A 133771-nucleotide genomic window follows, 5' to 3' on the forward strand; every position below is an offset into this window, starting at 1 on the left:
CGTGCTCACATCTCGCACAGCAGTATGCACCCTCGACCGGCTGGTCAAGGACTGCATACATGTGGCAAGATGTGCACTGGATGGCATTAACAATAGTGGAGCACATTTCATAATGAGGATTGCACCACACAGAAACGTTAAATAAAAAATAAATACAAGTATTAATTAAAAACAGACAGCAATTCCCCCCTTGGAAACTCCCTGATTACAAAGTCACTGAATCACAAGTCACACTTACCGCCGTCCACACTTACGCTCAGGTCACACTCAGCTCGCTCACACTCGCTATACTGAAGATTTATAGATTTTATTTTTTTTCTCTATTTCCCTTCAACAACAAGCCACCTTCCTGTTCAAATGCACTTCCAAAAAGGACTTGAGCCCCAAACAGCTGCCCCTTATAAACCCTTGATTATGACTGCCCACCCTAAGTTAACCCCTTGTGAATATAGCTACTCCCAATTCAGCAACTCACACAAATTCACACAGGTATTTGTTAAAGGCCTTCCAAATACCTCCTCACTGAATCACAAGTCACACACTTACCGCCGTCCACACTTACGCTCAGGTCACACTCAGCTCGCTCACACTCGCTATGCTGAAGATTTATATTTTTTTTTTTCTCTATTTCCCTTCAACAACAAGCCACCTTGCTGTTCAAATGCACTTCCAAAAAGGCCTCCCTCCCTAAGACACACAAAAATATTTTGACACCTCCTGGACGTCCCATAGTGTCGGGGAGAGGTAATTACTTAGAGTGCATCAACAAATGGATAGATTCGATCCTACAACCTCTCGTTGAGGAACTTCCCTCGTTTTTGAAAGACACCAATCAGCTGCTACGTAGGGTGGACGATCTAAAGTTGAGTGATTACATGATCATGGGAGCAATGGATGTGGAATCACTATATACTAGCATCCGACATAGTGATGGCCTGGCAGCCACGGAATTTTTTTTATCCACATCCAACTACTCCCTTGAATTTCAAGGTTTTTTCTTGGAGGTGTTGCGATTCACGCTCACTCATAACTTTTTCACGTTTAGGGGGTCCTTTTTCCTGCAGCTCCAGGGAACAGCCATGGGGGCGGCCTTTGTGCCCTCCTATGCCAATCTGGTCCTGGGGCTGTGGGAAAGGGACCTCCTACAGTCAGACGGCCTGTTGTCTATGGAGCGCGTCCTTTTATGGACGCGCTACATAGACAACATCCTCATTGTCTGGCAGGGCAGCCGTGAGGCCTTCTTTGGGTACGTGGATGCTTTGAACAACAATGATAGAAACATCAGATTGACAGCAACATCGAATAGTTCCAGTATTGAGTTTTTGGATGTGAGATTAACCAAAGATAGGGCGGATACCATCTAAACTACGATTTATAGGAAACCTACCGCCACCAACATGCTCCTACATGCTTCCTCCTCCCATCCAGCACATATGTTCCACTAGGTCCCAATTGGGCAATTTTTGCGTATACGTCGCATCTGCTCCACTACTGAAGAGTTTGAAGCACAAGCTAGGGATCTTAAATCCCGTTTTAAAGAGCGAGGATATAGCAACCGCGCCATCAAAAGGGCATATTTACGTGCGAAACATAGTGACAGGAACACACTACTATATGAGAGCCATGAAAGAGGGGATAAGTCTGATATTAGATTTGTAAACAATTTCAACTCACGGGCAGGAGCCATACGCAGTGCACTTGAGCGCGCTTGGCCCATTTTAAGAACAGATTCAACATTGGCTAAATTATTACCTAATCGGCCTTTGATCACATAGGGCAAAGAACATGCGTGATCATCTTGTACGTAGCCATTACGTGTGTGATCCATATAGGACATTTTTGAATGATCCAAGAAATAGACCAAGGGGAGGTTGTCGTGCCTGTGGCCAGTGTGTGGCTTGTAAGAATGTTGTGAGGGAGGACACGTTTGTGGACTCCTCTGGACAAAAAAGTTTTAAAATAACGAAATCAATCACATGCACGTCTAAAAATGTAATATATTATGCGTCCTGCCCATGCCCACTGATTTATGTGGGGTTAACCACGCGACAATTAAAAACGAGGGTGAGGGAACATGTCCGGAGGATCGAGGCAGCGGCACAGGAAATGGACATCCAATCGTTAAAAACGATACCCAGACTGAAACCATTAGCGCCTTGAAACAGGGTAAGAGCCCTGGCCCTGACGGGTTTTCAGCAGGCTTCTACAAGTCGTTCAACACGCTGCTCAGTCCAGTGTTCCTGAAAGCTTGTAACTCTATCTCTCTTGGAGGTTCTTTCCCCTCACAGGCACTCACCGCTCACATAACAGTTCTCCCCAAGCCTGGTAAAGACCCTTCTACATGTGATAATTACCGCCCGATCTCCCTGATAAATCTAGATATTAAAATATATGCAAAAATGTTAGCAAATAGATTAAGCCCTCTCTTACCAAAATTAATAAACCAGGATCAGGTGGGCTTTGTGCCAGGACGCGAGGCGAGAGACAACACGATTCGAACTATCTCTCTCATTGACAGGGCGGAGAGGGAGGGGGACCCACTATGCATCATGTCAATTGATGCTGAAAAAGCTTTTGATCGGGTCCACTGGGAGTTCATTTCTCAGACTCTAGAGGAAATTGGCCTAAAAGAAAACATGCTGAGCAGGATCTCCGCTTTGTACTCCTCTCCTAGTGCCCAGGTCAAGGTAAACGGCGCATTATCGGATGTATTCCCGATCAGGAATGGTACAAGGCAGGGGTGCCCACTCTCTCCCCTCCTGTATATTCTAACAATGGAACACTTAGCCGTGGCTATGAGAATAACCCCTCAATTACTGGTATAAAATTACATCCTGAAGAACATAAACTAGCACTTTTTGCGGATGACATTCTCCTATATATCACGTCTCCCTCCACGAGCTTACCAAACATTATTTCGGAAATACATAAATTTGGACTCTTAAGTAATTTTAAAATAAACTCCCACAAGTCCGAAATCCTAAACATCTCACTCCAACTCCCCTTGGTCGATCACCTAAGGACGGTCTTTCCATTCAAGTGGCGCTTCGACTTCCTCACCTACCTGGGTATCAAAATTGCAAACAAAACGTCTAAACTGTTTGGGGCCAACTTTGCACCAATCTTATTAAAAACAAACTCGGATTTGGAGAGGTGGCACAGGCTCCAATTGTCTTGGTTGGGTAGGATCAATGCAGTCAAGATGGACCTCCTGCCTCGTCTCTCATACTTTTTTCAAACAATTCCCCTATACCTACCAGCTTCCTTCTTTTCCCGCCTCAAACAAATAATTACCCGTTTTATTTGGTCTCACAGTCGGGCGCGTATTTCATATACGATATTGAGTAGATCTAAACTGACAGGTGGATTGGGCCTCCCGGATCTTGCGATCTATAGTTATGCATCAAAAGGAACATGTATCCTGGACCTTTATCACAGTAAAAATAGTAAAAAGTGGGTGAACTTAGAAAACGATCTTAATGGAAGAGACTCCCAGGTTGTTCTTTGGATGGGTTGTAAGGGGTTGGGGTCAGACATCTACATACCCTTCCTCACACGAAACATATTGCTCCTTATCAAAAACAGAAACAAAGACCTTCAGATTACAACTATCCCGGGCCCCTTGATTCCAATTTATGATAACCCTGCTTTTCCGGCGGGGCTACATAAAGAGATGTATCTAAACAAGAGAAAAGAATCCAAACCCATTATACACGATTATTTAAAGGATTCTGGGATGAAGCCCCTTCGGGAATTATTCCCAGAGGAAGAAACACATTCTGTTGATTGGTTCTTTTATGAACAACTTAAAAGCTATATCCACGCAATCTCTAAACAAACCAATATTACCAGGCCATTATCTTCCTTCGAGAGGCTTTGCATATCAACAAACCCTCCGGATCATACTGTCTCGCTGCTATATAAAATCTTCCAAGAAGGGAGGGCTCCACTGCAGGGTTGGCCAATGTTTTTCTCAAAATGGGAGGGTGACCTGGGAAAACCCTTGTCATCAGAAGATAGGGAAAAAATTCTTCTCTTCTCGTCCAGATCGTCATTATGCGCGGTATCACAGGAGAGGAGCTATAAGATTCTAGCAAGATGGTATAGATGCCCCTCCATGGTGCATGCAGTGTTCCCTACAACCCCTTACATCTGTTGGAGATGCTTAAAGGAAATAGGCTCTTACATGCACATTTGGTGGGACTGCCCTCCCATAAGGAAACTGTGGTTGGCCGTCTTCAAACTTCATAATAGGTTGTCTATTACACAGATCCAACCTTCAGCAAATCTAGCATTGTTGTCTTTATGTGACTTGTCGATATCTAGGTTCAAGAGGGGCATCCTTAGACACTTCCTTACCGCAGTTAGGAACCTTATTCCGCGTTTCTGGAAACAAGAAAAATCTCCCTCCCGAGCGGAATTTGTAGCTGAACTTAATAACATATATAGAATGGAGCAGCTGATAAGTCAGTCCTCAGGCAATGTAGAAAAAGCATATATCACATGGGCGCCCTGGATTGCTTTCAGGGAAACTCCTGATCTCGATCTCTGGATTTCCGGAACCTGATATATCATGTGGCTCACTCTTGTGTACTCTCGGGCCGTTTTCTCGGCCTGCGCCCTGTCCGCTAGACCGGATGGCAGCCTTACTCCCTCCCCGCATCCCCCGTACCCCTACCTATCACTTTCCTCTTCTTTCTACCCCCTTTTCTTTCCCTTATCTTACTTCTCTTGTTTGTCTCTCTCATATTCAGTTTGACTATACAGTATACTTTGGAATGATTACAAAGAAATTCAATAATGATTATTGTGTATCCCTGCCGTTAACACTTTATAATTTTGGGATAATTGACAACATTGGTAACTAGAAAGTTATATTACAAGACTTAAATGTTGTAACATTATTTCACTTGATTAATTTGTAACCTCTGCATATTATTGCACAGATTTACTATTTTGTATTATTCGTCATTATTCTTTATTGCTGTGACCAATAAAATTGATTTATACAAAAACGATACCCAGACACTTTAAGGCACATCATAATTGCGATAGTAGTCTTTTACGTGTCAAGGGAATTGATATGTTAGAGATGGATATAAGAGGTGGGAGGATTTCACAAAGATTGGCATGGCTCGAAACTCGGTGGATGTGGACGCTTAACAGTATCCACCCCTATGGACTTAATGAGACCTTAAGTTTTGCGTCGTTTTGTGATCTTGGCTGCAACACGGGAGATGGTGGGGTACGCAGTAAGATGCATTTGTGCGTGATTTTAATATTGTTTTTAATTTTTTCAGATATATTTATATTTGGATACGTCAGATGATACTATGTTATGTTCTGAGTCCTTTTACGTCCACCTTTGAAGATCTATGGAAGTCGACATCAGGAGAATATTTATTGAACTCAATTATGTTGTTCAGCATATGGTCACCGGACATATTGTTTTAATGTATATATGTGTATGTAATGTTTATTTCTTGTTTGTTCATTTGTTTTTCTTTATATGTAAAGTCTATAGGATCTTTTAGGGTTATTATTCTGTTATGGATATTGATAGATCTGCTGGTGGGTTATCATGCTGTCACCCTTGGCACTATGGGGGTTAACTGCTATATGTGGCGGCTGTGCACATATCACATTAAGTGACATAATTGTCTAGAATAGGATGTATTATTTTGCAGCATGCTATATGGCGGCTTTGTCCGGGTGTTCTTTGTATTTTGCCCCCATTTTGTACACTATGGTCATTGCATTAGTGCACAGTCCTTTACCTCTCGGCGCCACTTGTACACAGGCGCGCTGGGCGCCGCTGCTCTAGGCGGCTTGCGGCGTCTATATACTTGGGCGGTTGCCATGACTTTGGCGACGCCCCTGCATGACGTCGCCGCCGCTGTGAGTCGCGGGTTGCCTTGGCGACACCTGCGTCACTTCCGGTGTGCGCCGATGACGGTATTGGCAATTAAGGATATGAACCCCGGCAGTAGAATTACCTGACACGCCCCCTGACGAAGGCGTTTCTCTCCGAAACGCGCGTCGGGCAGACGTGCAGTCCATGGATCTGGCACACATTTGATAGCCGCTCGGACCAGGTAATGTACACCATAGCAGCTTAGTCTGCCTAGCAATACTGGTAGCTTTACCATCCTGGTTCTAGTGGGTATGGGGTAGCGATTATTTAGTGATGTCAGGTATATAAGTACTGCCGGTCTGGCCTCCCACAGTTGGTTACCCTGGATTCTTTGTACCTCTGGGTTCGTTCTATGCACTAGCTCATTATCTGAACCAATTGGGGCATTTATAGTGGTCTTATTATTTATTCCAGGGCACTTTTGGGAGGTATATCTTGATACCAGCTGCATATTTAATAGTCACATTGACCAGTTTGTTCTACCCCTCATATTTACACTAGTAGTCTACAACAGTGTGCCAGTTCATGGTTTGCGGGTCTATTTTTTGCACAATAGCATTCTTTCTGTGACTGACACGACTCCGTCATTGCGTTCCATGTTGTGTTCCATTTATTACTTAGTTTTTATGTATGTTTGCATTCAATAAAGATCTTTTCATTATAGTTATCCTCTATTGGTCGTATTTTTGTGGTTTCCACAATTCCCCTATACTATGTAGCAACGACTGAGTTGGTAGTAGTCCGGCAAAGTGTGCAACATTGGGAGCACACAATTTTTCTACCTAGGTTATGTTGCCATATAATACCGTTAGTTTGACATTGTTCATTCACTTTGCATTTTGTTAATTGATAAAAAGAAATGATTTACAATTTTATTTTTTATAGCATTATTTTACTTTGAAAACACAAAAAAGCACAGTAAAACCAAAAACACTCTGTTGCAAAAAAAATCACAGTGGACATCAAGTGCTAGTAAAAAGATGGAAAAAACAGGGTATTTGGTTGATAAATTTTTTGCAAAAAATGTATATTAAGCTGCTCTACCAATCGCCAAGGTATACCCATATCAGAGCAGTCCTAACTAATGTATGTAATCCCTATCTGATGTATTTAAAACCTGGTCATATGTACAATACCTGTATGAGCAGGATTCAGAAAAGGAATGTCCATGTGGACACGCTGGACAGAACGGCTCCTGTGCGCACAGCTCAAAAAACAATTATGTGAAACCAGAACACATGAGCTGCGCACACAGTGAACAAGCCAGTCTCAAACATGTCTCTACTGGCTTGTTCACTGTGCGCGGAGCTCATGTGTTCTGGTTTTACATTATTTTACTTTGCAGCATTTTTGCCACACATGCCGAAAACGTTTGCACAGTGTTATATATATCTTGTTAAACAAGAGCGGAGTTTCCATCCCTCTAATCTAGTAATGACATCAATACTTGAGCAAAGACGTTGGCAAATATAGTGAATAAGGCAGAAATGTTCCTGGGGCGATGTTGAAATTATTTCCTGGTATTCTCACCACTTACTGTGTGAGGACCCTGATTTCTTGCCCAAACTCAGCAGCCTCATGTGCATCTCTGTGATCGAGACCGAGCAGAACGTTTAATTACAGAGTGGCTAATTACTTTAGAAGTTCCAGGTTGATATCCATTCTTTGTTTGTGTCTGTTTCCTGCCGATTTGGTTTCCCGATTCCGTTTGTTATTTTTATTACCCAGCTGAGTATTATGAGTCATATGAGGATTGTGAAATGTGTGAATTATCTCCAGCAGAGGAGGCAGAAGAAACAATGGAACGTTCCCCACAGCGTGGTTACAGCAACCACTCCAATAAATACGCCTATAACAAGGCTAAGCACTCTAGGCGTCATGATCTTGTATAACATGTAGGAGGCGAGAATGAATTACAGGGAAGGGGTAATGATCGACATGATTGGGACTTTATTTAGGGAGGCGTCACCTATGATAATGAAGGTGCGATATGCGATCTGCCCTCTGCACATTAGTTCTTATGTGTATATGTATTGTCTGATTAGTGAATTTAGTATGTTAGTAACTGCTCTCACTAGTGTAATCTTACTTCACCCCAGAAGAAGACAGATGGCGAAACGTACGTCGGGGTTTTTTCCTGGGTCTAACGCTGCAGTCCTGCTCCTGCACAGGTATTAAGTTACACCCTTTCTCTATCCTATGTGGATGAATTGATGTTTCATTATGTGATTCAATTTATGAATAGTTAATGTATGACCTGGAAGTTTGAAATCAGGTACTCTACAGAAGATTATACTTATACTGTTACTGAGTCAATTATGTTTTTGTGGTGCCACCTAGTGGGCTCCCATTGTTTTTACACAATTTTGTAATTTTTTCCACTTTTCAATAAAGAATTGATAATGTTGTTCACAAGTACAATTCTCTACTTTTCTTATATGACTTATACTATTACTATGAAGCAAAAATTTTTAGATTGCTTCAAATCGTGTCCTTGTCATGGCCATACAGAATATCGGTGTGCTGTAGCGGATATCAGTACTCCACTATGGCCGAATCTCTGGTTTTCTGATTACGCCCATATGCATCACAATGCCCCAAAATGTCATCATTTCTGCTGCATTTACAGGGGCCCATCTGGCGTGGGATTTTGAGTGAAAAATTGATGGACATATAAATTTTTCTGGGCCACAATATTTATTATTTCCTCGATGAAAAAGAAATTGAAAAAGTCAATTTCAGTGAAGCGTGTAGCATTAAATTGGATTCCTGAGCTGCCCATGAATTTCGGAATAACAGGCTCATAATATTTTGGGGGGTGCAGTCCATATGGGATCGATTGCTGTAGGGGTTGCCTGGGTCTTAGGGCGCCATGATGGGGGCCCTCCTCACTGAATGGAGGAGGATGACAAATAGAGGAATGGGAGATCTTCCTCACTGCCTGAATCCGTACCTGAGGCAAGGAAAGCGTCTGCCTCCTTTGGTGAATGGCGTCTTCTTCACGAATGGGCCATTTTTTTATCCATTGAAAAACTGGGGATGTGTGTGAGTCGCCCGCTAGGGCCATGGGGTACTCGGTACCGGGTCCGGTCCTTAAAGGGCTGTGTCACGGCGGCGGCGACCCGGTCCGTGGCCCTGGGCGCCCATGTTAAAGGGAAGGTCTTTAAAGGGGTTTTTGAAATTAGGAAAGTTCGTGACGCCACCTGTGGTATTCGGCCAGTGGGGACCGACGCTGCTTAAAGGGGTCCTCTGGGGTGATGTTATGGCAGCTGGATGGTATAATTTCCCACAGGTGAGGTGTATCCCCAGGGCTCCCGTGTGTAGATGGAGGATGGTGAGTGGTGCAGTAAAGAATGAGGACACAGATGTGCAGTCTTTTTACCTGGTTTACTGATGGTAGCAGGCAGCCACAGTCCAGGGCACCAGATCACAGGTACAGGCAGGGTCCGGCAGGCTTGGAAGTGAGTTCAGAGTCCCCTTTACCAGGTGGAGTTCGAAGCCTTCCTCATAGCCCGGTGGTGTTATAGTCCCTTACTGCCTATGGCTTTGTAGCAAGGTCCTCTCAGTTATCTCTGTCCTTTGTTGAACTGGGACACAAACCCGTATGACAGGTGACTCGAGCCTTTTTACAGGGTCTCTATCACGACCCGGGCTCTATGTGTCACTGTGTCTCCTGGGTGTTAGGGCGGACAGGTGATGTATAATCCAGCTGTCCTGCCGGTTTCTGCTATGTGTCTTAGAGTCCCACAAAAGCTTCGGTCTTCCGGCTACCAGTGGGCAGTACGGCGGCTCAGTGGTTAGCACTGCAGCCTTGCAACGCTGGAGTCCTGGGTTCAAACCCCACCAAGGACGACATCTGCAAGGAGTTTGTATGTTCTCTCCGTGTTTGTGTGGGTTTCCTCCGGGTTCTCCAGTTTCCTCCCACATTCCAAAGACATACTGATAAGGAACCTAGATTGTGACCCCCATTGGGGACAGCGATGATAATGTGTGCAAACTGTAAAGCGCTGCGGAATATGTTAGCGCTATATAAAAATAAAGATTTATTTATTAATCAGGGATGTAGCCCAGTCCCAGCTATTCTCCCCTGTTGTCACTCTCCTGTGCTTCGCTCTCCTGCACGTTAGCTAAAAGCTGTTCTTCCTTCTGTATCTCGCCATCTAGGAGCTACAGCACTTCAGGCTGTACAGCCCCCAACCCATCCTTCTGCCTCAGACTGCTCCAGTCTGTTGTCCGGTACAACTGTCTAGCAACTAACTCCTCCTACCGAACAGAGAGAGCAGCTCCCCTGAAATCGGGTGTAGAGCTCCCCCTTCTGGCCTGGAATCAGAATGGTGTTGTTTGTGCTTTGTGGTTACCTGATAAAAGGAATCTTCCATTGCTTCCAAGCGTGACATCACTCTCCCCGTGAGGAAAGCAATGCCACTGTGACAACCAGGACCCTGGGGCATTACATGTGTGTAAGTGGTGCTTTTACACTTGTATTGTGTGAGGCGTGTGTAAAGGCTACTATTTATTATAAAAAGCAGAGGAGAAAAAAGTAGAGAAAAAAATAAAAATAAAAATTTTGAAAGAAACACAGAAGAAAAAAATGAAGAGAAAATCAATGAAGGTGGAAAAAATGTTTATATAAAAAAATCAATTCCATGTTCACTATACTTTTTTTTTGCAAAACAGATTTCACTACCACTGCGAAGTACACTAATGTGCTAGCTAAAAATGTACTATTCTTTTGTTTTTTATAGCTCAAAAATGAAAAAGTCATTCTACACCAACAAGCAAGGCTTTCGACTACCATAGAAAAAAAAAGGAACCTGAAGACCCAAATTTTCCGACAAGCGTACACCACACTTGGATTCCTGGTCCTTCCTGGCAATGTACCTCTCATCTCATGTCATGTATTTTAATCTGAGCACCGGCATTTGTTGTGCCATGTTGTTGCCAATTACACAAATAAAGCATTTTTTCATTTTCTCATTTACATGTTGTACTTAATTATGACCTCATGTTTGATGCTTTCTTTTTGTTTTGTTTTTTTATTATGTACACCCCTTTTCACATGTAAAGTGCCATGGAATGAATTATAATAATAATAATAATCAGAGCGTTGTGGTCACAGGAAGAATACGAATGCTCAGTGCAGGACCCGTGCACATGGAAAAGGCGCAAGAAAAGTGGGCCAAAAATACAACTGGGATTGGCGGGAGGTGAGGAACTGGAACATGGATTTGGGAGCTGCTGCTGTGATCACAGATCGGTCACATGAGCCACAGACGGCACAGGAGTTCGCGGGAGGCAGATCGCACTGGCCACCCAAGGCAAATTGTTTTTCTCAGATACACAGAGGATCTGCACAACTGCTCTGCCCGCCAGCTCAGAGAAAAAGATGATCGCTATTTTAAATCCACCCTTTTGGCACCGATTGGTCAGTAACTATTCAGCCAATCAGCGCCAAAAGGCCTATTCAGCTGAGGTGACATCGCGATCACCCCATCCATTGTGACTACTGTGATTGGTGCTCTCAGACAGCATGTATCACATTGATTTATTTTTTTTTCTAACTTTATCACTTCGTTGTGATTGCCTGGTCAGAATTGATCAGCCAATCAGAGTAATTGCTGACACCGGGGATCGGTACAATGCCCCAGGGCGACGTGCAGGGATGGCCTGCTGTCAGCGTGCGTTGGGGCAGGTGGACCAGGACACAAGTACCAGACCCCCCCTTTCACTAACATACCATCTTTTGTGTAAGTACTTATGGATCGCCCCCCAAAGGCCGTGGGGTACTTAGTACCGGGTCCTTTGGTTCACAGGGGGATGTCATGGTGGCTGACCCGGTCCGTGGCCCTGGGACGTCCGTATAAAAGGGAAAGGTCTTTAAAGGGATAAAGTTTATGTTTGTGACGCCACCTGTGGTAATCGTCAGGGTGACCGACGCTGCTTTAAGGGGTCCGCTGGGGTGATGTTATGGCAGCTAGATGGTATACCTTCCCACAGGTGAAGTATGTCCACAGGGCTTCCCGGTGTGTAGATGGTGCTATGGTGAATGGCGCAGAGAAGAACGAGGACACAAGGTTGCAGTCTCTTTACCTTTACTGAAGACTTCAGCATCCACAGTCCAGGGCACCAGATCACAGGGTAGGCAGAGTCCGGCCGGTTTGGAGGCAAGTCCAGAGTTCCCTTATCCAGGTGTAAATCAGTAGCCTTCCCTTGCGCTGCAGTGGTGTAGTCCCTTACTGCCTATGGCTTCACATAAGGGTCTCACAGATGCGATGTTTCACTCTCTCTGTCCCCCAATATAGGATAGGACAAAACCCGTATGACTGGTGACTTGAGCCTGTTTATAGGGTCTCTTAGATAACCCGGCTCTGTAGGTGTCACCGTGCCTCCTGGGTGTAGGTGCGGACAGGTAACCTGCAATTAGCTGTCCTGCCGGTCTCTGAAATAAGGCGTAGAGGTCCTTACTCCCTCGGTGTTCCCGCTACCGGGATTTTGCGCCTCAGAAGGAGACAGCTTGAGCAGGGCTGGTCCCCTTCTGGTATCCTCTCCTTTGCTTTGACTTCCTTCATGCTCGCTACAATACAATTCTGCCTTTCAATGTCTCTTTCTGGGAGCTGCAGCTCTGAGGGCATGCACAGCTCCGCTGACCCTCTGTCCTCCTCAGACTACTGTCTGGAACTGACTTCTACAGAACTCCTGTCTGGATCTCTGTCAGGAACTAACTCCTGTCTGGAACTTTCTGACTTTCCCTCCAGACTACCAGTTATATATATATATATATATATATATATATATATATATATATATAGTGACCTAATAAATAGGAGCAGAGCTCCCCCTGGTGGCCTGGAGTGTGAATGTGTTGCATGTTTGTGATACCTGGATGCAGTTATCCTTCTTTGCCTCCAAACGTAGCATCACTCTCCCCGAGAGGAAAGCAATACCACTGCGACGACCAGGACCCTGGGGTGCCGCACTTACCTTATGCATTTTTTCACTAAACTATTTAGTACCAGTCATGACACTTGTTAGTTGACTTTAATTATTCTGCAGATGGGGTTCTTTGTCCTATTTGGAATCTGTGGTGTTACTTTACATCTCTTACTTTGTACATATTACTGGTGCCACTTCTAGGAACATTCTGTTTTGGTATATGTATGTCTTTTGTATTTAAATCTTTTTAAAGTATGTTTAATAAATTGTTAGCTTTCATGAGACCTTTCTGCGACATCTAAGACACTGGTATGCATTTAGCAGTTCCTCAACACCTTCAACATATTCTGGAGATTTTTGTTTTTCTGAGAAGTTTTCACAGATCCACTTGAAGCTTTTCCAATATCTCAATTCCTTGTCATTTAGAGTTCCTTCAAACACATCTCTCATAAGTGTAAGGGGTTCATAAAGACGGTCTTGTGCCCCAAACACATCCCGGTTAACTGTGTGTATATTGCTGCCTTGTAATGTCGTTAAACCGTGTATTTATGGTTGTATTTAATATTCCGTATCTAGTGCTGCTATTTGTACATTATTGATAGGGAAAGTGCAGTACCTCAGATATGACACTAGATGGGGGTACATTAGGATATATAGTTATTTAGGAGGAGTCAACCATGAATAAGATAGATCGTTTTTCCCTTTTACTAGGAGAAGGGCTACAGAGACAGGGCTGATGACTCCGCAACATTGGGAAGTGGGAAGCCCAGCCATCCACGGCCGATGGGCTAGAAGCACAGCAGCATATGAACGCAGGTTGCTCTAAAATGTGGCAGCTTACTACTTGGGCAGATGCCCTCATGTCTGTTACAAAACGGACAAGGGAACTCCTGAATGAAGTGAAGCTGAACAGGGAGGATGCTGCAGTACCGGTCGAGACGGTACGACCCAGGTATCAACTGAAGGACATAGGGAAGAGCACAGGGAAAGCGAAATATTTGAACTGTGCAGAACTCTGTTGATGCTGTAACTGGTGGGGATGTGCTGTGATTGGAAACAAGTAAAGTTCTATGTTTAAAGTTGGAATTGGACTCTTTCTCTTTATGTGAAGAAGTGTCTCTGTGTCTAAGGGAGGCCTCTGAGAACCAGGCAAGTGAGACATATCATGTATATGATGCGGATAGCCAGGGTGCGCTAAATCAGACACCTTTGCGGGCCAGTACTACGGCCCTGGCTCCTGCTCACACAAGCTCTCTGATCTGAGGAGCAACAAATACCCCTTCCTTCAGTTTTGCTGGTGAAGTGCTTTAGAATTTCTGTGAAATGTACTGGAACCCTTGTGAATTTGTCTTTGCCATGGCTTTGACAAACTTTTTAATCAATCCCAACTATATATGTAGTGGAGGAAGAAAGATTTTTGTTGGAGCAAATAAAGGATTATGCTGAACATTGTCTCTACCTGGAGCATAGACGTTTCTATTTCCCCAATCATGATGAACATAATGCTCTAGTGTATTTCTACTGTCCCATAAACACAAGAAGCAACAATATTTGGTGGTCCCTTTCCAATCTCCACAGATATTCCATTAATGATGCTTATATTGTGTAGCAAACAAAACAACTGACAGATATTCATAAATTTCCTTTAGATGACATGAGTGAGCAATAGGGATTGATGGTTTTATATTTCCATTGTGAAGCAACACTGCTTTCAAACTTCTCTGGGATGAGTCAATAAACAATCGCCAATCTGCAGCAAAATACTCTTGATTCAGTTCTTCATAGAGGCCATTCACATTGTTACAGTACACCATTGGTCCGTCAACTGTGAAAAATTGTGTTAAAGTGTTACTTCTGTTTCGGTAATAACACACTTTGACATCATCATGAAGAAGATTCTTCTGTTTTAACCTAGATGCAAGAAGTTCAGCTTTATCTTTTGACAATGAAAGACCAGATATCACCTCCCTACTAACCAGAATCCCTCAATGTCTGTCCACTATTTCATCCTTCTTCTCCGCTAGATTTCTGAAACTTAACATGGACAAAACAGAATTCATCATCTTTCCCCCATCTCACGCGACCCCCCAACGAACCTATCCATTACAGTAAATGGCTGCCCACTCTCCCCAGTCCCACAAGCTCACTGCCTCGGGGTAATCCTTGACGCTGATCTCTCCTTCAAACCACATATCCAAGCCCTTTCCACTTCCTGCCGACTTCAACTCAAAAATATTTCACGAATCCGTACATACCTCAACCAAGAATCTGCAAAAACCCTAGTCCATGCCCTCATCATCTCTCGCCTTGACTACTGCAACCTCCTGCTGTGTGGCCTCCCCTCTAACACTCTCGCACCCCTCCAATCTATTCTAAACTCTGCTGCCCGACTAATCCACCTGTCCCCCTGCTATTCCCCGGCTTCTCCCCTCTGTCAATCCCTTCACTGGCTCCCCATTGCCCAGAGACTCCACTACAAAACCCTAACCATGACGTGCAAAGCCATCCACAACCTGTCTCCTCCATACATCTGTGACCTCATCTCCCGGTACTTTCCTGCACGCAACCTCCGATCCTCACAAGATCTCCTTCTCTACTCCCCTCTTATCTCCTCCTCACACAATCGTATACAAGATTTCTCTTGCGTATCACCTCTACTCTGGAACTCTCTACCACAACACATCAGACTCTCACCTACCATCGAAACCTTCAAAAAGATCCTGAAGACCCACCTCTTCCGACAAGCCTACAACCTGCAGTAACCACCGATCGACCAAACCGCTGCATGACCAGCTCTATCGTCACCTACTGTATTCTCACCCATCCCTTGTAGATTGTGAGCCTTCGCGGGCAGGGTCCTCTCTCCTCCTGTACCAGTTATGATTTGTATTGTTTAAGAATATTGTACTTGTTTTTATTATGTACACCCCTCCTCACATGTAAAGCGCGATGGAATAAATGGCGCTATAATAATAATAATAATAATCTCGATGAGATCATTTAATTAATATTGAGTAAAGCGTTCTGGCTGCTCGGCTGCTCTATCAGGTACATACTCATCTGGACTTGAGGTCTCCATGTCTTTGCCAGTAGCTTCAGCTCCATAGTCTTCATATTCTATTTCATATTCATCCAATCCGGACAACGGTGATACAGGAACTGGCAAGATACATCACGTGGAACTGGCCTAATTGCAGATTCATGTTCAGGGTAATTAATCTTATGTTTGTTCTTTGTAGAAAAGCCCTTCAATTTGACAGCCACTTTCCTCATATTCACCCAGTCACCAGGACCATTTGAATAACCTGAGCATATCACATGAGGGGCCCAGCTTTAGTCCTGATCACCAAGTGGACACTTAAAGTACATCTGGCACATCTTTTTAATGTCATGAGTGATTGAACATACTTGGCCTTTTGGTGTAAAAGAACCACACACACATAGCAGAATCTGTTCGGATGATTGATGCACTGTCGGGGAATTTTTCTTTTTGATATCAGATCAAACAGTAGAGTAAGTTCAGTGACAAACTTCAAAAAACAATGCGATGAGCCGTCCGACTATATGTAGATATTTCCCCAGCGAGGCAGCTTGTATTTAGAACTGATCTTACAGGAGGTAATCTGGCAGATAACTATATACAGTTGTGAGGTAAACGGGTCGGCCTATTCCTTACAGATGAACATTTGCAGACAGGCAGTTTCCCAGTGTGATATTGGCTGCTTTCAGGTTCTCTCTCTGTGGAGACCCTCACTCGGTTACACATCAGTGGCTGAGCTGTTTTATTCCTTCTGAGGTGACTTGCCCTCCCAGAAATGCAGTGAAAATCCTCTCACAATGGCGGCTGTCCGCTGCCTTCCTTTCTATCTCCACGTGGCAGGGCTCATATCCCTGTAGAGGCCTGTCATCCTGTCAGAGTCTCACATGCCATTCCTTGCTGCCATCACCATCCTTTTCTGACTGACTCAAATCTTACCGCCTCATAACAGTTAGCTGCTCCCCATAACATGCGACTTTCCGAGAAGTCATTGGTTGGCTGCACTGTTAATACTCCTTCTGATAAAACTAAAACCTTTACTCATGTTGTCCGTGTAAGAAAATTCACAATTAAGTAAGACAAGCAAAGAAATGGGAATAACATAGGAAAAACCGCATACATCGGAAATGCAGAAATAATGTAATAACAAAAATACTTCTATCTCAGAAACTTTATGTGATAGAGCAAAACTAAGCATATTTTTGGAATCAGCACATCGGACTCCATAAAACAGACATATTACCTTTGCTGATGATTTTTGTGTTGACCAGTGTTACCTTATTTTTACAGGACTTCTTCTGCTCCATCTGAACAATCTAGGCTATAGCGAAAGGGGATGGTAAACACACAAGGTTGGGGAAAACACAAAGACACAAACAATTTTTAACAAATTTCAGTGAACATAAAACTACATTTCCCAGGAAGAACAGGAGTTATTCAAGGGGTTACTCCTGTGGAACAAAATGAGCCCATCAGGAATTTTATGTAAATAAGGTAACCCCAATATAAAATACTGTGGGGGCAGGGCCCGAAAATTTAACCCAAGCAGGTGGAAGAGAGATCCAAAGGGGATAACAAATAACAAACTCCTTTACAGTGCATCAGGCAAGAGCCCCCAAATCTATATTGTTTATAACACATGGAAACTCCGCATGCCATATAGATGGCTACACGAATATCAATAATCAGCATAAAAGTGAGCAAGTACCGGCCAGTATCTAAAATAAAGACACAGGCATATAATCTCAACCAGAGGCAACAGGAGAGAAGCCCCTACAATAACGCACTATTACAGTAAAAGCCAACTCAGAGAGGCCTATCAGGGGAACCTCTTCCTCCAATGCCCCTCACATTTGGTCCTCTAATATCTTTTCTTCTTCTTTTTTTTTACCAAATCGGCAGTGGTGCCCCCCGGAGGCAGAAGAACGTTCCAGTCCACTAATTTAGGAGGTTGTAAATTAAGGAAAAAGTATATATACCAGCTCACCCGTCAATGCATTAGCTGGGCTTTCAGACACGTCCTCCAATCACTAGGTCCCATGATGTCATGTGGACTTGATGCAGGTTATTGACATTAATGAAGTGGGTCGCCCCTCATATGGTCATAGCGAATAGGATAGGCACCATGTCTCTAACTTGCCATGGATCTAAGCAAAAACTTTATTCAATGAGTATCAGAAAATATGGGACCTGTGCTCCATGTTACGTCCTGAAAGGTCATCAGTTTCATTTTTGTGACAGGTAAAAAGAAGCATGGCGCACCCGTGCATTCCAATAGAATCCAATCATAGTGTTGTATACCGTAGACTCCAGAGCTCCCTCTAGTGGGTGCCGCCAACGATCAGATCTTCAAGTCTATGCAGGGAATAAATTAAGAAATTTCTGGGCTGCTTGTATGAGAAAATGAATACAAAATATTGAACCAGGGTGTCGCTAGCGTCAAACATCAAGGGCTCCTGGCCCGAATGTTTTCCCCAGAGCCCCGAATCTCCTGACAGACTGCAGTGGGGGGCGACAGTGAGTCAGGTGAGAGTTACTCTGCCTGTACAGTGACCGCTGCCACCCCACTGCCGTGATCCCTGCTTGTTACCTTCCCTCGCTGTTGGCACAGGTGCCCGGCTGCCGACAGGAGGACACGGTACCCTCCTGTCTCAGTATCTCAAGTATCGGCTCAGGAGGGGGCTGGGCCGAAGTCACAGGAAATGAGACAGGAAGGTGAGACAGGAAGCTGTGATCTGCCCAGCGTGACATCTGATCTAGGAGGTAAGAGTGTGTATATTGTGTGTGTGTGTATACACTTGAGTGTGTATATAATTGTGTGGATATAATTGCGTGTGTGTAGATGAGTGTATACACTGGTGTGCGTATGTAATTGTGTGTATCTATGAGTGTGTGTGTGTGTGTGTATATCATTGTGTGTGTATATGAGTGTACACAGTGGTGTGTGTGCAGGGCCGGACTGGGACTAAGATTCAGCCCTGGCATATGCAGGTGCACCGGTCCACTTGTCGCATGGTGACTGTGTAATATCTTTATGCAGCTGTAGGCTACAAGAATTGAAGTGAGTGTAACATGACTATATAACTTATAGTCACAGCTGTGTCCAATATTTATTACTTTTATTTGCGATGTCTGGCTCTTTTACACACAGCACTGGGTGTGGCAGGATGCTGCTCTCTGCATAGTGCCGCTGCAGCCTTTTCACAAGGGCTCATTTCCACATGTGAGGCACACGTCCGTGTCTCGCATGTGGGAACCAAGCTCTGGCGTCGGCACATTGGAGCGGAGCTGTGCAGCTCCATGTGTTCCTATGCGGCCGCACGCTCTGCTCTGGAGTGCCGACGCCAGAACTTGGTTCCCGCATGCGAGACACGGACGTGTGCCTCACATGTGGAAATGAGCCCTAAAGCTGATGCTCAGGGATGCAAAAAGTCAGATACCCACTGAGCTAATATTTATTATGCTCACTTATATAGCGCCATTAATTCTTTAGCAATTTACATTATTATTACTGTCCCGGACCACTGGGGCTCACAATCTAAATTCCTTATCAGTACAGTACAGACCAAAAGTTTGGACTCACCTTCTCATTTAAAGATTTTTCCGTATTTTCATGACTATGAAAATTGTAAATTCACACTGAAGGCATCAAAACTATGAATTAACACATGTGGAATTATATACTTAACAAAAAAGTGTGAAACAACTGAAATTATTTCTTATATTCTAGGTTCTTCAAAGTAGCCACCTTTTGCTTTGATGACTGCTTTGCACACTCTTGGCATTCTCTTGATGAGCTTCAAGAGGTAGTCACCGGGAATGGTTTTCACTTCACAGGTGTGCCCTGTCAGGTTTAATAAGTGGGATTTCTTGCCTTATAAATGGGGTTGAGACCATCAGTTGTGTTGTGCAGAAGTCTGGTGGATGCACAGCTGATAGTCCTACTGAATAGACTCTTAGAATTTGTATTATGGCAAGAAAAAAGCAGCTAAGTAAAGAAAAACGAGTGGCCATCTTTACTTTAAGAAATGAAGGTCAATCAGTTCAAAAAATTGGGAAAACTTTGTCCCCAAGTGCAGTGGCAAAAACCATCAAGCGCTACAAAGAAACTGGCTCACATGAGGACCGCCCCAGGAAAGGAAGACCAAGAGTCACCTCTGCTTCTGAGGATGTTTATCCGAGTCACCAGCCTCAGAAATCTCAGGTTAACAGCAGCTCAGATTAGAGACCAGGTCAATGCCACACAGAGTTCTAGCAGCAGACACATCTCTACAACAACTGTTAAGAGGAGACTTTGTGCAGCAGGCCTTCATGGTAAAATAGCTGCTAGGAAACCACTGCTAAGGACAGGCAACAAGCAGAAGAGACTTGTTTGGGCTAAAGAACACAAGGAATGGATATTAGACCAGTGGAAATCTGTGCTTTGGTCTGATGAGTCCAAATTTGAGATCTTTGGTTCCAACCACCGTGTCTTTGTGCGATGCAGAAAAGATGAACGGACGGACTCTACATGCCTGGTTCCCACCGTGAAGCATGGAGGAGGAGGTGTGATGGTGTTGGGGTGCTTTGCTGGTGACACTGTTGGGGATTTATTCAAAATTGAAGGCATACTGAACCAGCATGGCTACCAGAGCATCTTGCAGCGGCATGCTATTCCATCCGGTTTGCGTTTAGTTGGACCATCATTTATTTTTCAACAGGACAAGGACCCCAAACACACCTCCAGGCTGTGTAAGGGCTATTTGACCAAGAAGGAGAGTGATGGGGTGCTACGCCAGATGACCTGGCCTCCACAGTCACCAGACCTGAACCCAAACAAGATGGTTTGGGGTGAACTGGACCGCAGAGTGAAAGCAAAAGGGCCAACAAGTGCTAAGCATCTCTGGGAACTAGAAATCCCACTTATTAAACCTGACAGGGCACACCTGTGAAGTGAAAACCATTCCCGGTGACTACCTCTTGAAGCTCATCAAGAGAATGCCAAGAGTGTGCAAAGCAGTCATCAAAGCAAAAGGTGGCTACTCTGAAGAACCTAGAATATAAGACATAATTTCAGTTGTTTCACACTTTTTTGTTAAGTATATAATTCCACATGTGTTAATTCATAGTTTTGATGCCTTCAGTGTGAATTTACAATTTTCATAGTCATGAAAATACAGAAAAATGTTTAAATGAGAAGGTGTGTCCAAACTTTTGGTCTGTACTGTATATATGTGTGTATATATATATATATATATATATATATATATATATATATGTATTCTATGTGTATATATCTATTCTATATTTTCTATTATAACCTGTCAGTGTGATTTTACTGTACCTGCATATGAATTACCTGCTTTTCAAAGGACACCGGTGAGAGTGCTGTGCGATTTTTATTTTTATTTTTTCTCGCACCTATTGACTTGCATTGGCGATTCTCGTCCAAGTTACGCAGTGTGCTGCGATTTTATTCTCAGTCCGATTTCGGCTGACAAAAAAAAATCACAGATGCGATGTCACCCATAGAATAACATTGGTCAGAGTGCAGATTTTTTAGCGGATTGCACTTGTCTGTATTTCTCGCAAATGGGTGTGAGCCCTAAGAACGGATTCATTATCTGGATTATCTCTTCTTGGGTGCATTTGTATTCAATAAATCTTCTCCACTCTTTGAAAAACTTCTCCATTGGTTTTGTTTTATCTCTTTCTGCTTCCAATCTTTATAAATATAGCAACTGTTTAATGTTATTCAGTAATTCAGTAATTCACTCATGGTTGGACTCTCGGCCGTAATCCAATGACTTAGTATACATTTCTTTGCCAAAATTGCTATATCGTGCAGAATCGACTTCTTATCCCCCCCGCCCATCCCCCTCCGCGACATAATGAAAAATCCAAGGCATCGGATCCAGTTCCCACTCCTTTCCCCCAATCCCAATGCTAAAATTGCGCACTGATACCCAGAATTTTTGTATGATGATACATCCACACAGACCGTGAAACATATCCGTGCGTTACTTTTATTTTTTTATGTTTTTAAAAACATTTTTTTTACTTTTTGCATATTTCAGTAGTCTTCATGGGAGACTAGAAGTTGCACTTTTTTGATCTGCTCTGCTACATACAGGTGATGATCAGATCGCCTGTATGTAGCAGAATTGCTCACTTGCTATAAGCGCTGACCACCAGGCGGCGCTCATAGCAATCCGGCAGTGACAACCATAGAGGTCTGCTGGAAACCTCTGGTTGTCATGCCAACCCATCGGTGACCCGCGATCACATGACGGGGTCACCAATGAGCGGGATTTCTGGTTCGCTTGCTGGAAGCACGAGTTAAATGCTGCTGTCAGTGTTTGACAGCGGCATTTAAAGGGTTAACAGCCGTGTGTGGATCGTGATTCCACCCACGGCTGTTAGAGGCACATGTCAGCTGTTCAAAACAGATGTGGGCTCCGCCGTAGCCCACTTCAAAGGGAGGGAGTCAGAAATCGGCGGAAATATACACCCAATGTCGGAAAGGTGTTGAAGGGGATACTGATACTCAAGGGTATTTGTTGCTTGGAGGGGACACTTTGGGTATTATTGGAAGTTATTATTTTTAGAGGCCCCCTCTATGTGGCACATTGTCTTTGTAGCAATAACGTATGGAGGGGTAATCATAGTAATGACATAATATTTGAAGCATTGGTGTCACTGCTCCACGCTGGAAGAGCAGGCAAGATGGGAAGGTTGTGCAGGTTGGGATTAGATGGGGACAGCGCTGGAAATGTGAGAAGTCAAAAGTGTTTTTACTGTAATCTGTGCAGACGAGTCCTAGCTGGAGAAGTCGTCATGTCGGTCCGGGACGGATGGAAAAGATGGCAAAAGAAAACGACTAAATCACAAAGAATGTCAGCTGTAAGTCCCTATACGGTATACATCTGAACAGAAATCTCCATAATAAGGTTGGCAGGACTGGTATCTACCACTATATGGTCACCATATGGCGATAATATCAGTCTTTTCAATAGCGTGTTTTTCTTTTTTACTTAGTGACAGCTTAATGCATTTCAGTCATGCTGTGGTAGGTGTATGGCTGCATTATTGGTCTTTGTACAGTGTGTTATGTAGAGGTAATCGTCATATAATATTATGTACACGCTGTGTAGTGGTGATGGTCGTGGGCATGGTGTAGCGGTATTATTTTGACCTTGGATTGTAGTAATTGGTCTTTGTATGGTGTATTTTAGGTTAGCAACAGTTGTATACTCTCATTATACACTGCTCAAAAAATAAAGGGAACACTTAAACAACAGAATATAACTCCAAGTAAAGGACCGCTACCTCAGCCTTTGTGCAAGGGGGAACAGGAGGAGCACTGCCAGACCTGAATCCGATTGAGCACATCTGGGACATCATGTCTCGCTCCATCCACCAACGTCACATTGCACCACAGACAGTCCAGGAGTTGTTGGATGCTTTAGTCCAGGTCTGGGAAGAGATCCCTCAGGAGACTATCCGCCACCTTATCAGGAGCATGCCCAGGCATTGTAGGGAGGTCATACAGGCATGTGGAGGCCACACACAATACTGAGCATGTTTTCCTTGTCATGAGGCATTTCCACTGAAGTTGGATCAGCCTGTAATTTGATTTTCCACTTTGATTTTGAGTATCATTCCAAATCCAGACCTCCGTGGGATATTCATTTTGATTTATTTTGATAATTGTTATGTTTTATTGTTCTGAACACATTCCACTATGCAATGAATAAAAATTTGCAACTGGAATATTTCATTCAGAGATATCTAGGATGTGGTATTTTAGTGTTCTCTTTATTTTTTTGAGCAGTGTATATGTATAAATGCTCTTTTAGGTGGCTGGGAGGCTGGGAGGAAACACGTACTTTGGGCCTTGGACCCCTGATCTTTTAGGACACTAGCAACACCCCTGTCCTAACCCTAACCTTACCTTTAACTCTAGCACTAGTCTTTACTCAATTTCTAACCTTAAAGGCTGTCCTAACGCTAGTCTTAACTCTAACACTAGTCATTACTCAAGCTCTAACCTTAACCCTTGTCCTAACCCTAACCCTAACCTTACCCTTAACTCTAGCACTAGAAATAAACCAGGTTCTAACCTAACACTACTCCTAACCCTAGCCTTAACTCTAACCCTAGTCATAACCCAAGTTCTAACCTGTACCCTTGTCCTAACCCTAATCCTTGCCATAAATCTAATCTGAGTTATAACTCTAACCTTAGCACTAATCCTAAACTTAACCGTAGCCTTAACTCTAACCTTAGTCCTAACACACGCTATAACTTTAACCCTTGTCCTAACCCTAGGCTTAACTCTAACCCTAGTCATAATTCAAGTTCTAAACTAAACCCTTGTCCTAACCCTAATCCTAGAATGAAAATTAATCTTAGTCATTGCCCTAAGCCTAGTCCTAAGACTAAACATACTCCAGATCCTAACCTCGTCCGAACTCCATTGAGGGTTAGAAAAAGCATGTAACAATTTAAAGTTTGTTTTTATACGGTTATTGTTAGAAATGATCAGATCTGAGAAGATTAAAATTAACCAAATCTTGAGATTTTCCAGGGAAATATTATTGGCGACAAAATTTCTCCCTGGAGGATGTTCGGCAAACGGGATGGCAGTCAGTCAGCAGAATCGGCAGCCAGACAAGTGCGCGGTGAGGTATTAGTTATTTTTTTTGTGGCCCTTTATGGTTCAGCAAAATAACAAGCAATCTTGCTGCCATTTTGCTGTATTGTGTGGTGATAAAATCTGTATTCTGAAGAATATGGATTTTTGCAAGATTCATGTACAATTCAATATGTGTTTCCTTAATTTTTGCTTCTTTTAAAATATATTTTTTTATAAGTGACACTTTTTTAAAATTGCGACAGCATCCCAACCACGGCTATGTATCTCCTCTCACAAAATTACAAATGAGAGGAGAGGGAAGGGGATCTGTGGGAGAGCACAGGGCTTTGTCATCTCAGTTGCTGCCTATGCAGAGCGCAACAGTCGAGATAAGTTTGATATCCGTCCTCTCCGCTCTGTAAAGGCAGCAACTGAGATGACAAATCTTGCTTCATCACATTAAGCGCTCTTTTATCTCTCATATTCACCGCTGCACTCTGCAAAAAAACCTTTATCATTTACTTATTTGCCAAAGCAGCCACTGCATCTAGTTTACAGGCTTCTGAGTGGGAATTTATGGGGCAAGAAAAAACAGCAATAGGGGTGAAAGTTTGCGCCTCCTTAGAATTTGCACCTGTTGCAACTGCCCCTGGCAAAGCAAAACTATACAATATGTATCCATGGCGACAGACTACAATCAGCCCCTGCGTAGTCAGATCCTGCCGTCATGTTCTGTATGTTTACAATGACTGACAGTTCAAGTAGAATCCAACAGTCACAAAATCCATGTTCTGCCCATATTATGGGACCATATTGTGCTCGTATAATATTTTCTTTTCCTGACTCTTTTTCCGCAGGAATCCTCTGCTTTGCTTCCTTCAGATCATCCTCCCTTTGCAGCAACGCCGGCTCATATGCAAGGCTCGTTGGAAAACATAAACGCAGATGGGAGACAGGCAGCTTTTCATCCAGGTCTGCAGATTGATATGCTTGATAGTGCAGCCCCTTAGGCTGGGGGCAATTCAGCAACTTTGAAGCAACACAGGTCAAAGGTTACTCTGTGCCGCTGCTCCATCGCGGCGTAATGCCAGTGACTTGGCATCACATGGCAACACGCAACACACTGTGACGTCGGCAAGTACGTAAAAAAAAATCCAAACAAGTGCAACTTTTCCTACCTGCTTGTCACAGTCACCGTTCCTTCTGGGTTGCATTACGGTGCGATGTAGCAGCTGCATAGAGAAAACCTCGGCTGCACAACCGGTGCCATCACCAAAGTAGCCGCATAGTCACAGTCTTAATGGCGGAGTCTTGTTGGTACTTAAGTCTGAAGGTGATAACGCACAGTTGGGGGGTTCGACCACTGGACCTATTGATCTCAAGAACTGGGCTCCGAAAAGCCCGGTCTGAAGAAGGCAGTGATCAAAAGTACTATCCGTATCCGAGCGCTGTTGGCGATCACTGCCAGTCCAATGGAGATTCATTCCAATGGTTCATTTCAGAACACTGTTCTTGGAATCATGAGGGTCCCAGAGGTCGGACCCCAAGTTATCACCCATCCTAATGTTTAAAATAATCCTTAAAATGATACAAATATTTTATTTCACATGATGTTATAGTACTACTCTTTTGTATCGCAGTACATTATGCCTTTCACTAATATAGTGACCGCCATCCTAATAAGCTCACGTTACCCAAGTAACTTTGTTACGCCACAATCCCATTGCAGAGGGCGGCGGTAAGAGTCTGTATGTACTATATGTATGTACTGCAAAACTACTGAGATGCTGCAGTCAGAATTGACCATGGCATCTATGGGGTTAGCATTCTGCGATCTGATCTATCTCCAGACTACACTACGGGCGCCTGCAAGTCATTTCATGGGCATAGCTTCTGCACCAGCGGCGATTTGTGAAAAATTACCCGCAAACCACAACGTACTATTAAGGGGTAATTTGTGGTTTTTTTGTAGTTTTTTGCTGTTTTTTATTTTTTTGCTGCAAACATTGCCGAACAGAAAACATCAAACATTGCACATGTGTGCACAACCTATAACTGAGGAAGAGATATATTTCCTTTCATATATTCCAGGCTTTGGTTCTCCAGTTTCACCCCAGTACTATCCAGACCAAGATAATACGGTAAGGACCACTCACAGTAGCACTGACATGTCCATTTTACGCTCGTGTGCCACCATATGGCATGGTTTTCTTCCAGATATTTGCTTTTACACATTCAGTATTTGGTCAGCATTTTACCTCAGTATTTGTAAGCCAAAACCAGTAGTGGGTGATAAATGCAGAAGTGGTGATGGGTTTCTATACATTTTGTTGTTCCACTCCTGGAAGCCCCCCCCCTACTTTACGTAGGGAATATAGGGGGGGTCACATGGCCACACAGACTCTACAGCTAATTGGTAATTTCTGGTTACTAACCAAAGTTGATGTTTCTGTTATTTATATTTGTTGTTTTATTGGGTAAATCCGGCCCCAATCAGCTGTTTTGGCGGTTTTATAACGACTGACAGTTGGTTGTCAGTGCGTTGCCATGCTGTCGCCGGGATATTTATGGCCGTGTTATGGCAGAATACAATCATTGTGAGGTACCGTTGGAAGAAAAGAAGACCCCACTGTCTGGATGGAGAACCTTTTGCAGCAACTTATTGCGAGAGCTGGGGAAGAGGACGGCGCAGAATGGCTCAGATCGTGTCTTAGCTCCAGGCCTGTTACCTCAAGTCCTGATGCAGTTCCTGTTACACCGGACCCCTGCGCTGTACTTCAGAGTCAAGGCTTGCCTCCGCCATCGCCACCGAGTCACCGCGGCAGCACCAGGAAGAGGAAGCCCCGGACGGCGTATTCCCCATCTCCGGCGCCTCCTCCGGTTAGCCGTGCAGCGCCGGGACATGCCAGGAAGTCCCGTCTGCCTCCAATGAGAAGGTCGCGAAGCCTATCGCGAGATTCATGGAGGCGCCGGGAGGAACAGCCGTCCACGTCATCATGCGCCGACAACAGAGCGGAAGAACGTCGCGGACGGAAGAAGATGCCGACGAGAGCGCCTATTTCAAACGCCGGCTCTCCTTACCCGGCGGATTCTGGTTTCTCTCCTCCTCTGCTGTCTGGAGTTCTGCACCCTCACACACAGGATCCGGAGTTCCTGTCTACACCATCCACGCAGCTGCGCTCGCCTAACACGGAGGGCTTGAGTGCAGGCTGCGCACCGGAGGCTCCATCGGAAGGTAGAAGCTCTGGAAGGGGTGAGATGATTGACACCAATGTTTCTATATTTAATGCTGATATTAAGCGCATTGTGCATAATGTTCTCTCTGAAACATTAAGTGGTATTCTTCCTTCTGTCCCTCCTTCCATCTCTCACATAGATCTGACTGCCACACCTTTAAGGAGGCACTAACATGTGATTTATCTCCCCTAGCCTTCCACTTGAGCTCCGCAACTAAAGAGCTCATTTGGAGCAATAATTATGTGGATTTGTTTTCACTTCTTCCCCGCAGGGAACAGCCGAGTAAAATAGATAGGAAGGATGACAAGCCTGATTCTGATGACGCCAAGCGTATGTTTAGATCTTTCAATAATTGGTTACAGGCTTTTTCTATTTACTCGGCTGTGCTAGGTGAAAAATCTCCACAGCTTTGTAGCAGATTATTTCAGCATATTGATATAATCCTTGAAGCATACCGCAATTTTGGCGGAGTCGCGTGGCTTCATTATGATGAAGCTTTCCGCCAGAAGCTGGCTGTACATCCTGAGGTTCGCTGGGGCAGTAAAGATGTTGGATTATGGTTAAACCTAATGCTCCCACAAAGACATTTTTCTTCCAGAGCTTCTTCTGCCCCTGTCCCTAGGAAAGGATTCTGTGTTACTTTTAATTAATCTAGTTGTAAATGGGGCTCAAATTGTCGTTTCCGTCATGAGTGTTCCTTTTGTGGGAACGGACACCCCGCTTTCAAATGTTTTAAAAAGCAGTCGGCTCAATCTCTCTCCAAGGAGCCTACTGGAAAGAGCACAGACACCAGTGAAAGTGGAAAATTTGGTGTCATGGCTAAACCGATACCCAGACCAAATGATCAGTAGTCTGCTTTTTAACGGGTTTACGTATGGCTTTTTGTTCCTCCTTTTAAGGGATCAGGCTGCCAAATTGTTAATAATTTACGTTCGGTTGATATGTATCCAGATGTAGCCGAAGAGAAAATTAGGAACGAGTTGGATCTCGGTAGGGTAGCTGGTCCTTTTTCATCTCCCCCTTTTCCCAATTTTTGAATTTCACCGCTAGGTGTGGTCCCTAAAAGAGAACCCGGTTCCTTTCGGCTTATTCATCATTTGTCCTTTCCTGCGGGATCATCTTTGAATGATGAAATTGATAGTTCAGCCTGCTTGGTGTCTTATTCTTCTTTTGACAAAGCAGTGGATATTTTGAGGCACTTTGGGCAGGATGCCTTAATGGCAAAATCGGACATCAAATCCGCCTTTCGGCTTCTCCCGGTTCACCCTGACGGTTTTTCCTCTTTGGGTTTTCATTTTCTAGATTGTTTTTTTCTTTGACAAGTGTCTTCCTATGGGTTTTTCTTTGTCTTGTTTTTATTTTGAGAACTTTTCTACCTTTTTGCACTGGGTTTTGGAATCAAACTCTCCTGGGACGGGCATTTTACATTATTTGGATGACTTTTTGTTTGTAGGTTCCCCTTCTTCCTCTAATTGTCTTTCTACATTGGATTCCTTCATTAGCTTGTGTAGTCATTTTGGTGTACCCCTTGCTCAGGAGAAGACAGTCTATCCTTCTACATCTATCGAATTTTTAGGCATCGTTTTAGATTCCTCTGCTATGGAATGTAGACTCCCAGAGGAAAAAATCTCTAAACTGCGATCAGCTTTACATAAATTTCTTTCCAAACCAAAGTCTACCCTGAAGGAGTTACAGTCCTTATTAGGCCTTCTGAACTTTGCCGTGAGAATCATCCCAATTGGCAGGGCTTTTTCCCGCCGTCTCTATGACGCTACGAAAGGTGTTTCTTCCCCTACTTCTCATGTGCGAATCAGTTCTGCTCTGAAAGAAGACGCCAGAACCTGGCTGACTTTTATTTCTGAATTTAATGGGAGATCTTGTTGGCAAACGGCGTTCATTTCCTCTGATTCTTTTCCATTTGTTGTTTCTGTCCAGACTCTCAAGGGTTGTGGAATATTGTTTACATCACATTGGATTGCTCAGGACTGGCCCGATTCATGGGTGGCTTGTGGCCTTACCAAGAACCTGATGGTTTTAGAGCTTTTTTCCATTTTTTTGGGTATCTCTACTTGGGGTTTTCATTTCCAAAACTCAAGAATTATCATCTTATCCCTCGACCCTGGTGTAATCTTTTCTATCAACACCTTGTCTTCCAAAAACAAATGGGCTGCAAGTATTTTACGGCAGTTGGTTATGGTTTGTCTTAAGCTGAATATTTGGCTTAAGGCGTCCTCTGGTAGAAGCAAATTTTGTTCTGCAGTTGACGCTTTGTGTGCACGTCATTGCTCGATTTTTCGTTCACAGGTGCCAGGGGCGGATTCGGAAGAAACTCCTTGCCCACATTTAATCTGGGACATGATTTCAATCTGATTCCTCACTTTATTCAGAAATCTGTGTCTGATAGAACATGGGCCAGCTATTCGGCCGCATGGTTCGCTTGGCTTACTTTTTGTAATCTGAATGCCTTTAACCCGAAAGTATCTAATCCCATAGCTGGTTTAAACTTTGCTGAGTCTTTAGTAATTCAAGGTTTGTCATATTCCTCTGTGACTAAACATTTAGCGGGGGTTTCCTTCTTTCTAAAACTTTTTGGGGAATCACCACTAACGTCAATTTTTACAATCAAACAGTTTTTGAAAGGCTTGAAGAGGAGCACTTTTCAGCCTGACACCAGACGGCCGATCTCTTTGCTTCTGCTTAAAGAGTTGTGTTCAGCCCTGAGTCAAGTTTGTATCAATTCTGACGAGGTATTGCTGTTTCATGCAGCCTTTTCCTTGGCCTTTTTCGGAGCGCTTAGGATAGGAGAATTAGTATCGGCTAAAAAATCTCATCCTTCGGGACTGATGCTGTCGGATCTAAGGTTTTATGATAGTTTTTTCATACTATTCATTAGGAGATCTAAAACTGATCAATTGGCAAGAGGGACCAGCATTAAAATGACTTCCTTCCCGGATCCATCCATATGCCCGGTTTTTAACATGAGCCGTTGGTTACATGCAAGGTCTCCCGTTGAAGGACCGTTGTTTATACATAAAGACGGTTCAGCAGCCACAATTTTTCAGTTTAATTTTATTTTAAAGAATTGTTTGAAGACCCTTGGCAAGGACCATCTCAAAATCTCCTCTCACTCTTTTAGGATCGGTGCAGCAACCGAAGCTTCTAGGGCTGGCCTCTGTGATTCTCAGATTAAACAAATTGGGAGATGGGAATCCGGAAGATTTAAGTTATATGTGCGGCATGACTTGTATGAGTACTAATTGTCGATTTATTTACAGGTCCTTTCATAGTTTGGATAATCGGTCATTCTTTTATTTTTTGGGCCCAGAGGCGAGCTTCTCAACGATGTTATACTGAGAATTTGTCGTTTGACCCTTCCTTGGTCCAAATATTTTGGCACGGTGTTCGAGGACTAAAATGGTATAATTTAATTGTTCAATTTCGATATTGTATTAATTTGTATCCATTTCCGGATTTGGTAATTTTTCACGTACGCGGTAACGATCTCGGTAAGTTAAGGACTCTGGATTTGCTTGCTAATATGCGAGCTGATATAGCAAATCTCAGGCAATCCTTTCCTTACCCGAGTTTTGTATTTTCTGAGATCGTCCCGAGGTTGGTTTGGCATTCAGTTGAATCTGGTTTTATGGACAAAATTCGCAAACGGGTAAATAAGAATATGGAGACATTTTTTCCGTTGGTGAATGGTTTTTCTTACAGGCACATCGAGCTTGAGGGTTTTTTGCCTGGTCTATATCAACAGGATTTAGTTCATTTATCCAATATTGGTTGTGATATTTTCAATTTGGATATGCAAAGCATAGTGGAAAAATGGCTGTGCGGTGTGGGGGGGGGCCTCAACTCAGTGAGTCGAGGCTTGTGGGAAAATCGCCCAGTCTATGGGTGGATGGTTTATTGGTTTGTGGAATAGTTGGTGAATTTACATGATTAATTTATCTGGGAATGTTTTGTTAATCTTTTATGAGTTACCCAAAATAAACATCACGGCCTTATTTTTCCACTAAGAAAGCTTTGTCTTGTGTTTATTTCATGTATGAATGAGGCTTGTGTTGCCATGGTTTTGGCTTACAAATACTGATGTAAAATGCTGACCAAATACTGAACGTGTGAACGTGGCCTAACAAATCCTCATTAAAGAAAACAAATGAAGAGTGTTAAAGCAAACCTGTCACTTGCCATAAATATGTATTTTTTTAACCAGTGTAAATGCCGCTGTTCTCCTGAATCCGGCGATGTTTTTCTTTTGTTTGTACTTCTCTCCGGTCCTGAGATACAGCTCTTCCTTCCCTGTATATAATCATTTTACCATCTGGGCGTGGTGCCCAAGAAGATGCACACAGAAAAGAAGTGATGATAACGCCCACTTGGCTAAAAAGTCAAAAAAATAAAATACAGGGAAGAGAGGGTCATATCTCAGGAACGGAGAGGGGCAGGAACAAAAGAAATACATCGCCGGATTCAGAACAGCGGCTTTTAGTTTACATAAAAAAATACATATTTATGGCAAGCGACGGGTCAGATTTAAAACCTTAATAAGAATTTATGTGTAATAAAGAGGCCGCCTGCAGGCACTGAACAAGTAGGCAATGTAGAGATATTTTACCTCTGATGTAGGCAGTGATGGCGTCTTATTATTATCTTTATACATTATATGACCAATGTACCAGAAAGCGGGATGAAGGAAAAAAGATCATGGACAACACCAGGGGCAGACATACAGCATGTGCAGTCGGTGCAGCTGCATCGGGGCCCAGGGGCCCTGGAGGGGTCCTGCAGGGCAGCTAAAAATGAGGGCAATCTGACCTGTTTATTCGGCCCTGAGGGCTCCTGGCCAGATTGCCCTCATGTGCGGCGGGCAGGGAGAGATCGCTGCAGCTCCGCTGCCTACAAGAGAAAATGGCAGCGGAGCTGCAGCGATCCATCCTACTTCCTGCCTGCGTTTCCTGTCTCACACAGCAGTTAGCGGCGCGGCTGGATGACATCATCATTCAGCGTCATGGCCGCTGAGCCAGTGAGAGGAAGCTGCCGGCGACAGTGATGCTGTGGGAGAGCATGCGGAGAGGTGCTGTCTGGTGTGTGTGTGTATGTGTGTGTGTGCGTAGAGGTGAATGGTGTTGTGTGTGTGTAGGTGGAGGAGAGGGCAATGATGGAGGTGATGGGGAGAAGGCAATGATGGGGTGGTGGGGGAGGAGGAAATGATGGAGGTGGTGAAATGGGCAATGATGGGGTGTGGGTAGAAAGCAATGATAGATGTGGGGAGAGGAAAATAATGGGATGCAGGGGAGGAGGACAATGAGGGGTGTGGGGGAAGGGGGAAGAGGAATTTATAATGGATTTAGGAACACGGGGAGGTGGAGGAAGACGTTATTATCGCTTATTATGTTTAACACAGTCCCTTAGTATATAGTGTACTCACTTATTATACATAGCACAGTCCCTTAGTGTATAGTGTACTTGCTTATTATGTATAGCACCATGTTAGGGTTGGCGGAACGCACTGAGTATATATATATATATATATATATATATATATATATATATATACAGTATATATATATATATATATATATATATGTATAAATAGATGCGTTCGCAATCCAGGGTCCACCGTGCAGGAGAGGAACCTACTCCTGGCAAATGGCGGCACTATATGGCGGTATAAGCGAAATCTGTTAACTCCACAGGTTCGCTAAAAACAAGATACCGTGCCCTGTTAGCGTCACAGGGGAACACAGCTAACTGCTAAGCTGATGGCAGTCAGTGGTCACGCACCAGAAAAGCACACAAACACTCCTCACCGGAGGTGCCGGTATTCTAGGAGCTTATTTCAGCCGGGTCCCTGAATACATACATTCAAAACTCCTCACCGGAGGTGCCGATATTCAACTCCTGCCTTATAACTGGTCAGCATCGTAGAAGAAGAAGAGAGAAGAAGAACATGCTCCCAGTGAAAGCTGTGTGATAACACCCATTTGATCTTAACAAAAGTTAACTTTTTAGGTGCCAGATACTGATTGCTAATTTCTCCCCAATGGAGAGGCAACATTTTAAAAAAATCTATTTATCTACATATTATGTCCAAAAATAGATAAAGGCAGGACTCCAGGGTCCAAAAGGATTTTTTGGTTTATTGACACAAAGTCATCATGGCGACTTATCTACAGTATCTATCTATCTATCTATCTATTACTATCTATTATTGCATTATATCTATTTATTATCCATCTATTCATCTATCTATTATCTATCTATCTATTATATATCTTCTATCTCTATATCTATTATCTATCTATTATCTATCTAGCTATCTAACGTTCTATCTATAATCTATTTATCATATATTATATATGCAGTCTATTTCTTTCTTTTTTTTTTTAAGCCTGCAACAGTTGCACTTATGGACAAGGGATTCCAAGAGAAGATCCGCCCGTGTATTGACCTCATTGACTCCCTTCGGTCTTTTGGGGTGGAGAAGGATCTGGCGTTACCAGCGATTGCTGTCATTGGTGATCAGAGTTCTGGTAAAAGCTCAGTCCTGGAGGCTTTGTCTGGAGTCACACTTCCTAGAGGCACCGGTGAGAGATTTTCTATCTGTCCTAGAGTTTTCCAGCTTTCTCTATGTTCCCTGGATGTCTGCAGAAATGAAAAAGTAATGCCAGCTTCCATGCTGATCAACATCATTAAAGAGGTTAATTCATTTCTAGCCCCTCTGATGGTCTGGGGTAGGGAAATGGTAAATGTCCAGTTCCCTTGTGATCTGGAGTAATGGAAGGAATAATTCCAGCTTTCATGGTCAATGGCAGGATTTGTCATTCTTTCAAAGCAATGTGCCAGCAAATTAAAATACATTGCATTGAAGTACAACCAAAATTTGCACAGCGCATGCGCCGGTCTCCTCCATAGTGCGCAGGCGCCAGTAATACACGCTACCTCTGGATGCTGCGCAGGCGCCGGCGTCCGCACTGACTTCCGGTCACAGGACCGATCGGTGCTCTATTTAAAACGGTGATCCTCTGACATGGCAATGCCGCTCCCACCGCCAGGACACAGTCTGTGTCGGCGCTTCCCACCGGACCAGCCCAACGGACTCCTCGATCCCGGATCGCGCTCACACTGTGCCACCAATCTATGTGAGACTACGGACGCACAATAGATAAGTACTATAGGCGGTTAGACTTCTCCATAACATATCCCCATCCATGGTTCTTTACAGGCACGTCCACCCCGTACTAAATAGTCAAATCTAGCGCGGAAATCTCTGCATCCACTACCCACCTCCGGGTCCCGCAGGACTATAAGATATATGTAAAGACTAAGGTATAAATACCATTGACATACACAACATGTTGCCTTTATGAACAACTCTAGTGCTATGCTCATCCTATATATGTATTTATATTACAGCCAGTCCAACACATGACAGATGTCTCAAAACCATTTACATACTGTCCTGGACAGCTACTATTGAAAGTGAAGGCCTTTTCTTTCACTATCTGGGTAAATACCTTTCTATGTGCTATAAAACCACTGTGTACAATTTTCTGCAATAATTTCACAGACCACATGTGTCTCTACACATCTCTATGGGATAACCGTTTGGTTATTCACACCAATACGAGGTCATATATTTCTATACTATATCATGTTCTCCTATTGCCTCCAAACAGGAGAAATCTGGGCCACCTCTAATTTTGAGTATACTATCCTATTATCATATGACGCTATACGAGCAAACCACTAAGGGTACGTCATTCCATCTTTACCTACCGCAGCATCTCTCTCTAGATGTTTGTATACTATCTTCTAGGAACCCATTCTTTGTTTTGATGTCTTTGTATTCAACATAGGTCTTTCGGCTTTTTGAGAGAAAATAAATTTTTTTATTTATTTTTTTGTCTGCCAATGGGGGTTTTGACATGTGGTCCATTTTCGTCCATAGTCTTATGGATAGCTCTTTGTATATTTTGTATATATTGTACATTCAACTACTGTATATATGATATGTTTATACACTTTTTGTTTCTATTTTGTTACAGCATCATTTGTGATCAAGGCCACAGAGTGGCCGAAACGTTAATTTTTGGTTGCCTTATTGTCTCTACTTCACCTTCAATAAATATACTCACTTCAGCAAAATTGACTTGAACTAAGATGAGTGCAGTGATTTAACTTTCTTAGATTGTGAGGAGTGGCCTAATACATAGCGCCCTTAGCTCCCCCTGGAGGCCAGACTGTGAAGTGTTCAGTGCCATCAGACGTACCATAGCCCCCCTTAGCGGCGGAGCCACAGTACTGCAACGACCAGGACTCTGGGGCGCTGCAGTAACACAACTTCCCATCTGGTTTAGGGCAGTAGAAGGGTAAAACCAGCTTTTCTGTTGGTCTAGGATATGGGAAAGATTAATGCCAGCTTTCCTGTGGTGCAGGTTATTGGAGGGGGTAACATTAAATTCCCTGGGGTTCTTGTATATAGGTGTGACTAACGCTAGCTTCTTGGGGGTCTAGGGTAGTGGTGTAGTAACACCAAATTCTCTGTTGTTTGGGGGTTAGAAGGTGGTTAACACCAGCCTCCCTGGTGGTCTAGGGTATAGAAAGGGACTAATGCCAGGTTCCTGGTGGTCTAGGGTAGTGAAGGGTTAACATTAGAAATTAGCGAATATTTCAATGTTTGGTCCGGATTACGATCGTCGAATTTGCAATATTCACGAATTAATATGTCTAATATTCGCCGAACATAATCAAACCCATTCATGTCAATGGGAGGCAAAAACAAACGAATGCACAACACTTTAGAGCGGCCCCAAATGCTGCCAAAATACTTAAAATGAGGGACAGACACCAGTGGCCTCAAGTCACCCACAGTACAGATTTTAGCATGGCACTGCAGCAATCAGCCAGGCATGAGGTATCGGGGTCTGGGACAGCATTTACAGCTTTCAATGGAACGTCACAGTAAGACGAGGTGGGTGAGGGATCGGTGTAGGCCCCCTGTGCTGGGAGCCCTGAGTCAGGAAGAGTTCAGAAATCAATATTTTGTGGAATAACCATGATTTTTAATCACAGCTTTCATGCGTCTTGGCATGCTTTCCAGCAGTCTGTCACACTGCTTCTGGTAAGCGGTTCTTCTTTGCTTGATGGTTTGTGACTATCCATCATCCACTTGATTACATTCCAGAGGTTTTCAATGGGGTTCAGGTCTGGAGAGTGGGCTGCCCATGACAGGGTTTCGATATATATATATATATATCCATGTACAAAAGAAGAAAAGTCGGACCGCACCAACAGTCCGCAGAAAGTATGGTGGGAAACCGCTCACCTGCACTTAGCTGGCCATAGCTTCCAATCCTGGGTGCCGAGTTCCACGGAAGAAATCCAGTAATCAGTATCAAATGAAGATAGAAGAAGGAACGCACTCACAGGAAGTCCGATGCAGGTGTCTTTTATTGAAACGTGTTACACATCTTCACGGCCGGGGGTGCTGAAAGGGGAGTGTGGCAGTGCAGGACAACAGCTGTTTCGCGCCTGGCTGGCGCTTCAACAGGTCCGTGAGAGTGTCGACCAGAACGCTGAATGAAATAGGGTCAGGTGTGGCGGGGGCCCGTCCCTCCCGCCTACTTCCTCCCGTGCGATTCCGCCCACACCTCACCATGTGACAAGATAAAACATACTTTAAAAACAATACACTTAGTACACTTAGTGTTACAATAAATGTCAACTAAATGGGGACATAGCGTACCATATAGAAAAAATACTATTGTGAAGAGAGACTTCTTCTGTTCTATGCTAAGCTCCGCACTATCAATGGTTAACTAATTGGCAATATTGGGACTCATATCTAGTTAATGAAATGAACAAATAAATCGATTATAAACGCTGTAAAAGCTATAAGAAAATGGACATGTCCACTCTATCATTAAAGCCCAAAGGGCCCATCGCCTGTGACCGCATAATCCATCTAGCTTCTTTTTGTAAAAGCATGTTATGTAGATCACCCCCTCTTTTAGGTAGGGTAACTTTGTCAATGCCTGCAAACGACAGGACATTAGGATCTCCACCGTGTCTTTCCCGAACGTGTTCAATTAGGCGGGGTACACCTTTGCCCGTTGAGATAGTATTACAGTGTTCACGGAAGCGCATGTATAGGCACCTAATAGTCTTGCCAATATAAAAACGTCCGCACGGGCAATACATTACATAAACGACGTATTTAGTTTTGCATGTTATGAAAAAATTAACTGTGTGTTTAATCGGTCCGATATTAAAGTGCCGTCCTATAAGATGGTTTTTGCAATACGCACAATGGCCGCACCGAAAGTTCCCTTTCGGTACGCTGGATTTCAACCAATTATTGCACTCGCCCGGTAAACAGTTTCGCACTAATATGTCCCTCAGGTTTGTGCTACGTTTGTTCGATATCAGGGGACCCCTTTTCACAATGTCGACAAGGTCTCTATCTTTTTCAAGAATGTGCCAATTCTTGCGTATGGCACTACGTATAAAACCATCAATTGGGCTAAATTGAAAACTGAAATTGAAGCATTTACCCGCAGGCATGCACCTGTTACCGCCTGTACTACTATCAACAGATTTTTCTCGTGCTTCATGTAACAGTTTATCAGGATACCCTCTACCCTCTACCCTGTGTATTAGCTCATTGGACTACAGTAACGTCCAAAAAATACTGTTGAGGCAATAAATGGCACCTTAAGTACAAAATTGTATCGGAAACCAGTGGCAACCAACTCTTTACTTCATTATAACAGTTATCATCCTCCACATGTTAAACGATCCCTCCCATATAGCCAACTTCTACGCGTTAATAGAACTAATAGCACACAAGAAGGGGCCATGGCACAGTCCAATGAGCTAATACACAGGCTAGAGGGTAGAGGGTATCCTGATAAACTGTTACATGAAGCACGAGAAAAATCTGTTGATAGTAATACAGGCGGTAACAGGTGCATGCCTGCGGGTAAACGCTTCAATTTCAGTTTTCAATTTAGCCCAATTGATGGTTTTATACGTAGTGCCATACGCAAGAATTGGCACATTCTTGAAAAAGATAGAGACCTTGTCGACATTGTGAAAAGGGGTCCCCTGATATCGAACAAACGTAGCACAAACCTGAGGGACATATTAGTGCGAAACCGTTTACCGGGCGAGTGCAATAATTGGTTGAAATCCAGCGTACCGAAAGGGAACTTTCGGTGCGGCCATTGTGCGTATTGCAAAAACCATCTTATAGGACGGCACTTTAATATCGGACCGATTAAACACACAGTTAATTTTTTCATAACATGCAAAACTAAATACGTCGTTTATGTAATGTATTGCCCGTGCGGACGTTTTTATATTGGCAAGACTATTAGGTGCCTATACATGCGCTTCCGTGAACACTGTAATACTATCTCAACGGGCAAAGGTGTACCCCGCCTAATTGAACACGTTCGGGAAAGACACGGTGGAGATCCTAATGTCCTGTCGTTTGCAGGCATTGACAAAGTTACCCTACCTAAAAGAGGGGGTGATCTACATAACATGCTTTTACAAAAAGAAGCTAGATGGATTATGCGGTCACAGGCGATGGGCCCTTTGGGCTTTAATGATAGAGTGGACATGTCCATTTTCTTATAGCTTTTACAGCGTTTATAATCGATTTATTTGTTCATTTCATTAACTAGATATGAGTCCCAATATTGCCAATTAGTTAACCATTGATAGTGCGGAGCTTAGCATAGAACAGAAGAAGTCTCTCTTCACAATAGTATTTTTTCTATATGGTACGCTATGTCCCCATTTAGTTGACATTTATTGTAACACTAAGTGTACTAAGTGTATTGTTTTTAAAGTATGTTTTATCTTGTCACATGGTGAGGTGTGGGCGGAATCGCACGGGAGGAAGTAGGCGGGAGGGACGGGCCCCCGCCACACCTGACCCTATTTCATTCAGCGTTCTGGTCGACACTCTCACGGACCTGTTGAAGCGCCAGCCAGGCGCGAAACAGCTGTTGTCCTGCACTGCCACACTCCCCTTTCAGCACCCCCGGCCGTGAAGATGTGTAACACGTTTCAATAAAAGACACCTGCATCGGACTTCCTGTGAGTGCGTTCCTTCTTCTATCTTCATTTGATACTGATTACTGGATTTCTTCCGTGGAACTCGGCACCCAGGATTGGAAGCTATGGCCAGCTAAGTGCAGGTGAGCGGTTTCCCACCATACTTTCTGCCGACTGTTGGTGCGGTCCGACTTTTCTTCTTTTGTACATGGATATATATATATATATATATATATATATATATATATATATATATATCGAAACCCTGTCATGGGCAGCCCACTCTCCAGACCTGAACCCCATTGAAAACCTCTGGAATGTAATCAAGTGGATGATGGATAGTCACAAACCATCAAGCAAAGAAGAACCGCTTACCAGAAGCAGTGTGACAGACTGCTGGAAAGCATGCCAAGACGCATGAAAGCTGTGATTAAAAATCATGGTTATTCCACAAAATATTGATTTCTGAACTCTTCCTGACTCAGGGGTCCCAGCACAGGAGGCCTACACCGATCCCTCCCCCACCTCGTCTTACTGTGACGTTCCATTGAAAGCTGTAAATGCTGTCCCAGACCCCGATACCTCATGCCTGGCTGATTGCTGCAGTGCCATGCTAAAATCTGTACTGTGGAAAGTAAGGGGTCTAGCCCATTTTGGCTCTCACTGAAGAGCTGGAGGAAGGTGAGTTTAAATACTCCTTTTCATTTTGGTGCTGGTGCTGTGTGGCGGCCATTGTTGCTGTGGCTTTGTGCTGGTGGGGCGGCGCGGTCTGGAGTCATGGGGGCTCAGTCTCGCAGCACGGGTGCTGTGGGGCAACAGGCCGTCCGCCCTGCTGGTGCATGGCCGCTGCGGCGGTGGTCGCCGCACGGCTCCGCTCCGTTAGGGCGTTAGGACCCACTACGAGGTTTGCCGTGAAGGGGCAGTGGGCTTCATACAGTCTGATCAGAATGTTAAACTGAAAACCTCATGTTCAGTATTTAAATTTTTGCCTAGCGGCTTTAGATCAACGAATGATTTTGGAATGTGCGGTTCATGCTCTTTTTTTTCCTTTTGCATATATATATATATATATATATATCAAAAGCTGAGCCCAGTCCATATATATATATTTTATATGGACCGGGCTCAGCTTTTGAGCTATAAAACAATTAATCCAATTAAAAAAGGATGAAGACACCTCCACATCTTACAAAATGCTGGCACCAATCATATTGTTATACCGTGTTCGTTTATATTTTATTTTTTCCTCTACAGGTATTGTTACACGTTGCCCCCTTGAGCTGAAGCTGAAAAAATCTGCCACCAACTCCCCATGGTTTGGAAGAATTATTTATAGAAATACAAAAACAAAGATTCAGGGACCCTCCGCTGTGGAAGCTGAAGTTCGTAGAGGTAAAGGGAAAAATAATGGTTTGGAGATTTTAGGAACTTACCGTAATTTTAGAAGAACTCGGATAGAGAACTGATATCTTCCTGACACTTGTCTTTCCTGCCTACTTACTATTTTTCTTCCTAGCACAAGACATTGTAGCCGGCTCAGGAAACGGAATCAGCGAAGATCTCATAACGTTGGAAATCATCTCTCCAAACGTCCCAGATCTGACTCTCATTGATCTCCCGGGGATCACAAGGATTGCTTTACCCAATCAACCCCAGGACATCGGAAGACAGGTTTGTCAGAATTTGCCTTGCAGACATCAAAAAGAAATGTGAAGTTTTTAATTTGAGTTACGGTATGTAGTTTTGCTAAATTTTTCCAAAATGTTCGATTTGCAACAAATGAATATTCCACAAATTTGAAATACTCTAAAGTCTTCAAATTCCCTGAAAAGACGTGTGTAACACTCTGAGGTCTCCTAGTACTGTATCCAACTCTTTTTAAGCTATTTAACTCAAATATAGCCTGTGGAGAAACGGGGTCAGTGGGTGCTGTCGTCCGCTGGCCCGGCTGTCTTTAGCAAGACTGCATGGACCATGGCTCATACCACTGAACGCCCGCTCTATCTCCCAGTGGGCAATACACTACACAGACAACACAGGGTTAAGGTAAAACAGTGTGGCAATACTTTATTGAACCACAGCACACAATAGCAAACAGAACAATCCTACCATGGCTGGAATTGTTTGGTTACATGGGCACATATAAAATATCACTGCGTCTCCATGTATTTCCAGTATGACATGATGTCAGAGCTCCCAGGGTCACATGGGCGCATATAAAATATCACTGCGTCTCCATGTATTTCCAGTATGACATGATGTCAGAGCTCCCAGGGTCGCTACTCCATCTGTGGATGAACGCACAGAGAAGGGGTAACGACAAGCATAGGGAGATGACCAAGAACTGTCCTTAGAGTCCATACAAGGTCCAAAGCCAGTTGACACGAGAGTCACCACCTGGCTTATCTGACCATCTCTATGGAACCAGGCGACCAGCGGGTCCCACACACCTGGCTTTCTCCAAACATATCCATGGTTCAGAGATGGTCACTGGATCAGATCTGTGTCCTTCCAACCGGAGCCAAAAACCCCTAGGTTGTATCCTATAGAATCCTAGATCAGTGTCCCTCGTGATGGTGCCATGATGAATTGGCTGCAGTCCTTTCTCTTGTCTGTTGGGTGGTTTGCAGAATGTCTGGCTGGTAGCTCTGTCTTACTTCAGACTCCCAGGATGTGATCTCAGAGTCTTTTTATGCCTAAGGCATGTAAGCCACTCCCAGAATCACCCAGGGTCCTTCAGTCCAACATCAAGATAAGGTAAACAATGGTGATGGGATCCAGTAGCACTATTAGCATATAAGCACACATCAATAAATAAAGCTTAACCCACTCAATGTACAGTCACCTTTAGGCCATGTGCACACGTTCAGTATTTTTCGCGTTTTTTTCGCGTTTTTTCGCTATAAAAACGTGATAAAAACGCGAAAAAAATGCTTACATATGCCCACCATTATTTTCAGTGTATTCCGCATTTTTTGTGCAAATGTAGCCTTTTTTTCCGCGAAAAAATCGCATCGCGGAAAAAAAAGCAACATGTTCATTAAAATGCGGAATTGCAGGGGATTCCGCACACCTAGGAGTCCATTGATCTGCTTACTTCCCGCACGGGGCTGTGCACACCATGCGGGAAGTAAGCAGATTATATGCGGTTGGTACCCAGGGTGGAGGAGAGGAGACTCTCCTCCACGGACTGGGCACCATATAATTGTTAAAAAAAAAAAGAATTAAAATAAAAAATAGTCCTATACTCACCTTCGATGTCTTCCCGCCTCTCCACTGCACGCTGTCGCTTCGGTTCCTGTAGCTGGTGTGCGGTGAAGGACCTGCCGATGACGTCGCCGTCTTGTGATTGGTCGAGACCGGTCATGTGACCGCTCACGTGACCGCGACGTCATGGAAGGTCCTGCGCGCACACACCATCTATACGGAACGGACGCCGGTGAGGAGATCAGCTGTCTGCGGGTGAGTATAAGCATTTTTTTTATTTTTTTTATTATTTTTAAACATTCTATCTTTTACTATAGATGCTGCATAGGCAGCATCTATAGTAAAAAGTTGGTCACACTTGTCAAACGCTATGTTTGACAAGTGTGACCAACCTGTCAGTCAGTTTTCCAAGCGATGCTACAGATCGCTTGGAAAACTTTAGCATTCTGCAAGCTAATTACGCTTGCAGAATGCTAAAAAAAACGCGAAAAAAACAGAAAAAAACCGCAAAAAAAAAATGCGGATTTCTTGCAGAAAATTTCCGGTTTTCTTCAGGAAATTTCTGCAAGAAATCCGGACGTGTGCACATACCCTTACAGACCTACACAGCATGTTAGATAGTATATCAGTTGGCAAGTCTGTATTCCTGACCCACCAGACATAAACACCCAAATTCACAAGCCAATATACAGATAAAAAGCCAGTTCTTTTGGTTTTTGTAAAAATATGGTTGTCTGGGAAATTAAGATACAATCTGGTTTCTTCATGCAGCGCCCCAGAGTCCTGGTCGTTGCAGTACTGTGGCTCCGCCACTATGGGGAGCCATGGTACGTCTGATGGCACTGAAGGAGTTCATCTGACCAGGTATCACAGTCACCAATACATTTCACAGCCGGGCCACCAGGGGGAGCTAAGGGTACTATTCATTAGGCCACTCCCCACCATTGTGGGTAAACTGGGGGTCAGGCAGGAAGTTAGGAGAGAAAGCTGACTGGATTAGACCAGGCAACACCTTGTGGCAGAGGGTGTTGCAGGGGAAGAGACGGTAGGGCCTCTGTCAGGTTTGGGACCCTGATGGAGACCTGGCTACAGGAAAGAAAGTAACGGGACCGTGCCTGCACTGAGAAGCGGCGGTGCCCTAAGGAAGGACTAGAAGAGAGATATATTGTGCTGAGTGAGAAACGAGATCGAAGCAATAGGAGTATACCAGTAGGAGTCGTGCTGTTAGACCGAGGCAACATCCTACTGAGGCGCACAACCGGTGGCCGGAACGCCGAGAGAGTATTATAACACTGAGCTTCAAGCAATACTCTAAACAGCGGCAGGACAGTCAGTCTCAGGCGGGCTGTCCGACTCAAATCACCTATGAAGTCTTGGGGGGCAACTTGTGGAGAGGGGCGACTCTAGGGTCCCGGAAGAGCTCCGAGCCTACCCGTCAAACGGGTGCCGTTCCAACCAGATCAACAGGGAGGGACGGAGGATTAGCAGAACATCTTCTAATCGAGTTGTGAGGGAACTTAAGAAACAGACACAACAGTTGTGGGGTACTTTCCGTAAGCACAGCAGGGAAGGACTACAACACATAGCGCTAAGAAGGAAGGCACTGATTTCCACCTGCAAAGTGAACTCTGGAGGTGCCATTGGACCGGCCGGACTTGCGCAGCCTGGTGATCTGGATTCCGGACTGAGGACCCAGAGATCTTCAGTAAAGAGGTAAAGAGACTGCAACCTGGTGTCCTCGTTATTTACCGCGACCTGCACCCCACAACTGCACCATTATCCACACTTATTGCACTGGACGTCCCCCACTGACAGACAGGGCCACGGACCGGGTCTAGCCACCGTGACAACCCCAGAACAGAGACTCAGAGACCCGGCGCCGGGTACCCCTCGGCCCTGCGGCGGTGTGGGGGCGCTCCATTCACATAGCCTTATTAACGTCAAAGTGACCTTAACGTTTATGGCTAAAGGTAAACGGATAGTAACCAACAGGTTGTTCCTCGCACACTAATCGTCTTCCATGCTGTTACACACACTAACTGTACAGTCTCTTTAGTATTTTGTAGTTTTCTCTCCATACCCTTATAGCTAACTTCTGAATTCCCTGCCTCTGCTTTTATACAGGCTATAATAGTCCATTCTGATTGGTTGTGCTATTCCATGTGATATGATAGCAGTAGGGCATTATGGGGAAGCCCCCACCCAGTTGCACCTGACTATTATGTGAGACTTGTCTGGTTGAAGCAATCAATTCTTCTACAATATGTAACATATCATTTCCATAAATAAATATTCAGAGAGAGAGAAGAGAATTTGCACATGTATATACCTTTTTATATAATGTAAATTTATATATTTATTTACATAAAGAGGTGAGATGACAACCACCTAGAGCAAGAACCAGTCAGACATCCAACAGCGTGTCAAGAACATGAAGAGCTGGACAACACCTGGCCCAGACGTGATCCACACCTACTGGCTAAAGAAATTAACAGCGGTACATGAACGCATGGCAAAGTAGATGAACCATCTGCTAGAAGCAGGCCATCACCCAGCTTGGCCAACAGAAGGAAGAACAGTGCTGATCATGAAGAATCCTCACAAAGTAACAGTTCCATCCAACTACCGCCCAATAACCTGCCTTACAACAACAGGGAAACTCCCGTCAGGCATCATAGCCACCAAGCTACAGAACCATATGAACCAGTACATGAATCCAGCTCAGAAAGGCATTGGGACCAACACCAGAGGCTCTAAGCACCAGCTCCTAGTAGATAGAGCATTCGCTCAAGACTCAAAATCCAGACAGACCAATCTCAGCACAGCCTGGATTGACTACAGGAAAGCCTATAACTCATGCCACAAACATGGATCTGTGAATGCTTGCCTCTCTACAATGTCAACAAAAATCTAAGAACCTCCCTCAGAAACTCAATGGGGCAATGGAGAACAACATTGGAAGTCAACTCAAGACAACTAACACAAGTGACCATCAAATGCGGCATATACCAAGGTGATAAGGTGATACACTGTCCCCATTGCTGTTCTGCATCGTCTGGCTATGGATGCAAGTTCAAGAGTGGAAGCATCAGCAGCCACCTCCTCTACATGGATGACATCAAGCTGTATGCGAAAAAACGAACGAGACATCAATTCACTGATCCACCTGACAAGGATCTACAGTGAAGACATTGGGATATCTTTTGGACTGGAGAAGTGCGTCAGGTTGATCATGAAGAGAGGCAAGGTAGTCAAGACTTATGGAGCAGAATTATGAGCAGGACACATAGCAGATGTACAGACATGCTACAAGTACCTGGGCATCCAACAGGGATACTGTAACCACGATGACGAGGCAAGGAAAGCAGCAACATCCAAATACCATCAAAGGGTAAGACAGGTCCTCAAGAGCCAGCTCAATGGGAAGAATAAAATCTGCCCCATCAATACATATGCCCTGCCAGTTATCAGATACCCTGCTGACATAGTGTGCTGGCCAAAAGAAGAGATGGAAGCTGCAGATGTGAAGACACGAAAGCTCTTCACAATGCTTGGAGGTCTCCACCCTAAGCCTAACACCCAAAGATTGTATACCAACAGAAAGGAGGGTGGTCGAGGCTTGATAAGCATCCAAGCAACCAGATGAAGCAAGGAGTCTCCAGGAATACATCAGAAAAATGGCACCAGAAATGAGATGCCGAGAGAAAGTCTAAGGCAGCAATAACAACAGATCTGGAACGAAGAGCAGGAACATGAAGCGCCATGGCAAGACAAGCCGCTGCATGGGATGTACCATTGACAGATAATGGAGGTGGCTGACATGGAGAAATCCTACCAATGGCTGAAGAAAGCTGGACTCCAAGACAGCTTAGAGGCACTAATCATAGCGGCACAAGAGCAAGCACGAAGTACCAGGAATCTACCACACAAGAAAAGACCCAAGGTGCAGACTAGTCAAAGAACCCTCAGAAACCGTCCAACACATAGTGGCAGGATGCAAGATGCAAGAACCGCGTATACCAAACGCCACAACCAAGTAGCGAGAATTGTATACAGGAACATCTGCATAGCATATGGTCTCAGTCCCCCTAAGTCCAAGTGGAAGATCCCAGAGAAAGTGGTGGAGAATGAAAGACTAAAATCCTGTGGAACTTCAAGATCCAGACGGATAAGCAGGTGTTGGCTAACCAACCAGACTTTGTGATAGTAGACAAGGACCAGAAGACATCCATGATAATAGATGTGGCAGTACCAAATGACAGCAACATCAGAAAGAAGGAATATGAGAAGCTGGAGAAATACCAGGGCCTCAAAGGAGAACTGGAGAAGATGTGGAAGGTGAAGGCAACAGTGACTACAGTGGTGATAGGAGCACTTGGAGCAGTGACCCCTAAGTTGGAAGAATGGCTACAACAGATCCCAGGAGCAACATCTGAACTCTCTGTACAGATAAGCGCAATGCTGGGAACAACTAAGATCCTGCTCAGAACTCTCAAACTCCCAGGCCTCTGGTAGAAGACCCGAGAATGAGAAAGGACAAAAAAGACCACTCCCATTGGGGGTGAGAAGGAAGATTGTATATTTATATATATATTTATATATACAGACGTTTCCATCCGCTATATAAAAATACACATCTGCATGTTTTTCTCAATATCTGACATGGAATCAGAATAAACCTTTCCCCTTTTAGGTCAATTAGTTTTACCATAAGTATTAATATTTGCCAAATGCCAGAATAATGAGAGAGGGAATGTTTACATACACTAAGATTGCTATGCCTCTAAACCATTCTAGACTGCCCATATGATGATGACCTGTGTTTGAAAGCTTCTGATAGGTTTTTGGCAACATCTGAGTTAATTAGAGACACACCTGTGGATGTATTTTAATGTACACCTGAAACACACTGCTTCTTTGTGTATAATCTCAAGAAATCAGCCAAGATATCAAGAAAAAGAATTGTGGACTTGCACACGTCTGGCTCATCCTTGGGTACAATTTCAAGATACCTGAAGGTGCCTCGTTCATCTGTACAAACAATTATATGCAAATACAAACAAGATGGGAATGTCCAGCCATCATACCGCTCAGGATGGAGTCGGGTTCTGTGTCCCAGAGATTAATGAGCATATCAACCTAAGGACAAAAGCAAAAGACCTTGTGAAGATGATGGCGGAAGCTGGTAAGATTGTGTCAATATCCACAGTGAAACGAGTACTGTATCAACAAGCGCTGGAAGGCCACTCTGCCAGGAAAAAAACAGATTAATGTCTGCAAATGCACACATGAACGAAGACCTTAATTTTTGGAGACATGTACTGTGGTCTTATTAAACTAAAATTGAACTTTTTGGGCATATTGACCATCGTTACGTATGGAGGAAAAAGGGACAAGCTTGGGAGCCTAAGAGCACCATCCCAACTGTGAAACATGATGGTGGCAGCATTATGATGTGGGGTTGTTTTGCTGCAGGAGGGACTGGTGCACTTCACAAAATAGATGACATCATGAGAAAAGCAGATTATGTGGCAATACTGAAGCAGCATCTCAAGACATCAGCCAGGAAGTTAAAGCTTGGGCGGAAATGGCTTCAGGATAATAAAGTCAATGTTTTGGAGCGGCCATCACAAAGCCCTGATCTTAATCCTATTGAAAATTTATGGGCAAAGATGAAAAGGCCGATGTGAGCAAGGCGACCTACAAACCTGGATCACTACACCAGTTTTGTCAGGAGGAATGGACCCAAATTCCGACCAACTATTGTGAGAAGCTTGTGGAAGGAGATCCTAAACGTTCAACCAAAGTCATTCAGTTTAAGTGCAATGGTACCAAATACTAATGAAATGTATGGAAACTTTTGACTTTGCAGTGAGTAATCAAAATGCCTTAAAACATTCTCTCTCTCTCATTATTTTGGCATTTGGCAAATGTTAATAATTATGGTAATCCTAATTGTCCTAAAATGGGAAAGGTTTATTATGATTTCATGTCAGATATTGAGAAAAACATGCATATGTGTCTTTATATATAGTGTATGGAAATGACTGGTTTCAACTGTATGTGTATATACTGTATATACTGTATACTGCTCAAAAAAATAAAGGAAAACTTATGGAGTGCCCCGTCAGGGCAAGGGGTTACTCAGTACCGGGTCCTGCGGTTCACAGGGGGATGTCACGGTGGCTGACCCAGTCCGTGGCCCTGGAATGTCTGTGTAAAAGGGAAAGGTCTTTAAAGGGATAAAGTTTATGTTCGTGACGCCACCTGTGGTATTCGATCAGGGTGACCGACGCTCCTTTAAGGGGTCCGCTGGGGTGATGTTATGGCAGCTAGATGCTATACCTTCCCACAGGTGAAGTATATCCCCAGGGCTTCCCAGTGTGTAGATGGTAGAATGGTAAGAGGTGCAGTGAAGAGCAAGGACACAAGGTTGCAGTCTCTTTACCTTTACTGAAGACTTCAGCATCCACAGTCCAGGGCACCAGATCACAGGACAGGCAGAGTCTGGCCAGTTTGGAGGCAAGTCCAGAGTCCCCTTGTCCAGGTGGAAATCAATAGCCTTCCCTTGCACTGTAGTGGTGTAGTCCCTTACTGCATAAGCTTCAAATAAGGTCCTCACAGATGTGGTGTCTCTCTCTGTCCCCCGTAGTCGGATAGGACAAAACTCGTATGACTGGTGGCTTGAGGCTGTTTATAGGAACTCTAGCATGCCCCGGCCTCTGAGAGGTGCCACCGTGCCTCCTGGGTGTAAGTGCGGACAGGTAACATGCAATTAGCTGTTCTGCCGGTCTCTGAAGTAAGGCATAGAGGTCCTTACTAACTCGGTGTTCCGGCTACCGGTGTTCTGCGCTTTAGAAGGAGGCAGCCTGCTCCTGGCTGGTCCCCTTCTGGTATCCTCTCCTTTGCTTTGCCTTCCTTCACGCTCGCTGCAATACAATTCTGCCTTCAAAATGTCTCTCTCTGGGAGCTGCAGCTCTTAGGGCATGCACATCTTCGTGAACCCTCTCCTCCGTCCTCTGACAGGAATTTGCTCCTGCCAGGGACAGCTTCCCTGAAGAACTGCCTGACTTTCCATACAGACTACCAGTTATATATATATGGGGAGTCACCTAGTAAATAGGATCAAAAGCTCCCCCTGGTGGTCTGGACTATGAATGTGTTGCATGTTTGTGATACCTGGATGCAGTTATCCTTCCTTGCCTCCAAACGTAACATCACTCTCCCCGGGAGGAAAGCGACATTACTGCGATAACCAGGACCCTGGGGCGCCGCACTTAAACAACAGAATATAACTCCAAGTAAATCAAACTTCTGTGAAATCAAACTGTCCACTTAGGAAGCAACACTGTTTGACAATCAATTTCACATGCTGTTGTGCAAATGGAATAGACAACAGATGGAAATTATTGGCAATTATGAAGACACCCCCTATAAAGACCACAGACCACATCTCAGTACCAATGCTTTCTGGCTGATGTTTTGGTCACTTTTGAATGTTGGTTGTGCTTTCACACTCGTGGTAGCATGAGACAGACTCTATAACCCACACAAGTGGCTCAGGTAGTGCAGCTCATTCAGGATGGCACATCAATGCAAGCTGTGGCAAGATTTGCTGTGTCTGTCAGCGTAGCGTCCAGAGGCTGGAGGCGCTACCAGCTGACAGTCCAGTACACCAGGAGACATGGAGGGGGCTGTAGGAGGGCAACAACCCAGCAGTAGGACCGTTATCTCAGCCTTTATGCAAGGAGGAACAGGAGGAGCACTGCCAGAGCCCTGCAAAATGGCAAAATTACCTCCAGCAGGCCACAAATGTGCATGTGTCTGCACAAATGGTTAGAATCCTACTCCATGAGGATGGTCTGAGTGTCTGACGTCCACAGATGGGGGTGGTGCTCACAGCCCAACACCGTGCAGGACGCTTTGCATTTGCCACAAAACACCAGGATTGGCAAATTCGCCACTGGCGCCCTGTGCTCTTCACAGATGAAAGCAGGTTTACACTGAGTACATGTGACGTGACAGAGTCTGGAGACACCGTGGAGAGCGATCTGCTGCCTGCAACATCCTTCAGCATGAACGGTTTGGCAGTGGATCAGTAATGGTGTGGGGTGGCATTTCCCTGGAGGACCGCACAGCCCTCCATGTGCTTGCCAGAGGTAGCCTGACTGCCATTAGGAACTGAGATGAGATCCTCAGATCCCTTGTGAGGACATATGCTGGTGCGGTTTGCCCTGGGTTCCTCCTAATGCAGGACAATGCCAGATCTCATGTGGCTGGAGTGTGTCAGCAGTTCCTGCAAGATGAAGGCATTGAAGCTATGGACTGGCCCGCCCGTTCCCCAGACCTGAATCCGATTGAACACATCTGGGACATCATGTCTCGCACCATCCACCAACGTCACGTTGCACCACAGACTGTCCAGGAGTTGGCGGATGCTTCAATCCAGGTCTGGGAGGAGATCCCTCAGGAGGCCATCCGCTGCCTCATCAGGAGCATGCCCAGGCATTGTATGGAGGTCATTCAGGCACATGTAGGCCACACACTCTACTTAGCATCATTTCCTTGTTTTGACGCATTTTCACTAAAGTTGTACCAGCCTGTAATTTGATTTTCCACTTTAATTTTGAGTATTGTTCCAAATCCAGGCTTCCATTGGTTAATAAATTTGATTTCTGATTTCCATTGATGATTTTTGTGTCATTTTGTTGTCAGCACATTCAACTTTGTACAGAGCAAAGTATTCAATGAGAATATTTCATTCATTCAGATCCAGGATGTGTTATTTGAACGTTTCCTTTATTTTTTTGAGCAGTAGGTGTATATGTGTATATATATATATATATATATATATATATATATATATATATATATATATATATATAGTATCAAAAGAAGAAGGCAGCACTCCATTACTTCCAGAAATGCAGGGTTTATTCAGACCCACATATCAGTGCCAGTGCGACGTTTCAGCTCTACTGAGCTTTTCTCAAGCTTGAGAAAAGCTCAGTAGAGCTGAAACGTCGCACTGGCACTGATATGTGGGTCTGAATAAACCCTGCATTTCTGGAAGTAATGGAGTGCTGCCTTCTTCTTTTGATACTATGAAAAGTGGATGACCGGTGGACAGGTTGCCTGGAGGCTTTGCACCCGTAGATAAGTAATACTGTTGTGCTGTTCCTTTTTTTATGAATATATATATATATATATATATATATATATACATATGTATTCTCACCTCTCTCTTTGTTTAGGAATTCAATAGTCCTGGTGAATTAGTAATATTTGTTTATGGAAATACCGTACTATGTTACATATTGTAGAAGAATTATATATGGGCACCCCTGCTATGACCTGCTACATAGACAAAGAGATAAAAGATACTTACCTATAGCCACCACTAGGAGGAGCTTAACAGCTTACCGCATACACATTCATTATGCAGCATATTGTAGAATCCCCCTAGTGGTGACTGCAGGCAGAAAAAGTTTTCACATCTCAATCTGTCACTATGGAGGGTGATATGAAACTGTGTAATAATAATAATAATCTTTATTTTTATATAGCGCTAACATATTCCGCAGCGCTTTACAGTTTGCACACATTATCGTCGCTGTCCCCGTTGGGGCTAACAATCTAAATTCCCTATCAGTATGTGTACAAAAAATAATCTCAGACTGCTGTAAGATTTAAAATAAATAAAGTGAAATTAATGTATTCACTTTAACGCTAATAACCCTTATAGTGTTTAGTAGTAAAATGTCTTCTTTTATACACATATCTACAGATTAAACAGATAATAAGAAACTACATAACGAAACAAGAGACCATTAATCTGGCCGTGGTTCCCTGTAATGTGGATATAGCGACAACAGAAGTTCTAGAAATGGCGCGAGAGGTGGATCCAACCGGAGAGCGAACTATAGGTAATATAAATAGTGATGGGTCCTTCCGTTATTTTCCTCCAACTGTTAGAAGAATTCGTCACTGATTCTGTAATTCTTCCAGTAAGATGATCATGGTGAAAGCCTGAAGAACACTATGACGAACACCGGACAGGTTAATGTCCAACATGTGACGGATTCTCCACCATCATCAATTTTGTTAATTAAAACCTTCCTGAGCTGAGATCTATGGCAGCAAATATTAGAAAAGTATATGCCTGACATAAGCCTAAACAAAGTCCATCCATTGGTCGTCTGTTGTCCATAAGATCCTATGCTAAGAAATGTACCCTCACCGGCCACTTTATTAGGTACACCATGCTAGTAACGGGTTGGACCCCCTTTTGCCTTCAGAACTGCCTCAATTCTTCGTGGCATAGATTCAACAAGGTGCTGGAAGCATTCCTCAGAGATTTTGGTCCATATTGACATGATGGCATCACACAGTTGCCGCAGATTTGTCGGCTGCACATCCCAAAGATGCTCCATACAAGGCAGGATGGATCCATGCTTTCATGTTGTTTATGCCAAATTCTGACCCTACCATCCGAATGTCGCAGCAGAAATCGAGACTCATCAGACCAAGCAACGTTTTTCCAATCTTCTACTGTCCAATTTCGATGAGCTTGTACAAATTGTAGCCTCAGCTTCCTGTTCTTAGCTGAAAGGAGTGGTACCCGGTGTGGTCTTCTGCTGCTGTAGCCCATCTGCCTCAAAGTTCGACGCACTGTGCGTTCAGAGATGCTCTTAGGCCTACCTTGGTTGTAACGGGTGGCGATTTGAGTCACTGTTGCCTTTCTATCAGCTCGAACCAGTCTGCCCATTCTCCTCTGACCTCTGGCATCAACAAGGCATTTCCGCCCACAGAACTGCCGCTCACTGGATTTTTTTTCTTTTTCGGACCATTCTCTGTAAACCCTAGAGATGGTTGTGCGTGAAAATCCCAGTAGATCAGCAGTTTCTGAAATACTCAGACCAGCCCTTCTGGCACCAACAACCATGCCACGTTCAAAGGCACTCAAATCACCTTTCTTCCCCATACTGATGCTCGGTTTGAACTGCAGGAGATTGTCTTGACCATGTCTACATGCCTAAATGCACTGAGTTGCCGCCATGTGATTGGCTGATTAGAAATTAAGTGTTAACAAGAAGTTGGACAGGTGTACCTAATAAAGTGGCCAGTGAGTGTATATTAAACTGGATAATTTTGTCAGATGCCATCATTTGGCTATTTGTCTCCCAAAGGTGAAGGGCAATCAACTCCTTTAGTTTCAGGCAGTCCGTAGTCCACTCTTACTTGCCTCCAGCCTCTCAGGGAAGGGGAGGAAGGGGATGCAGCTGCAGCTTTTTACCACTGGGGTAGTGAGGAGGAGGTGCAGTGGAGTGAAATATCTTATTGGCTCAGAGCACTGACATCACACCAAAATGTATACGCCCCGTCATGTACAGGAAAAAAAAGCATTTTATTGCAATCAGAAGATGCAAAATCCTCATTAATAAATATTTCTACAACAACGCATTAGATGAAAAAAAAAGAAACAGGTCACGACGAGCAATAAATACTTAGCAAACCTGAAAAACAAGAATGAAATATATAAGGTCTGAAAGGGCAGAAGACGTAAAAAACAGACATTGCGGTAATTATTTTTTTATATGTGATACCAATTAAAAAATATATATATATATATATATATATATATATATATATATATATATATATATATATATATATATATTTTTTTTTTAACAGTACAGACCAAAAGTTTGGACACACCTTCTCATTTAAAGATTTTTCTGTATTTTCATGACTATGAAAATTGTACATTCACACTGAAGGCATCAAAACTGTGAATTGACACATGTGGAATTATACACAAAAAAGTGTGAAACAACTGAAATTATGTCTTATATTCTAGGTTCTTCAAAGTAGCCACCTTTTGCTTTGATGACTGCTTTGCACACTCTTGGCATTCTCTTGATGAGCTTCAAGAGGTAGTCACCGGGAATGGTTTTCACTTCACAGGTGTGCCCTGTCAAGTTTAATAAGTGGGATTTCTTGCCTTATAAATGGGGTTGGGACCATCAGTTGTGTTGTGCAGAAGTCTGGTGGATACACAGCTGATAGTCCTACTGAATAGACTGTTAGAATTTGTATTATGGCAAGAAAAAAGCAGCTAAGTAAAGAAAAATGTGTGGCCATCATTACTTTAAGAAATGAAGGTCAGTCATTCCGTAATATTGGGAAAACTTTGAAAGTGTCCCCAAGTGCAGTAGCAAAAATCATAGAGTGCTACGAAGAAACTGGCTCACATGAGGACTGCCCCAGGAAAGGAAGACCAAGAGTCACCTCTGCTTCTGAGGATAAGTTTATGCGAGTCACCAGCCTCAGAAATCGCAGGTTAACAGCAGCTCAGATTAGAGACCAGTTCAATGCCACACAGAGTTCTAGCAGCAGACACATCTCTACAGCAACTGTTAAGAGGAGACTTTGTGCAGCAGGCCTTCATGGTAAAATAGCTGCTAGGAAACCACTGCTAAGGACAGGCAACAAGCAGAAGAGACTTGTTTGGGCTAAAGAACACAAGGAATGGACATTAGACCAGTGGAAATCTGTGCTTTGGTCTGAGGAGTCCAAATTTGAGATCTTTGGTTCCAACCACCGTGTCTTTGTGCGACGCAGAAAAGGTGAACAGATGGACTCTACATGCCTGGTTCCCACCGTGAAGCATGGAGGAGGAGGTGTGATGGTGTGGGGGTGCTTTGCTGGTGACATTGTTGGGGATTTATTCAAAATTGAATGTATACTGAACCAGCATGGCTACCACAGCATCTTGCAGCGGCATGCTATTCCATCTGGTTTGCGTTTAGTTGGACCATCATTTATTTTTCAACAGGACAATGACCCCAAACACACCTCCAGGCTGTGTAAGGACTATTTGACCAAGAAGGAGAGTGATGGGGTGCTACGCCAGATGACCTGGCCTTCACAGTCACCAGACCTGAACCCAATCGAGATGGTTTGGGGTGAGCTGGACCGCAGCGTGAAGGCAAAAGGGCCAACAAGTGCTAAACATCTCTGGGAACTCCTTCAAGATTGTTGGAAGACCATTCCCGGTGACTACCTCTTGAAGCTCATCAAGAGAATGCCAAGAGAATGCAAAGAAGTCATCAAAGCAAAAGGTGGCTACTTTGAATAAAAGACATAATTTCAGTTGTTTCACACTTTTTTGTTAAGTATATAATTCCACATGTGGTAATTCATAGTTTTGATGCCTTCAGTGTGAACGTACAATTTTCATAGTCATGAAAATACAGAAAAATCTTTAAATGAGAAGGTGTGTCCAAACTTTTGATCTGTACTGTGTATATATATATATATATATATATATATATATATATATATATATATATATATATGTAATGTCTCACAGCTGACATGCTTCTGATTGGTGTCCACTTTTTCCATTTTCCATTCTGACCTTCATGAAGACTTCTCCTAACCATGACTTGTCTGCAGAGTTTGCAGCACAGACACATTTGACCTCTTATGTCCCCATTTGTTCCCAACCGACACCTACTTCCCATCCCGGCGGAACCTCCGATTGTGTGCCTGGCCCCCTGCCCTTGAAATAAAAAAATATTAAAAACTTAAAGTCCTCATTGGTTGATAGTCCTATTAATGGCTAACTGAAAAGGTATAAACCACTGGGCACTCTCAATTTTTAATATTTTTCTATCTATTGGCTAACCTAACTTTGGTTCCCTGGCCAAGCGCAGGAGATGTAATGCAGTGACATTATTGCAGTGTCTGCACCAGGATGATGATGTCCTGTGTGGGTTTGCTGTCCTGGGGGGTTTGGGGCAGGCTTAAAGAAAACCATGGGTTACAAAACAGAGAATGGTGGAACCATCGCTTATCTTAATTTCCACAATATACAAGTGGGCAGAGGGCGGCCTCCACTCATATTCCCCCACTCCGGTTGTTACACCTGTGAACACAATATATCAATACCTTTATATTTGTGCTGTACTTTTCCTACAGGAGTCCTGACTAAACCAGACCTGGTAGACGCAGGTGCTGAAAGTGAAGTTTTACGTGTAGTCCAAAACAAGGTGTACCGCCTTAGTAAGGGCTACATGATGGTCAAGTGTCGGGGACAAAGGGAGATAAAAGAAAAAATCTCCCGTGAAGAAGCCATACAAAATGAGAAGAATTTTTTTGAAACCCATGAACACTTCAGGTAAAGATTATAAGGGTGCAAATGGTCTGGGCAGGAGACCCTACGTAGTTTAAGGGATGAGCCGATTCCAGATATGTTTTTGAGTTGGAGGCCACATGAGGTGGTTGGGACATGTGGGTTGAAAGACATGGCTGAATCCAAAGGTGATATCCTAACCTTCTGTCTCGGAACATGATGGGGGTATATTTATATGTGTATTGGCCCTCCGATGCTTGGATGGGTTGGTGTCTGCATCACACATAGTTCATGAAGGTACCATTGTTTTATTTGTAGCGTTCTTTTGAAGGAAGGACAGGCCACCATACCTCACCTGGCAGAAAGTCTCACCAAAGAGCTGGTGTGCCATATCTCCGTAAGTATGAAAAGTCGGTTAGTTATTCCCTACACGGACATACTGTAGAGTCCTCTAATATAGATGTCATCAATCGAGGTCTTCAATATCAGATAGGGAGCAGGGGTCTGACTCCTGGCACCACCACTGATCACCACCACTTCGGAAGTGGCACAACTCTGTACATCGTGGTACTACAAGTTCTCTCCCACTCTAGTGAATGAAAAGCCCTAATTAATTTTTAACCTATGGAAGATAGAGCACCAGATTGTTCAGAAGGGTACATGATGATGCCTTAAGGGGGTTGTCTAATGAAAACACCTTTTCTAGATAGACAATGGTGTGGTGATCAGTCGATTCTGCTGGTGCAGACAGGGACAAGGTTGGGGATGTGCAGAGGGGAATTTTCTCCTCTTATTGCATCCCATATTGTGCACATTTTGCCTTAACCATGGTATTTAGTCTCGGGGCTGTGCAGCCACATGCTTCTTTGCCTACCAATTTGCAGCTGCATCCATCTATACATTTTTCTATGAAGACCATTGGACGGTGTAATGGATGGATGAACTGACCGTGTTTGCCATTTAGCGAACTGCTCTTATACTATAGCCCTTCTTTCAATAAGAGGAGCAAGAGCCGAGTCCTCCCCAAATAAAGTCTTTACTGTTAGCGCAATGATTAATGATCATACATTTTTTGGGAGGATTATGTAGTAACTTTTGGCTATTTTATTCTTTTTTACCATTCTTTTTCTCTTTTCTGATGTAAACATTTGCTTTTCTAGAAAATATTACCCAATATAGAACAACAGATCAGTAGTAAGCTCCGGGAGGCAGAGGAGCAGCTGAGAAAGATCGGCAGAGGCGTCCCCGACACAGACGAGGAGAAGTCTTATTTTCTTATATCAGTAAGTACATAGTAAAGGGGAGGCCTTTTTAAAACCTATTTTCCAGTACCCACATCCGACATTCAGGACCCTCATCTGTAATAGAGGTCAGAAAGCAACTTCAACAGCGTCATGTATTACACTGCACGTTCAAGCATTATAAAAGAAGAGGAAAACCGACCAAAAAGTCCCAAAAATATTTTTATTGCTTACATAAAGTTAAAATCAGAGATAACAATGGGACATAGTGCATAAGTACAATACCAGATTGCATAAATAAAAAGTATAAAAATTGCAAGGACGCACATCCACATGTGAAGAGTACATAAAAAGCCCGAAGGGCAATTGCTTTAAAGTGCAAAATGTATAGTGCTTGAAAAGTAAAAATATATATATATATATATATATATATATATATATATATATATATATATACACTGTATATATATATATATATATATATATATTAGGGAATACCACACCAAAAAATCAAAAACCAAAAAATGTACAAAACAGAATACAAAAATGTCTTTTGGTGAAAAAATAGGATAATGCAATTGAAGCAATCAGTGCTAAAATATTGGTAAGTGCAAGGATAAGGTGCAAGTGCTGAAGCAATGTGATTTGGACAGATGGAGGGACCAAACTCAGTGAAAATAAGTTCAAAAGTACATAAATTGTGGCCAATAATATACTTACACAAGTAATGCAGTCCCTCACACTGTGGATGGTGTGCCAACCCGACGCGCGTTTCGGCTTGTAGCCTTCGTCAGGGTCTAGCCTTACTACCAGAGTCCTCGCTAGAGATTACTTCATATGTGTCCACTTTGTAATACTGCTTCATTCATTTTATATGGGACTTCCAGATATAGCGGAGCATAGCGTTTCATGTCTAGCAGTCCCACAGAGAATGAATAGAGCAGTAGTGCGCATGCACGGTCATCACTCCATTCTGATGGCATTGAAAGTCATCACCTTTCCTATGGCGAGGTGATAACTTTAAAGGGTGCCACATGATTTTACTTTTAATTTTTGGCAGAAAATCGAAGATTTTGAGGATGGAATTATGAAAGTAGTAAACGGAGATGAAGAAGGAAACACCGAAGACTTAAAACTCTTCAAAAACTTAAGAAAACTTTTCGACTCTTGGCAAACGACAATTAAGGATGAATGTGAAGTGTGTAAGTATAAAGCTGATCTCCAGCTCTCTAGTAGAACAAGTGAAGTCATTTTTTTAAATTTTCTGTTACTCATGTAAAGCTGGTAAAAGGATGCAGTAACACAGAAGCTCAGAGCAAGGGTTAACTATTGTTTACTTATTCAGCAGTAATGAACTCCTCACAGGGAGATAACGGAGGGGGAAAACATGTTAAAAAGTGTAAAGGTACCGTCACACATAACTATTTCGTTAACGATATCGTTGCTTTTTGTGACGTAGCAACGATATCATTAACGAAATCGTTATGCGTGACAGCAACCAACGATCAGGTCCCTGCTGGGAGATCGTTGGTCGCTGCGAATGATCAGGACCTTTTTTTGGTCGCTGATCACCCGCTGTCATCACTGCATCGGCGTGTGTGACGCCGATGCAGCAATGTCTTCACTGGTAACCAGGGTAAATATCGGGTTACTAAGCGCAGGGCCGCGCTTAGTAACCCGATGTTTACCCTGGTTACCATTGTAAATGTAAAAAAAAACCCCACTACATACTTACATTCCGGTGTCTGTCACGTCCCTCGCCGTCAGCTTCCCGCACTGACTGTGAACGCCGGCCGTAAAGCAGAGCACAGCGGTGACGTCACCGCTGTGCTTTACGGCCGGCACTCACAGTCAGTGCGGGAAGCTGACGGCGAGGGACGTGACAGACACCGGAATGTAAGTATGTAGTGTTTTTTTTTTTTTACATTTACAATGGTAACCAGGGTAAACATCGGGTTACTAAGCGCGGCCCTGCTCTTAGTAACCCGATGTTTACACTGGTTACCCGGGGACTACGGCATCGTTGGTCGCTGGAGAGCTGTCTGTGTGACAGCTCTCCAGCGACCACACAACGACTTACCAACGATCATGGCCAGGTCGTATCGCTGGTCGTGATCGTTGGTAAATCGTTAAGTGTAACGGTACCTTAAGGCTATGGGCACACGTTGCAGATTTTGATGCGGATCCGCAACGTTTTTTGGACGCGCGGAATTGCATCAAATCCGCAGAGTAGTGCACAAGCAAACTTAGTTAATGGGAGATTGACAATTGGTGTGCACATGCTGCGGAAAAAAAACACGGATGTGCAGTGCTTTATTTTCCGCAGCATGTCAATTCTTTTTGCGGCTCTGCAGCGTTTCTGCACCCATTGACTTCCATTGATTCAGTCAAATCCGCAGCAAAACCACAGGTTTAAAAAGATCTGCGGTTTTGCACCAGAGTTGGGTGCGAGAAACGCTGCAGATCAGGAGGAGGAAGAGTGTGTGGGCGGAGACTGTGTGTGTGCGAAGAAGATGTGCGTGTCTGTGTGCGGGTGTTTGTGTGTGTCTGCGGGGGTCTGTGGGTCTGTGTGTAGGCAGGCATCGTCCGATGGGACTACTAGTCCCATACGGCTATGCCTGCTACAGTGACAGCATCCAATGAGCCATAGTAGTCCCATCATTGGCTACTGTGTTCAAGTGTAAAAAAAAAAACCACATACACACATACAGTACATACTCACCAACAGCTAATCCCCGATGCCCTTGATCACCTGTAAAAAATAAATAAATAAATAAAGTAAACCAGCAGTATACTCCCTGTTCTGATGTAATCCATTTAATAATGAGTGTCCCACGACGATCTCCCGTGGAGAGCTGTCAACCGCTCTCCAGGGGCTCCGGTGATACACTGACGGCAGGTATCATCCCGCATTGTATCACTCCGCCATCAGAGGTCGCTGTCACTTGCGCCACCACTGCATGGGAAAATTGTCACGTAGCAGTGCTGTAAAGTGAGAGCGTAAACCCTCAGTGATAACACTGCAGGAGCCATTGTCTCCTGTCAGTGTGTCACTGAAGACCTATAGAGCAGTCACATCTCCTGATGTGACAGCTCTATAGGGAAGATCGTCGTGGGACACTCGTTATTAAATGGACTATGTCGGACCAGGGAGTATTTGTGTTGGTTTATTATTTTTTACATTTTTTGTAGGAGATTGAGGGCGATGCAGGAATTAGGCGTACAATAAAGATGGCAAACTGTGTAGTGTTTTATTTCATTAAAATACTTTATTATGTCTGTGTGTTTATTAAATCCTTTCACAACTGTAGGATTAGTAATGGATAGGTATCTTATTGACGCCTCTCTATTACTAAGCCGGCTTGATAGCACCTTACAATTCAAAGGTGACATCAACCCCACAAATATTACCCCATATCCCTGCTACAGGGCAGTGGGAAGAGAGAGGCTAAGTGCCGGAATTTGCGCATCTTAGAGATGTGCCATTTCTGGGGCAGCTGTGAGCTGGTGTTGGAACTGGGGGAAATATCCATGGCCCCTTCCTAGGCTATGAATATCAGCCCGCATCTGTCAGCTGTCATTTTTTGGAGGGTCTCCCTATTTTAATAGCCAGTAAAGGCTAAATATACAGCTGCGGGCTGATATTCATAGCCTGGGAAGATGCATGGATATTAACCTTTTCCTAGGCTATAAACATCGGCCCCCAGTTGCTAGCTTTCCCTCTCTGGCGCAGAAAATTGCGAGGGAGCACACGCTATTTTTTTAAAACTTTTTTTTACATTAAACAGATATTGTTTTAAGGCCGGGGTCACACTAGTGAGAAACTCGCACGAGTCTTGCACCTCAATACCCGGCACTGCCGCTGCACTCGGGACGGGAGTGTGTGGATGCATGTATTTCTATGCAGCTCAACACTCCGGTCAAAGTGCCGGCGGCAGTGCCGGGTATTGAGGTGCGAGACTCATGCTAGTTTCTCGCAAGTGTGACCCCGGCATAACGCAGATTTTGTGTGTGTGTGTGTGTGTGTGTGTGTCTTTATTTAACTGTTTATGTACCATTTTATTATGTTTATTACTAAACATCGGGCTTGGTATTATCTATCTATCTATAGATATATCTATCCATCTATCTATAGTTAGGTATAGATAGATATATCTATAGATACACTGGGTTCCAAATTATTATGCAAATAATATTTCCTCATATTTTCTCTAAATTACCTATCTGAATTGCAGTCATTGTTATTTTCCAGTCATCTACTATTCTAGTATAATTGCAATGTTTTGGAACAAACTGCCTATGAAAACAGTATCTTTTTAAAAAAAAAATAAACACTCAAAATGCATGTTCCAAATTATTATGCACAGCAGAGTTTTCAACCTTTTTTTTTATTTTGAACAAAAAAATGGTCAATTGTGAAGTTATAAGCATTATCAGCTTATTACAAAATGAAATCAAACAGTTTTCAAGTGAAAACTTGATTCTAGGTGATGTTACATTTGCACATAGGACCCCTTGTTCGAAAGAAGCTTCTGAACTCTCTCGTCCATTGAATTTGTCACTTTTTGGATGGTTTCTGCTTCAATTGTTTTGCATGTGGAGAGAATCCCCTCCCAGAGCTGTTGCTTAGATGTGACCTGCCTCCCGCCATCATAGACACTCCTTTTGATGATGCTCCAGAGGTTCTCAATGGGGTTGAGGTCAGGGGAAGATGGTGGCCACACCATAAGTTTGTCCTCTTTTATGCCCATAGCAGCCAGAGATGCAGATGTGTTTTTTGCAGCATGAGACGGTGCATTATCATGCATGAAAATGATCTTGCTGCGATAAGCACGGTTCTTCCTCTTGAACCATCGCAGGAAGTGTTGTTTTAGAAACTCCACATAGATTATGAAGTTCATCTTTACCCCTTCAGGGATCATAAAGGGGTCTACAATCTCTCTCCCCATGATTCCAGCCCAAAACATTACTCCACCTCCTCCTTGTTGGCGCCTTAGCCGTGTTTTCATGGGGTGTCCATCAACCAGCCATCCTCCACTACATCCATCTGGACCATCGAGCGTTGCACGGCACTCATCGGTGAACAAAACAGTTTGGAAGTCAGTCTTCATGTATCGTTTGGCCCACTGGAGCCGTTTCTGCTTGTGTGCAGTGGATAGAGGTGGTGGACAGGATGGCTTACGCACGTGCAGCGCCCCAGAGTCCTGGTCGTTGCAGTACTGTGGCTCCGCCACTATGGGGAGCTATGGTACGTCTGATGGCACTAAGGGAGTTTCTCTGACCAGGTAACACCTCACGACACTTCACACTCCGGCCACCAGGGGGGGTGGTCCTATCTAGTAGGCCACTCCTCACACTATGGTAAAAACTGGGGGTTGGACAGGAAGACAGGGAGAAGTAGCTGGGAAGAGCTAGTGAGAGGACCTGTCAGGGATGGGATCCTGGCAGACTCCTCAGAGCAGAACAAACCAGTGAACAACGGGAATACAGTAAAGAGGAATTAGAACCAGAAGGAGTCGTGCTGTTAGACCGAGGCAACATCCTTCTGAGGCGCAAACAGTCGGTGGCCGGAACGCCGAGCAAGTAAGAGACTTTAAGTACTACTGCAAACCACGGCCGGACAGCCAATTATAGGTTGGCTGTCTCACTTAACACCTAAGCAGACAACGGAGGCAGCTGTGGGAGAGGGGCGACTCTAGGGTCCCGGAAGAACTCCAGGCCTACCCCATCATACGGGTGCGTCCTACCATATCATCTGGGGGACGGAGATAACGAACATCAGAGACAGACAGAAACAGTTGTGAGGACTATCCCGGGAGCTCAGCAGGGAAGAACTACAACACTCAGCGCTAGAAGGTAGACACTGATTCCCACCTGTAAAGAGAACTCCTGATGTGCCTTTGGACCAGCCGGTCTCTGACAACCCAGTTAACAGCGCTCTGGACTGAGGTCTCCAAAACCTTCAGTAAAGAGGTAAAGAGACTGCAACCTGGTGTCCTCATTATTTACCGCGACCTGCACCCCACAACTGCACCATTATCATCATTTATTGCACTGGACGTTCCCCCCACTGACAGACAGGGCCACGGACCGGGTCTAGCCACCGTGACAACCCCAGAGCAGAGACTCAGAGGCCCGGTACCGGGTACCCCTCGGCCCTGCGGCGGTGGGGGCGCTACAACTTGGCGTCACGAACAGGATCTACTTAAGCCTGAAAAGTCAGGTCATGTGTGCCTTGGAACTGTGATTTGTTGTGCTTGGACTGTGTATTGCCATTTACCGCCAAAATTCGCCATTGCCGCGCACGGAGGGAGGAGCCTTAGCTACGTGGGCGGAATCAGCCAAAAGAAGCGTGGAACGGAAAGCGCGGTAAGGCGCCAATCCCGGAAGAGGAACTCCGACCTCCAGCAGGTTAGTGGGAGGAAGGGACAGCCATGTCTGAGTCGGGAGGAGAGGAGGTGGCGGTCGCAGCCGCAGACGCAGGGGCAGCTCCGGTCCCCGCAGCGGACGAAGCCGCGGCCCTAATACCACCACCGGTAGCCGCAGAACCCGCTGTTCCCCCCAGCCAGCCGGACGCTGCCGCTAACACAAAAGCCATAATGCCCTTCTCTATGCTGTACCTGCCCGGAGCGGCCTGGCTTCCGCGATACTCTGGGGAGTCGCATACATTCACTGACTTTAAGGAAGGGCTCTGCAGCCTGCTCGAGTTCTATCCCCTGACAGAGCCTCAGAAGGTTCATATGATAACCGGCCAACTCTTTGGGGCGGCTCTGAGAGAATTGAAGTCCTGGCCCGCCGAGGATAAGGGAACTGCGCAACAGATTTTTGCAAAGCTTAAGGCCACCTTCGATACTCGCACTGCTACAGAAATTAAACTGACTTTCTATGGATGCAAACAGAGACCGCAGGATAGCTTACGGGACTATGCCCTTAATCTCCAGGAGGCGATGCGGGCCATTAAGCAGAGTGACCCCGGCAGCATGCAGGATGAGGATAAACTTCTGAAGGAACGGTTCATTGAGGGGCTCCTGTGCAGTCACCAGCGGGGCCAATTGCACTTCCTGGCCATGCAAAATCCAGACTTGACTTTTGCGCAATTTAAAGATAAAGCTATCCAGGCATTGCAGGAGCGCCAGCCCAGCCGCACAATACCACCCAGGCGCCCCGCTCTCACATACCACCAGGAGGTGGCATCGGACACCCCAGTTGCCGCGGAGGCCGACGCCCAGAGCTTCGAGGACGACTCCCCTGCAGGACTCCGTCTCCAGATGCAAGAGCTAACCAAGAGCGTTGCTGCCCTGGCCCGGACGGTGCAGTCCCTACAGGAGGCCCCCAAAGAGAAGATCCAGTTGGCTTCCAGCCCGGAGGATGTCCCTTGGATGCGACAGAGGAGGACTCCGCCGACCAGGAGCCGGCCCGACGATCGCTTCCACCAGGATGGACGACCCATCTGCCGCCGCTGTCACCAGGTGGGCCACCTTGCAAGGTACTGTCCTTTAAACGAGCAACCCCTGGGGCAAAGGGCCAACCCCCAGGAGTAGGACGATCCGGCCCGCAGCATTGGAGAACCAAGTACATTGGAGGACGGCCAGTTCTCCCTGTAGTGGTTGATGGGATCCCCTTGAACGCTTTGCTGGACACTGGTTCTCAGGTGACGACTATACCTTACGTGCTTTACAAACGGTATTGGGAGGACACTGATATTACCCGTGGCCCTGACGATGATTTCACCATAATTGCCAGTAATGGTCAGCCGTTGCCACAAGTGGGGTATAAGGAGGTCACCATCAAGGTGGGACGGGTGGAATTGAAAGCCCAAGGGATTGTGATTGTTGATATTGATCGTCGAGAATGTAATCCCATGATGACTCTTGGTACTAATGTTATAGAAAATTGTCTTGCAGAAGTTATTGTTTTGTTGCAACAGGTGGCAGAAACCGCTGGCCACAGTGAGCAACGTGCCCTGCAGAAGGAAATCAGAGCTCTGATGCAGAGACAGCAGGTAGAGCTGACTGGTGGTGAGATTGGTCGTGTCACTGTGAGTGATTCAAACCCCATCGCGATACCCCCCAGGAGTGAGATGTTAATATGGTGTTGGGCAGCCATAGGCCTCAGGGGTAAGGACTACCAGGCCTTGGTAGAACCCGTATATTCAGACAATAGGCCTACTGTTCTGACAGCCTGGGGGGTGGTTGACGTCCGCCAGGGGAGAGTGCCCGTACGTGTCCTCAATTGTGGAGAGGAAGAGGTTCACCTCACCAAGTATACCACACTCGCCAAACTGTTCACTGTCAATAATAATGTGATACAGACACCTGAACCCTTGGTCCCGTCAAACGTGGCGGAGAACAAAGGTTCTGAGGAGCCCTCGAAAGACTGGTGTCGGGAATTGCATGTGGGCACTGACTCTACCCCATCCCATCAAAAACAGGGGGCTTACAGGGTGGTACATGAGTACGAGCAGGTATTCAGCAAACACCCCTTAGATTTTGGGCAGGTGAAAGGGATCCAACATCACATCCCCACGGGAGATCACCGACCCATAAAAGAGAGATATCGCCCTGTACCCCCAGCTCATTACCAGTGTGCCAAGGACATGTTGCGGGAAATGAAAGAGGCTGGGGTGGTGAGAGACAGCTGTAGCCCCTGGGCAGCTCCGTTAGTCCTTGTTAAAAAGAAAGATGGTACAATGAGGATGTGTGTTGATTACAGGCAATTGAATCGCATTACACATAAGGACGCATACCCACTGCCCAGGATAGAGGAGTCTCTGGCTGCCTTAAAATCTGCTAACTACTTCTCTACCTTAGATCTCACCAGTGGGTACTGGCAGGTTCCTGTAGCGGAGGCGGACAAAGAGAAGACAGCCTTCACGACGCCAATGGGTCTCTGCGAGTTCAACTACATGCCCTTCGGATTGTGCAATGCTCCCGGGACGTTCCAGAGGATGATGGAGTGCTGCTTGGGGCACATGAACTTTGAAACCGTGCTGCTGTATTTGGATGATGTCATTGTCTTCTCTAAGACCTACAAAGATCATCTGAAGCACCTGGCCGAGGTGTTTGAAGCCCTATCCAACTTTGGCTTAAAGGTGAAACCGTCCAAGTGTCATCTGCTGAAACCTAAAGTGCAGTACCTGGGCCATGTGGTGAGCGCTGAAGGAGTGGCCCCAGACCCCGACAAGGTCACGGTGATCAAGGACTGGCCAAAGCCTAGTGACCTCCACGAAGTCCGGCAGTTCCTCGGGCTGGTAGGCTATTACCGGAGGTTCATTAAGGACTTCACCAAGAAGGCCGCACCCTTGCAAAACCTGTTGGTGGGCCAACCAAAGAAGACCAAGGGGAGGAACACCCCCTTTGACTGGAACGAAGAGCTGGAGGAATCCTTCACCTGTTTGAAGTCGGCGCTGACGGGAGAAGAGGTACTGGCTTACCCCGAATACGACCAACCGTTTGTGCTGTACACAGATGCCAGCAATGTGGGATTAGGAGCCGTGCTGTCCCAGGTCCAGAAAGGCAAAGAGAGGGTGATCGCTTACGCCAGCCGGAAACTTCGTCCCACGGAAAGGAACCCTGACAACTACAGTTCCTTTAAGCTGGAATTCCTTGCCATTGTCTGGGCAGTGACAGAGAGGTTCAAACATTACCTGGCCTCTGCGAAATTCACCGTCTTCACGGACAACAATCCACTAACGCATCTGGATACTGCCAAACTAGGGGCCTTGGAGCAGCGGTGGATGGCCCGGCTATCCAACTACAATTTCACCATCAAGTACCGGGCAGGACACAAGAATGCCAATGCCGATGCCTTGTCCCGAATGCCCAATTTGCCAGAAGCGGAAGAAGACCCGGAGGCACTTGAAGAGGTGGAGCTGCCTGCATTCCATCGCCCCAAAGCCACCCAAAACTCTCATCAGGTGAAGAATAGGCACAAGAACCAAGCGGATGCCACGCTGAATCCCCTGCCCCATCACGGATGGGCAGAAACTCAGGATAGTGACCCCGCGGTCCGTCAGGTGAAGGAGCTCTTGACGCAGGCAGGGTTGCACCCTGGCCCAGATGACCCACAAGAAACCCAGCAGCTGTGGAAGGGGAGAAGCAAACTGTTTATCCATGATGGCAAGCTGTGCAGGACGAGCATTGACCCACGTACTCATGAATTGGTGTGGCAGATAGTGGTGCCCAGGCAAGATGCGCCCATGGTTCTGGGAGCCTACCATGATGGAGCCGGACACTTCGGATGGAGGAAGCTAGAGAAGCTGCTCCGAGGGAGGTTCTATTGGATTGGCATGAAGAGAACCATTGAGAAGTGGTGTCGGGAGTGTGGTCCATGTAGTCTGCGCAGGAAGGACCATGACAGTCAACGGGCTCCCCTGCGGCCTATCATCACCAAAAGGCCGCTCGAACTGGTCGCGCTGGATCATGTGAAGCTGACACCTAGCCGGTCGGGCTATATCTACGCCCTTACCATCGTGGACCACTACTCCAGGTTTTTGGTGGTTGGGCCTGTCAAGGATCTAACGGCCAGGACTGCCGCCAGGGCCTTCCAGCAGCACTTTTGTAGGCCCCATGGCTACCCAGAGAAGGTACTGACCGATCAGGGACCTGCATTCGAAGCGGAAGTGTTCCAAGAATTCTGCCAACTGTACGGGTGTAAGAAGATCAGAACCACACCGTACCATCCTCAAACCAACGGGATGTGCGAGAAGATGAACCAAGTGGTAATTGATTTATTGAAGACCTTACCCGTGGAGGAACGGAACCTGTGGCCGACAAAGTTGCCTGACTTGGTGGATATGTACAATCACATCCCAGTAAGTTCCACCAACTGTACTCCAGCGTACCTGATGCGAGGAAGATCTAGTCGGTTACCCGTTGATCTGGACATGGGGGTCCTAGTACCCGAAGATACCTCGCCGGATGCAGATTGGGATGCAGAAAGGCAGCGAAGGTACCGCGAAGTACAGGAGTGTGTAGAGAGAAGTCTCGCCCAGGCTAGGCAGAAGCAAGAAAGGGACTACAACCAACACGCTCCTGCGATTCCCCTGTCACCTGGTGAGCAAGTACTTAAACGAAAGAGGAGATTACACAAGCTCGATGACCAATGGGAAGCGGAACCGTATACCATCCTGCCATCCGACTTCGACAACACAAAGGTCTGTCTCATCAGCAAGGACAGAGGGGAGACCTCGACAGCGGTATCCAGGGATCACCTTAAGGTCTGCCCCGATAAGTTGAAAGAGAGGGGCACGGCCCCAGAAATCTCCCCGCCGGTGGAAAAGGAGAAGATGTTCCATACCGTCCTTGGTGACTTTCCCCAATCCTGGACTCAGATAAACCAAGCCCTCGTGGTGCCTGTTCTAATGTTTCAACAGCCGGACCCACCAGAACCAATGGTGGTACTAGATCATCTGGCCCCGCTACCTCAACAAGCTTTACCTGATGAAACCATGCCAACCGTTGAACCGGCAAATCCTCCCTCTGCTATCAGTGAATCTGCTGTACCCACTGTTGATAGCAGCAGCTCTGAGAGCCCTGACCTGCCAGTGCTACCCAGACTCACTAGAAGTGTAGCTAGAAGACAGTGCACTACACCAGCGGTAGCAAGCATAGCGGGCCCTGTTAGGCCAATAGCAACCCCTGCGCTGCGGAGGTCCACACGCAGCACTCAAAATCAGACTCCCCTCCGCTACAAAACTTGGAGGTTTTAATAAGGGCTGCTATTTAATTGAAAATGTTTGTATGCATATCTTTTTGTTACAGGTTTTTAAATGGACAATAGAGTAATGGACAGTGAATTGCTCAAAAACTTTCAAAAAGGGGGACCCCTTTGTTTACCCGGGGTCCCCGCTGTTTCAACCACTGAACTGAGAGTCATAAACTGTGCATGACCTAACTTTCGCAACGTTCAAGAGTTCTCACCTCCCCTAAAGGGAAGCACTGTTATGTTTAATTGTTTATGCTATTTCAAAATGTTGTGTGTTTCCTGTTGACATGTATTGTTGTTCTTGTTTTCCCAGTCCCGGAGTACTGGATTTAACCGGGGGGGAGTGCAGCGCCCCAGAGTCCTGGTCGTTGCAGTACTGTGGCTCCGCCACTATGGGGAGCTATGGTACGTCTGATGGCACTAAGGGAGTTTCTCTGACCAGGTAACACCTCACGACACTTCACACTCCGGCCACCAGGGGGGGTGGTCCTATCTAGTAGGCCACTCCTCACACTATGGTAAAAACTGGGGGTTGGACTGGAAGACAGGGAGAAGTAGCTGGGAAGAGCTAGTGAGAGGACCTGTCAGGGATGGGATCCTGGCAGACTCCTCAGAGCAGAACAAACCAGTGAACAACGGGAATACAGTAAAGAGGAATTAGAACCAGAAGGAGTCGTGCTGTTAGACCGAGGCAACATCCTTCTGAGGCGCAAACAGTCGGTGGCCGGAACGCCGAGCAAGTAAGAGACTTTAAGTACTACTGCAAACCACGGCCGGACAGCCAATTATAGGTTGGCTGTCTCACTTAACACCTAAGCAGACAACGGAGGCAGCTGTGGGAGAGTGGCGACTCTAGGGTCCCGGAAGAACTCCAGGCCTACCCCGTCATACGGGTGCGTCCTACCATATCATCTGGGGGACGGAGAAAACGAACATCAGAGACAGACAGAAACAGTTGTGAGGACTATCCCGGGAGCTCAGCAGGGAAGAACTACAACACTCAGCGCTAGAAGGTAGACACTGATTCCCACCTGTAAAGAGAACTCCTGATGTGCCTTTGGACCGGCCGGTCTCTGACAACCCAGTTAACAGCGCTCTGGACTGAGGTCTCCAAAACCTTCAGTAAAGAGGTAAAGAGAATGCAACCTGGTGTCCTCATTATTTACCGCGACCTGCACCCCACAACTGCACCATTATCATCATTTATTGCACTGGACGTTCCCCCCACTGACAGACAGGGCCACGGACCGGGTCTAGCCACCGTGACAACCCCAGAGCAGAGACTCAGAGGCCCGGTACCGGGTACCCCTCGGCCCTGCGGCGGTGGGGGCGCTACACACAGCTGCAAACCTCTGAAGGACCCTGCATCTTGTTGTTCTGGGGACGTTGGAGGCACCAGCAGCTTCAAAAACTTGTCTGCTGCTATGACAAGGCATTTTTGCAGCTGCTCTTTTAACCTTACGCAATTGCCTGTTGGAAAGAGTCCTCAATTTTTCCTTATCAGCACGCACACGTGTGTGCTGGGAATCAGCTACATACTTCTTGATTGTGCGATGATCACGATGAAGTGTCTTGGCAATGTTGATTGTAGTCATGCCTTGACCTAAATACTCCACAATTTGTTGCTTCTCAGCAGCCGACACATCCTTTTTCTTTCCCATTTTGGCCAAAAATGTAGGCTGCTTAATAATGTGGAACAGCCTTCTTAAGTAGTCTTGCCTTTATTTGGACACACCGGCCAAACTAATGTGCACAGGTATCTGCAATTGCTTTCAGTGATATAAAGAGCCCTGACACACATCACCATCAATGAGTTTAAATGACAAACAAAAAAATTCTAACCTTATCACTCCTAAACTCTTTGTGCAGAATCATTTGGAACACAGTGTAGATGGATAAATATATTTATAGATAGATGGATAGATATAACACTTACATAGCGCTGACTAATCGATTTGCAGTCCCATTCCATCAACCTCGACAGTGGGAGTACTGTTTTTAACAGGACGGCATTGATGGTTCTTCTATTGATTGGCTGGGCGTGATGACAATGGCATCGTGCCAGGCCAGATAATCAAAAGAAGAGATAGGATTCACTTAGCCACCACGCTGCCTACATTCTAAAACAGTAATCATAAAACACAATTCATATGAAAATGCCAAGAGCATATTTATATCAAGCTCTCCCACAATATCAGCAAGATATAAGTACAGTGGAGTACTCCAAATATACAATCAAACACTTAGAAAAAACGGAGTAGCAACAAGTCACACTTAATAAATAAAAATTAAATTAATTAAACACAATTAAAGATTAAACAAAATGGACAAAGATACAGTACATACAGTATAAACTGATGGGAAATGAAAGTAGGCAGGGGATGTGGATCGCCCACCAGGGTACTCGGTACCGGGTCCGCTGTCTCACTTAAAGGGGATGTCAAGGTGGCTGTGACCCGGTTCGTGGCCCTGGGCGCGCATGTAAAAGGGGAAAAGTCTTTTAAGGGAAAAATAAAGTCTATGTTCATGACGCCACCTGTGGTTTTCGGTCAGGGTGACCGACACTGCCCCCAGTAGGGCAGTGGGGTACTCGGTACCGGATCCTTCGGTTCTCGAGGGGGATGTCACGGTGGCTGACCCGGTCTGTGGCCCTAGGGACGTCCGTGTAAATGGGGGAAAGGTCTTTAAAGGGAAAGTGTTCATGACGCCACCTGTGGTATTTGGTCAGGGTGACCGATGCTGCTTTAAGGGGTCCACTGGGGTGATGTTATGGCAGCTAGATGGAATACCTTCCCACAGGTGAAGTGTAACCCCAGGGCTTCCCAGAGTGTAGATGGTGGATGGTGAGAGGCACAGTGAAGAACGAGGACACAAGGTTGCAGTCTCTTTACCTTTTTACTGAAGGCTTCAGCATCCACAGTCCAGAGCACCAGATCACAGGGTAGGCAGAGTCCGGCCAGTTTGGAGGCAAATCCAGAGTCCCCTTATCCAGGTGGAAATCAGTAGCCTTCCTTTGCGCTTAAGTGTTGTAGTCCCTTACTGCTAAGCTTCTCATAAGGTCCTCACAACTGTTGAAGATGTTACAGATGTTATGTCTCTCTCTGTCCCCCAGATGGATAGGACAAACCCGTATGACTGGTGGCTTGAGGCTATTTGTAGGGACTCTAGCATGCCCCGGCCTCTGAGGGGTGCCACCGTGCCTCCTGGGTGTAGGTGCGGACAGGTAACATGAAATTAGCTGTCCTGCCGGTCTCTGGAGCAAGGCATAAAGGACTGTTGCTCCCTCGGTGTTCGGTGCTACCGGATTTCTGCGCCTCAGAAGAAGGCAGGCTGCTCCTGGCTGATCTTCCTCTGATATCCTCTCCTTTGCTTTGCTTTCCTTCACACTCTCTGCAATATGTTCTGCTTTCTATCCGTCTGTTTCCTAGGAGTTGCGGCAATTCAGGCCACAGGGCTCCTCTGCCTCCTTTCCCTCTGTCTTCCTGACAGGAACTCAACTCTGAACTCCCTTTTCCTCCAGATCAGGATGTTTTTATAGGGGAGTTCACCTAAAAACAGGCTTAGAGCTCCCCCTTCTGGTCTGGAGTGTGAACATGTTGCATGCATTGTGTTACCTGATAAAGAGATCTCCTTCACTGCCTCCAAACGTAACATCACTCACCCCTAGAGGACAATGATATTACTGCAATGACCAGGACCCTGGGGTGCTGCACTGTGGCAGCTAGATAGTGTAACTTCCCACAGGTGAAGTAGGTTCCCAGGGCCCCTGGTGTATGGCAATGAAGGTGTAAGCCGGTAAATAACAGAGGACACAGGTTTGCAGTCTTTACCTGGTTTACTGATGGCAGTAGTCCTCAGTCCAGAGTTCCAAGTGCAGGGGAGCTGTGGTCCGACTGGCTTGGAGGCAGTAGGGGACCTCCCAGGTGAGGTCCATAAGCCTTTCCTACTTGTGCTACGTTAGTTGGCAGGGTCCCTGCCACTTGAAGCTTGGTTGCAAAGTCCCCTCTCTCCTGTCCTGAGACAGATGTCTGTCCGATAGACAGTTTGAGCCTGTTTACAGGATCTCTTTCTTGACCCAGGCTCTCAAGTTACTGCTTCATCCCAGACTTGGTGCAGGCAATTGACTTACAGTCCTATGCCCTCCGGTTCTGATGCGCATCCTAGATGACAACACATCCTCGGGCTCCCGGTACCTGGTTTCTGCGCTCTGGCTCTGAGGGTGTCCTGCCGCTGTTCCCCTGCTGAGCCCCTTTCTCCTCTGTGCTTCTTCCCTCTAAGGTCCTTCACTATTCAACTCTTTCAAAATGCTCAGTCTTCCCAGGGGTTGCAGCTCCTTCTTGGCTACTCATCCATGGAGAAAAAAAAAACATTTCTCCACCTTCTCCGTTCTGACCCATAGGCCGGGGTCGCACTTGCAACTGCAATGCAAGAAACTCGCGCGAGTCTCTCTCCTCAATACCCGGCACTGCCGCCGGCACTCGGGACCGGAGCCTGTAGCTGCATAGAAATACATGCAGCCGCACACTCCGGTCCCGAGTCATTTTACACCCAGGAGCTCTGCTAATGCAGCTGTGCTCCTGACTGTAAAACTTGGTGAATGAATGGAATGCAGGGGAATGTACTGTAGTTACCTCGAGTCGTGGTGATGCACCCTCTGCTGGATGAACTCATATGAACTCGAGCATGGGAAAATATTCTGAAAAGTTCCCACGCTCGAGTTCATGAGTTCATCCAGCAGAGGGCGCATCACCGCGACTCGAGGTAACTACAGTACATTCCCCTGCATTCCATTCATTCCCCAAGTTTTACAGTCAGGAGCACAGCTGCATTAGCAGAGCTCCTGGGTGTAAAATGACTTAACCCCTTCAGATGGATTTACAGCATTGGACAAGACTGTAACGACGAAAGGTATGGAATATTGTTGTTTGTTTTTTTAACTTTATTTCAGGTGACAAGGCTCTTCAGGTGTATTAAGAGTATAATAAAATATTAAAACACCAAGTGTCTTTATTTCATTAAAATACTTTTTAATAATGTGTGTGTGTTTTATTAACCATTTCGTACTATTGGATTAATAATGGATAGGTGTCCTAATTGACGCCTCTCCATTATTAACCTAGCTTAATGTCACCTTACAATAGCAAGGTAACATTAACCCTTCATTACCCCATATCCCACCACTACACGGGAGTGGGAAGAGAGTGGCCAAGTGCTAGAATAGGGGCATCTTACAGATGTGCCTCTTCTGGGGTGGCTGGGGGCAGATGTTTCTAGCCAGGGGGCCAATAACCATGGACCCTCTCTAGGCTATTAATATCTGCCCTCAGTCACTGGCTTTACCACTCTGGCGGAGAAAATTGCGCGGGAGCCCACGCCAATTTTTTCCAGGATTTAACCCTTTAATTTAATAGCTAGAGCCCCCAAATTTGACACAAAGACACTTCTTACATTAGTAAAGAGGAATATGTAATAAAAAAGGGATATGAGATGGTTTACTGTATGTAAACCATGTCTCATATCCTGTCGCGTTTGTGAAGGAGATAGGAAAAGCCGGCAATTGAATTACCGGCTTTTATGCTATCTAGCGCTGAATTAAATATAAATATATATATATGTGTGTCTCACTGACATATATATATATACTGTATATATGTTTTTAAGAATATTTGAGCCGATGGATCCATGATATGTCCATTTTGCAAGCCTGCGAGAAAAAAATTGCTGTACGGAAGCCATACGGATGACACACGGATAAATTTGTGCGTAAAAATCGCATCCTCGCATTGAATACTGAACAGTGTTTTGGGACAATTACTGCGTATTACGGCCGCAAAAAAAAAGGACCGTATTTACTTACGCCTAGTGTGACGCCGGCCTAATGAATCGAGATGCGTAAATCAATTTGTAATTAGCATAGCGACATTTATTGTGAATTTCATGAAAAGGTCGGATTAGGTCAGAACTTGAATTTTGGTGGCAGGCGAGCCTCCATTTTGGCTGTCTTTTGAGGTTTAGGAAGGGGGTTATAAAAAATATAAAAAGACATATGAGGGCTTGTGTTTAGTGGACAAGTTGTACTTTTCAATGACATCATTCATTTTACCACATAGTGTGCGGGAAAACGGGAAAAAAATTCCAAGTGCGGTGAAATTGTGAAAAAAAACCCCCACAATTCTGACAATTGTGTTTTGTGGTAAAAAGGACCCGGCAATATGATTGTTTTCATCAATACGATTACGACGATAAAAAAAATGTGCAGATTATTCAATATTTTACTGGTAAAAATCAGAAATTTTTGAATGTGTCGTCATTTTCCGAGACCCCTAATGTTTACATTTCACTTTCAGTGGAGCTGCGTGAGGGCTTATTTTTTGTGGGGCAAGACATCGTTTTTTATTTATATTATTTTGGAATAGATATGACATTTTGATCGCTTGTTTCAGCATTTTTGTGGTGTTGAAGTCCCAAAACCTGAAATTTGGGGATTTTTTAATTTTTTTCTCTTTATGGTGTTTACCGATAGGGTTAATTAATTTTATATTTTGATAGATCAGACTTTTACAGACACGGAGATATCACATATATGTATTGTTTATTTTCTCTATTTTTAATACGGGAAAAAGAAAGTGACTTAAACTTTTTTTTTGTACAAAACATTTTTTTACTGTATTTATTAGTCCCCTTAGGGGACTTGAGCCTTACGTCGCCAGATTGCTTGTACTATATACAGTAATATCACAGTATTGCTGCATATAGTAAAAATCACTGTCTCCATTGAAGCCCGGCCACAGGCTGAGTTTCAAGGGAGAGACATATTGACAAGCACGGAGGTCTTCAACAGACCCCTTGCTGTCAAAGCAACCCATCGGTGGCCCTCGATCACATCATGGGCACGCCCCGATGCCGGTGTGCTGTTAATGCGTTTGCCAGATATTGATAGCAGCATTTAACTGGTCAACAATCCATGGCTGCACTCCGCGCCATCACCCTTGGCCGTTAGTTGCAGATCCTGTGTAACACACAGATAGTGATGAGCGAGCATTCTCGCCACTAGAGCAATATTGGGGTGCTTGGGTACACTTCGAGTAACTCGGGTGCTCAAGCGCCGGGGATTGCCTGCCATACAAACTAATGCCATAGCCAACATGATTTGGCAGACAAGACCCACATGTGTATTGGCTGTCTAACTGCCGCAAAACATACGGAATGGGGACTTGAACATGGCGGTTGAGCCCCTGCGACACTTCCTGAAGTACTGAAGTATCCTGCAAAAGCTGAATTAAGTGGAATACGCTCTGCAGAACTCTGGTGTCCTAGTTAGGTTATTCTGCAGGTAGTCAATATATAAAATACAGATCCCGAATTAGACCAGGCAAAAACAGATAGTCGCTATGTCTGTAGTGACCACATACTGTTAATAACTCATACTTATTCAGTAAGTTATATAGCTGCCATTTATTTATTTTACTCCATTAATGATGGCATCATATTCTACAGCACTTTACAGACATCATCGCTGTCCCCATTGGGACTCACAATCTACATCCCCTGTCTGTATGTCTATGGATGGAGGGAATAAACTGGAGAACCCAGAGGAAACCCACGTAAACACGGGGAGAACATACAAACTCCTTATGGAGCGCCCCCACTGCCGCAGGGCCGAGAAGTACCCGGTACCGGGCCTCTGAGTCTCTGCTCTGGGGTTGTCACGGTGGCTAGACCCGGTCCGTGACCCTGCTGAGGGGCGTCCAGTGAAAGGTGGTGGTAAATGGTGGTGATGTTGCGGTGCCGCGTAGGTCGTAGTAAATAACGAGGACACCAGGTTGCAGTTTCTTTACCTCTTTACTGAAGGTTTTAGAATCCTCAGTCCAGAGCGCTGTCAACAGGGCTGTCTGAGACCGGCCGGTCCAAAGGCACATCAGGAGTTCTCTTTACAGGTGGGAATCAGTGTCTACCTTCTAGCGCTGTGTGTTGTAGTCCTTCCCTGCTGAGCTCCCGGGATAGTCCTCACAACTGATTCTGTTTGTCTCTGATGTTCGATCTCTCCGTCCCCCAGATGATATGGTAGGACGCACCCGTATGACGGGGTAGGCCTGGAGTTCTTCCGGGACCCTAGAGTCGCCCCTCTCCCACAGCTGCCTCCGGTGTCTGCTTAGGTGATTTGTGTGGGACAGCCAACTTAGAATTGGCTGTCCGGCCGTGGTTTGCAGTAGTACTTAGAGTCTCTTACTTTCTCGGCGTTCCGGCCACCGACTGTTTGCGCCTCAGAAGGATGTTGCCTCGGTCTAACAGCACGACTCCTTCTGGTCCTAATTCCTCTTTACTGTATTCCCGTTGTTCACTGGTTAGTTCTGCTCTTAGGAGTCTGCCAGGATCCCATCCCTGACAGGTCCTCTCACTAGCTCTTCCCAGTTACTTCTCCCTGTCTTCCTGTCCAACCCCCAGTTTTACCAATGTGTGAGGAGTGGCCTACTAGATAGAACCACCCCCCCTGGTGGCCGGAGTGTGAAGTGTAGTGTGAGTGTTACCTGGTCAGAGAAACTCCTTTAGTGCAATCAGACGTAACATCACTCCCCTTAGTGGCAGAGCGACATTACTGCAATGACCAGGACTCTGGGGCGCTGCACTTACAGATGTTGACCTTGTTGGAATTTTAACCCAGGACCCCAATGCTGCAAGGTCACCATGCTGCCCACATACAGTCTTCCTTCTCTCTTTTTTTTCCCCTTGTCTATTTTAGCATGATTTAAAAAAATCTACAATATTTATTTTTCAATCCTTCCCAAAAAAAGAGTACAACTAAATGAATTAGTGTTATGTACGGTGTGATTAAAATATACGGCTTGTACCACAAAAACTCCTTTCTATGGCTACCTCCACTACCGCTCCATTCAGATTCCTTTTTCACTGTGTTCGGGCAGGAAGGAGATATGTACATAGTGATTGGGATCAAAATGGTGGGATCACTAGTGAACATTTATCACATATACAATTATCAAATATACAATTTGTTTGCCTAGTGTAAAAGTTGCTTTCTCCTGAATTTATCATTTTTTTCCTTTTGTTTTTACACTTCTCCATTCCTGATCTATAGCACCCTTTTCCCGATATATAAATCTAGTCTTGTTAGCCAACTGGGTGTGGTCTTCAATAAAAGAGTAGATAACCACACCTAATTGCATAAATAGACCAGGTTTACATAAAAGGAAGAAGGGATCATATCTCAGGAACCGAGAGGCGCAGGAACAAAAGAAAAACAATGCTGGATTCAGTAGAACAGCGGCATTTACATCGGGTAAAAAAAAAAATACATATTTATGGCAAGTGACAGATCAGATTAAAGCAATAATAATTTGTGTAGCTAAACTAAAGTTATGCGCTAAGTTCTCACCTCTTAATATTTCAGAATAAATATACTTATTGCTTCAGTATAACACGGAGTCTTCACATTGCAGTTGTCAATGAGATGAGACAAGAAAGGGACGTGTACGAGAATCAGTATCGAGGCCGCGAGCTCATCGGATTCATCAACTACAATAAATTTGAGGACATTATGAGGAAACATATAGTGATGTTTGAGGAGCCGGCTCTAAATCTGCTGCACAACGTCACTGGTAAGATGATTCTGTCATGGAAATTACACCTGAGAATATTACACTTATGAACTAAAGAAGGAATTTGGCAAAAGCTCTGGATGCAAAATGTCCTCCTATCCTTTTGTGTATATAGCTCCTTTGCACAATTAACAGTAGATGTGATGAGGATGACGCGAACATGAGGACAGTGATTCTTCTTATGTTGGAGGTCTTCAATAGCATTAATCGAAATCTCCAACACGGCCCCCAACAATAACGGGTCTTCAATATTATTTGTATTGTCACATGGGCCAAAGGATACTTTTTGGACCCCTAAGCTCCATGTCCAAGGAACGACTGTGCAGCAACCTAGGTATGCGGCTGCTGCAGTGATGTCGCCTTTCTTTCGAGGAGGGTGATGTCACACTTGAAGGCAAGGGGGATCATCTCTATCAGGTAAGGCACACACATTCAACACATCTGAATCTAGGCCAGGAGAGAGAGCTCTGAACCCGGACTCAGGGGAGCGTCCCTTAGACTTTATGTGTCCTCCTAGAGGAGGAGCCAGCCAGTTGAGGAGAGGAGAGAGAAAGGACATCTGGAACAGACGTGGGGTCCGAGCTGCCACGAAGGAGCTGCTACCCCTGGAAAGAGAAGCAGAAGGAGTGGAATGATAGTGGGGCTTAGAGCGAAGGGCTCAGGAGGGGAACAGCGGAAGGACACCCTGAGAGCCAGAGCGCAGAAGCTGGGTACCGGGAGCCCGAGGACGTGTTGTTCTCTAGGACGCACGTCAGAACCGGAGGGCATAGGACTTTATGTGAATTACCTGCAACAAGTCTGAGGTGAAACAGTAAACGTGAGAGCCAGGTCATCTGAGAGATCCTGTAAACAGGCTCAAACTGCCTATCGTACAGACAGCTGTCTTAGGACAGGAGAGAGAGGACCCTGCCAGTAAGCATTAAGCAGCAGGGACCTCGCCATCTAGCGCAAGTAGGAAAGGCTGATGGACCTCACCTGGAAGTGGGATCCCTTATTGCCTACTGCTACCATCAGTAAACCAGGTAAAAGACTGCAGACCTGTGTCCTCTCTTATTCATTGGCTACACCATCATTGCCACACACTTGGGAAGCCCTGGGGACATACTTCACCTGTGAGAAGTTACACCATCTAGCTGTTATACCATCACCCCAGAGGACCCCTTTAAAGCAGCGTCCGTCACCCTGACCGAATACCACAGGTGGCGTCACGAACAATAGACTTTATTTCCCTTTTAAAGACCCTTCCTGTTGGAATAAGTTTAAATGCAACAACTCCATTCCTGTTGTAGTCTGCATTGAATGTCTATGAGTGTTCATTTGTCAGCTATGCTGTGATTGTTAAAGTTTGTATAAAAAAAAAAAAAAAAAGGTCAGAGGACACTCACTGATTGCATCAGTCTGCTGCTGTTTCCTTCACAGAGAGACATGTGTTACATGGACTAGATTATATCGGTAGTTACTGTCAAAGCTTTCTTATTTTGTTCCAGTTCAAGCTGCATATATTAAACACAGTTTGCCTTACGTTGGATTCTGCTGCTTATATGAAGTAACACGCGCTGCTGTGGTAATACTCCGGCTAACAGGTTATGGGCCCAGCCACCGGAAAGTAAATGGTAAAAAGCCCAGTCACCGGAATAAGCAGCGAGCCAAGCGCAGACAGCACAGAGGAACCCCCGGAATACAAGGACACCGGAACGCAAAGGTACCGCAGTGTACAGAGCACCGGACAGCGCAGCTTAAAGGGCCAGTAACAAACAAAAAAAAAAGAGGTACAAGAGACAAGAATGTCTACAGAAAGGAATGCAGTGAAGTACACAGTGCCAAGTCTCACAAATCACAATTACAGCTCCTGGAAATTCAAGGTAAAGATGTTACTTATAAGAGAGGGTACATGGAAATGTATTGAACAGCCTGTGCCTGACCCAGTACCGGGTGATTGGCTAGAGACTGATCAGAAAGCACAAAGCACTATTTCCCTCAGCATAGATGATAACCAGATTGTACATGTATGCAAATGTGATACTGCAAAGAAAATGTGGGAAGAATTACAGAAAGTGCATGAAAGGTCAAATCTCAGCAATAAGCTATATCTTATGAGAAAGCTGTATCAGTCTAAATTAAGTGATGGCCAGCATATGCAGGACTATATCAGAAACACCCTAGAGATTGTGGAGCGCCTAAGGGGTATTGGTGAAGAAATTAAAGATTTTCATGTTGCTGCATTACTATTAAGTGGTCTTCCAGAAAGTTATGACACGCTTGTGACTGCATTAGATGCCAGACCAGATGATGAACTCACACTAGAATATGTGAAAGGGAAACTTGCAGATGAATACAAGAGAAAGTCAGAGACTATTAGCAATAATATATGCAAAGCAGAAACAGCATTAAAGACACAGTACTTTTCTAAAGCTCAGAGTCATTTAAAGGAAACTCGTGAATGTTTTGTCTGTAAAAAGCCTGGTCACCTTAAAGCAGACTGCAGAGTGTGGAAAGCAAGAATGAATCAGTTTAAAAAGCAGGACAGTCATCAAAAGGTTAAAACAGCTGTAAAGAAGGAAGATGCATGTATTGCGACTGCATTTGGGGTCAGCACAAGCCCATATGCAAACCATGTTTGGTGTATTGACTCTGGAGCGACTGCTCACATGACACGTGATAAGGATTTCTTCATTAATCTAGATGAAAGCAAGTCTGAAAAGGTAATTTTAGCTAATGGTCACTATATGACATCAGAAGGAATAGGAGATGGTTATTTCCATTGTCAAGTTCAATCCTCAGCACAAGTCAGAAAAATCCCAGTTAAAGACGTGCTGTATGTTCCCAAACTTGAAAGTAACCTTTTATCTGTAAAGAAGCTTGCACAACAAGGAAATATAGTTACATTTAAGGATGACAGATGCATCATTTCAAAGAAGGGTCATACCCTTGCCGAAGGAAAAATCAAAGATGAACTTTATCAGCTGAAATGCAATGAAACTGTTTACAGTGCTAGACAAGATTTTCATAAGGACTGTATTCATGTGTGGCACAGACGCCTAGGCCACAGAGATCCAGAAGCAGTAAAGAAACTAGCTCAACTTGCAAATGGTATTGCAATCAACCAGTGTAATCAAACAATGAAGTGCACAAGTTGCCTAAAAGGGAAAATGTCCAGAAAATCGTTTCCTAAAGTAAGCACTACTAAATCTGCACAGATACTGGATTTGATACATACAGATGTGTGTGGTCCAATGAGTGTTCTTACTCCCAGCAAGAAGAGATATTTTCTCACATTCATTGATGATTATTCCAGATATACTGTTACTTACCTACTTCAAAGTAAAGATGAAGTTCCACAGAAACTTGAAGAATATCTTGCTGCAGTTCTTAACAAATTTGGAAGAATACCAAAGGTACTGCGAGCAGATAATGGAACTGAATATACAAGTGGTAAAGTGCAAACCATCCTGAAAAAGAATGGAATCGTGTTCCAGACAACCGTTCCATACAACCCAGAGCAGAATGGCACAGCAGAGAGAAAGAACCGAACTCTTTGTGAAAGTGGAAGAAGTATGCTATTTGATGGAAACCTACCTACAACATATTGGGGAGAAGCCATCATGACTGCTACCTATCTTCAAAATCGACTGCCAAGTAAAGCTACAAGTAAAACTCCATATGAGCTATGGAACTGTGAGAAGCCCAACCTGAAGCATCTCAGGATATTCGGAAGCAAAACTTTTGTGCATGTTCCCAAAGAAAAACGTTCTAAGTGGGAATCTCATGCAAAGGAAGGAGTTCTTGTGGGGTACAGTGAAACTCAGAAAGGATACAGAATCCTGCATCCACAGACCAACACAGTAACAATCAGCAGAGATGTAGTGATTGATGAAAACTCAGTATCGCTCAAATTTCATGAGGTTACGCAAATAATTCAACCTAAGGAACAAGAATTTCAGTCAGTGATTCCAGACATTGAAGAGAATCTCAAAGAAAATACTGAAGTCTGGATATGCTCTGAAAGTACTGAAAAAGAAACAGAAGAACCAAGCCAACCTCAGGAGATCAGAAGATCAGAAAGATCAAATAAAGGAATTCCAGCTAAACGCCTTTCTTATATGGTCAGATCAATTCCAGAAGAAGAGCCAAGTTTGAAGAATTCAGAACTGCAATGGGACTAACAGGATAAGCAGTTGTTGAGTGGGGGTGTTGGAATAAGTTTAAATGCAACAACTCCATTCCTGTTGTAGTCTGCATTGAATGTCTATGAGTGTTCATTTGTCAGCTATGCTGTGATTGTTAAAGTTTGTATAAAAAAAAAAAAAAAAGGGTCACAGGACACTCACTGATTGCATCAGTCTGCTGCTGTTTCCTTCACAGAGAGACATGTGTTACATGGACTAGATTATATCGGTAGTTACTGTCAAAGCTTTCTTATTTTGTTCCAGTTCAAGCTGCATATATTAAACACAGTTTGCCTTACGTTGGATTCTGCTGCTTATATGAAGTAACACGCGCTGCTGTGGTAATACTCCGGCTAACACTTCCCCTTTTACATGGGCGCCCAGGACCACGGACCGGGTCGCAGCCACTGTGACATCCCCTTTAAGTGAGACACTGGACCCGGTACCAAGTACCCAGCTGCCCTGGCGGGCGTTCCATTTTTGGCATCACAAACAGGATGGACCGACCCAGCAAACTGGGTCATGTGCGCCTTAGAGACTGTGATTTACTAAGAGACTGTACTGTAAAATTGCGACAAAACTGCCACCATTATTATTATTGCACCATGTGGAGTGCAGGAGGAAATGGGCACGTTGTCGTGGGTGGCACCTGGAGAAACGGCGTGAAAACTATGGCCGCCCCTCATCAGTACTGCTATGTCCGAGAAATATGCCCATCAACAAGAGAGGTCCGCCTCCTTGTCTGGGATGGCGGAGAGAAGAAACAGGACCGCCCACGAAGACGGGCGTGATACTGCAAAACCGCGGGAACTAACACCAAGGAGGAAGAACTGGAAATCAACATGGCGGGGGGTGGTGAGCGGACCCCGAAGCGTGAGATGGAGAAAGAGGACTGTCCCAAGCGGGACCTGCAAGAACTGCACCCATCGCCGCTGATGAATCTGGACCTCCTGCGGAAGGAAAAAGAAGAACTCACCTGGCAGCTCGTGCAGATGCAGATGGAAGCTGTGCTCTGATGGAAGAAGACCATCATCGTGAGCCTCACCAGACATCCGTCGGCAGCCTCGTCTGGTCCGGAGCAGGAAAGAAGTTCCGGCGCTACAGAGCAAGAAAGAGCGGCGCTGCTGAAAAAGATGGTGGCGCCACCGAAAGACCTGCAGCCTGCACCTGTGACCCCAGCGGAGCCAGAAAGCAAGATGCTGTGGGAGAAGACAACAACACCGCGGCCTATCCAGCGACTGCAGCTTCAGCAGCGGAGCAGACCGGCACCAGAGGGACTGCATCTGAAGCAGGTATGAAGAACGACCATGCCCCGGTGACCGACCTCGCTCCAGTGACTGAAAATCCAACCAGGAGCAAAAAAAGTACCAACTGGGATTAGTTTTATTGATGATTCAATATTTTTTTTCTACTTCTTCTAAAACAAAATATGATATTACAGGGATTTCCTGACTATATTTTCAACTAAGAAAATGGCCACGATGTAAAAATGCTTAAAGAGTAACCGTCTTTTTAATTTTAATTTCATAAATCTAGAGAACATATTAAAATTAGAAACTTTGTCATTTATCTTATCAGAAAAATCCACTTGTTTCTCCTCCTGGACTGATATTTCACTTCAGATGTAAAATCTGTGTTCAGTGAAGACAGATTTTCCCATTACTGATATGGGAGATGACAGTTGGTGCTTTTAACCCCTTTCTGACATTGGACGTACTATCCCGTCAAGGTGGGGTGGGCCCGTATGACCACCGACGGGATAGTACGCCCAGCGCGATCGGCGGCGCTCACGCCGACTATCGCAGCTGACATCCGGCACTATGTGCCAGGAGTGGTCACGGACCGCCCCGGCACATTAACCCCCGGCACACCGCGATCAAACATGATCGCGGTGTGCCGGCGGTACAGGGAAGCATCGCGCAGGGAGGGGGCTCCCTGCGTGCTTCCCTGAGACCCCCGGAGCAACGCAATGTGATCGCGTTGCTGCGAGGGTCTCTTACCTCCTCTTTGCTGCAGGTGCCCGGATCCAAGATGGCCGCGGCATCCGGGTCCTGCAGGGAGGGAGGTGGCTTACCAAGTGCCTGCTCAGAGCAAGCGCTTGGTAAGCCTGCAGCATTGTAAGTCAGATCGCCGATCTGACAGAGTGCTGTGCAAACTGTCAGATCAGCGATCAGTGATGCCCCCCCCCCGAGACAAAGTAAAAAAGTAAAAAAAAAAATTTCCACATGTGTAAAAAAAAAAAAAAAATCCTAAATAAAGAAAAAAAAAAAAAAATATTATTCCCATAAATACATTTCTTTATCTAAATAATAAAAAAAACTATAAAAGTACACATATTTAGTATCGCCGCGTCCGTTAACGACCCCACCTATAAAACTATATCACTAGTTAACCCCTTCAGTGAACACCGTAGGGGAAAAAAAAAAACAAGGCAAAAAACAACGCTTTATTATCATACCGCCGAACAAAAAGTGGAATAACACGCGAACAAAAAAGACGGATATAAATAACCATGGTACCGCTGAAATCGTCATCTTGTCCTGCAAAAAACGAGTCACCATACAGCGTCATCAAAGAAAAAATAAAAAAGTTATAGTCCTCAGAGTAAAGCGATGCCAAAATAATTATTTATTCTATAAAATAGTCTTTATCGTATAAAAGCACCAAAGCATAAAAAAATGATATAAATGAGGTATCGCTGTAATTGTACTGACCCAAAAAATAAAGATGCTTTATCAATTTTACCAAATGTGGAACGGTATAAACGCCTCCCCCAAAAGAAATTCATGAATAGCTGTTTTTTTGTAATTCTGCCTCACAAAAATCGGAATAAAAAGCGATCAAAAACTGTCACATGTCCGAAAATGTTACCAATAAAAACGTAAACTCGTCCCGCAAAAAACAAGACCTCACATGACTCTGTGGACCAAAATATGGAAATATTATAGGTCTCAAAATGTGGAGACGCAAAAACTTTTTTGCTATAAAAAGCGTCTTTTAGTGTGTGACGGCTGCCAATCATAAAAATCCGCTATAAAAAATGCTATAAAAGTAAATCAAACCCCCCTTCATCACCCCCTTAGTTAGGGAAAAATAATAAAATTAAAAAAATGTATTTATTTCCATTTTCCCATTAGGGCTAGGGTTAGGATTAGGGCTAGGGTTAGGGTTAGGGCTAGGGTTAGGGCTAGGGTTAGGACTAGGGTTAGGGCTAGGGTTAGGGCTAGGGTTAGGGTTGGGGCTAGGGTTGGAGCTAAAGTTAGGGTTAGGGTTGGGGCTAAAGTTAGGGTTAGGGTTTGGATTACATTTACGGTTGGGATTAGGGTTGAGATTAGAGTTAGCGGTGTGTCAGGGTTAGGGGTGTGGTTAGGGTTACAGTTGGGATTAGGGTTAGGGGTGTGTTTGGATTAGGGTTTCAGTTAGAATTGGGGAGTTTCCACTGTTCAGGCACATCAGGGGCTCTCCAAACGTGACATGGCGTCCGATCTCAATTCCAGCCAATTGTGCATTGAAAAAGTAAAACAGTGCTCCTTCCCTTCCGAGCTTTCCCGTGCGCCCAAACAGGGGTTTACCCCAACATATGGGGCATCAGCGTACTCGGGACAAATTGGACAACAACTTTTGGGGTCCAAGTTCTCTTGTTACCCTTGGGAAAATATAAATTTGAGGGGCTAAAAATCATTTTTGTGGGAAAAAAGATTTTTTATTTTCACGGCTCTGCGTTGTAAACTGTAGTGAAACACTTGGGGGTTCAAAGTTCTCACAACACATCTAGATAAGTTCCTTGGGAGGTCTAGTTTCCAATATGGGGTCACTTTTGGGGGTTTCTACTGTTTGGGTACATCAGGGGCTCTGCAAATGCAACGTGACGCCTGCAGACCAATCCATCTAAGTCTGCATTCCAAACGGCGCTCCTTCCCTTCCGAGCTCTGCCATGCGCCCAAACAGTGGTTCCCCCCCACATATGGGGTATCAGCATACTCAGGACAAATTGGACAACAAAGTTTGGGGTCCAATTTCTCCTGTTACCCTTGGGAAAATACAAAACTGGGGGCTAAAAAATAATTTTTGTGGAAAAAAAAATATTTTTTATTTTCACGGCTCTGCGTTATAAACTGTAGTGAAACACTTGGGGGTTCATAGTTCTCACACCACATCTAGATAAGTTCCTTTGGAGGTCTAGTTTCCAATATGGGGTCACTTGGGGGGTTTGTACTGTTTGAGTACATCAGGGGCTCTGCAAATGCAACTGGGGGCTAAAATATCATTTTTGTGAAAAAAAAGAATATTTTCACGGCTCTGCGTTATAAACTGTAGTGAAACACTTGGGGGATCAAAGCTCTCAAAACACATCTAGATAAGTTCCTTAGGGGGTCTACTTTCCAAAATGGTGTCACTTGTGGGGGGTTTCAATGTTTAGGCACATCAGGGGCTCTCCAAACGCAACATGGCGTTCCATCTCAATTCCAGTCAATTTTGCATTGAAAAGTCAAATGGCGCTCCTTCCCTTCCGAGCTCTGCGGTGCGCCCAAACAGTGGTTTACCCCCACATATGGAGTATCAGCGTACTCAGCACAAATTGTACAACAACTTTTGGGGTCCATTTTCTCCTGTTACCCTTGGTAAAATAAAACAAATTGGAGCTGAAATAAATTTTGTGTAAAAAAAATGTAAATGTTAATTTTTATTTAAACATTCCAAAAATTCCTGTGAAACACCTGAAGGGTTAATAAACTTCTTGAATGTGGTTTTGAGTACCTTGAGGGGTGCAGTTTTTAGAATGGTGTCACACTTGGTTATTTTCTATCATATAGACCCCTCAAAATGACTTCAAATGAGATGTGGTCCCTAAAAAAAAATGGTGTTGTAAAAATGAGAAATTGCTGGTCAACTTTTAACCCTTATAACTCCCTAACAAAAAAAAATTTTGGTTCCTAAATTGTTCTGATGTAAAGTAGACATGTGGGAAATGTTACTTATTAAGTATTTTGTGTGACATATCTTTGTGATTTAAAGGCATAAAAATTCAAAGTTGGAAAATTGCGAAAATTTTCAAAATTTCTGTTTTTTTCACAAATAAACGCAAGTTATATCGAAGAAATTTTACCACTACCATGAAGTACAATATGTCAAGAGAAAACAGTGTCAGAATCGCCAGGATCCGTTGAAGCGTTCCAGAGTTATAACCTCATAAAGGGACAGTGGTCAGAATTGTAAAAATTGGCCCGGTCATTAACGTGCAAACCACCCTTGGGAGTAAAGGGGTTAAAATTCTATGGAGAGGGAGGAGCTAGAGGCAGACACAGACATTCTATGCAGAGGGAGGAGCTAGAGGCAGACAGACATTCTATGGAGAGGGAGGAGCTAGATGCAGACACAGGCATTCTATGGAGAGGGAGGAGCTAGTTGCAGACACAGACATTCTATGGAGAGGGAGGAGCTAGATGCAGACACAGGCATTCTATGGAGAGGGAGGAGCTAGAGGCAGACACAGACATTCTATGGAGAGGGAGGAGCTAGTTGCAGACACAGACATTCTATGGAGAGGGAGGAGCTAGATGCAGACACAGGCATACTATGGAGAGGGAAGAGCTAGAGGCAGACACAGACATTCTATGGAGAGGGAGGAGCTAGTTGCAGACACAGACATTCTATGGAGAGGGAGGAGCTAGTTGCAGATACAGACATTCTATGGAGAGGGAGGAGATAGAGGCAAACACAGGCATACTATGGAGAGGGAGGAGCTAGAGGCAGACACAGGCATACTATGGAGAGGGAGGAGCTAGAGGCAGACACAGACATTCTATGGAGGGGAGGAGCTAGAGGCAGACACAGGCATACTATGAAGAGGGAGGAGCTAGAGGCAGACACAGGCATACTATGGAGAGGGAGGAGCTAGAGGCAGACACAGACAATCTATGGAGAGGGAGGAGCTAGAGGCAGACACAGACATTCTATGGAGGGGAGGAGCTAGAGGAACACAGACATTCTATGAAGGGGAGGAGCTAGAGGTAGACACAGACATTCCATGGAGGGGAGGAGCTAGAGGCAGACACAAACCTTCTATGGAGGGGAGGAGCGATAGGCAGACACAAACATTATATGGAGGGGAGGAGCTAGTGCAGACACAGACATTCTATAGAGGGAAGGAGCTAGAGGCAGACACAGACATTCTATGGAGAGTGAGTTCTCCATACAGCTTCATGAGCACCAACTGTCATTTCCTATCCCATTAATAAGAAAATTCACTGAAGACAGATTTTACCTGTGAATTGTGAATTTTTGTTAATGAAAGATCAGTCCAGAAGGAGAAGGAAGCAGATTTCTCTGATACAAAGTTTATTTTCATGCGTATTATTGACAATATCTTTTTTTCATATTTTGAAGCTTCCTCCTGGCTAAAAATCTGGTTGAGCAAACTTAACGGTTTAGCATTTGGATGGAAAGTTAAAAAATGTTCTTATTCGAAAATCGAGTGCACAACTTTCAAGTGATAAATATCCATTTTATTATTCTAGAACTCGTCCAGAAACGTTTTAAAGACGTAGCTTCTACACGTTTTACTCAGTTCGAGAAGCTTTCCTACGCTGCCACAGTAAGGTTTATAGAAATTGTGTTGTCTACCTTAAAAATATATATTTTTGCATCAAGTTTTACTTCTGAGATAAAGAGGTTTTCTGGGCTGAATGTAAATTTTTGCAATCATTTTATGTGACTACAAAATCCTGAATCCTAATAATGTGCAGTATGCACACTGTCAGGGTTCCCCTTTATTGCCTGCTATGTCAGTTGTGACATGACTTCCTTTATGTAAGCAACTTTTCCTGCTTCACTCAATGTTTTGGGACAAGTTGATAAGCAGCCATAAAAGGGCAATCCTGACAGTTTGCATGTCGCACACTGTTAAGATTAGACAATCTGAAGTTACATGCAGAAGCCTAGAATTTTTTTGTTAATAGAAGAAAGGATTGGAGGATTATTTGCTCATAGAATCCTAGAATCTTAGAGTTGGAAGGGACCTCCAGGGTCATCGTGTCCAACCCCCTGCTCAATGCAGGATTCACTAAAACATCTCAGACAGATTTCTGTCCAACCTCTGCTTGAAGACTTCTATTGAAGGAGGACTAGTCACCATCTCTCATGGCAGCCTGTTCCACTCATTGATCACCCTCGCTGTCAAAAAGGTTTTTCTATTATCTAATCTGTATATTCTCCCTTTCAGTTTCATTCCATTGCTTCTCATGTTTCCATGTACTAATGAGAATAATGATAATCCCTCTACACTGTGACAGCCCTTCAGACATTTGTAGACCGCTATTTAGTCTCCTCTCAGTCTTCTTTTTTCCAAGCTAAACATTCCCAGATCCTTTACCCGTTCCTCATAGGACATACTTTGCAGTCCGTTCACCATCCTGGTAGCTCTTCTCTGAACTTGCTCCAGTTTTTCAATGTCTTTTTTTAAGTGTGGTGCCCAGAACTGGACACAGTATTCCAGATGAGGTCTGACCAAGGAGGAGTAGAGGGGGATCATTACTTCACATGATCTAGACTCTATGCTTCTCTTAATACATCCTAGAACTGTGTTTGCCTTATTTGCTGCTGCATCACATTGTTGTCTCCTGTGCATTCTGTGATCTATTAGAATACCCACGTCTTTTTCACACGTGCTGTTCAGTTTATTCTGATAGACTTTCAGTCATACATGGACATTTATGTAGTGCTAATATACTCAGTTCTACCATTTATTGTATTTGTTGTACTTTGCTGCCATCTACTGGCCATTGCTGTATCACGCTGTAATATTCCTTATGGAACTTTCCCACAATGCCTTTCTGTCTTTAGCTCCTCCTATCTTCTTCCTTCTTTTCCTGTTTTGTACTCTGTGCCATCTTAGATCTCACATGTGCTGCAGAGCTGGAGAAAGGATTCTCTTGTTACCTCTAACCTGGAGCTTCTACTATCTCTATCTGGTGATCCTGTAATACCTCTAACTTACAGTCCTCATCTCACCAAGGTACTGTAAATAAAACCTGTTGAATGTATCACTGCATCATCCTTCCGGATCACCACGCACAGCTGATAAGGACTAGGAGCACAGTTAGTGAGTAACACTGTCCGCCATTGTTTATATAGCGATTTGTGATCACATCCCTCAGACACATCTTATCCACGTATATCGGTGGCAGAATAACACGTGTTCCTCCCATTCTGTAGATGTATTATTCGTTTGTCTTGCCCAGAAGTAGAATCTTGCACTTCTCCATTAAATACCATTCTATTAGTCTCTGCCCATTGTTCAAGCTTACCTAGATCCTTCTGAAACCTTTCTCTGTCTTCTCTAGTGTTAGGGTACTGTCACACATTGGCACTTTGATCGCTACGACGGTACGATCCGTGACGTTCCAGCGATATCCATACGATAGCGATCAGGGACCCTGCTGAGAATCGTACGTCGTAGCAGATCGTTTGGAACTTTCTTTCGTCGCTGGATCTCCCGCTGTCATCGCTGGATCGTTGTGTGTGACAGCGATCCAGCGATGCGTTCGCTTGTAACCAGGGTAAACATCGGGTTACTAAGCGCAGGGCCGCGCTTAGTAACCCGATGTTTACCGTGGTTACCAGCGTAAAAGTAAAAAAAAAACAAACAGTACATACTTACATTCCGGTGTCTGTCCCCCGGCGTTCTGCTTCTCTGCACTGTGAGCGCCTGCCGGCCGGAAAGCGAGCACAGCGGTGACGTCACCGGTGTGCTTTCCGGCTGGCACAGACACAGTGGAGAGAAGCAGAACGCCGGGGGACAGACACCGGAAGGTGAGTATGTACTGTTTGTTTTTTTTTACTTTTACGCTGGTAACCAGGGTAAACATCGGGTTACTAAGCGCGGCCCTGCGCTTAGTAACCCGATGTTTACCCTGGTTACCCGGGGACTTCGGCATCGTTGGTCGCTGGAGAGCGGTCTGTGTGACAGCTCTCCAGCGACCACACAACGACTTACCAACGATCACGGCCAGGTCGTATCGCAGGTCGTGATCGTTGGTAAATCGTTTAGTGTGACAGTACCCTTAGGCTACGTTCACATTTGCGTTGTGAGCTGCAGCGTCGGCGCCGCAGCGCACAACGCAAACAAAAACGCGGCAAAACGCACGCTAAAACGCTGCGTTTTGCGCCGCATGCGTCCTTTTTGGCCGAAAGTTGGACGCAAAAAAAATGCAACTTGATGCGTTTCTTGCGTCCAACGCTTGCGGCCATGCGGCGCAAAACGCAGCACAACGCATGTCCATGCGCCCCCATGTTAAATATAGGGGCGCATGACGCATGCGGCGCCGCTGCGGCGCCCGACGCTGCGGCGCTGACCGCAAATGTGAACGTAGCCTTAGCTGTCCCTACTAGCTTTGCATCTTCTACAAATTTGATTAGTTTACTTTCAGTTATCTAGATCATTTATAGAAATATTGAACAACACTGGGGCCAGGACAGAGACTTGTGGTGCCCCAATTGACACACTCTTCCAATTGGATGTGCAACCATTTGTGAATCCACCTAACCGCAGCTTTGTCAATCCCATACTTGGCCATTTTTTCAATAAGGGTAGTATGAGATATGCTCAGATTCTTCATCTTTCATTTCCACTTATCTTTCATATTTGCATTCTCTTTTCTTCTGTGATCCAAGCATAAAATTGAAGATATTTCTCACAAGCAGAAAAAAGACGCAGAGACGGCAATCACGTTACAATTCGAAATGGAGAAAATCATTTATTGTCAGGACACTCTGTACTGTGAGGCCTTCTCAGTTTTAAAATCTACAGAGAAAGATCAGATCCTGCATGACCTGAGGCAGCTGACAATAAAGGATGCGTCCTGCCATTTGGAATCTTATTTTAAGGTGAGTCACTAATGTACGGGATGGTATAGCATAAGATATCTACAAATATCAGTACGGCCGCAGAACTCAAAAGTCATCTCTTAGAAATGTTAGAAGAGGGAAAATCTATTTTTCTTTTGTTGGGGCTTTCACCTTCCTATGGATCCTCATGTTAAGTGGATCTACTATGGGTTGGATCCACTATAGGATCTGGAGCCACACCTTAGGCTATAGGTTGAACTTGATGGATTTAGGTCTACCTTCAAGGTTCAGAGTGACAAAGTGGAACAGTTGAGGGCCATCCTAATTTAATTTTTTTTAACCCTTCAGCCTTTAATAAGCTGCCATTTTGCTGGATTCATCCAAAACAAAATCAAAGGATGATTCCCATTTTTTTTTTGTTTGTAATTTTTGCGCTTTCTTCCTCTTCCAGAACACCACCACTCGTTTGGCTAATCAAGTCCCTCTGATTATTCAGTATCACATCCTATATCAGTTCAGGAAGAAATTACACTATGAAATGATCCGCCTGCTGGAAGAACGAAACCAAACTGACCTCCTAGAAGAAAGTGACGGTCTGTCCGGAGACAGAAAGAGGCTGAAGGATCAGATTCGGCGGCTCAAGATGGCCCGGGAGCGTTTACAAAGATTTTCACATAGTAACTGAAAAACACATTTTTAAGAACTTTTTTTCTTAGCACTATTTTATGTGAAGATTTTATTATAATTATGTGAGTTAAAAGGGGAAATCCGTCCTGATTTTTTAACAACAAAAACCGTCCCGGTGTGATTTGAAAGTAAGAAAAAAAATACCTATTCTCACTTATTGATCCATGGCTTCATTGTGCTGTTCCAGTCAAGCGCAAATTTCTGTCCATTCTTCATTTAAAAGAAGGGTGGTCAACCCTTCCAACTTTTTGAAGAATGATTGGTCGAAAGGCTTATAAGGCCGTTATGCTCTTAATAAATTTCTAAACATTTTACAGCTTTTTTCAGTTTTGCACTAGCTTGATTAAATGCCGTGGTTTAACAGGATCAACCACATCACACATTTGCTATGGCTTACGCAAAAAAATTAGAGTAAATTTTAGCTTCATTTCATTTTATCTTGCATGCACAACCCAAATATGTAACAAATTTATTAAGAGCTGTGCAATAAATTTCTCATCTGTCACTCCAATGTTTTTTTTTTTTACTGACGTATGTTTTCCAGATTTTTTTACTTATTTTTCTTACTCATTGCTGTATCACGTTATCCAGTAAACTGAATTAAGGAAAGGTCATTGCTTCCCTGATGATTTCAGAATTCTTGTGACTAAATACAGAGTTACTTACACAAATAATATTCAAATTATTGCAAAAATTGCTAATATATCATTCACAGAAAACATTTGCACGCTATTATACTACTGAAATATTGTTGTATATTACCAAGGTTGTAACACATTAAAGACTACACCTCCACTCCGATTTTTGTATTTGTTTATTTGCTTCCTAAATGCAAAAGTAAAAAAAACTTTCTAACTTCATAAAAAAAAAATTCTACTACTTTGCTGCTGAAAAGGGTATGTTCCCACGATCAGGAATGGCTCAGTATTTGCTCCTGATTTGACGCAGGTGAAATCTGCACCAAATCTGCATCTGAGGTCACTGGCAGGTCACCTGCGTTTTGATGCGTTTTGTACATGTGTTTTTGATGCGTTTTCTCATTGCATGCGGTTTTTTTTTGTCACTTGAAATAAAGCTAATTGAAAGTTGGCTTCTGGGAAAGAAAAAAAAAAAAAGATTTCCTGTTTCAGTTATATTGGGGTATGTTCCTGTAAGGAGGAAGACCGGACAGCGAGTACCTGTGCCAGATCAGGTCCAGAACTGCTGAGGCTGCGTCCCATGTTGTCCTGGAGAAGGCAAAAAATCCCGGACAGGTTACCTGACCCGGAAGCTGGCGGCACGGTTATAAGTAAAAGCGAGCGCAGCATTGGGCGGTTTTCCCACCGGTGGTGACAGAGGCAAGGTGCTTGTGCCGCGGGCTCCAGGGGGCACGCAGCCGGGCTGCAATGTCATGTGGCCGATCCAATGCCGGGACGCTGCCGGAGCCCACTGCAATAATAAGGAAATAGTCGGGAGCCCTGTTCAGGTAAGCATCGCACGCCAGCCTAAGAACCAGGGCAGAGTTCAGGACTGCTCGCTGCCGCCCTTGTCGTCGAACCGTGGTCTGCAGGACCTCGTTGGAGAAGCATCGCGCCAGCTGTAGTCGGCGCTTCAGTCTGGGTGGGAACAGGCAGCGCACAGCACAGAGAGAGGTGCAGCGTGCCCAGTAGCTGGCAGAGAGCGAGGTGCCGCATGCTTCGTGAGTACAACGCCCGTGCCACATAGAGAAAGCCGAGTACTGGACAGACATTTGCGGCCTACCTTGCCAGTTGACACTTGCCAGTCCACGTTAGACTCTGTCAGTGTGGCAACCCTGTTTGCTTTGGCTGCACCAACTTATGGACTAGGGGCTCAGCGGGTAAAAACGGAGACCACCCACTGCCGCCAGAAGACTGACCGTTGTTTGCAGGACCCCACTGGAACAGCACTTTGCCAGCCGTTGTTGGTGCCACTGCATTCAAAGCTTCAGTTGTGAACTGGGAGGCCTCTGACAGGATAAGTGATTTAAAAAACTGCCGTTAACTTGTTTATTTTCTCATTAACATTGCCTATTATTTGCCATTGAACTGTTTAACCCTCATTTAACCATTTATCTCACTGTGAGGAGTTAATCCCGTGTTAAATTAAAACTGTGAAATTTGTTAACCCTTGCTCTGCCTTCTGTCTGTCGCTGCATCCCGCAACCTGCTTACATTCCCACGGTCAGTAAATGCTGCGGGTTGGACGCTGCGTACATCTGCAATGTCCAACATGCAGCATCCAGCTGTTACAGCATAGTGGATGGGATTTCAAGAAATTCCATCTCCACTATATATACACTGATGTCCGCAGCTCACCTGCAGAGATGGACATGCGGTACATCTTTCCAGACTGCAGCATGTCAATTTATGTAGTGGAGACGTTCTGTCTCCACTGCGTAAATTACCCATTCACTATGATTAGATGCAGTAAATCCGCATTATCTTCCTAGTCACATGTGTATTCGCAGCTTACTATGCATGTGTACTAATTTACATAATGGTGAATCTTGTGACACAGCTGGACGTACATGCACAGAGAGGTCCCCTCCTTTTTAATAAATAAATAATCATTTTAAAAAAATGGCATGAGGTCCCCCTATATTTGTTAACCAGCCAGAGTAAAGCAGACTACTGGGACTGTTATTTCAGGCTGGTAAGGATCCAATATCCATGAACCTGTGAGGGAGAGCCAGGGCCGTAGTCATGGCCTGGACTATCTCTTTACACGTGCCGTGGCCTCCCACCACATGCACACAATGTCTCCGTTTTAGCGTACCTTCAGCTACATCATCTGCACCGTCTGAGTTCCTTCTGAGCAGCCAAAGTTCTGCTGCTGGCGTTGTTTTCCAAAAATTGAGACAGAGTTCACTTTCAACTTAAAACAGATAACTTTATTGGTTTATTCTCTCAGCACATCCATGTCTTTTGCAGCATCAACATAAGGTTCCACACAGTTTATACCCTTCGCTTTCCCTGTGCTCTTCCCTATGTCCTTCACTTCATATCCGGGACGTCTCGTCCCGCACGGTACCGCAGCGTCCTCCCTGTCTGGCTTGACTACCCTTAGGAGTTCCACTGTCCGTTTCGCCCAAGACATAACGGCGTCTGCCCAAGTAGCAAGCTGCCACATTTTTGGGAGCGACCTGCGTTACTGTCCTGCTGTGACTCTAGCTGTAGCTCTTGCTCTCACTACCGCTGTCACAGCTTCTTTCCCTGATGCTGTCACTGCGCCGCATGTCCGTTTACGTAGGGATGCTGTGGGAGTCTCTGAACACATAGTAGGCATGGGATTTCTCGTGGATTAGCACTGCAGCTTTGCAGCGCTGGAGTTCTGGGTTCAAATCCCACCAAGGAGAGCATCTGCAAGGAGTATGTGTATGTTCTCCCTGTGTTTGTGTGGGTTTCCTCTGGGTTCGCCGGTTTCCTCCTACACTGCAAAGACATACTGATAGGGAATCTAGATTGTGAGCCCCATCGGGGACAGCGATGATAATGTGTGCAAAACTGTAAAGCGCTGCGGAATATGTTAATAAAAAAAAATTAAAAACATAAAGATTATTATTATTAATAAGTGGTTGTGTTGATATGTGAGCTAACGAAGATGGCAGCCCCCTGGATATATAGAAAGCTTACATCCAGCATATACTCCAATAAGAGAGAAATCTGAACTTCTGATCAGGCTGAAAATTGTCTGAAACATGATGCAATTTTATTTTAAGGGTTTGGGCACAGGAATAAGAAAAGCAGTAAAAATATGTGTTTCTTCTGCTCCGACGATATGAGAATGTTTTTTTTTAATTATTGCTGCTGTTCAGCTGCTGCCAATTGGCTGCAGCGTTCACAATACGCACCTGCTGTTTGCTGCAACCAGGATACTGGAACTGAGTAAAGAGAAACAACGCCTTTCTGGGAGAGGACTGTCGTGTTTATTTAATTTTTTTTCTCCTCCATGGGCCCATGAATACAAGGTTGAACAGTATTGTATGCTTTTTCAACTAAAGGGAACCATTAAAATATCTAAATTGACCTCCTACAAATGTGTCAGCCACCTACATCTGCAGGTAAAGGTTCCCTTTAAGTACAAATTTAAAGCTGAAGAACTTCACCTGATCTATCCTCACTTTTGCACAGCTTTATCTTGTGACATTGTATCAGTTTACCTTCAAAGTTATCAACGGACAGAAGACAAGACAGGAATAAATAAGATTACATTATATTACCAGGCTTGGCTGATTCCCTATGTAACAAGGGGGCACGGGGTGGTAGACATGGGCGAGTCCACTAAGGCACAGGAAGTGATCACCTCGGCCCCTTGCACATAGAAAGACAGATAAAGTCCCGATCCTTGCAACACAGTCAGTTACCTCTATCACAGTATTGCTCTCCGCACTGGAAACGCATCCTCGGTTACACGACAGGTCACGATTCTGTCCAACGTTAGAAACTTTTAATGAACATGAGGTAACATGAGGAAAATAAAGTAACGCTTCCTGCGCTATCCCTGCATCTTCCACAAGATATTCAGCATCAACATCAACAGCTCCCGTCTGGATTATGAGAGCCAACAGTCCATCTGCAGCTGCTCCCGCAGAAACAGCGTCCGTCTGCGCTGCACGACAGTCCATGACAGCTCCCATTCACTGGATCCAAACACCCTCAGCTACCAATGGTGGAGAGCGTCTTGCCCTGGGCAAGCCTGCCCAGGCTCTGCTCCAGAGACAGGAAATCACTTCCCTCTAAGCCGGCTAGTCTGGCCCCCCTTCTTAACTCCTTCTGTCCCTGAGCTAATTATATACAAAGCAGTTACATGGCATTTACAACATATATCACAGTACATATTAATGTATAACAGGACAACACCAATACACAGCAGAACAGTGTAAAACATAAGGGGACCATTGAGATACCATAGGGGCCTAGTGTGAAGGAGAGAGGAGGCAGTCAAGGGTCCCCGCCACCTCCTTACACCTACGTGAATACTGTACACTGGAACAAATCCTCAGCAGTGTAAGTTAAAACAGATCAGTAAGTATCCCAGGCTTTTAAATTGTCACTGTCGTTTCAGCAAACATTGCACAAATTGATAGTACAAGTACTGATCAGAAACTTTGTAATATATCTGATCAGAAAAATCTGCTTCTTTCTTCACTGAAGAATCGCTTCTTCCTCTCCCCTGTCTGCTGAACTGATCATTCACTCTAAAAACTGAAGTCTATCTTGGCCAATAGGAAGGTGGATTGTCAGCACAGTGAGGAGTCAGGTTACACTACCTGTTATACTTTATGAAGAGAGGAATGGAGTAGAGAAGTGAGAAGCGCTCGGCACAGTCACAGAAACACAAACACCGACAGACATGGAGATCGAGTTGCAGCGTGAAGAAACTGTTTTGCCTCACTCTAATGCTGGATTCACAGTCACACAGATCAGTACTCTTGTATATTGTCCTCCATGCTACTGCTTCACCTTCTGTACTAAAGAGAAAGAAGAGCTGGACTCCATCTCTGTGCCTGCGCTATATTTGTGACATCATAGCTGCTAATCTACCCCCAGTAGCTCAGAGAGAACTGAAAATTAGATTAGAGGTAAAAAACTAAAACCTACACCCCTTTTACTTAATTAGTAACATAGTTAGTAAGGCCGAAAAAAGACATTTGTCCATCCAGTTCAGCCTATATTCCATCATAATAAATCCCCAGATCTACGTCCTTCTACAGAACCTAATAATTGTATGATACAATATTGGTCTGCTCCAGGAAGACATCCAGGCCTCTCTTGAACCCCTCGACTGAGTTCGCCATCACCACCTCCTCAGGCAAGCAATTCCAGATTCTCACTGCCCTAACAGTAAAGAATCCTCTTCTATGTTGGTGGAAAAACCTTCTCTCCTCCAGACGCAAAGAATGCCCCCTTGTGCCCGTCACCTTCCTTGGTATAAACAGATCCTCAGCAAGATATTTGTATTGTCCCCTTATATACTTATACATGGTTATTAGATCGCCCCTCAGTCGTCATTTTTCTAGACTAAATAATCCTAATTTCGCTAATCTATCTGGGTATTGTAGTTCTCCCATCCCCTTTATTAATTTTGTTGCCCTCCTTTGTACTCGCTCTAGTTCCATTATATCCTTCCTGAGCACCGGTGCCCAAAACTGGACACAGTACTCCATGTGCGGTCTAACCAGGGATTTGTACAGAGGCAGTATAATGCTCTCATCATGTGTATCCAGACCTCTTTTAATGCACCCCATGATCCTGTTTGCCTTGGCAGCTGCTGCCTGGCACTGGCTGCTCCAGGTAAGTTTATCATTAACTAGGATCCCCAAGTCCTTCTCCATGTGAGATTTACCCAGTGGTTTCCCGTTCAGTGTGTAATGGTGATATTGATTCCTTCTTCCCATGTGTATAACCTTACATTTATCATTGTTAAACCTCATCTGCCACCTTTCAGCCCAAGTTTCCAACTTATCCAGATCCATCTGTAGCAGAATACTATCTTCTCTTGTATTAACTGCTTTACATAGTTTTGTATCATCTGCAAATATCAATATTTTACTGTGTAAACCTTCTACCAGATCATTAATGAATATGTTGAAGAGAACAGGTCCCAATACCGACCCCTGCGGTACCCCACTGGTCACAGCGACCCAGTTAGAGACTATACCATTTATAACCACCCTCTGCTTTCTATCACTAAGCCAGTTACTAACCCATTTACACACATTTTCCCCCAGACCAAGCATTCTCATTTTGTGTACCAACCTCTTGTGCGGCACGGTATCAAACGCTTTGGAAAAATCGAGATATACCACGTCCAATGACTCACCGTGGTCCAGCCTATAGCTTACCTCTTCATAAAAACTGATTAGAATGGTTTGACAGGAGCGATTTCTCATAAACCCATGCTGATATGGAGTTAAACAGTTATTCTCATTGAGATAATCCAGAATAACATCCTTCAGAAACCCTTCAAATATTTTACCAACAGTAGAGGTTAGACTTACTGGCCTATAATTTCCAGGTTCACTTTTTGAGCCCTTTTTTAATATTGGCACCACATTTGCTATGCGCCAGTCCTGCGGAACAGACCCCGTCGCTATAGAGTCCCTAAAAATAAGAAATAATGGTTTATCGATTACATTACTTAGTTCTCTTAGTACTCGTGGGTGTATGCCATCCGGACCCGGAGATTTATCTATTTTAATCTTATTTAGCCGGTTTCGCACCTCTTCTTGGGTTAGATTGGTGACCCTTAATATAGGGTTTTCATTGTTTCTTGGGATTTCACCTAGCATTTAATTTTCCACCGTGAATACCGTGGAGAAGAAGGTGTTTAATATGTTAGCCTTTTCCTCGTCATCTACAACCATTCTTTCCTCACTATTTTTTAAGGGGCCTACATTTTCAGTTTTTATTCTTTTACTATTGATATAGTTGAAGAAGAGTTTGGGATTAGTTTTGCTCTCCTTAGCAATATGCTTCTCTGTTTCCTTTTTGGCAGCTTTAGTTAGTTTTTTAGATAAAGTATTTTTCTCCCTATAGTTTTTTAGAGCTTCAATGGTGCCATCCTGCTTTAGTAGTGCAAATGCTTTCTTTTTACTGTTAATTGCCTGTCTTACTTCTTTGTTTAGCCACATTGGGTTTTTCCTATTTCTAGTCCTTTTATTCCCACAAGGTATAAACCGCTTACAGTGCCTATTTAGGATGTTCTTAAACATTTTCCATTTATTATCTGTATTCTTATTTCTGAGGATATTGTCCCAGTCTACCAGATTAAGGGCATCTCTAAGCTGGTCAAACTTTGCCTTCCTAAAGTTCAGTGTTTTTGTGACTCCCTGACAAGTCCCCCTAGTGAAAGACAGGTGAAACTGTACAATATTGTGGTCGCTATTTCCTAGATGCCCGACCACCTGCAGATTTGTTATTCTGTCAGGTCTATTAGATAGTATTAGGTGTAAAAGTGCTGCTCCTCTGGTTGGATTCTGCACCAATTGTGAAAGATAATTTTTCTTGGTTATTAGCAGAAACCTGTTGCCTTTATGGGTTTCACAGGTTTCTGTTTCCCAGTTAATATCCGGGTAGTTAAAGTCCCCCATAACCAGGACCTCATTATGGGTTGCAGCTTCATCTATCTGCTTTAGAAGTAGACTTTCCATGATTTCTGTTATATTTGGGGGTTTGTAACAGACCCCAATGAGAATTTTGTTACCATTTTAGTCTGATATAGAATATAGTTATACTGGTTAAAATTAATTTTAGTGATCATTGATATCTTTAGCATCCTTGAGAATCGTGGGGGTCAATGAATGGGAATGTTATCACCCACTTTCATTGAAAAAACACTGTAGGTAATAAATTACGACAGCTGTAATAATGATACTTAGCAGCCTCACAATGTCAGGAATATTATAAATCAGGGACCTGTTAGTATGCACGGTCAGACTTTATTTAATTTTATTTGATATTAGTATCCTTATCTGATTCAAATTGTCAGATCGGATAAGACTGCGAAATAGTACGGTGGAATTAATATTTTTTATAGAGTTCATAATAAAAGTTATATTTTAATTTAACGAGCCCACCTAAGTCAGTGATTTCTTTAAATTAGTGGACTCCTATGCAGCATCAATAGTAAAAAGATATAATGTTAAAAATAATTAAAAAAAATACAAAATTGTGCTATTCTCACCCTCCGGCGTCCACCGATGCGCGCGAGCGGAAAGGTTGCCGCCAGCTTCCCTTCCCAGAGATGGGTGGACGCCGGAGGGTGAGTATATAACTATTTTTTAGTTTAATTCTTTTTTTTAACAGACATATGGTGCCCACACTGCTGTATACTACGTGAGCTATCTTATATACTGCATGACTGATATATACTATGTGGCTGTGCTATATACTACGTGGCTGTGCTATATACTACGTGGCTGTGCTATATACTATGTAGCTGTGCTATATACTACGTGGCTGTGCTATATACTACGTGGCTATGCTATATACTACATGGCTGTCTGTGTTATATAGTACGTGGGCTGTGTTATATACTACATGGCTGTGGTATATACTACATGGCTGTCTGTGTTATATACTATGTGGCTGTGCTATATACTACGTGGCTGCTATATACTCAAGGCTGTGCTATATACTACGTGGCTGCTATATACTACGTGGCTGTGCTATATACTATGGGCTGTGCTATATACTACGTGGCTGCTATATACTACATGGCTGTGCTTTATACTATGGGCTGTGCTATATACTACGTGGCTGTGCTATATACTACGTGACTGTGCTATATACTACGTGGCTGTGCTATATACTACGTGGCTGCTATATGCTAAATACTACTTGGCTGTGCTATATACTACGTGGCTGTACTATATCTTGCACCCCGAACCCTCGACATCCAGCGCCAGAACTCCCAACATCCTGCGACCAATCAGCGACAGACGCAGTCCAGCCACGAATTGACGCGGGATTTAAACTATACTTAGCGGATTGGTTGCGCCTGGCCGGCCGTGACCGATCAGCGATATTGGCGCGGGATTTAAACACCGCTTCAGTGATTGGTAGCTCACGGCCGGCGGTGACCAATCAGCGATATTGGCACGGTATTTAAACACCACTTTGGTCATTGGTCGTGCCCAGCCGGCCGCGAACAATCAGCGACAGGCGCAGTCCGGCCGCGAATTGGCGCCAGATTTGAACCACGCTTCGCTGATCGGCCAGCCGGGCTCGACCAATCAGCGATATTGGCGCAGAATTTAACCCCCATTCACAGCGCGACGTACATACATACATACATATTCTAGAATACCTGATGCGTTAAAATCGGGCCACCATCTAGTGATATATAAATATAGCGATGCTTGACTCCTAGTGAGCAATACTACCCTCTAGTGGCAATCTGAAATATTGAATTAGTTAATTAGTGAAAGCGCTTTATTATATTATATGTATAACAATGATTTTTTTGCACAATGCACTTTATCATATATAAATATTGTTCTAGTTTTTTTTGCTGCGGAACATTGCTGTATTTAGGAAAACTGCCAATTTTATGTCTGCTGTAATTTCCTTTTTGTAATCTCCATTCTTTCCAGTTATCTCATGTTCCTGAATATCTTTTTATGTTTTTTTGTTTAATTGAATAAAAGCTAATATATACACTGCCAATTTTGGTGTATCACTGTAACATCAGCATAAGAGTTCCCGGTTATAGTCTGATTTTCTCAGATCATATATATAACCTATGATATATATTTTTTCCTACTACCGCGATATTAGTTTTATCGCACACAGCAATATTATATCTGATGTGGGGGTTCTACGTGCCCGCCCACACTATCTATTTTTTCATACTCCTTGGCTATGGTTGTCGTTCCCTTGTGCCGTTTTTCATACCCTGTGTCTATGTTGTTCTGTGTATTTCTTTCTAATAAAATATGCGCCCCGTACACAGCAGTGCCACACACACACTGCGCCCCGTACACAGCAGTGCCACACACACACACTGCGCCCCGTACACAGCAGTGCCACACACACACACACTGCGCCCCGTACACAGCAGTGCCACACACACACACACACTGCGCCCCGTACACAGCAGTGCCACACACACACACACACTGCGCCCCGTACACAGCAGTGCCACACACACACACACTGCGCCCCGTACACAGCAGTGCCACACACACACACTGCGCCCCGTACACAGCAGTGCCACACACACACACTGCGCCCCGTACACAGCAGTGCCACACACACACACTGCGCCCCGTACACAGCAGTGCCACACACACACACACTGCGCCCCATACACAGCAGTGCCACACACACTGCACCCCGTACACAGCAGTGCCACACACACACACTGCGCCCCATACACAGCAGTGCCACACACACACACAGCGCCCCATCCACAGCAGTGCCACACACACAGCGCCCCATCCACAGCAGTGCCACACACACACACTGCGCCCCGTACACAGCAGTGCCACACACACACACACTGCGCCCCGTACACAGCAGTGCCACACACACACACTGCGCCCCGTACACAGCAGTGCCACACACACTGCGCCCCGTACACAGCAGTGCCACACACACACACACACACTGCGCCCCGTACACAGCAGTGCCACACACACACACTGCGCCCCGTACACAGCAGTGCCACACACACACACACTGCACCCCGTACACAGCAGTGCCACACACACAGAGCGCCCCATCCACAGCAGTGCCACACACACACTGCGCCCCGTACACAGCAGTGCCACAGACACACACACACTACGCCCCGTCCACAGCAGTGCCACACACACACACTGCGCCCCGTCCACAGCAGTGCCACACACACACACACTGCGCCCCGTACACAGCAGTGCCACACACACACACTGCGCCCCGTACACAGCAGTGCCACACACACACACTGCGCCCCGTACACAGCAGTGCCACACACACACACACACTGCGCCCCGTACACAGCAGTGCCACACACACACTGCGCCCCGTACACAGCAGTGCCACACACACACACACTGCGCCCCGTACACAGCAGTGCCACACACACACTGCGCCCTGTACACAGCAGTGCCACACACACACACACACTGCGCCCCGTACACAGCAGTGCCACACACACACACACACACTGCGCCCCGTACACAGCAGTGCCACACACACACACACTGCGCCCCGTACACAGCAGTGCCACACACACACACTGCGCCCCGTACACAGCAGTGCCACACACACACACTGCGCCCCGTACACAGCAGTGCCACACACACACACTGCGCCCCGTACACAGCAGTGCCACACACACACACACTGCGCCCCATACACAGCAGTGCCACACACACTGCACCCCGTACACAGCAGTGCCACACACACACACTGCGCCCCATACACAGCAGTGCCACACACACAGCGCCCCATCCACAGCAGTGCCACACACACAGCGCCCCATCCACAGCAGTGCCACACACACACACTGCGCCCCGTACACAGCAGTGCCACACACACACACACACACACTGCGCCCCGTACACAGCAGTGCCACACACACACACACTGCGCCCCGTACACAGCAGTGCCACACACACTGCGCCCCGTACACAGCAGTGCCACACACACACACACACACACTGCGCCCCGTACACAGCAGTGCCACACACACACTGCGCCCCGTACACAGCAGTGCCACACACACACACTGCACCCCGTACACAGCAGTGCCACACACACAGAGCGCCCCATCCACAGCAGTGCCACACACACACTGCGCCCCGTACACAGCAGTGCCACAGACACACACACACTACGCCCCGTCCACAGCAGTGCCACACACACACACTGCGCCCCGTCCACAGCAGTGCCACACACACACACACTGCACCCCGTACACAGCAGTGCCACACACACACACACACACACACACAGCGCCCCGTACACAGCAGTGCCACACACACACACTGCGCCCCGTACACAGCAGTGCCACACACACTGCACCCCGTCCACAGCAGTGCCACACACACACTGCGCCCCGTACACAGCAGTGCCACACACACACACACACTGCACCCCGTCCACAGCAGTGCCACACACACACACACACTGCGCCCCGTACACAGCAGTGCCACACACACAGCGCCCCGTACACAGCAGTGCCACAAACACACACTGCGCCCCATCCACAGCAGTGCCACACACTGCGCCCCGTCCACAGCAGTGCCACACACACACACACACACACACACACACACTGCGCCCCGTACACAGCAGTGCCACACACACACACTGCGCCCCGTACACAGCGGTGCCACACACACACACACACACACACACACTGCGCCCCGTACACAGCAGTGCCACACACACACACACACACTGCGCCCCGTACACAGCAGTGCCACACACACACACACACTGCGCCCCGTACACAGCAGTGCCACACACACACACACACACTGCGCCCCGTACACAGCAGTGCCACACACACACACACACTGCGCCCCGTACACAGCAGTGCCACACACACACACACACTGCGCCCCGTACACAGCAGTGCCACACACACACACACACTGCGCCCCGTACACAGCAGTGCCACACACACACACACTGCGCCCCGTACACAGCAGTGCCACACACACACTGCGCCCCGTACACAGCAGTGCCACACACACTGCGCCCCGTACACAGCAGTGCCACGCACACACACTGCGCCCCGTACACAGCAGTGCCACGCACACACACTGCGCCCCGTACACAGCAGTGCCACACACACACACACACACACTGCGCCCCATACACAGCAGTGCCACACACACACTGCGCCCCATACACAGCAGTGCCACACACACACACACACACACACACTGCGCCCCATACACAGCAGTGCCACACACACACACTGCGCCCCATACACAGCAGTGCCACACACACACACTGCGCCCCATACACAGCAGTGCCACACACACACACTGCGCCCCATACACAGCAGTGCCACACACACACAGCGCCCCGTCCACAGCAGTGCCACGCACACACACTGCGCCCCGTACACAGCAGTGCCACGCACACACACTGCGCCCCGTACACAGCAGTGCCACACACACACACACTGCGCCCCGTACACAGCAGTGCCACACACACACACACACACTGCGCCCCGTACACAGCAGTGCCACACACACACACACTGCGCCCCGTACACAGCAGTGCCACACACACACACACACACACTGCGCCCCGTACACAGCAGTGCCACACACACACACACACTGCGCCCCGTACACAGCAGTGCCACACACACACACTGCGCCCCGTACACAGCAGTGCCACACACACACACACTGCGCCCCGTACACAGCAGTGCCACACACACACACACACACACTGCGCCCCGTACACAGCAGTGCCACACACACACACACACTGCGCCCCGTACACAGCAGTGCCACACACACACACTGCGCCCCGTACACAGCAGTGCCACACACACACACACACACACTGCGCCCCGTACACAGCAGTGCCACACACACACACACACTGCGCCCCGTACACAGCAGTGCCACACACACACACACACTGCGCCCCGTACACAGCAGTGCCACACACACACACACACACTGCGCCCCGTACACAGCAGTGCCACACACACACACACTGCGCCCCGTACACAGCAGTGCCACACACACACACTGCGCCCCGTACACAGCAGTGCCACACACACTGCGCCCCGTACACAGCAGTGCCACGCACACACACTGCGCCCCGTACACAGCAGTGCCACGCACACACACTGCGCCCCGTACACAGCAGTGCCACACACACACACACACACACACTGCGCCCCATACACAGCAGTGCCACACACACACACACACACTGCGCCCCATACACAGCAGTGCCACACACACACACACACACTGCGCCCCATACACAGCAGTGCCACACACACACACACACACTGCGCCCCATACACAGCAGTGCCACACACACACACTGCGCCCCATACACAGCAGTGCCACACACACACACTGCGCCCCATACACAGCAGTGCCACACACATACACACACACACACTGCGCCCCGTCCACAGCAGTGCCACACACACACAGCGCCCCGTCCACAGCAGTGCCACACACACACACAGCGCCCCGTCCACAGCAGTGCCACGCACACACACTGCGCCCCGTACACAGCAGTGCCACGCACACACACTGCGCCCCGTACACAGCAGTGCCACACACTGCGCCCCGTACACAGCAGGCCACACACACTGCGCCCCGTACACAGCAGTGCCACACACACTGCGCCCCGTACACAGCAGTGCCACACACACTGCGCCCCGTACACAGCAGTGCCACACACACTGCTCCCCGTACACAGCAGTGCCACACACACACACTGCGCCCCATCCACAGCAGTGCCACACACACACACTGCGCCCCGTCCACAGCAGTGCCACACACACACACTGCGCCCCGTCCACAGCAGTGCCACACACACACACTGCGCCCCGTACACAGCAGTGCCACACACACACTGCGCCCCGTACACAGCAGTGCCACACAGACACACACTGCGCCCTGTACACAGCAGTGCCACACACACTGCGGCCCGTACACAGCAGTGCCACACACACACACACACACACACACTGCGCCCCGTACACAGCAGTGCCACACACACTGCGCCCCGTACACAGCAGTGCCACACACACTGCGCCCCGTACACAGCAGTGCCACACACACTGCGCCCCGTACACAGCAGTGCCACACACACTGCGCCCCGTACACAGCAGTGCCACACACACTGCGCCCCATACACAGCAGTGCCACACACACTGCGCCCCATACACAGCAGTGCCACACACACTGCTCCCCGTACACAGCAGTGCCACACACACACTGCGCCCCGTCCACAGCAGTGCCACACACACACTGCGCCCCGTCCACAGCAGTGCCACACACACACACACACACTGCGCCCCGTCCACAGCAGTGCCACACACACACACACACACTGCGCCCCGTACACAGCAGTGCCACACACACACACACACACTGCGCCCCGTACACAGCAGTGCCACACACACTGCACCCCGTACACAGCAGTGCCACACACACACTGCGCCCCGTACACAGCAGTGCCACACACACACACTGCGCCCCGTACACAGCAGTGCCACACACACACACACTGCGCCCCGTACACAGCAGTGCCACACACACACACACTGCGCCCCATACACAGCAGTGCCACACACACACACACACACACACTGCGCCCCATACACAGCAGTGCCACACACACACACACACACTGCGCCCCATACACAGCAGTGCCACACACACACACACACACTGCGCCCCGTCCACAGCAGTGCCACACACACACACACACTGCGCCCCGTCCACAGCAGTGCCACACACACTGCGCCCCGTCCACAGCAGTGCCACACACACACACACTGCACCCCGTCCACAGCAGTGCCACACACACACACACTGCACCCCGTACACAGCAGTGCCACACAGACACACACTGCGCCCTGTACACAGCAGTGCCACACACACACACTGCACCCCGTACACAGCAGTGCCATACACACACACACTGCGCCCCGTCCACAGCAGTGCCACACACACACACACACACACACACACTGCGCCCCGTCCACAGCAGTGCCACACACACACACACTGCGCCCCGTCCACAGCAGTGCCACACACACTGCACCCCGTACACAGCAGTGCCACAAACACACACTGCACCCCGTACACAGCAGTGCCACAAACACACACTGCACCCCGTACACAGCAGTGCCACAAACACACACTGCGCCCCGTACACAGCAGTGCCACACACACAGCGCCCCGTACACAGCAGTGCCACACACACAGCGCCCCGTACACAGCAGTGCCACACACACACACACACACACACACACAGCGCCCCATACACAGCAGTGCCACACACACACACACACAGCGCCCCATACACAGCAGTGCCACACACACACACACACACACACTGTGGCTCTCCCTGGGATGTCGGCTACTATCATATGGGCGGAGTTTGGGACAGGTGGGCGGAGATACATCCGCCAAACACCGGAATTTTACGCCCAGTGAGGGCCAATTAGAGATTTCAGTGGCTCTCACTGGGGTGCCTGCTCCCATCGTTCACAGAATGGAGCCGGCTCTTTGTACCGGATCAGTCACAAACGACCCATCATTATCTCAGACCCAGCCCAATACAGGTACTTGCAGCCTGGTACTCCTCCTTATAGAACATCACAGCTTTGATGAGGCTGAAGTTGGTTTCTTATTCGGCAATTTTTTCTTTTTTGTTTTTTTATAGGTTTAACAACAAAAATAATCATCACAATAATAGAAGACAATGCAGCGAGGAGCCCTGATGTGAATACACTTAAAACAGCTACAAAAATGGGCACCAAAGGGCGTTAATCAAAGGGTAAATTACTTTGGGCCACTGATATCACACTGCAGACATACAGAACAGGGAGCCTCACATCAAACCCAGGTCCCTCCAGCCTGGCCCAAATGGGTTCTGGGCATCAGAACTGACATCAAAGTGGGCAAACAGCCAATTTTCACAGATTTTAATAAGTAACTGGTGTTTAAGGGGTTAAATGACTTTGGGCCACTGATCTCACATCACAATCTGTGAAAATTAGCTGTTTGCCCACTTTGATGCCAATTCTGATGCGCAGAACCCATTTGGAGGGACCTGGGTTTGATGCGGGGATCAATATCTGAGGGGAGATCAGTGACCCAAAGTCATTTAACCCTTTCACTAACGCCCTTCGGTGCCCACTTTCATGCTGGTAGCAGGTATCAGTGCGGGGTCCAGGCTGTTTAATGACGAACCCTCAGCTGTGAGAAGTTCTTAGATTTGTCCATATTCGGCCTGTGAATGAATGAACACTGGTACTTTCCTATTCACTAACAGCAATCGGAGATTTTGAAAATGCATAAAATAGAAATTCAAAAGGTCCTGCCTGATTCATTATTGCCCTTTTTTAATCTATTTTTTGTTGTTTTTACTCCTGGTTTTCATTTGTGCCCAATTTATTTTTTTTAATTTGTGCATTTGTTTTTTATAGTCACTTTTAGGTCTGTTTTCTTTTTAGTTATTAGTAGTTTTTTTTTTCTTTGGGGGGGGGGGGGTTCAATTTTACAGGGAAAAAAAAAAAACCTTTTTGCACAAATTTTCTTTTTTTTTTTTTATATATGTCAAAAATTTGTACCATCATTTCGCACAACATTCAACTTTTAGCATCACAAAGAAAAAAAAATTAGAAAATAGGACAAAAATAAAGACAAATTCCTGAGTTACCAAAATGTAGGAATTGTGTGCGCTGGTTTGAAGACTTAGGCGCAAAAAAAAAAAAAAAAAAAAAAAGCAGCGAATAACATGAAAAAGAAAAGGGACTTAAAAAAAAAAAAACAATGCAAGTGATGGAATTGGGCTCAAAGTGTGATAAAAAAAAAAAAAACCCTCAAAGCCTCAAGCAATATCCTCGCTGCATACAATGCAGGCGCAGTTAGCGCCACATAATATTTTTGAAAGTAATCACAATTTCTGAATGCAGTTAATTAATCGGTGTAGAAATATAGCGCAGTCAGGGGCGTAACTACCGCGGTCGCAGGGGTCGCAATTGCGACGGGGCCCGCAGTGCTTAGGGGCCCGCCCAGTCCAGCAGACTGGGCGGGCCCCTAAGAACTCTGAGCTACAAAATGGGCCACCGGTCTTTTAAATAAATCTTCTTTACAGGCCCTGGTGCGCGTGCACTCTCTCAGTGCGTGCACTCTCTCAGTGCGTGCGCGTCTGCGCGATCACGGGTGGGACTGCAGTTGTCCCGCAGCAGAGCCCCTCCACACCAGAGAACCGCACACCACAACTATGGCTGCCGCTGCTCTGTGCGCACAGGACCTGTGATGACTCCTCCCCTCCTGTGACCTCATCACTGATGAGGTCACAGGAGGGGAGGAGTCGGAGTCACATGATCAAGGGCTTCCGTGTAGTGCTGGTTGTCATCGTGCTGGAGGAGAGTAAGCTTTTGTGTGAGGTCAGGAGCCGTGTGTGTACGAGGTGTGCCGAGCCGTGTGTGTACGAGGTGTGCCGAGCCGTGTGTGTACGAGGTGTGCCGAGCCGTGTGTGTGTACGAGGTGTATGGTGTGGAGCTGCATGTGCAAGGAGTACGGAGCTCAGCCACGTGTGTAGGAGTAACTATGTGTGGCCATTGTACAGTATGGAGCATCATGTGTGGCCATTGTACAGTGTGGAGCACTATGTGTGGCCATTGTACAGTATGGAGCACTATGTGTGGCCATTATACAGTATGGAGCACTATGTGTGGCCATTATACAGTATGGAGCACTGTGGGGCCATTATACAGTATGGAGCACCGTGGGGCCATTATACAGTATGGAGCATCATGTGTGTCAATATTTTTTTGTTTATAATTATTGTTTATGGAACAGTGTGATCAGCAGTGCTAAATGGGTGTGGTTGGGACGTGGATTTAGGTGTGACTAGTTGTGAAATGGGTGTGGTCAGAGGCGTGGCCTAAAATTTGCCACGACCCGCTGCACGCGCCGCAAACTTTGTCCCTCTTTCTTTTCTTCAAAAGTTGGGAGGTATGGAGCACACATGTCATGTACTCTGCGGGCAGGAGCTTAGAGGTGTGGGACCCGTGCACCAATTTATGGGATGCAGATTTCTGGCTGGGTGTGGCCATCCCATAATGATCCCCCATAGCCACAGAGCAAATATTATAGCCATGTGCATAGTGGAGCAGAGTCTGGCTAGCTGCAGACATCCCATAATGATCCCACATAACACATATTATAGCCATACACAAACCCAGCCCACGACTAATTCTGTAATGGTGCATGTATTACTAACGCAGATGACGTTTGTGTGTCGCCATTTCTAATTCACCTATATATTTTGGTATGGGGGGCCCCATTTGAAAGTTCGCATCGGGGCCCATAACTTTGTAGTTACGCCACTGAGCGCAGTCATGCTATAGCATAAGTGTGCACGGAGAGCAGCAGTGCAGGGTCACTATGAAGGTGCTGTTCCGCCCCAGGTGTAATGTTACAGGGAGGTGCGGGCACTTACCGGTGTGACGAGCTCGGTGTCCTTCAGGAGACTGGAGATCTGCACAGTGTCTGGGCTTATATACTCCTCTCCATCTGCAGAGATTCAATTCATAGGAAACGAAACTGAAACTGTGACTAATCCCTCTGTAACCCCTTCTCTGCCTCCTCTGTGCCCTGACCGTTGGGAAGAATTCACACATTAGTCATCATTTTATCCTAATGACACATTTACATTATGACTTTTTTTTTTTCTTGCTTCACAGTCAAAACCTCATAAAAATGGCCATGAATATCGGATTAGTGAGGCCGACTGCCAGCCCCATGTGCTGCCCTGGTGGAGGATGGATGATGGATGTACACTGTGAGTGGAACTAGAACAGCACAACGTCATATACACTGTACAGTGGCTTAGCTCATATTCACTGCAATAGGAGCCGAGCTACAGTACCAGGAATGGCCACTACACGCTGTAAGGAGCCGAAGCTGCAGTACCGAGAATGGCCACTATGTGTTGTAAGGAGCCAAGATGTCCCAGCGCCATACACTACCAGAGCTAACAGCAGCTGATTGTTGGTGGTGTCATATGTCGGACCCCCACCGATACAATATCTATGACTTATTCAAACAATAAACCATCAATATTTAAGACCCTAAAAACCCCTTTAACTCTTGAGTTTTCGGAGTTCTGTGCTTTCCTTCTCCAGCCATCCCAGGTGACTCTACCTCTTTGAAATGGTGAAAAGTGGGGAAACCTGTGCAACACAGAATCAGTAGGAGAGAACACCCACACGTTCATTAATAAATCGCTATAAACAGTGCCAGTCAGGGTATACTGTGCCAATCATAAATTCCGCCATAGCAGAGCCAAACCGTAGTGCCAGAGACTGCTGCCAGGATGTAACACCTCATTACCTGTGCCAGGGCTGAGCCGCCATGTTTCCCCGTCATAGTAAAACTCATCAGAAGCTTTGTGCTTACGCTATGTTGTAAAAGAAGGAAGAGGAAATAGCTCTTCCCCTTCCTCTTGTTCTTTTTTTTTTTTTCTCCTGTTAATTGGTACCTCCTCATAAAAAGAGCCGCCCTAGGCACTGGACCCCTAGGCACTGGACCTCCAAGTCTGGCCCTGGCTGCCCCACCTTCTCGTTAGTTGTGTCTGGTATTGCTGCTCGGCTTCACTGCAGTCTATAATCAGCGTCAGTAAAACCTGTATACGGGTGTGGTACTGGCTACTGGGAGAAAGCGGTCTTGTGTTTTCTGATCCTAAGGCCCTGTTCACATGTTCAGTATTTGGTCAGTATTTTACCTCAGTATTTGTAAGCCAAAACCAGGAGTGGGTGATAAATGCACAAGTGGTGCATATGTTTCTATTATACTTTTCATCTGATTTTTCCACTCCTGGTTTTGGCTTACAAATACTGAGGTAAAATACTGACCAAATACCGCTAGTGTGAACAAGGCCTAACTAAGCCTTCTAGACGCCAGCATAGATGCTGAGTTTTCTCAGGCGAAGCCACTTTAGGAGAACACTGGCGGTAGTTTCGATGGGGCGCTTCACTGCCGTTTTTGCGGCTTTTCCTGCTCTTTACCATTAAATACAGAGATGGGGCCACTTCCGCCTGAAAAATGAGCAGAATGACCATGTGACTTCTTCTAATCCGGTTTTACAAACACCGAAGGTTTAAAATAAGCGACATGAGACGGACATGTGCACAAAGTACCGCTTTGTCATTGCTTCATTTTATGGGGTGCTTCTTCAGGTAGATTCCAGGTGAAACCTGCCTGATAAAGACATAATTGGCGCACATTTTATGGGGTGCTTCTTCAGGTGGATTCTGAGCGAAACCTCCCTGATACAGACATCATGGGCGCACATTTTATGGGGTGCTTCTTCAGGTGGATTCTGGGCGAAACCTCCCTGATACAGACATCATGGGCACATATTTTATGGGGTGCTTCTTCAGGCGGATTCCGAGCGAAACCTTCCTAAAAAAAGCATCATGGGCACACACACCAATAACCCTCTTCTCAAAACATGGAAACAGATTTTTTTTTTCAGCTTTATTTTTTCATTTTTTTTCTGCAGCTTAAATCTGTTCATTGCTTTCTATGGGTGAAAAAAAAACACTGAAAGAATTGATGTGTTGCAGATTTAAAAAAAAAACAAAAACGCTGCAGTTTTCCAACTGTCAGGAAAAAGTAAATAAAACAATCGTGTGGAGGAGAGTTCCGAAATCTCATCGCTTTTGCATGTACTGTAAAAAGCAGCTTTTAATTTGCAAAAATGCAATGTGTGATCATAGGCTTAGGTTGGGTGCAATTGAGCATTTGGAAAATTGCTCGATTTTCATTCAGAAAAAAAAATCAAATGTATTTTTTGCGCATCCTTAGACCAAAATTTGGAAGAGAATACTGCATGCTGCGATTTTTTTTCTTTTTCATACACTCAATCCATGTGAAAAAATCTTGCTTGTGCCGGTCAGCAAAACACTACTTGTGATTTACACATGCTAATCCTGTGCTTCCTGGTTCACAAAAGGAATATCAGACGTAAAATAATAGAATGACACCTGTATTGCTATGTATCAGGGGAGATTCATATTGCATTTATCCTCTGTGGTTACTGTCATGAATTTCATTGTGTAGTGTTTCATATACATAACTTTAAAAGAACAATAGAGTCCCATGCCTTCTGGAACAGGCTGTACCAATTTTAGCTGGTATTAGGCGGGAGGAGGGAATGAGGAATTTAGGGAGAGCTGGGCTTTCGCTGCACAGGGCCATATAAATTCTTCAGTGAAGCTGGCAGGCTGGTCTCAATTTACGGCTGCATAGCAGGGGGAGAAAGAGTGGCTTAGGCCAGCGTCACACTGGCGTGTTTTACGGATGTATGAGAGGCGAAGAAAATACGGATTGCATATGGCCCAATGATTCTCTATGGGGCAGCTCCTATCTGCCGTATTTTACGGATCCGTATTATACGGTCTTGTACGGCCGTAGAAAATCGCAGCATGCTGCGTTTGTCAGCGTATTGCGCAAAAAATACGCCAATGAAAGTCTATGGGGGCGAGAAAATTACGGATTACACACGGACCATGCGTGTGACTTGCGAGAAATACGCAGCGGTGTTCTCTAGAAAAGCCGGTAATTGAGTGCGGTGTACAGTAAAATCACACTGACAGAGTAGAATAGAATAGGTAGAATAAATGTGTACACATAGAATAGGTATATATATATATATATATATATATATATATATATATATGTCAGTGAGACATATATATATATATATATATATATATATATATATATATATATATATATATATACACACTCACTGGCCACTTTATTTAGTCCATGAGCCGGGCCAGATATCGGTACCACCCGGAGTGACTAATTTTCTTTGGTATTTTTAGGTAGATGCATGTCTGTAGTTTATTTTTTGATATGATAGCCCTTACATATACGTAGCTTATTAACCCCTTCAGCCCTAGGCCTATTTGTACCCAAGTGCCTAAGCCAATCTGACCTGTGCCACTTCATGGGCTAATAACTTTGGAACGCTTTCACCTATCCAAGCCATTCTGAGATTGTTTTCTCGTGACATATTGTACTTCACGTCAGTGCTAAATGGGAGTCAATATATTTTACCTTTCTATATAAAAAAATGCTAAATATTCGGAAATTTTGGAAAAATCGGCAATTTTTTAACTTTGAAATTCTCTGCTTTTTACAAAAATACTGATACCCCCCATAATAGTTATTAATTTACACTCCCCACATGTTTACTTCATATTGGCATCATTTTGAAAATGAAACCTTATTGTTTTACGACGTAATAGGGCTTATAGTTTTATGCGCAATTTTTCACATTTACAGCAAAACCCACTTTTCAAAGGACCAAGTCACTTCTGAAGTCACTTTAAGGGGCTTACATAACAGAAACCACCCATAAATTACCCCATTTTGCAAACTACACCCCTCAAGCTGTTCAAAACTCATTTTTAAAAACTGTTAACCCTTTAGGTGTTCCACAGGAATTTTAGCAGAATGAAGGCGAAATTTCAAAATTTCATTTTTTTTCCAGATATTACATTGTAATCCAATTTTACCTGCAACCTAGCAAGGGTTAACGGCAAACCCAAACTTGGTTACCCTAATTCTGCAGTTTATAGAAACACCCCACATGTACTCGTAAACTAAAGTATGGGCACACAGCACAGCTCAACACGGAAGGAGCGCTATGTGGTTTTTGGGTGGCGGATTCACTGGAAGAAATCTAGGGGGCCATGTCACATTTGAAGGCTGCCTGAGGTACCCCCACAGTGGAAACCCCAAAAAGTGACCCTATTTTGGAAACTACACCCCCAAGGAATCTTTTAGGGGGTATAGTGACCACTTTGACCCAACCAGTGTTTCACAGTAGTTGGAAACACTTGGTTGAGAAAATGGAAAAAGTTTATCTTGAGACCCTCAGAAATGAACAACTCTCAGCATTCTGGATGTCATACTTGGACATGGTCGAGACCATGCTGGCCCTGGTTCGAGCTTCAAGAGAAGGCAACTGGATGCTTCACCTAGGAGCAATCCGACAGATGATACCATGGTGTTTTGCCTATGACAAGGTCAACTATGCCCGATACCTAACCTATTACTATGCCACAATGTCTCGGCTGCCCATAGAACACCCAGAGGTCCATGAATACTTCATGCAAGGTGGCTTTTCGGTCCAGATCGGTAGCAAGAATCCTTTTGGACGAATTCCTGTGGACCAGACCATTGAAGAGACAATCAACAAAGACACCCAGACACCAGGGGGCACAAAAGGCTTCAGCCTCAAAGTTGGAGCTGTTTCCAGGTTCTACCTGACATCAGAGTACCGCAGTATGTACTTGAGGCAGCTGAGGGCCCTGGTAGGCCAACAATATACTGACTTCAGCCATTCAGACCTACAGGTGTCTAGGATTAGAAGAGATGAAGCCGATGTCCAATCTTTCGTTCAACTGCTGGAGACAGGTTGGGTGAACCCCTTCAACAAAGAGCATAATGGTGAACTTATCAGTTTGTCAACAGCGACTGTAGCACCACCAGATGTAGCCAAAGACCTTCAAGGGGCATACAGTATAGGAGAGGATGCATATCAAACATTCAAGGATGAGCGTTTGGGTACCGATAAGCCAACTACATTGTTTCATGACAAGATGACGAAGAACAAACTTAAAACGTTCTCTAACATCCAAATGAAGACACGCAGACAAGGTCTTGGCAAGGAGGTAATTTTGAAGGCTGACAGAAACCTATTTGGCCAGATGATACTTGTAGCTGAGAACAGAAAGCTACAAATGAGTGATGTCTTGACTCATCCCCTGGGTCCATTGCCATGGGCACTTGCCAATGGTGATGGGTCTATCCGCAAGACCAACAAGGCTGCCCTCGCAAGGGAGTTGGAGAGGAATGCTCGTCCTGCAGAAGTGATCCCCGAGCCCTCTGCAACCATCATTGATGGGATGAGCCTGGTTCAGAAACTGAAGGGAAACAATGCAACATTTGGCCAGCTAGCAGGCACAGCAATGAGTCGCGCTATCCATGAGGGTGCTAAGAGCAAGCGCATTGATATTGTCTTTGACGTCTACAAGGAGACATCCATCAAAGATACAGAAAGAGTCAACAGATATGAAGGCACAGGGATCCATTTCAAGAACATTCAACATGGGCACAACATCCAGCAGTGGAAAAAGCTTCTAAGTAGTTCCTCCAACAAGGCAAGTCTCAAAGTTTCTGGTAGAAGAATGGAAGGCGAAACACCACAGGGAGAAGCTTGAGGAGAAGGAGCTGTATGTCACATGTGAGCAGCTCTGCTTTAAGATCACCAAAGAACAGTGGGAAGAGGCTGCTGACCTTAAGTCAAATCAAGAAGAAGCAGACACACGCCTCCTTCTCCATGCTCTTCATGCAGCAGAATCTGGTTACAAGTCGGTCATCATCACTTCGGAGGATACTGATGTCATGGTCCTGTGTCTGGGCATGTGCCACAAAATCCCATCCCACCTGTTCCAGAAATGCGGTACACAGAACCGGACAAGATTCCTGGATATCACCACTCTGAGCCGAACATTGGGAGGCAGCGTATGTGATTCATTGATTGGTATGCATGCATTTACAGGCTGTGACACCGTCAGTGCATTCGCTGGCCGTGGGAAGATGACGACACTCAAGCAGTTGAAGATGAACAAGACATACCAGGATGCCTTTCAGGAAGTTGGTCGTTCATGGGAAGTGTCTACCGAACTTTTTGAGAAGTTACAGGAAATCACCTGCCACATGTACCTGCCAACTACCCAAACAACTGAGGTAAACAGGCTCCGTTATCAGCTGTTCTGTGCCAGACGTGGAGTGGTAGAGTCAAGTCAACTCCCTCCTTGCCAGGACTGCCTTTTCATGCATGCACTGCGTGCAAACTACCAGGCTGCGATCTGGAGGAGAAGTCTGCAGAGCCAGCCATGGGTTGCAAACCCAACAGACTGCGGTTGGATGATAGATAACGACGGAAAGCTTGTTGTCAAGTGGATGCAAGGGGCACCAGCACCAGAAGCTATTATACAGCTACTGTCCTGCAAGTGTGTGCGGTCATGTGAACTTCCTCAGTGTACTTGCCTCAGCAATGGCCTGAAGTGCACAGACATGTGCAGATTACAGACATGCCAGAACAAGGGTACTGAAGACGAGCCAGTAGAACAACAGTCAGATTCAGAGTCCGATGTTGAAGATATTATGGAGTAACATATATATATATATATATATATATATATATATATATATATATATATATGCACATGACATGTTCAGTGTGTATTTACATAACTTGGATTAAATTTTGTTACAAATACTACATCTAGTCACTCCGGGTGGTACCGATATCGTCATATTTGGTTCTTGGCTCATGCTAAAATTCCTGTGGAACACCTAAAGGGTTAACAGTTTTTAAAAATGAGTTTTGAACAGCTTGAGGGGTGTAGTTTGCAAAATGGGGTAATTTATGGGTGGTTTCTGTTATGTAAGCCCCTTAAAGTGACTTCAGAAGTGACTTGGTCCTTTGAAAAGTGGGTTTTGCTGTAAATGTGAAAAATTGCGCATAAAACTATAAGCCCTATTACGTCGTAAAACAATAAGGTTTCATTTTCAAAATGATGCCAATATGAAGTAAACATGTGGGGAGTGTAAATTAATAACTATTATGGGGGGTATCAGTATTTTTGTAAAAAGCAGAGAATTTCAAAGTTAAAAAATTGCCGATTTTTCCAAAATTTCCGAATATTTAGCATTTTTTTATATAGAAAGGTAAAATATATTGACTCCCATTTAGCACTGACGTGAAGTACAATATGTCACGAGAAAACAATCTCAGAATGGCTTGGATAGGTGAAAGCGTTCCAAAGTTATTAGCCCATGAAGTGGCACAGGTCAGATTGGCTTAGGCACTTGGGTACAAATAGGCCTAGGGCTGAAGGGGTTAATAAGCTACGTATATGTAAGGGCTATCATATCAAAAAATAAACTACAGACATGCATCTACCTAAAAATACCAAAGAGAATTAGTCACTCCGCTTGGTACCGATATCGTCAAATTTGGTTCTTGGCTCATGGACTAATTAGGTACACCTGTCCAACTTCTTGTTAACACTTAATTTCTAATCAGCCAATCACATGGCGGCAACTCAGTGCATTTAGGCATGTAGACATGGTCAAGACAATCTCCTGCAGTTCAAACCGAGCATCAGTATGGGGAAGAAAGGTGATTTGAGTGCCTTTGAACGTGGCATGGTTGTTGGTGCCAGAAGGGCTGGTCTGAGTATTTCAGAAACTGCTGATCTACTGGGATTTTCACGCACAACCATCTCTAGGGTTTACAGAGAATGGTCCGAAAAAGAAAAAAAATCCAGTGAGCGGCAGTTCTGTGGGCGGAAATGCCTTGTTGATGCCAGAGGTCAGAGGAGAATGGGCAGACTGGTTCGAGCTGATAGAAAGGCAACAGTGACTCAAATCGCCACCCGTTACAACCAAGGTAGGCCTAAGAGCATCTCTGAACGCACAGTGCGTCGAACTTTGAGGCAGATGGGCTACAGCAGCAGAAGACCACACCGGGTACCACTCCTTTCAGCTAAGAACAGGAAACTGAGGCTACAATTTGTACAAGCTCATCGAAATTGGACAGTAGAAGATTGGAAAAACGTTGCTTGGTCTGATGAGTCTCGATTTCTGCTGCGACATTCGGATGGTAGGGTCAGAATTTGGCGTAAACAACATGAAAGCATGGATCCATCCTGCCTTGTATGGAGCATCTTTGGGATGTGCAGCCGACAAATCTGCGGCAACTGTGTGATGCCATCATGTCAATATGGACCAAAATCTCTGAGGAATGCTTCCAGCACCTTGTTGAATCTATGCCACGAAGAATTGAGGCAGTTCTGAAGGCAAAAGGGGGTCCAATCCGTTACTAGCATGGTGTACCTAATAAAGTGGCCGGTGAGTGTATATATATATTTATATTTAAAAAGTTCCCAGGCTCGAGTTCATATGAGTTCACCCAGCAGAGGGCGCATCACCACGACTCGAGGTAACTACAGTACATTCCCCTGCATTCCATTCATTCACAAAGTTTTACAGGCAGGAGCACAGCTGCATTAGCAGAGCTCCTGGGTGTAAAATGTTTTAACCCCTTCAGATGGATTTACAGCGTGGGACAAGACTGAACAACGGAAGGTATGGAATATTGTTGTTTGTTTTGTTTACATTTATTTCTGGTGACAAGGGTCTTCAGGTGGATTGACAGTATAATAAAAAATTACAACACCCTGTGTCTTTATTTCATTAAAATACTTTTGAATAATGTGCGTGTGTGTGTGTGTTTTATTAATCATTTAGTACTATTGGATTAATAATGGATAGGTGTCATAATTGACGCCTCTCCATTATTAACCTGGCTTAGTGTCACCTTACAATAGCAAGGTGGCATTAACCCTTCATTACCCCTTATCCCACCGCTACATGGGAGTGGGAAGAGAGAGGCCAAGTGCCAGAATAGGCGCATCTTCCAGATTTGCCTTTTCTGGGGTGGGTGGGGGCAGATTTTTTTAGCCAGGGGGGGTCCTATGACCATGGTACCTCCCTAGGCTATTAATATCTGCCCTCTGTCACTGGCTTTCCCACTCTGGCGGAGAAAATTGCGCGGGAGCCCATGCCAATTTTTTCCGGGATTTAACCCTTTAATTTAATAGCTAGAGCTGCAAAATTTTACACACAGACACTTGTTACATTAATAAAGAGGAATATGTAATAAAAAAAGGGATATGAGATGGTTTACTGTATGTAAGGGCTGTCCCACATGTCCAGATAATTCCGGTACCGGAAAAAATCGGTACCGGAGTTATCCGTGTCCGTGTGCCCGTGAGCTCACGTAGGCCATATGTGTGGCACACGTGTGCCGCCCGTGTGCCGAGTGGGTACCACACGGAGCATGTGGTACCCACGCGTGTGGTACACTGCATCGTGCTGAAGCCGCCATTCATATCTTCTCTGCAGCAGCGTTTGCTGCATAGAAGATATGAATAATAGTGTTTAAAATAAAGATCTATGTGTCTGTGTGCGCCCCCCCCCCCCCCCCCCGCTGTTCTGAAAATACTCACCCGCTCCCTCGTTGGCTGTCGCTGCTTCCTGGTCTGGCTACATCTTCTCCTGTATGCGGTCACGTGGGGCCGCTCATTTACAGTCATGAATAGGCGGCTCCACCCCTATGGGAGGTGGAGCCACATATTCATGACTCTAATCGGCGGCCCCACGTGACCGCATACAGTAGAAAACGCGGCCAGCACAGGAAGCATCGACAGCCAACGAGGGAAGCGGGTGAGTATTTTCAGAACAGCGGGGGGGCGCACAGGGGGTGGGAGGGCGGCGGACACATAGATCTTTCTTTTAAACACTATTATTCATATTTTCTCTGCAGCAAACGCTGCTGCAGGGAACATATGAATCGCGGATTCAGCACCAGTAGGGGGGACAGCGCTTACTGTAGCGCTGTCCCCTGCACGGCACACGGACTGCAAACGGAGAACGTCCGTGTGCGGTCCGTGTTTTACACGGACCCATTGACTTTAATGGGTCTGTGTAATACGTGCGCTCCCACGAACACTGACATGTCTCCGTGTTTGGCACACGGAGACACGGTCCGCAAAAAATCAATGACATCTGCACAGATGCATTGATTTTTATGGGTCCACGTGTGTCAGTGTCTCCAGTACGTGAGGAAACTGTCACCTCACGTACCGGAGCCACTGACGTGTGAAACCGGCCTAACCATGTCTCATATCATGTTGGGTTTGGGAAGGAGAAATGAAAAGCCGGCAATTGAATTACTGGCTTTTCTGCTATCTAGCGCTGAATTAAATATAAATACATACATATATATATATATATATATATATATATATATATATGTCTCACTGACATTATATATATATATATATATATATAAATATGACTGTATATATGTTTTTAGGAATATTTTAGCCGATGGATCCATGATTTGTCCATTTTGCAAGCCTGCGCAAAAAAATCGCCGTACAGATGCCATACGGATGACACACGGATACATTTGTCCGTAAAAATCGCATCCTCTCATTGAATACGGAACAGTGTTTTGGGAAAATTACTGCGTATTACGGCCGTTAAATACGGACCATATTTCCCTACGCTGAGTGTGACGCTGGCCTTAGAATTCCAGCCTTGTGCTGGCAGGCAGAGGAAACTGCAGCTGAGAGCTCTGTATGTGTAATTGAAGTAATCAGAGCTTCTTTCTATTTCCTACCATATGGGAAGTCCTTTTTCTCATTTTATATAGTGCAATATCCTTTGTGCAGCTATTCATTTTGTGTCCCAATGCTCCCGCACTCCTTGTATGTTCCAGAAGCTTGATTTCACTTCATTCTATTATCTAATATATAAAGCTGAATGTGTGTATGTATGTGTGTATGTGTGTATGTATGTATGTGTGTATGTCCGGGATTGGCATCTGAACCGTCGCAGCTACAGCCACAAAATTTTGCACAGTCACACGTCTGGACCCCGAGAGCGTCATAGGCTATGTTGTGAGGCGAAATTTTAACCCCGCGCGTTCCAATTCACCAAACAATTTTGCCCCTATCTACATAATGGGGAAAAAGTGAAAGGAAAAGTGTTGGAGGCAAATTAACAGCTGCCAGATGTGAACAAGGGGGACTTAAAGAATGAGAGCGATGGCGCCAAAGAGTATATACTGTACAGTTGCTAAGGTGGGGCCCCGACATGGGATAATCACCACACCACCACGGGGATATGAACACACACACAAAATGCACCACACACTACCACGTGCTCGAACACACATATCACCCTCAGCACACATTTCACCACACATACACCAACCTCGCCACATAAAAGTCGAAACACAAAAGTCGCCGCTCAAAACTCGCCACGCGCAAAACTCTCCACATGCAAAACTCGCCACACGTGCAAAACTCACCTCATGGAAAACTCGCCACAAGCAAAACTTGCACACACAGAAAAATTGCCACATGCACAAAAGTTGCAACACATGCAAAAGTTGCCTCACACAAAACTTGCACATACTCAAAAGGCACCACACATAAAACTCGCCACGCGCAAAACTCGCCAAGCGCAAAACTTGCTGCACACAACTTGCTACACTAACCTGTCACATGCAACTCGACACACAAAAAGTTGCTACATGCATGTCGCCACACGCAACTCAACACACACAACTTGACACACGAAACTCGCCCTAAAACACACACAAGTCTGGTATTATCCTTCAAAAATAAAAATCTGATTAATAAGCAGACAAACTACAAGAGCAACAAATGTACCATATAGGAATCCGGCAGCTGTCAGTCACATGCCCAGTCTATTATGTGTATGTGTGAGCTAATATATACTGCCAGGGGGTGGGCTTCCTGTAGGCTGGGGATTTATCAGGCTGCCAATTTAGCTTACAAATACTGAGGTAAAAATACTGACCAAATAACGTGTGAACGAGGTCTAATACAGGAGGAGATGACATACAGATATATACTATATACAGGAGGAGATGACATAAAGGTATATACTATATACAGGAGGAGATGACACACAGGTATATACTATATACAGGAGGAGATGACACACAGATATATACTATATACAGGAGAGATGACACACAGGTATATACTATATACAGGGGAGATGACATACAGGCATATACTATATATAGGAGAGATGACACACAGGTATAAAGTATATACAGGAGGAGATGACATACAGGTATATACTATATACAGGAGGAGATGACACACAGGTATATACTATTTACAGGGGAGATGACACACAGGTATATACTATATACAGGAGGAGATGACACACAGTTATATACTATATACAGGAGAGATGACACACAGGTATATACTATATAGAGGAGGAGATGACACACAGGTATATACTATATACAGGGGAGATGACACACAGGCATATACTATATACAGGAGGAGATGACACACACATATATACACTATATACAGGGGAGATGACACACAGGTATATACTATATACAGGAGGAGATGACATACAGGTATATACTATATACAGGAGGAGATGACACACAGGTATATACTATAAACAGGAACAGATTACCTACAGGTATATAGTATATACAGGAGGAGATGACATACAGGTATATGCTATGTATAGGAGGAGATGATATACAGGTATATACTATATACAGGAGGAGATGACACACAGATATATACTATATATAGGTGAGATGACACACAGGTATATACTATATACAGGAGATTACATACAGGTATATCTAATATATAAAGCTAAATGTGTGTATGTATGTATGTGTGTATGTCCGGGATTGGCATCTGCACCGTCGCAGCTACAGCCACAAAATTTTGCACAGTCACACGTCTGGACCCCGAGAGCGTCATAGGCTATGTTGTGAGGTGAAATTTTAACCCCGCGCGTTCCAATTCACCAAACAATTTTGCCCCTATCTACATAATGGGGAAAAAGTGAAGGGAAAAGTGGTGGAGGAAAATTGACAGCTGCCAGATGTGAACAATGGGGACTTAAAGAATGAGAGCGATGGCGCCAAAGAGTATATACCGTACAGTTGCTAAGGTGGGGCCCCGACATGGGATACTCACCACACACGGGGATATGAACACACACACAAAATGCGCCACACACTACCACGTGCTTGAACACATATACCACCCTCAGCACACATTTGACCACACACACACCAACCTCGCCACATAAAAGTCGAAACACAAAAGTCACCACTCAAAACTCGCCACGCGCAAAACTCTCCACATGCAAAACTCGCCATATGCAAAACTAGGCTCACGCAAAACTCGCCACACGTGCAAAACTCATCACCTCATGGAAAACTCACCTCATGCAAAACTTGCACACACAGAAAAATTGCCACATGTACAAAAGTTGCACCACATGCAAAAGTTGCCTCACACAAAACTTGCACATACTCAAAACGCACCACACATAAAACTCGCCACGCGCAAAACTCGCCATGCACAAATCTTGCTGCACACAACTTGCTACACTAACCTGTCACATGCAACTCGACACACAAAAAGTTGCTACACGCATGTCACCACACAAAACTCATCTCACAAAAGTCGCTACATGCATGTCGCCACACGCAACTCAACACACACAACTTGACACACGAAACTCGCCCTAAAACACACACAAGTCTGGTATTATCCTTCAAAAATAAAAATCTGATTAATAAGCAGACAAACTACAAGAGCAACAAATGTACCATATAGGAAATCCGGCAGCTGTCAGTCACATGCCCAGTCTATTATGTGTATGTGTGAGCTAATATATACTGCCAGGGGGTGGGCTTACTGTTGGCTGGGGATTTATCAGGCTGCCAATAGCAACCAATCACAGCTCAGCTTCTATTTTGCTACAGTTAATTAATCTGAGCTCTGATTGGTTAATATAGGCAACAAAGACATTCTCAGTATAACAAAGCTAATATATGTTGTGAAATGCTTCTATTAGCTTAGTTTTTGCGTTTTAATAATTACAGTTCTATCTATTTGTTTTGTGGTTTTTGTGTGCAGAATAAATTTTTGTTAACACATTCTATTTTGCTAACAGCAGTCATTAACCCGGGTGAAGCCGGGTAGTACAGCTAGTCTAATATATAAAGCTGAATGTGTGTATGTGTGTATGTATGTATGTGTATATGTCCGGGATTGGCATCTGAACCGTCGCAGCTACAGCCACAACATTTTGCACAGTCACACGTCTGGACCCCCAGAGCGTCATAGGCTATGTTGTGAGGTGAAATTTTAACCCCGCGCTTTCCAATTCACCAAACAATTTTGCCCCTATCTACATAATGGGGAAAAAATGAAAGGAAAAGTGTTGGAGGCAAATTAACAGCTGCCAGATGTGAACAAGGGGGACTTAAAGAATGACAGCGATGGCGCCAAAGAGTATATACCGTACAGTTGCTAAGGTGGGGCCCCGACATGGGATACTCACCACACCACCACGGGGATATGAACACACACACAAAATGTGCCACACACTACCACGTGCTCGAACACATATACCACCCTCAGCGCACATTTCACCACACATACACCAACCTCGCCACATAAAAGTCGAAACACAAAAGTTGCCGCTCAAAACTCGCCACGCGCAAAACTCTCCACATGCAAAACTCGCCACACGTGCAAAACTCACCTCATGGAAAACTCGCCACACGCAAAACTTGCACACGCGGAAAAATTGCCACATGCACATAAGTTGCAACACATGCAAAAGTTGCCTCACACAAAACTTTCACATACTCAAAAGGCACCACACATAAAACTGCACACAACTTGCTACACTAACCTGTCACATGCAACTCGACACACAAAAAGTTGCTACACGCATGTCGCCACACAAAACTCATCTCACAAAAGTCGCTACATGCATGTCGCCACACGCAACTCAACACACACAACTTGACACACGAAACTCGCCCTAAAACACACACAAGTCTGGTATTATCCTTCAAAAACAAAAATCTGATTAATAAGCAGACAAACTACAAGAGCAACAAATGTACCATATAGGAATCTGGCAGCTGTAAGTCACATGACCAGTCTATTATGTGTATGTGTGAGCTAATATATACTGCCAGGGGGGAGGGCTTACTGTTGGCTGGGGATTTATCAGGCTGCCAATTTAGCTTACAAATACTGAGGTAAAAATACTGACCAAATAACGTGTGAACGAGGTCTAATACAGGAGGAGATGACATACAGATATATACTATATACAGGAGGAGATGACACACAGGTATATACTATATACAGGAGGAGATGACACACAGATATATACTATATACAGGAGAGATGACACACAGGTATATACTATATACAGGAGGAGATGACACACAGATATATACTATATACAGGAGAGATGACACACAGGTATATACTATATAGAGGAGGAGATGACATACAGGTACATACTACATACAGGAGGAGATGACATACAGGTATATACTATATACAGGAGGAGATGACACACAGGTATATACTATATATGCAGCGCCCCAGAGTCCTGGTCGTTGCAGTACTGTGGCTCCGCCGCTAAGGGGGGCTATGGTACGTCTGATGGCACTGAAGGAGTTCATCTGACCAGGTATCACATACACCAATACATTTCACAGTCGGGCCTCCAGGGGGAGCTAAGGGTGCTATTTATTAGGCCACTCCTCACCACTGTGGGTAAAACTGGGGGTCAGGCAGGAAGTTAGTTGAGAGAGCTGACTGGGTTGGAACCAGGCAACACCTTGTGGCAGAGGGTGTTGTGGGGGAAGATTCGGTAGGGTCCCTGTCAGGTTTGGGACCCTGACAGAGGCCTGGCTACAAGAAAGAACGTCACGGGACCGTGCCTGCTCAGCATAGCGGCGGTGCCCTAAGAAAGGAACAGAAGCGAGATATATTGTGCTGAGCGAGAAACGAGATCAAAGCAAGAGGAGAAATACCAGTAGGAGTCGTGCTGTAAGACCGAGGCAACATCCTACTGAGGCGCACAACCGGCGGCCGGAACGCCGAGGAAGTATTTATATATCTAGCTCCAAGCAATACTTCAAACCAACGGCAGGACAGTCAGTCTCAGGCGGGCTGTCTCACATACATCACCTATGAAGACATGGGGGGCGCACTAGGAGAGGGGCGACTCTAGGGTCCCGGAAGAGCTCCGAGCCTACTCGTCATACGGGTGCCGTCCTAACCAGAACATCAGGGAGGGACGGAGGAGAAGAACATCATCCGAACGAGTTGTGAGGGAACATCAGAAACAGACAACAGTTGTGGGGTACTATCCCGTAAGCACAGCAGGGGAGGACCACAACACATAGCGCTAGCGGGAAGGCACAGATTTCCACCTACAAGGAGAACTCTGGAGGTGTCATTGGGCCGGCCGGACTTGCGTAGCCTGGTGAACCGTATTCCGGACTTAGGACCCAGAGATCTTCAGTAAAGAGGTAAAGAGACTGTAACCTGGTGTCCTCGTTATTTACTGCACCGCACCACCACCACCATCTACATCTATCAGATACTGTGCGCCCTTCGGCAGGGTCACGGACCGGGGCCTCGCCACTGTGACATCCCCAGAGCAGAGACTCAGAGGCCCGGTACCGGGTACCCCTCGGCCCTGCGGCAGTGGGGGCGCTACACTTGGCGTCACGAACAGGATCTACTTAAGCCTGAAGAATCAGGTCATGTGTGCCTTGGAACTGTGATTTATTATGCTTGGACTGTACTTTATTGCAAAGACTGTGGATTGTCACTTGCCGCCAAAAGTTCGCGCCAAAACCGCCGCCATTACAGCGCTAAGGAGAGCGCAGGAGAAGAAGAAGGGCGTGGAAGTGGGCGTGAACAAGCTGAAGAGCGCGAAAGACAATGGCAGCCCAGTCTAAATATCTCGGCCCCTTGAGGACGTGTCCGTCAGCAGCCGAGATCCGCCTCCTGATCCTCAATGGTGGGCAGAGACAGAGAAAACGAAACCGCCCACGAAAGAGAGAGCGGGAAAAGGACCAGGAAGAAGAATTCAGCGACATGGAGGACGCCATGGCCAGCCGCCCGGAGCCGGAGCGTGGGGTCGGAGCCGAGGACTCCCCCAGCTACCCGGAGAGGCACCGCAGCCAGACCTCCATAGTTGACGCTGACCTCCTGCAGACCGGAGCGGACAAGCTGATCCACCAACTCCTGCAGACGCAGCTGAGCACTGAGGCCGGGTGGAAGAAGACCATCATCGGGAGCCTCACCAGACATCTGTCGGCAGCCTCATCTGGTCCGGAGCAAGAAAGAAGTTCCAGCGCTCCGAAGCCAGAAAGCAAGGCCCTGCCGGAAAGCGAGATGCTGCGAGCAGAGATGACAACGTCGCAGCACGAGGCCCTGCAGCCAGCATTCCAGACCCCAGCGGAGACGGAGCAGACCGGCACCGGAGGGACCGCATCTGAAGCAGGTATGAAGGACGACCCTGCCCTGACAACCGACACCACTCCAGTGACTGCTAGTGCCACAACTGCTGACTCCATTCCCGTGACTGGTCTTGCAGCAGCCGCTACCTCTGCTGCAGCAAATGCCCATACTCAAGCTGCGCAGACCTCCATCGCTGCGCATGATTTAACTGTACAGGAAAGACGGATTAACGGCGTTTGTCCAGCACTGGGTGTAACCCTGGACCTCACTTTTCCCAGGCCAAGAAGGGTTAAGTGCCAGGTACAGCCCTGGAAGCCGTCCAACTAAACCTCAGAAACCTGAAACTGTACATAGTTAACTATTTGTTTCCCTGCTTTTTGCTGCTTTAAACCCGACTAGGGTTAACTCTTAAAGGGATCCCTTTGTTTACCCGGGATCCCTTCCTCTGCTTTTGCTTTTGTTTCCTGTTTTCTCATTGTTGAAAAGAACTGCTGGAATCATTAACAGTGCATGATACAAACTGCTTGTAAATAGTTTGCACCTTCTTAAAGGTGCTCCCTACTGGTTTACTTAAAGAAGGACTCTTTGCGAAGATACCGCACCGGAGCTTTTGCTGAGTACGGACTGGTAGCTTGAGAAGATGTGCTACCTCATACAGACTGGATCCCCTCTTAAAGGGGATGTTCACTTGTTGCACTTAAAGAATGGTATTGCTTTACGACAGATAGATAGCAATAATGTTTTGATAAAAAGGAAAGTGATGATGATGCTTACATGTAAAAGTTATATGTATCCAATTAGTTGATTGTAAGAAATGTTTGATAATGTTGATAGAAGAATGAGGACAGAAAAGTGAACCCGTACGGGGTTAGTCAGCGAGTCCTCTTTGGAGCCATATAGGGATGGCTCAGTGATTTCAAACTGAAAGTAAATGTTATGTTCTATACTGAGTATAGTAGTTGAAAAGGCAGTAGGCCCGGGCTGAAAGGGGCGGTCCTGTAAAGAAAGGAGAGGCAGTAGGCCTGGAGCAGTTAGGACAGGCGGTCCTGCAGATTTAACGAAGGAGAACGAAAGAGAAAGAGTTAATTAATATTATAATGTTCAGAATAATTCTTTAGTGGGTTAGCCTGTACGCCCTTAAAGAAGAAGTCAGTTTCATAATGTTTTATAAGTAAGTCTTTAGTGGATAGGGAGTATACGTCCTTAAAGGCAATGTTAACTTAATATTCAAGAGTTTGCACTAAGTAGAATACCCGGTTGGGTAACAGGAGTTATTTATAGCCTGTAATTTATAATGTTTAACCATGTTTGTAACGTTCAAGTGTCCTCACCTCCCATAAAGGGAAGCTCTGTTCAAGCTTACTTATTGTTATTGCATTTTCAAAATTGTATGTCTTTTTGCTAACCTGGATTGTTGTTTTCTTCCCAGTCCCGGAGTACTGGATTTAACCGGGGGGGAGTGCAGCGCCCCAGAGTCCTGGTCGTTGCAGTACTGTGGCTCCGCCGCTAAGGGGGGCTATGGTACGTCTTATGGCACTGAAGGAGTTCATCTGACCAGGTATCACATACACCAATACATTTCACAGTCGGGCCTCCAGGGGGAGCTACGGGTGCTATTTATTAGGCCACTCCTCACCACTGTGGGTAAAACTGGGGGTCAGGCAGGAAGTTAGTTGAGAGAGCTGACTGGGTTGGAACCAGGCAACATCTTGTGGCAGAGGGTGTTGTGGGGGAAGATTCGGTAGGGTCCCTGTCAGGTTTGGGACCCTGACAGAGGCCTGGCTACAAGAAAGAACGTCACGGGACCGTGCCTGCTCAGTATAGCGGCGGTGCCCTAAGAAAGGAACAGAAGCGAGATATATTGTGCTGAGTGAGAAACGAGATCAAAGCAAGAGGAGAAATACCAGTAGGAGTCGTGCTGTAAGACCGAGGCAACATCCTACTGAGGCGCACAACCGGCGGCCGGAACGCCGAGGAAGTATTTATATATCTAGCTCCAAGCAATACTTCAAACCAACGGCAGGACAGTCAGTCACAGGCGGGCTGTCTCACATACATCACCTATGAAGACATGGGGGGCGCACTAGGAGAGGGGCGACTCTAGGGTCCCGGAAGAGCTCCGAGCCTACTCGTCATACGGGTGCCGTC

The 133771-nt window shown here is 45.4% G+C and overlaps 1 protein-coding gene across 2 annotated transcripts; it reads left to right on the forward strand.

Annotated features, from left to right (window-relative positions):
- The first annotated feature begins 22679 nt into the window (after window positions 1-22679).
- On the forward strand, window positions 22680-95327 carry LOC143815039 (interferon-induced GTP-binding protein Mx-like). 2 transcript variants are annotated; one of them, XM_077293846.1, is made up of 16 exons: window positions 22680-22766; window positions 24445-24552; window positions 25359-25473; window positions 26593-26642; window positions 34136-34331; window positions 41068-41205; window positions 41330-41484; window positions 52808-52946; window positions 57007-57205; window positions 57479-57557; window positions 58321-58443; window positions 59462-59603; window positions 79563-79721; window positions 90406-90482; window positions 93560-93772; window positions 94185-95327. In XM_077293846.1, exons 1-16 carry the CDS (start codon window positions 22701-22703, stop codon window positions 94416-94418), a joined length of 2193 nt encoding a protein of 730 aa, XP_077149961.1. In that variant the 5' UTR covers window positions 22680-22700; the 3' UTR covers window positions 94419-95327. The 2 variants fall into 2 exon arrangements, with proteins under 2 accessions (XP_077149961.1, XP_077149960.1); XM_077293845.1 differs by lacking the exons at window positions 22680-22766; window positions 24445-24552; window positions 25359-25473; window positions 26593-26642; window positions 34136-34331 and adding exons at window positions 35066-35253; window positions 35424-35499.
- Window positions 95328-133771: the final 38444 nt, after the last annotated feature.

Source organism: Ranitomeya variabilis, chromosome 3 (assembly GCF_051348905.1).
Source record: "Ranitomeya variabilis isolate aRanVar5 chromosome 3, aRanVar5.hap1, whole genome shotgun sequence".
Classification (NCBI taxonomy): domain Eukaryota; kingdom Metazoa; phylum Chordata; class Amphibia; order Anura; family Dendrobatidae; genus Ranitomeya; species Ranitomeya variabilis.

Coding starts and splice junctions, on each gene's coding strand:
- LOC143815039 (XM_077293846.1), top strand. CDS start 22,701: ATGTCGGTCCGGGACGGATGGAAAAGATGGCAAAAGAAAACGACTAAA. Junction 24,553..25,358: donor CCAGACAAGTGCGCGGTGAG/GTATTAGTTATT, acceptor CTTTTTCCGCAG/GAATCCTCTGCTTTGCTTCC. Junction 41,206..41,329: donor GGAAGCTGAAGTTCGTAGAG/GTAAAGGGAAAA, acceptor TTTTCTTCCTAG/CACAAGACATTGTAGCCGGC.